At 40.0% G+C, this 125327-nt stretch overlaps 1 protein-coding gene and 1 pseudogene across 6 annotated transcripts; both read right to left on the bottom strand.

Moving 5' to 3' along the window:
- Positions 1-1040: 1040 nt before the first annotated feature.
- Positions 1041-4902, bottom strand: LOC138420145 (interferon-induced very large GTPase 1-like; annotated as a pseudogene).
- Positions 4903-31419: 26517 nt separating this feature from the next.
- Positions 31420-103053, bottom strand: LOC138420283 (interferon-induced very large GTPase 1-like). 6 transcript variants are annotated; one of them, XR_011249205.1, is made up of 3 exons: positions 102737-103053; positions 97970-98039; positions 31420-31741 (listed from the first exon to the last, which is right to left on the bottom strand). XR_011249205.1 is itself a non-coding variant. In XM_069553392.1 (3 exons), the coding sequence occupies exon 3, from the start codon at positions 62192-62194 to the stop codon at positions 56036-56038; it is 6159 nt and encodes a 2052-aa protein (XP_069409493.1). In that variant the 5' UTR covers positions 62195-62606; positions 97970-98039; positions 102737-103053; the 3' UTR covers positions 55051-56035. The 6 variants fall into 6 exon arrangements, 3 of the variants coding, with proteins under 3 accessions (XP_069409493.1, XP_069409494.1, XP_069409495.1); XR_011249204.1 differs by lacking the exon at positions 31420-31741 and adding an exon at positions 37237-37975; XM_069553392.1 differs by lacking the exon at positions 31420-31741 and adding an exon at positions 55051-62606.
- Positions 103054-125327: the final 22274 nt, after the last annotated feature.

Genomic DNA, 125327 nt, shown 5'->3' with positions numbered 1-125327 from the left:
CTACCAGAGCCTGCTGAAACTCATGTCGTTTTTGCTACATAAATTTTTTTAAATTTAAGGAAAAGTGTTAGTCACTTAGTAGTGTCTGACTCTTTGGGAACATGGACTGTAGCCTGCCAGGCTCCTCTGTCCATTGAATTTTCTGGGCAAGAATACTGGAGTGGGTAGCCTTCGCTTTCCAGGGGATCTTCCTGACCCAGGGAATGAACCCAGGTCTCCTGTATTGCAGGCAGACTTTTTACCATCTGAGCCACTAGGGAAACATGTAAAAGTTTTAAATTGATATGATATCAGATCTGTTAATATTTTCCTTAATACTGTCTGCTTTTGTTTTATTAAAAGGTCTTTCTCATTGAAATAGTGTTCAGTTCAGTTCAGTTCAGTTGCTCAGTCATGTCCGACTCTTTGCGACCCCATGAATTGCAGTAGGCCAGGCTTTCAGGTCCCGGAGTTCACTCAAACTCATGTCCATTGAGTCGGTGATGCCGTCCAGCCATCTCATCCACTGTCGTCCCCTTCTCCCCCTGCCCCCAATCATACCAGCATCAGAGTCTTTTCCAATGAGTCAACTCTTCTCATGAGGTGGCCAAAGTACTGGAGTTTCTGCTTTAGCATCATTCCTTCCAAAGGACACCCAGGGCTGACCTCCTTTAGAATGGGCTGGTTGGATCTCCTTACAGTCCAAGGGACTCTCAAGAGTCTTCAACACCACAGTTCAAAAGCATCAATTCTTCAGCGCTCAGCCTTCTTCACAGTCCGACTCTCACATCCATACATGACCACAGGAAAAACCATAGCCTTGACTAGATGGACCTTTGTAGGCAATGTAACGTCTCTGCTTTTGAATATGCTATCTAGGTTGGTCATAACTTTTCTTCCAAGGAGTAAGTGTCTTTTAATTTCATGGCTGCAGTCACCATCTGCACTGATTTGGGAGCCCAAAAAAATAAAGTCTGACAATGTTTCCACTGTTTCCCCATCTATTTCCCATGAAGTGATGGGACCAGATGCCATGATCTTCATTTTCTGAATGTTGAGCTTTAAGCCAACTTTGTACACCAAAGCTGCCACAGTTTTCCCTGAAGAGGTAGTAAGTTTTCCTTGACCTGAGGTATTTCCATTTCTCTCAGTAGGGTCATTAGATTCTCTGCCTTTTCTTTGGCTTCCTTGCAATCTCTCTGGTCTTCATCAATAAGCATTCCTTGCTTGCGAGCAACTTGGGCACAGTTCTCCAAGTTGAGTGCAGTGTTGGAGAGCTCCAGCAAACGTCTGATTGCAGTTGTGAGCTCCCCTATTAATTCTGCCTCATTTCTGTTCCAGGTCCCAATTTTCACTCTTGGGCCAGATTTATTGACTGTGACTTTTCCTTTATCATCAAGCAAAAGGATTAAAGGTTTTGTTGACTGACACATGTCACTGACTATTTTTCAGTTTCTTTTATTGTCATCAGAAGTTGACATGAGGACCACAATTACAGATGAGACTTCCTGCAAAAAGGCGAGTTGGTTCTCATGTTCCTTTGCATCTCCATGAAGGTTGGTAAAGGTCAAGCAGTTGTCAAATCTGTCCTGCTCTTCCCCCCCAGGACAGAACCAGGCGACTTCCACCACTCCTCCCATCAAGAGACAGTCTCCGCTGCTGCCTTTGCAATGTTGGTGAAAAAAGACATCATGTTTGCGTTCACTGAGAAGACAGTTCATGATCTGCGATTTGGAGGCAGAGAAGCCCGTTCCAACTCTAATAAAGGACACAATGGGGGCTGAAACACGACACATCTGTTGATTCGTGTAATTGTCCTTTTCCTCTTTTATTGATTTCCCTACTTGCTGCCAGCTCCTTCGAATTTGACTGAGAGACCAGAGAGAGAATTCAATTTGAGCATTGCAAGGATTAGGTATGAGAAGGGGGAGGGCAAACTGACAAATGGAAAGTTTGTCCAAAATATACTGTCTGGCAAAATCATCTGCACAGTGAAGAATTGCCATCTGAATATCCATAGGGTGAACATAGGGTCTGACATTAGTGGCTGCTGAAGGCTTAGTAGGACTAACACTTTCTTCAGGTAGATCTTCATATGGATCAAAAGCCTCCTTTTCTTGATTTGAGGTGCTTGAATAGACTTGGTTTTCTGTGTATTCTTCATGTTTGATGATCAGGTATCTCAGCCCATAATCTAGCATCAATAACTTCTGTAGGAAATAGAAAGGAAGTTCTCTTTCAGAGCAGGGCTGGGTGTTGTTCACAGAAGTCTTGTGGATCAGTTGGAAGTTAGCTCTGCTCATTTTTTTTGGGTAGTAATGTTCTAGGCCTAGACGTTGGAGTAAATTTTGGAAGGCTCCATTTTCTATGACTTCCTCCTTTTTCTGTTCATTATCATGTGGTTCATGGAGCTCTTTCTTTTCAGGGAAGACACTTTGCAATGGTTTTCTCACCTCCTCCACTTGCAATGAAGAGACAGCAGCCTCATAACTCCCATCAATGAGCAGTCTCAAGTCTTCTAGGTTTTCCCAATCATGACCTCCCAGTGTGGTGAGGACATATACAACTTCTTTAGTCAAAGATTGTCCCATGTGATGTTTGATCAATGCCAAGCGTTGTGTTTTCTCCTCTGGAGAAACAGCTTTGATGCCTGCTGTTGCTGTCAGACCTGTGAGCACCAGCAATGCCTGAGCCCTGTAGTTGCAAATATTTTTAAGCTTTTGGTATTTATTTTGCACAGTTTGCACTTTATCCAATAAGAAGTCTAACTCATCATGCCCCAGGAGATACTGAAATGTATTGTGAACCACATGATATCCTGCGCCAGATGCTATCAAAAGAAGCAAGACGTGTGTGTCTGTCTCCCCTGTTTCTCGGAGGTATTTCAAAAAGCAGGCAAGAGACAAGCTGACCTCATAAGTAAGCTTTCTTTGAGCTTCCTCCACCAACTCTGCTGATTCAGAATTGGCCTTTATATCCCTAAGATAATTCTGTGCTTTTCTAAATATTTCAATTAAATCAGAAAATTGGGTGATATGGACATTGTCTTCCTTTGGTTCTGACTGAAATATCCACTCTATAATGGAATTAACCTGAAGAAAGTTTGTTATGACATAGATGTGAGGATCCAAAAGATGGCTTAACTGAGATTTAATAAACTTAGTTACATAAATGGCAGATTTTTTGCAAAAGTTGACAGTGTTTACCAGAAAATTCTGCAGACCCCTATCTTTGAGGTATGTATTAATCCAAGTGGTATAACTTTTAATTTTTTGAATTAATATTTGCATGAAATTTATCAGCCTTTTAAGCTGTTCTTCAGGATTGAAAACTATCCAGGATTTCACATCCTCTAGGAAATTCCTAGCCTCCTTCTCAACACAAAGTAATTCTTCTCCCTCCGGGATCTGGGCAGTGAGTTCAGTCAGAACAGTATAGTTGTCTTTCAGGCAGTTAGCTACTTTACAAGCATCCTTAAAATCACTTCTGTGGCAAGAGAGGACAATATCTCAAACAGGTACCTGCTGAAGTCCACGGTCAATGACACACCAGGTTTGATTATTGGCAACTAGACCAGCTTTCCAGTCAAAAAAGCCATTTGCTTCTGGTGGGCCACCTGTCTGAGCCACAGATAACTGGACTTCGGTTTGGAGATTTTGGAAGGTTTTTTTCTGAGAGGCTTTTTTCGAATGAGAGTCTGACATATCCACACCTGTACCAATGTTCACTCCTAAGCCACTGTAACTGCCCCTTATGTAAATATCCAGGGCCTCTGCTGCTTGCTGTTTCACTTCTGCCAGCCGTTCCTTTTGGAAACCCTCTGAAATGGCTTTCCACCAGTAGATTCCTCCCAGGTGCAGAGGGCCCTGGTTAGCATGAGACCCATACCTCTGGAAGAAGGCTTCAGCAAGCATAGTTTGTCTGGGTCTTCTGACTGACTCAAAAGGTCTTCAATGTATTTTAAATCCTGGAGAGCAGCATTGGAAAGTTGGAGCTGGTCAATGGGAAAGTGGAAGGAGGCCAGTGGGATATAGCTGAACTTGGTTGAGCAGAAATAAGTGTCTGTAGAATGTGACTGTTGTAATTTCATGGATTCTGAATGCATGCTCTGATCCATACCAGCTTCCAGGCTCATTCCCCAGCCTCCACCCTTTGCTAAGGCAGTTATACTGAAGCCCAGCTTCTCTACAGTCTGAGTGAACATGGATTCTTCTTGAGAAGATGTAAATTCCTTCATTTCCACCCACGTACCCTGTTTAGGGCCACAGAGTACAAACTCCTTCGGGACACAGAGTAGCTCCTCTTTCTTCTCTAGGAGACACCTTTGGTCACTGGTTTTGTAAATTCCCTGTAGGGCTAGTCCTCCAGATGCATGTCTCACCAGTTCTCTATCTGGGAGACTTTTCCTGTGAGAAAGTGTCCCCTCCATGACCTTGAGTTGTCTCTGCATATCTTCCATGACTTTTCCTGTGGGGTTTTCAGGAGATGGCCAGAACTCTTTGGGGATCTCCACTGTTTGCCTCAGCACTGCTTCCTTTTTCATCACTGCCTCTTCCTGTTGTTGCCTCTGTTCTGACAGCATTTCTCTTTGTTCCTGCAGTGCCTGTTCTGCCTCCTTATGCCTTTTCTTTAATGATTCCCCCCAAGACTCCTGTAACTCTGAAAGAGTATTTGAGTGTGACAGGTTAAGCAGTTTCTCCAGGGCCCTTTTCTCCCAGGAATGTTGCACCTGGCATTTCAGTTTTGGAGGTCTTTTTCTTCTAGGTGTTGTAAGGCATGAGCAGAAGTCACACCCAGGTGTTCCTGCAGCTTTGACAACTAGTGCTGAACTGCCAGCGCTACTTCTCTGAGCATCTCTTGGAGATCTTGCCTGTTTTTGCCTCTAAACAGGAGTTCATTGGGCATAGACTCTGCTGTGTCCATGGTTGTAGGAAGAAAAGACACTCAGTTAGCCTGTGGCATGTTAATAGGCAGAATTCTGCGATTAATTTGCATAAATCTGTTGCTTTTGTATACACTAATAATACACTATAATGAACTATCAGATAAAAACATTTAGGGAACAATCCCATTTATGATCACACTAAAAGGAATAAAATACCAGGGAATAAACTTAACCAAGAAGGTGAAAGACCTATATTCTGAAAACTACAAACACTGATGAAGGAATTTGAAAATGATAAAAAAGAATGGAAAGATATCCTGTGTTCCTTGATTAGAAGGATTAATGTTGTTAAAAATGGCCATATTATCCAAAGCAATCTATAGATTTAATGTAATCACTATCAAAATACCAAGGACACTTTCACAGAAGTAGAAGAAAATGATTCTAAAAATTTTTCTGAAGCCACAAAAGACTCAATTGGCAATGCTGACTGGAGAAAGAAAAATAGCTGGGTGTATCTATTCAGACTATACAACAAATCTACACTAGTGAGAGGAGCATGACATTGGCATAAAAGCAAACACGTAGATCAGTGGAATAGAGTAGAGAGGCCAGAAGTAAACATACATGCTTATGCTCAATAATCTATGACAAAAGAGGTGAGAAAACAATGGGAAAAAGATAATTCCAATAAGTGGTGCTGGAAAAATTGGATAGCAACATTAAAAGAATATTAGGTAAAATAGGCAAAGAATAATAGATGTTTCTCCAAAGAAGACATACAGATGACCAACAGGCACGTGAAAAGTCACTCAAGATAGTTAATTGTTAGGGAAGTGCAAAAAAACCTCATTATGATACCTCATAATGAGGTATCACCTCAAGCCAATCATAATGGCCATCATCATACAGTCTACAAATAATAAATGCTAGAGAGGGTGTGGAAGAAAGGGAACCCTCTTATACTGTTGCTGAGAATTTAAGGTGGTTCAGCCACTACGGAAAGGATTGTAGAGTTTCCTCAAAAATGAAAAATAGGATCACAATATTACCCAGCAATTCCAGTCCTGGGTATATATGCAAAGGAAGTGAAGACAGGATACTGAAGAGATATATGCACCCCCATGTTTACTGCATCATTATTCACAATAGCCAAGATATGGAAACAGCCTAAGTGTCAGCCCATGGCTTAATGGATAAAGGATATGTGATACAGCATGCACACGTGTACGCACAGACGCAGACACACAGTGGAATATTATACAGTCACGAGGAAGAGGGAAGTCCTGCCATTTGTGTGTGACAACACAGATGGACCTTGAGTGCATTATGCTAAGTGAGGTAAGTCAGACTAAGCAAGAGAAATTCTGTATAATATCACTTACATGTGGAATCTAAAAAAGCCAAACTTGTAAAACCAGAGTAGTATGGTGGTTACCAGGGGTTGGAAGGTGTAGGAGTTAGGGAGATACTGTTTAAAGGTACGAATGTGCCATCAGTATATTAATAAGTCCTAGACATCTAGGCTTCCCTGGTGGCTCAGATGGTAAAGAATCTGCCTGCAATCCAGGAGACCTGGGTTTGATCCCTAGGTTGGGAAGATCCCCTGGAAGAGGGCATGGCAACCCACACCAGTATTTTTTCCTGGAGAATCTTCAAAGACACAGGAGCCTGGTGGGCTACAGTCCATGGGGTCACAAAGAGTTGGACACGACCTAGCAACTAAGCAGAGCACATAGCACACATAGTGATTATAAACAATACACTGTATTATAAACTTCAAACGTGCCAAGGGACTTAATTGTTCTCACCACAATAAAGAAATGCTACTGTGATGTGATAGAGGTGTTAGCTAACTCTATCTTGGTCATATGGCAATATAAAAATGTATCATATCAGCACCTTGTATACCTTAGACTTATACAAGGTTATATGTTAATTTATCTCAATAAATAAAATGCACTTCTTAGCTGGTTTATACTTGTCACCCACTTCTCACTCTTCCTCTGACACTAGTTAATATCATTATATTATATATATCCATTTTATATTATAAACTATATATGTATAATCAAATTCTCTTTATCTACTGATGCCATCTTACTGTGTGTATGTAGACTCAAATACTCTTACATGCAGTGTTTTCTCAATGTTTCCCCACTATCTTTGAGACATATTATATGAGATGAGATTTCACATGTTTCAACTTCACACATAATTCAGGTTTCCTCTCTCCTTGTATTTCCTGTCCTACTGAATGTCACTGTTATAATCCTACACATTCTTCCTCCTAATGTGAATGTAGTTTCATGTCCTTTCAAATTATCCTTTTCAATCTCTCCTAAATCTCAATTCTTTTTTAATCCCCTACCAGCTCTCCCCTAGATTTTTCCTTCACTTTGTCTTTATTGAATCATATAATTGTCATTTCATCTTAGAGTCATTTTGGTTTTTTTTTTTTTTTTGGTTTCTTTTTTTTTTTATTTTTAAATTTTAAAATCTTTAATTCTTACATGCATTCCCAAACATGAACCCCCCTCCCACCTCCCTCCCCATAACATCTTTCTGGGTCATCCCCATGCACCAGCCCCAAGCATGCTGCATCCTGCGTCAGACATAGACTGGCGATTCAATTCACATGATAGTATACATGTTAGAATGTCATTCTCCCAAATCATCCCACCCTCTCCCTCTCCCTCTGAGTCCAAAAGTCCGTTATACACATCTGTGTCTCTTTCCCTGTCTTGCATACAGGGTCGTCATTGCCATCTTCCTAAATTCCATATATATGTGTTAGTATACTGTATTGGTGTTTTTCTTTCTGGCTTACTTCACTCTGTATAATCGGCTCCAGTTTCATCCATCTCATCAGAACTGATTCAAATGAATTCTTTTTAACTGCTGAGTAATACTCCATTGTGTATATGTACCAAAGCTTTCTTATCCATTCATCTGCTGATGGACATCTAGGTTGTTTCCATGTCCTGGCTATTATAAACAGTGCTGCGATGAACATTGGGGTACATGTGTCTCTTTCAATTCTGGTTTCCTCGGTGTGTATGCCCAGAAGTGGGATTTCTGGGTCATAAGGTAGTTCTATTTGCAATTTTTTAAGGAATCTCCACACTGTTCTCCATAGTGGCTGTACTAGTTTGCATTCCCACCAACAGTGTAGGAGGGTTCCCTTTTCTCCACACCCTCTCCAGCATTTATTGCTTGCAGATTTTTGGATCACAGCCATTCTGACTGGTGTGAAGTGGTACCTCATTGTGGTTTTGATTTGCATTTCTCTAATAATGAGTGATGTTGAGCATCTTTTCATGTGTTTGTTAGCCATCCGTATGTCTTCTTTGGAGAAATGTCGATTTAGTTCTTTGGCCCATTTTTTGATTGGGTCGTTTATTTTTCTGGAGTTGAGCTGCATAAGTTGCTTGTATATTTTTGAGATTAGTTGTTTGTCAGTTGCTTCATTTGCTATTATTTTCTCCCATTCAGAAGGCTGTCTTTTCACCTTGCTTATATTTTCCTTTGTTGTGCAGAAGCTTTTAATTTTAATTAGATCCCATTTGTTTATTTTTGCTTTTATTTCCAGAATTCTGGGAGGTGGATCATAGAGGATCCTGCTGTGATTTATGTCTGAGAGTGTTTTGCCTATGTTCTCCTCTAGGAGTTTTATAGTTTCTGATCTTACATTTAGATCTTTAATCCATTTTGAGTTTATTTTTGTGTGCGGTGTTAGAAAGTGATCTAGTTTCATTCTTTTACAAGTGGTTGACCAGTTTTCCCAGCACCACTTGTTAAAGAGATTGTCTTTACTCCATTGTATATTCTTGCCTCCTTTGTCAAAGATAAGGTGTCCATATGTGTGTGGATTTATCTCTGGGCTTTCTATTTTGTTCCATTGATCTATATGTCTGTCTTTGTGCCAGTACCATACTGTCTTGATGACTGTGGCTTTGTAGTAGAGCCTGAAGTCAGGCAAGTTGATTCCTCCAGTTCCATTCTTCTTCATCTTAGAGTCATTTTGATTTTGTGCTTTTCATCTTCCCCAGTGTCACTAAAATTTGAATCTAAATTTAATGGCAGACTTAGTAATTCAAAAAACAGCTTTTCTGGGCTTCTAGGGTAGACAGTGGTTAGTAATCCGCCTTGCAATACAGGGAACACTGGTTGAATCCCTGGTCGGGGAGGATCCCACATGCCGCGGAGCAACTAAGACCATGCACCACAACATCTGCGCCTGTGCTTAGAGCCCACAAGCCACAGCTACCGAGCCCATGGGCTGCAGCTACTAAAACCCGTGTGCCCTCGGGGCTGTGCTCCACCATAAAAGAAGCCGCCACAATGAGAGGCCCTGCGTGCATATGCAAAGGAAGTGAAGACAGGATATGGATGAGATACATGCAGTGTGCATATGCGCACGGCAACTAGAGTAGCCCTCACTTACTGCAGCTAGAGAAAGCCTGCGCACAGCAGCAAGGACCCAGCGCAGCCAAAACATAAATTAATTACAAAAGAGAACAACTTTTCCAAGTGAGTTATCTAAAATATCTAGATAAATTTTAAGACAAATTCTTTGAAGTCTCAAGGAAATTAACAGATAGTGAAATAATATCTGATGGAAGAGGTAAATAAATTTGAAGCAAGTGAAACACTTCCATTACAAATTAAAGACAACATTTACATGGAGTATTACTCAGCCATTGAAAAGAATACATTTGAATCAGTTCTAATGAGGTGGATGAAACTGGAGCCGATTATACAGAGTGAAGTAAGCCAGAAAGAAAAACACCAATACAGTATACTAACACATATATATAGAATTTAGAAAGATGGTAATGATAACCCTCTATGAGAGACAGCAAAAGAGACACAGATGTATAGAACGGACTTTTGGACTCTGAGGGAGAGGGAGAGGGTGGGATGATTTGGGAGAATGGCATTGAAACATATGCTATTATGTAAGAGACCAGTCTATGTTTGATACAGGATACAGGATACTTGGGGCTGGTGCACGGGGATGATCCAGAGGGATGATATGGGGATGGAGGTGGGAGGGGGTTTCAAGATTGGGAACTCATGTACACCCATGGCGGATTCATGTCAACGTATGGCAAAACCAATACAGTATTGTAAAGTAAAATAAAGTAAAAATAAAAATTTAAAAAAAACTACAAAAAAAAAAGAAGACATTTAGGATACCTTGCATACACCTCAGAAGACAAATAAAAGAAATTCACAATTAGACATGCCATAGTGAAACTGCAGAAAATACAACAGGAAAAGGAAAGCATTTGGAGAAAATCAGATTTTTAAAAATTAATATATTTTCATTGGAGAATAATTACTTTACAATATTGTGATGGTTTGCCATACATCAACATGAATCAGCCATAGGTATATAGGTGTCCCCCACAATTCTGAACCCCTCTTCCCACCTTCCTCCCCACCCTATCCTGGGTTGTCCCAGAGCACCTACTCTGGATGCTCTGCTTCATGCATCAAACTTGCACTGCTCATCTATTTTACATATGGTAATGTGCATCTTTCAGTGGTATTCTCTCAAACCACCCCACCCTCACTTTCTCGTGCTGAGTTCAAAAGTCTGTCTTTCACATCTATGTCTCCCTTGCTGGCCTGCGTGAAGGATCATTGGTACCATCTTTCTAAATTCCATATATATGTGTTATATACAGTATTTGTCTTTCTCTTCCTGACTTACTTCACTCTGTATAATAGGCTCCAGGCTCATCCACCTCATTAGAACTGACTCAAATGCATTCTTTTTAAAAGCTGAGTAATATTTCATTGTGTGTATGTAGCACAACTTCCTTATCCATTTATGTGTCAGTGAACATCTAGGTTGCTTCCATGTCCCAGCTATTGTAAATAATGCTGCACTGAACACGGGTACATGTGTCTCTTTTAATTCTGGTTTCCTTGGAGTGTATGCTCAGCAGTGGGATTACTGGGTGGTTCAGGTTCAGGTTCAGTCTCTCAGTCGTGTCCGACTCTTTGCGACCCCATGAATCGCAGCACGCCAGGCCTCCCTGTCCATCACCATCTCCCAGAGTTCACTCAGACTTGTGTCCATCGAGTCAGTGATGCCATCCAGCCATCTCAGCCTCGGTCATCCCCTTCTCCTCCTGCCTCCAATCCCTCCCAGCATCAAAGTCTTTTCCAATGAGTCAACTCTTCGCATGAGGTGGCCAGTTTTTTAAGGAATCTCCACACTGTTCTCCATGATGGCTGTACCACTTTGCATTCCTACCAACAGTGTAAGAGCATTCCCTTTTCTTCACACCCTCCAGCATTTATTGTTATAGACTTTGATGATGGCCATTCTGACCAATGTGAGATGATACGTCACTGTGGTTTTGATTTGCATTTATCTAATAATGAGTGATGTTGAGCATCTTTTCATGTGTTTATTAGCCATGTGTATGTCTTCTTTGGAGAAATGTCTTTTTACGTCTTTTGCCCACTTTTTGGTTGAATTGTTCATTTTTCTGGTATTGAGCTACATGAGCTGCTTGTATATTTTGGAAATTAATTATTTGTCAGTTTTTTCATTTGCTATTACTTTCTCCCATTCTGAGGACTGTCTGAGAAAAGTGGATTTTATCTTCAAATAATAATTAGAGAGAATGATGACCTTAACAGCACTGATGGAAACCAGAAGGCAGTAGGATGGAGTTTTAAACCTACCTAAAGAAAATAGCTGATAAAGTAGGATTCTATACAGAGTTAAAAATATCCTTAAAGAATTATGGTGGAAGAAAAACATAATTGAAAACAGCACAGTAACAGAATATGCTATCTGGAAATGCACATTGGAAGCACTACTAAAGCATATTTTTCAAGAGAAGGAAAATATCACCAGTGAATAGTCAGAGATGCAGAAAAAGATGGTGAGCAACAAAGGAAAAAATATATGGAAAAATCTAAATAAATGCATAAAACAGTGGGGTTTAAAATACATGATGGCAATTGCATTTATGCTGGAGTGTGCAGTCAAATGGACTTAAAGGACCCTCAGTTCTTTGAGGTATTTTAAAGAAAGGACAAACATTGTATTGATTTTGTAGAATATATGTTGCAATTTCTAGAACAATCTCAAATATAAGAGTCAAGAATATATAACTGTCAAACTAACACAGGAAAAAAGTAAACATTTGATTATACAACTTATCAAAATTTGTGGGCTACAGTGAAAGCCGTGCTTAGAGGGAAATTTACATTGAATGCATACATAGCAAAAGAATAATTATATGAAAACAATAAGTTTCCATCTGAGGAAATGAAGAGAAAATTAAATCCAAATAAGCAAGAGAAAAGAAATAAGAACTAAAAAGCCAATAAAATTGAAAACAGGGAATCAATAGAAAAAAAATCAATGAAAGTATAACATGATTCTTTGGAAATACCAACAAAACTAACTCAGACTGTGAAAATAGGGAAGTACAAATTACTAATAGCAGAAATAAAATAGGGGTTATGGATATGAATTCTATAGACATTGAGGATGAAAAAAAGAGTGCTATGAAAAACTATTTGCTCTCACATTTGATAGCCTAGATAAAATGTATCAATTCCTTGGAAGACGATAAACTGTTAAGCTTACATGAGAGGAAATAAATAATCTGAATAGGCCTGTGTCTGTTAAAAAAATATTGAATCAATATTTAACAACCATCCGAAATAAAAAGCTCCAGTCCCAGTGGGATTCACCAGTGAATTCGACCAAACATTTAGGGAAGAAACTGTACCAAATATCTACAATCTCTTTCAGAGGACAGAAACGGAAGGAATACTTCCTAATTTAGTTCATGAGGTCAGTGTTACCCTAATACCAAAACTAGTTAAGAACATTACAAGAAAGAAAACTGAAAACCTATCTCTCTTCTGAAAAAAACAACAACAACAACAAATTAAATCTAATAATGTAAAAAGGAGTTATATACCACAACAATGTAGGATTTACTTCAGGTAAGCAAAGTGGATTCAACATTCAGAATCAATTCATGTAATATACTACAATGAACTAAGAAGAAAACCACATGGAGAGAATCCATTTGACAAAATCCAATACTTACTCATTATTAAAACTTCCAGCAAGCTAAGAATAGAGGGGAACTTACTGAACTTGATAAAAGACATTAACAAAAGCCCTACTATTAACATTTCACTTAATAGTAAGGACCTAGAAGCTTTCCTCTTAAAGAAAAATAGGTTAAGGATATCCCCTCTCATCACTCCTATCACACATTCTATTGGAAGTATTAGTTAATAAGATAAGGAAATAAAAATATATTGATTGGGAAGAAATAAATAAAACATGTCTTTGTTTGTAGATGACACTGTGTTAAAAATGTCAAAGAATCAGCATAAAATCTCCTGGAAGTGATAAGTGAATACAAGGTTGTAGAATATAAGGGTTACAATACATAAACTATTTTTAATATGCTAGCAATAAGCAATTGGAATTTGAGATTAAAAACACAGTACCATTTAAACTAGCACTCTTGAAAAATAAATACTTAGATATAAACCTGATAAAATATGTGCAAGATGTATATAAGGAAAACTACAAAAATCTGCTGAAAGAAATCAAGGAATATCTATATAAATGGAGCGATATTTATGTTTAATATTGTTAAAGCATCAGTTCTTCCAACTTAATCTGTTCAGACAGTGTCTTCTTCAGCACCACAGTTTGAAAACATCAGTTATTCAGCATTCAGCTTTCTTTATGGAGTTTCAGCTTCAGCATCAGTCCTTCCAATGAATATTCAGGACTAATTTCCTTCAGGATGTACTGGTTGGATCTCCTTGCAGTCCAAGGGACTCTCAAGAGTCTTCTTCAACACCACAGTTTAATACATCAGTTCTTCAGCACTCAGCTTTCTTGATAATCCAACTCTCACATCCATACATGACTACTGGAAAAACCATAGCTTTGACTAGTTGGATTTTGTTGGCAAAGTAATGTCTCTGCTTTTTAATATGCTGTCTAGGTTGGTCATAACTTTTCTTATGGAGCAAGGAGCAAAGGTCTTTTAATTTCATGGCTGCAGTCACCATCTGCAGTGATTTTGGAGTCCCCCCAAATAAAATTCTGTCACTGTTTCCACTGTTTCTCCATATATTTGCCATGAAGTGATAGGACCAGATGCCATGATGTTAGCTTTCTGGATGTTGAGTTTTAAGCCAGCTTTTTCACTCTCCTCTCTCACTTTCAAGAGGCTCCTTAGTTCTTCTTGGCTTTCTGCCATAAGGGTGGTGTCATTTACATAACTAAGGTTATTGATATTTCTCCTGGCAATCTTGGTTCCAATCTGTGCTTCATTCGGCCTGGCATTTAACATGATGTACTCTGCATATAAGTTAAATAAGCACGGTGACAATATACAGCCTTGACGTACTCCTTTGCCAATTTTGAAGCAGTCCATTGTCAATGTTCAGTTCTAACTGTTGCTTCTTGACCTGCATACAGATTTCTCAAGAGGCAGGTCAGGTGGTCTTGTATTCCCATCTCTTTAAGAATTTTCCACAGTTTGTTATCATCCACACAGTCAAAGGCTTTGGCATAGTCAACAAAGCAGAAGGAGATGTTTTTCTGGAACTCTCTTGCTTTTATGATGATCCAACAGATGTTGGTGATTTGATCTCTGGTTCCTCTGCCTTTACTATAACCAGCTTGAACATCTGGAAGTTCATGGTTCATGTACTGTTGAAGTCTAGCTTCGAGAATTTTCAGCATTACTTTGCAAGCATATGAGATGAGTGCAATTGTGTGATAGTTTGAGCATTCTTTGGCACTACTTTCTTTGGGATTGGCTGAGTAATATTCTGTTGTATATATATACCACAATTCTCTAGCTATTCATCTGTCAATAGACATCTGGTTTGCCTCCATATCCTAGCTATTATAAATAGTGGTGCATTGAACAGTGGGGTACAGGTGTCTCTTTCAACTACAGTTTTCTCAGGGTATATATAGCCCAGTATTAGGATTCTTGGGTCATATGGTAGTTTTATTTCTAGTTTTATAAGGAAACTTTATCCTTAAAATGATAGGAAGGCCTGTTTTTGTGCCTGATTCCTTTACCTTTTAATCTTTCTGAAGGTTTAGGGAAAAGTTATACCATCATACTAAACAGAGATTAAGACTGTGAATCTCTTTAATTCTTACAGATGGTGAGAAATTTCAAAATCGTAAGGTCTTGGTTTCTTTTTGTGTAACAGTTCTTTCCTCAATCCTCACACATATTATCATAAACAGAAAAAAGAATTCAAGAGTCACTTTTAAAACTTTACTTGGAAGTCTCCTTAAGTATAAAGCCAACTTTTAAATATTTTCTTGAACATAACTCCAGGATATAATTTTGCTAAGCTTTTTGTCACCTTGCAACAAGAATCTTCCTCCTTCTGTTTCTAGTAACATGTTCCTCAGTTTCTTCTGAACTCTCACTGTGGCATACTTAAAGATTAGATTTCTACCAGCAGACTGTTAAAAATATATAGGCTTTCTCTCAAAGTTCTTCTAGTCTCTGCTCACTTGACTGACTTCAAAGCTATTTCCAAGGTTTTAGGTACCACTTCTAGGCATCAAAATCTGTATTATTTTTATGTTGTTTTATAATGGATTACCACAAACTTAGTATCTCAAAACAGAGATATATCCCAGTTTCTGTCAGGAGTCTGGCATGACTTAGCTGGGTGCTGTACTCGAGGTTTTATAAGGCAGCACTCCAGGTGTTGACTGAGCTGTATTTTCATCTAGAGTTTGAACTAGAAAAGCTGCTTTTAGCTTATATGTATTGACAGAATGAATTTTGTTGTGATTTTTGTAGGAGTCAGGAAAAATAAAAGAAAAGCAGGCCCTGGCAAGGGCCACAAAAGAAATTTATAACTATTGATAAACTGGATGATATAAGGCGTGACTCTTGGAACAAGTCCAGAGGGAACAGTTCATAATCTTGAAAACAAGATATAATCCTGGAATCGGTTTTCCCAACTGGTATCTCAGAGACACATGTTTTACATATCTGCTGGAAAATCTATAGATAAAAATATTAATCTTCATGGCTGATTTGTTATTGATTACTGTTTCCTAATTACTCAATGGTTAATGATCATTTTGTTTTTTGGCCCTGAATGCCACGTGAGTTATAGTTTAACTCCCTGCTTATTCTTTCATTCACAGCTGAAAGTATAATAAAGCTGGCTTGGATTCAGTTTCGGCACCTTCACCTTGGAGCGGTGTTGGTTCCCTGATCCTCACTTTTCTCTAAATTCTTGTGTCTCGTGTCTCACTCTCTCACCATATCGCACTTTTGAAAACCCTGCTTGTCAAGCTAGTCTTGACAATTTTAGGACAGTTCACAGTTCCTGGCCACGTTATCTTTTCCATAGGCCTTCCTTCAACATGATAGCTTACTTCTGTAAGTCACCAGGAGGGAAAATTATCTCTAGAGAAGGGCTGAGTCTCTCTTTAAGGCCTTTTGCCTTATTAAGTTGAGCCTGTCCAGGATAATCCTCCTTTTGGTTAAAGGAAAATCAACTGATTTGGGACTTTAATTCTATCTGAAAATTCCTTCATCTATGCCACATTCTATTGTTTAGCAGCAAAGGGAGGTCATTAGGTAGGCCTTGAATCATGGAGCTAACCTCATTTGTGTGCCAAGTGGTAAAGTATGTAAAGTCCTCAGTCCAGTATTTGATGTATACTAAGAGCTCAATAAATGTTAACACCTCCTATCTTTCAATTTTTCTAAAGTCTCTGTTGTAACCGGAGTCTCTGTGGCCAGAGGGATGTGGGACTCAATGAGGTAAATCCCACTGAAGGGGAGGAGGATCTAAAGGAGTTTGCCACCACCTAGCCAAAGGAGAATCAGATTCTCTTACTTATGAGAGCACGCTTCACAGTTTAGGAAAATCTGGAGAGAGAAACTGTTAGTGGAGACTTGAAAACCTAAACCAGAAAGTTTGGAGGCAATGCATATACAGATTAGGTTCCAGGGAATTTTTCAGTGCATCAAGGTAGAGTAAAGAAAGGAATTAAGAGAGAAGCATAGCCCTGGGAGTGCATGCCATCCAAACAAGTATGATGGCTTTTATATGGAGATACGCATAGCCTTCAAGATATCTTTTTAGTTGACCAAAGGGACTTGGAGTTTAGGTGGTTTAGGATTATAACTGAGCTATTCCGTACATGGGATTCATTTGGTGCCATTACCTATTCCAGGTGGAAGAGGCAAATTTTAAGAGACGATATTCAGTTAAGATTGGCCTATGAACTAAAGTAACACAAAAAGTGGCAAGAGTATCAGGGAAAATATCATGAAAAGAGAAAAGGCTGTTTGAATGGGATGAATAAATTCCAAGGACTAGACGATCCTATGGGACCAAGAATGGAAATGTAGGAAAAAGAGAAGCTCCCCAAGGTAGAAGCAGGTTCCAATCTCCAGGAGACCATGAAAACTGAAAGTAGAATGTCAGACCCACCACTCTAGGAAAATAAATATAGCATTTAATGATCATATGTCAAGTCCAATAAAGATTGGGAAGCTTACATACATTGGAGAATGTAAAGAAAGATCAAGACTTAAGGGTCTGAATTAAGACCAAGGTTTTTTTGTTTGTTTGATTTTTACTTTAACTAGAAACTAAATACCACAACTGCAGACAGGAACACTGATCCTGTAGGTTTTCTTTCAGAAGTGGCTTCCCACCTCCTGAAGATTCTGCCATGAGATAATAGAAAATAATAGTTATGGAAATTGCTACAACATGGAAAATAACTTTCAACATTTTGGTAGAGACTGAAAGTTAATGGAGATGCTGTGTATCCTTTCTGCTAATGTTTTAGCAATTGTGTTATTGTCTTGTTGTCTCAAAATGGGGAGATGCTTTTCTTTAGGAGATATGGGAGACTGTAACCCAAAGAAGGCCTCTTCAGGGTTTGAAATCACATAGTCATTGACCTCCATTTAAGTTAGGAAGGAAAAAAAATGTAGGACAGTAGCTATTGCTGCTTTTTCCTTCTAAGACTTTAAGACTAAGCCTACTGACCTAGAATTCTCAGAGCTGCCAGTTCGAGGGCACAGACAAAGACACATATAGAGAAGGGTAGACTTCTCAATGATCATCTCCACTGGATGATCTGGTTCAGATTTAGACAGATATTGTTGTGACACCGGAAAGCTGGGGAGTCTGTCTGTCCTGTTACACTGTGAGGCTCCTGTCACTCTTCATTCTGCATGAGTAACTGTGCTGAGTGATGGGTAGGAGTTGAATGTGTCAGAAGACATTTTTCAAGATTACCTTCCCTGGAGGGAACTGGCACACTATGGATATATCCCCACATTAGGAGATGATCTGCCTGTGATTTGAGAACATTGGTTTATACCCAAATGGACACAACTTTAACCACCAAGATGCATGGTAAAAGTAAGCTTTTATATTGACTACAGAAAGAGTAATGTGGAAATCAATCTGTATATTTAATTCTTGTTAAAGACTGAATCCTTGGTATCTATTGTAACCTAACAAAATGATATCTGCTGAAGATGAATGCAGAAGCCTTTACTAGGTATATGTAGGTCCAGGTCTAGTATTTTCCTCAAGAGTAAATTAGTTTCGCAGTTAAATTGTATATCAGGATCCCTCCTTTCCACCTCTAACTAGAGTGTCTGGGAAGAAGTCCTTTGAAGTTACATAAAAATCAAGTTTGTCAGTTCCAACAAGGCTCTAGTAATAGTCATAGAACTATATCGTCATTGAAAATTCTGTTTTGTCTTTCACTGACTTATTCTTTAAGAAAAATACATATAAAATAGTGTGTATATTGAGGACTTGTATATAAGGCACTTTTTCTAATAGTTTCCAACATCAATGAGTCATTCTTTGTAGCTTTATGTGCCTCGGAGCTGATACTGGTGTTGTGTCAATGAAAGAGGAGCAGAGATATGTGTAATAGGAAGAAGGATGAGGAGAAGAATAGATTATTTTAGTTCTTGTCTACTTTGCTATTGCCTACAGTGAAGGACTTTTGGGCTAGAGGTAGATTATTTACCTATTCTTGGTGGTGCTGGAAAGATTTTATCAATGATTTCTCTACCTTGCTTATCATATGAAAATGAAGTGAAAGTGCTAGTCTCTCAGTCAGTCATGTCTGACTCTTAGTGACCCCATGGACTGCAGCCTGCCAGGCTCCTCTGTCCATGGAATTCTCCAGGCAAGAATACTGGCTGCTGCTATTAAGTCACTTCAGTCATGTCCGACTCTGTGTGACCTCGACTCTGTGTGAGCCCACCAGGCTCCCTCGTCTCTGGGATTCTCCAGGCAAGAACACTGGAGTGGGTTGCCATTTCTTTCTCCGATGAACGAAAGTGAAAACTGAAAGTGAAGTCACTCAGTCCTGTCAGACTCTTAGCGACTCCATGGACTGCAGCCTACCAGGCTCCTCCGTCCATGGGGTTTTCCAGGCAAGAGTACTGGAATGGGGTGTCATTACCTTCTCCAAGGAGTCTTCCAAACCCAGGGATCAAACCCAGGTCTCTTCCATTTCAGGTAGATTCTTTATCGTTTGAGTCACCAGGGAAGTATATAGTTTGGTCTATTTGAGTGCCAAATTATAGAGACAGATTTAAAGAAGGCAGGAATCTATTCAAAAAAGGCAGAAATTGCAGCAAATTAATGCAGGTGTTTAGGATTGTAATGTCCTCATTCTTCTGACTGATTGAACTTGACTTGATTTTAAACCCATTTAAAGTTAAAAACATGAAATAATCTTTCAAAGTAGTTGTCCTCAGACTTTATATTGCATAATAATTACCTGAGGATATCTTTAAAATGTGGATTCCCAGCCCCACTTACAGAGAATCTAACATGGAAGGTCTAGCTTATTGCTCAGGAACTATGGTTTTTATAAACACTTCAACTTTCATTTCACAAATGCTACCAAGTGGTAAATCACATTTTGAAAAAAAACTCTATTCTAAAAAAACATTTTTTAGTGGAGAAAAGGTGGAAGTGTTAAAAATAAATTTGCTATTTCTGTTGGTCTGAACATGATGATGTATCATTTGACTCTCTTTACTTCTTAGTTTCCAGTTGAGATACTCTTTCTGTCTCAGTATTTGAAAGAATACACATGAAAATTCAACTGCTGTGCTAGAATGTTCAACTGAGTTAAATGTTTTAAGACTTTAACTTCAAAGGATAAAGAAATGGAAAGGCTTGTGCAGAGGTATAAAGCTTTTTAAGGAGACAGGTAGGCTAGATCCAGAAATGCTGCTGACATGTGACTGAGTCTAATATGGTCAGAAAAATTACCTGAAATTTCTGATAATTTCAGAAATTATCAAAGAAAAAAAATAGACTATTTCCCAGAGCTGTAGTAGGACTGATTGGCCATAATGAAAATTTAGATCAAATGTTGTATGCATTTAAAAAAACAACAGGGGAATGCATGTAAGAATTAAAGATTTTAAAATTTAAAAAATAAAAAACTAAAAAAAAATAAAAAATAAAAAAAATAAAAAAACAACAGAAAAAATTCTGTTTAATAGATCCTGGAAATACTCTCCTATTCATAGAATAGATAGTGAGGAGTTTGAATATTAAACAAATGAACAATCTTGGTTATTTACACATATGTTATTAATAAAAGCAGACAGATGTCAGAGTTCCCAGTAGCAGCATGGTATTGCTATGATTTTTTAATATTAAAAATTTCACTATTTTTAATTTCTTAAGGAATATGATTTGGATCGTAAGATTGTCTGTCAACCAAATTAGTAAAGGCAAAAGGAAAGCTACTAGTGTCAATGATTTTTATTGTATAAGGTAAAAATTAAAACAATTATAATGAAAATTCTAGCTAGTTCATACAAGCAATGAATGCTTGATAGAGTATGGAGAAAAGGGAAACCCCTTGCACTGTTGGTGGGATGTAAATTGATACAGCCATTAAGGAGAACAGTATACAGATTCCTTTAAAAACTAAAAAGAGATCTAAACTGAGACCCAGCAATCCCACTACTGAGCAATTACCAAAGAAAACCATATTTCAAAAAGACACACATACTCCTGTGTTCATTGCAGCACCATTTACAATAACCAGGATATAGAAACAACCTAAATGTCCATCAACAGAGAAATGGATAAAGAAGGAGTGGTGCATATATACAATGGAACATTACTCAGTCATAAAAGGAACGAAATTGGGTCATTTGTAGAGATGTGGATGGATCTAGAGACTTATATACAGAGTCTCTTAATACAGAGAATTAAGTCAAAAAAAGAAAAACAAATACATGTTAATGCACACATGTGGAATTAGAAAGAATTGGTATAGATGATCTTATTTATAAAGCAGAAATAGTGGCACAGATATAGAGAACAAATACTTAGGTATCAAGGGGGAAAGGAGGATGGGATGAATTGGGAGGTTGGGACTGACATATACATGCTATGTATAAAATAGATAACAAATGAGAGCCTACTGTACAGCTCAGGAAACTGTACTCAGTGCTCTGTGGTAACCTAAATGGGAAGGAAATCCAAAAAAGAGAGGATGTATGTATTTGTATAGCTGATTCACTTTGCTGTACAGTAGCAACTAACACAGTATTATAAAGCAACTATACTTCAATAAAAACTTTAAAAATTCCAGTTAGCTGAATACGGGATGAGATAACATAGCTGAGGATACTCTGTGTGTGTGTGTGTGTGTGTTTGGTGGTAATGAGAGTGAAAATATACCAAGCTGGTAAAAATTTACTTTTGAATGTGACAGTTAAGAATGAAAGTTAGTAATGACATAAAAGGGTGATTATTTCTCTGTGTGTGTGTGCATGCTCAGTCATGTCCAACTTTTTGTGACTACATGGAATGTAGTCCCCTAGGCTTCTCTGTCCATCATCCTAACTAATGAAATAATAAAATGAAATAAAGAAATCTCAATTGGTATCAAAAAAGGAGACAAGAAAAAATTCTAAAGAAGAAATTATGGGTACATATAAATAAGTGACAGGAATAAGTCAAGTTTTTCATCCTTATGTATACGCCAGTAGAACTCTGTTTAAACACACATCAAGATATATCCACCAGAATGTTCATAGCACCACTATTCATAAAAGTAAAAAATTGGAAACCATCCTGATGTCCTTTCACATTCACATGGTAAATAAAAAGTGGCATATTCATACAATAATAAAAACAATACCATGGTGATACACAATAATATTGGTAAATCTCACAATTTTAAGATTTCAAATAAGCCAAATACAAAAGAATACATATAACATGGTCCCATATACAGAAAGATGAATACCTGCCAAAATGAATTTATAATATCACAAGTCTGAGTAATGTGTAAACTGTTACGAAGTAGAGAGATTAATGATAAGAGAGATTAATTAAGAGAGATTAATGATTAAAGCTAAGAGTATGAGAGATTGTTCTGGAATATGGGCAGTGTTCTAATACGCCATCTGGGCATACTTATGTGGTCAATTTGTGACACTTAATTAAACTGTAAATACTGATAGACTCTAATCTCAAGGCATGATCTTCTCTATGGTTTGAGAAGACATTGGTCAGTGGAGGAAGGATCAAAGAAACCAGAAGAAAAGACCAAAGCAGTCTTTGTTCCATGCCAGGAGGACTGTCAAGTTAATCTGTGCTGTTCCTAATCAGGGTAAAGTCACAGGCACATGTTTTATGGTTCAGTTCAGTTCAGTTCAGTCACTCAGTGGTGTCTGACTCTTTGCGACGCCATGAATTGCAGCATGCCAGGCCTCTCTGTCCATCACCAATTCCCGGAGTTCACTCAGACTCACATCCATTGAGTCGGTGATGCCATCCAGCCATCTCATCCTCTGTCGTCCCCTTCTCCTCCTGGCCCCAATCCCTCCCAGCATCAGAGTCTTTTCCAATGAGTCAAATCTTTGCATGAGGTGGCCAAAGTACTGGAGTTTCAGCTTTACCATCATTCTTTCCAAAGAACACCCAAGGCTGATCTTTAGAATGGACTGGTTGGATCTCCTTGCAGTCCAAGGGACTCTCAAGAGTCTTCTCCAACACCACAGTTCAAAAGCATCAATTCTTCGGCCCTCAGCCTTCTTCACAGTCCAACTCTCACATCCATACATGACCAGTGGAAAAACCATAGCCTTGACTAGGTGGACCTTTGTTGGCAAAGTAATGTCTCTGCTTTTGAATATGCTATCTAGTTTCATCATAACTTTCCTTCCAAGGAGTAAGCATCTTTTAATTTCATGGCTGCAGTCACCATCTGCAGTGATTTTGGAGCCCCCCAAAATAAAGTCTGACCCTGTTTCCACTGTTTCCCCATCTATTTCCCATGAAGTGATGGGACCAGATGCCATGATCTTAGTTTTCTGAAAGTTGAGGTTTAAGCCAACTTTTTAACTCTCCTCTTTTACTTTCATCAAGAGGCCTTTTAGTTCCTCTTCACTTTCTGCCATAAGGGTATAAGCCATGCGTGCGGCCATCCAAGAAGTGTGGGTCATGGTGGAGAGATCTGACAGAATGTGGTCCACTGGAGAAGGGAATGGCAAACCACCTCAGTATTCTTGCCTTGAGAACCCCATGAACAGTATGAAAAGGCAAAAAGATAGGATACTGAAAGAGGAACTCCCCAGGCCGGTAGGTGCCCAACATGCTACTGGAGATCAGTGGAGAAATAACTCCAGAAAGAATGAAAGAATGGAGCCAAAGCAAAAACAATACCCAGCTGTGGATGTGACTGGTGATAGAAGCAAGGTCCAGAGCATCCCAGATGCTGTGAAGAAGAATACTGCATAGGAACCTGGAATGTCAGGCCCATGAATCAAGGCAAATTGGAAGTGGTCAAACAAGTGATGGCAAGAGTGATTGTCGACATTCTAGGAATCAGCAAACTGAAGTGGACTAGAATGGGTGAATTTAACTCAGTAGACCATTATATCTACGACTGTGGGCAGGAATCCCTCAGAAGAAATGGAGTAGCCATCATGGTCAACAAAAGAGTCTGAAATGCAGTACTTGGATGCAATCTCAAAAACGACAGAATGATCTCTGTTCATTTCCAAGGCAAACCATTCAATATTGCAGTAATCCTATTCTATATCCCAACCAGTAACGTTGAAGAAGCTGAAGTTAAATGGTTCTATGAAGACCTATGAGACCTTTTAGAACTAACACCTCAAAAAGATGTCCTTTTCATTATAGGGGACTGGAATGCAAAAGTAGGAAGTCAAGAAATACATGGATTAACAGGCAAATTTGGCCTTGGAATGCGGAATGAAGCAGGGCAAAGGCTAAGAGAGTTTTGCCAAGAGAGAGCACTGGTTATAGCAAACACCTTCTTCCAACAACACAAGAGAAGACTCTACACATGGACATCACCAGATGGTCAACACCAAAATAAGACTGATTATATTCTTTGTAGCCAAAGATGTAGAAGCTCTATACAGTCAACAAAAACAAAACCAGGAGCTGACTGTGGCTCAGATCATGAACTCCTTATTACCAAATTCAGACTTAAATTGAAGAAAGTAGGGAAGATTACTAGACTATTCAGGTATGACCTAAATCAAATCCCTTATGATTATACAGTGGAAATGAGAAATAGATTTAAGGGCCTAGATCTGATAGAGTGCCTGATGAACTATGCATGGAGGTTTGTGACATTGTACAGGAGACAGGGATCAAGACCATCCCCATGAAAAGAAATGCAAAAAAGCAAAATGGCTGTCTGGGGAGGCCTTACAAATAGCTGTGAAAAGAAGAGAAGTGAAAAGCAAAGGAGAAAAGGAAAGATACAAGCATCTGAATGCAGAGTTCCAAAGAATAGCAAGAAGAGATTAGAAAGCCTTCCTCAGTGAGCAATGCAAAGAAATAGAGGAAAACAACAAAACTGGAAAGACTAGATATCTCTTTAAGAAGATTAGAGCTACCAAGGGAACATTTCATACAAAATGGGCTCAATGAAGGACAGAAATGGTAGGGACCTAACAGAAGCAGAAGATATTAAGAAGAGGTGGCAAGAATACACAGGAGAACTGTACAAAAAAGATCTTCATGACCAAGATAATCATGATAGTGTGATCACTCACCTAGAGCCAGACATCCTGGAATGTGAAGTCAAGTGGGCCTTTGAAAGCATCATTACGAACAGTATCTCTCCATTTTCTCTTCCCTGTCCCCTGAAAATCATTATTCTATTCTCTGTTTCTATGAGTTTGTCTATTTTAATTACTTCATATATGTGGGATTGTGCAACCTTATTTGCAGTAGCAAAGATGTGGAAGCGACCTAAATGTCCATCAATAGATAAATGAATAAAGAAGACATGGTATATGTATACAGTGGTATATTATTCAGCCTTAAAAAAGTAGGACACCTGCCAGAGGTGAGAGCATGGATATTATGCTGAGTGAAAGAAGCCAGTCACAGAAGGACAAATGCTGTGTGATCCCACTTTTGGGGTATTTAAAATGGAATGTGTTTTATAGGCAAAAGAAGAACACAGAGATAGAGGATATTAGGACAAGAACAAGGATGTTACTCACCAAAGAATAAGTCCTGGGACTTTGTTTACATAGGAAAGTATTTCAGGTTAGGCCTTCATGATCAGAGTTATTCTCAGAAAGCCAGATTTGCATCAGCTCTCCAAATTACCTGTGGAGTTTGGGGCTGTTTATATAGCCAATTAAAAAAATAGTTTGAACTCATATAACCTGCTATATGCTAATGCTGAAAAATGGAGGTTCTGTATCCCAAAGAAATTAGATTAACAAATGTAATACAGAAGAAATAGAATAAAATGGAGTCAATTTTGCCTGGAGACTATAGAGATAATGAAGAAATCTAGCAACTGATACTACTGATGGTAGAAAGATAAAGGTGGGTAAGAGCAATAAGTCAGTTACTTAGATACTCACCTTTGAGAAAGAGAGAGATACCAGTTTGTTTGATATGAACATATACCAGTAAGTAGATAAGAGTGAAAAAAATATGATTTTACTTAAAAAAAAAATCATCAAACACTTACTGTTAGACATAGGAAAAAATTTGTGAACAGAAGACTTGTTCCTGCATTTGTGAAACTTAATCTAATGGAAAAACTGACATTAAGCAAAATAAATTTCATAAGTAATTGCAACTGTGATCATAGGAATCAGGTCAAACATAGGGAGTGCTATAATAACATACACTAAAAATAGTCAGAAAATATGAATTTAATTGGATTTATATCGCTTACGAGCTGGCAGACATTGAACAAAATACCCATGGTTACATGCATGAATAACAGGGCATCTCAAAATCTTAATTTTACTTATTCTTGGTCATATGCATACTCCCCTATATAATCAATCACTATCCCTTGAACTTTCACACAAAATGAGAAACGATAATATTCAAACTGTCACAGATTATGGTGTGATGAAATTCCCTTTCTCTAAATAAACATTTTGCTCAGTAATTATATTCAAGTATATTGATTATCTACTTCTACTGTATGCCAAGTGTAGGTACTGGGACAGATTAAAAGAACTACAAAATACAATCCCTCTCCTGAGCTGCCTACAGTCCAGAGAAAAATATAATCATAACTAAAATATCATAATGCATTGTGTGAGTACTATTCTTAAGCCAACCATAAAATGTTAAGTTGCTATTTTGGCACAGAGAAAATTGTGTGTTTCTCCTGGTGTTTCAGTATGGTGTGGCTGTGTCAATGAAACCTGTAGAAAGATGAAGGGCTGAAGCTGCACTGATTTCTGTTGGAATTAGATGGATTGGGAGGTAAGGATACTTATAGAAGGAGATTGGGGCTACAAAGGCCTTTTTGAGAGTTCAGGAAATTAGAAGGTAGCTGAGAGCTGAGTTTCTCTCACAGTATTTTATTTGTGTTTTTGTTGTTCAGCTGCGCTGGTGGCTGATTGCTGTGTTTCTCTCACAACATTTTATTTTGTGTTTTTGTTGTTCAGCTGTGCTAGGTCTTCACTGCTGTGCCGGCTTTTGTCTAGTTATGGCTAGTGGATGCTACACTTTAGTTGCAGAGCAGTGGCTTCTCACGGTGGTGGCTTCTCTTATCTGACTGTGGGGCATGGCCTCTAGGGTACATGGCCTTCAGTAGCTGTGGCACATGGGCTCGGCGCTTGTGGCTCCCGGGCTCTAGAGCACAGGCTCAGTAGTTGTAGCACACAGTCTTAGTTGCTCCGCGGTTTGTGGGATCTTCCCTGACCAGGTATTGAACCTTGTCTTTCTCATTGGCAGGCAGATTCTTTACCACTAAGCCACCAAAGAAGCCCTCTCATTAGCATTTTAAAATTTTCATCAGACATATCTTTTCCATAGTTTGTTAGATTAATATGTATTTTGCTTTCCTTTGGGACAATTGCAAGTGACATTTTATTTTAAATTTCAGATTATACTTGTTTTTTATACATATATAGAATTAAAATTAATTGCTACTTGTTGATTTCCTATAACCGTTCTGAACTTGTTTATTCTAAGAGAAATTTTCTTTTTGTTGATTCCTTCAGATTTCTTGTGTAGATAATCATTTTGTCTACAATACACACAGTTTTATTTTTCCTTTATAATTAATATGTTTTTTCTTTCTTCTTTTTTGTTTTGCCTTATTCCAGTAGCTAGACGGCCGAGAGGAGGTACCCTGCATCCGAGGCCAGGGGCGGCAGCCGGGAGGAGCAACCCCAGGTCCAAGGAGCGGTGGCTGCATGGGCGCAGGAGGGCCTGCAGGAGCCATCCCATGTTGAAGGTCAGGAAGGGCGATGGTGAGGAGATACCCCTCATCCAAGGTAAGGAGCAGCAGTTGCTCTTTGATGGAGCAGCCGTGAAGAGATACTGCACGCCCAAGGTAAGAGAAACCCAAGTAGGATGGTAGGTGTTGCAAGAGGGCATCAGAGGGCAGACACACTGAAACCATACTCACAGAAAACTAGTCAATCTAATCACACTAGGACCACAGCCTTGTCTAACTCAAAGAAACCAAGCCATGCCCGTGGGGCAGCCCAAGACGGGCAGGTCATGGTGGAGAGGTCTGACAGAATGTGGTCCACTGGAGAAGGGAATGGCAAACCACTTCAATATTCTTGCCTTGAGAATCCCATGAACAGTAGGAAAAGGCAAAAAGATAGGATACTGAAAGAGGAACTCCCCAGGTCAGTAGGTGCCCAACATGCTACTGGAGATCAGTGGAGAAATAACTCCAGAAAGAATGAAGGGATGGAGCCAAAGCAAAAACAATACCCAGCTGCGGATGTGACTGGTGATAGAAGCAAGGACCAATGCTGTAAAGAGCAATATTGCATAGGAACCTGGAATGTCAGGTCCATGAATCAAGGCAAACTGGAAGTGGTCAAACAAGAGATGGCAAGAGTGATCATTAACATTCTAGGAATCAGCAAACTAAAATGGACTAGAGTGGGTGAATTTAACTCAGTAGACCATTATATCTACGACTGTGGGCAGGAATCCCTCAGAAGAAATGGAGTAGCCATCATGGTCAACAAAACAGTCTGAAATGCAGTATTGGATGCAATCTCAAAAATGACAGAATGATCTCTGTTCATTTCCAAGGCAAACCATTCAGTATCACAGTTATCCAAGTCTATGCCCCAACCAGTAACACTGAAGAAGCTGAAGTTGAATGGCTCTATGAAGACCTATAAGACCTTTTAGAACTAACACCCAAAAAAGATGTCCTTTTCATTATAGAGGACTGGAATGCAAAAGTAGGAAGTCAAGAAACACCTGGAGTAACGGGCAAATTTGGCCTTGGGGTATGGAATGAAGCAGGGCAAAGGGCCATAGAGTTTTGCCAAGAAAATGCACTGGTCATAGCAAACACCCTCTTCCAACAACACAAGAGAAGACTCTACACATGGACATCACCAGATGGTCAACACCAAAATCAGATTGATTATATTCTTTGCAGCCAAAGATGGAGAAGCTCTATACAGTCAACAAAAACAAGACCAGGAGCTGACTGTGGCTCAGATCATGAACTCCTTATTACCAAATTCAGAATTAAATTGAAGAAAGTAGGGAAACCCACTAGACCATTCAGGTATAACCTAAATCAAATCCCTTATGATTATACAGTGGAAGTTAGATTTAAGGGCCTAGATCTGATAGAGTGCCTGATGAACTATGCATGGAGGTTTGTGATATTGTATAGGAGACAGGGATCAAGACCATCCCCATGGATAAGAAATGCAAAAAAGCAAAATAGCTGTCTGAGGAGGCTTTGCAAATAGCTATAAAAAGAAGAGAGGTGAAAAGCAAAGGACAAAAGGAAAGATATAAGCATCTGAATGCAGAGTTCCAAAGAATAGCAAGAAGAGATAAGAAAACCTTCTTCAGCAATCAATGCAAAGAAATAGAGGAAAACAACAGAATGGGAAAGACTAGAGATCTCTTCAAGAAAATTAGAGATACCAAGGGAACATTTCACGCAAAGATGGGCTCTATAAAGGACAGAAATGGTCTGGACCTAACAGAAGCAGAACATATTAAGAAGAGGTGGCAAGAATACACAGAAGAACTGTATAAAAAAATCTTCACGACCCGGATAATCATGATGTTGTGATCACTCATCTAGAGCCAGACATCCTAGAATGTGAAGTCAAGTGGGCCCTAGAAAGCATCACTACGAGCAAAGCTAGTGGAAGTGATGGAATTCCAGTTGAGCTATTTCAAATCCTGAAAGATGATGCTGTGAAAGTGCTGTACTCAATATGCCAACACATTTGGAAAACTCAGCAGTGGCCACAGGACTGGAAAAGGTCCATTTTCATTCCAATCCCAAAGAAAGGCAATGCCAAAGAATGCTCAAACTACCACACAATTGCACTTATCTCACATGCTAGTAAAGTAATGCTCAAAATTCTCCAAGCCAGACTTCAGCAATACATGAACCGTGAACTTCCTGATGTTCAAGCTGGTTTCAGAAAAGGCAGAGGAACCAGAGATCAAATTGCCAACATCTGCTGGATCATCGAAAAAGCAAGAGAGTTCCAGAAAAACATCTATTTCTGCTTTATTGACTATGCCAAAGCCTTTGACTGTATGGATCACAATAAACTGTGGAAAATTCTGAGAGAGATGGGAATACAAGACCACCTGACCTGCCTCCTGAGAAATCTGTATGCAGGTCAGGAAGCAACAGTTAGAACTGGACGTGGAACAACAGACTGGTTCCAAATAGGAAAAGGAGTACGTCAATGCTGTATATTGTCACCCTGCTTATTTAACTTCTATACAGAGTACATCATGAGAAACACTGGGCTGGAAGAAGCACAAGCTGGAATCAAGATTGCCAGGAGAAATATCAATAACCTCAGATATGCAGACAACACCACCCTTATGGCAGAAAGCATAAGACAAAGACCCTTCAATTCCATTCTTTGCCTCATGAAGCTTTCACTGAGCTGTTTGTCCCCCTAATCAACTGGAGTGTTTGAAAGTAAACATTAATTAAACTTCTCTCCTTTTCAGCCCCCTTAATGTTGACCCATCCATGTTCTGATCCAGCATACAACCCCTCCTTAATGATCCCTCCTAAAAATAAAAATATTTCTTTTTTTTACACTCCCTCTATTCTGTGTTCATTCTAGCCTGTTGACCCTTCCCTACTGAAGAAAATTCCTTTTTGCCTGTCCTTTGAGATGCTTGCAGTTCTGTTTGAATTGTTTTCTCTATTACAATAATCTCTTTTCCCTTTATTGCAATAATCCTTTCAAATGAAGTCTCTTTTATGTCAGTTTAGATTTATTTTTATTTGACAATAGAAGTTACCAAATTGTTTGTCTCTTTTGATAATGTGCTCCCTTTCCCTCAGATTTGGAGCTGTTTATTGGAACAAAGAGAATGTTAGGTTCATATTTGTGTTCTCATCATGCCTTAATCTGCCTTGATCTCTGCCTGTCCCTATTCCCGTTTCCATCAATTTCTGTTTTTATTTTAGTCTCTGAGTATGTTGTTGCATCTCTCTGTCTACCCAATTCTCTCCTTTTCCTTCACTTACCTGTCTCCTTCAGGCCAAGCTCCTGTCTTCAGTGTGCTCCAGAGAGATGAGCAAGAAAGCAGAACAGGTTCCTTTCCCGAGTCTGGCAGTTTTCTTATTTATATCTCCAGTCTAAACTTCACCTCCCTCTGTGGTAAAAGGGCAAGCAGGAAGTGAAAAACTGGTTTCACTTTTGGGTTATTTTCCCCCTCTTTAAAAGATCAGCTGATTTTAAAGTATCCTACTTATTCATTCATTCATTCATTCATTTATAATTGTGATTTATATTTGTTTATATAATTGTGATTTACAATTGTGTTTGCATTGTGATTCCTGGGTGTTAAGGTTATTGCAAATGGAAAACTAATGTTGGGGGGGAGCGTGTGTGTGTGCATGTTTATTTATGGTGCCCTAGGGTGAGCACCAGATAAAGAACATGGGAGAAACAGGATAGGGAAAGAATTCCGGAAAAGAGACAAGGGCACATTAGAATGTCTTCCTCAGGGAACTTGCTTTAACTGCTTTATTGTTCTAGCTGTGTGGTTGAGTAGAAAATTAACAAAGTTTCAAAATTGTATTAGCTGATTTGGATGATTGAACACTAACATGAGCTAATGGAGGAAGGTCTTACTTATCAAAAGAGAATTTACTTTGGTCATCTTTTTGGGATAATAACTTTCCAGAGTAAGCCACTTGATCAAGTCAGGAACGTGTTGATTTTGCATTGTTTCTTCCTTATTATTGACTGGATGAGTGTCTCTGTGAGAAGAAGCAGTTTCATTGGGTGTTTTCTTTGACTTAATTTGAAAGATATTTTTAAATCTCTAGAAAGAAAAAAAGACAATGATAATGGCTGTTATTTCTTTATGTCAAAGTGGTTCATCATTTTGTCATTGTTCATCATTTTTGAATGCATGCCTATATTCTTTCCAAAAATAAATCGAGTCCTTTTATGTGTGAGGCGGTAGGATGACCCAAGGAACGAAGTATAAAACAGGGTCATGCCTTGGAGGGCTTAAAACTTACCAATAGAGTTTGAGAGAGATGAGTAAGTAAGTAGTTAATTTTATGGCCCCACAATACAAGTCTGAGGCCATAAATGGTATAAAGTTCAAAGTGTACTGGCAACACGGGTGTACCTATTCTTTTCCAAATTATTTTTCCATTTAGGTTATTGCAGAATATTCAGCACAGTTCCCTGAGCTATACTGTAGGTCCTTGTTGGCTAACTATTTTAAAAATAGCACTGCGTACATGTCAGTACCAAACTCCCAATCTATCCCTTCCCTCCACCATTTTCCCCTGGTAACTGTAAGTTTGTTCTTTAAATCTGTGAGGCTCTTTCTGTTTTGTAAATAAGTTCATTTGTATAACTTTTTTTTAGATTTCACAGTCTATGGCCCAGCAGGCTCCTCTGTCCATGGAGTTCTCCAGGCAAGAATACTGGAGTGGGTTGCCATTTCCTTCCCTAGGGTTTTCTGGTACAGGCCCTCTATATAGTCCACATCTCGTGTAAAGCATTTTGTTTCACTGATTATTATCTTACCCCATGATTTAATTCATTATAATTTTGCCTGTAAACAGTACCACCTGCTCCATTGTTCCTCTGTTTCAAGCTGTGTATGTCTGCACATGTCTTCCTGGAGGAGAACCTCATGCTCATTTTCCCCAGGACCTCTAGAAATGCTACCCAGGTCATCTCGTATTTCCCCTTTCCACTCCCGGTGCCCCTGTGCGTCTCCCCTACACGGGCCTGGACTGAGCTGTCTGTGCTGCTCTCAGAGCCCTGACTCCACCTGCGATGCCCCATCACAGTGTGTGCACTGTAGCTGCTGCTCGTCTGCCTCATTTCTCCCAGCCCCCAGCCTCAAACACCCCCACCTCCCTTTGTTCCTCCCAGTTGTGGGGAATCTGTCTTATTCATCTTTGTATCCCAAACGTAGTGCATGAACCATACAGATGAACAAAATGTCATGACTGAGTAAGAAAACAATTGGTCTGTCTGAGCCTGTGTCTTCAGTTATATGTGGGAATATTAACAGTGATTTCAGTGAGTGACATGAGACACGAGGAAGGTATAAGAAGGGCTGGAGTGGTACCCGTCCAATAAGACTTCCCTTTTCCTGCTTTTAGAACAGGAATGAAAATGTTTTCTAGTAGCCTAGAGTTTAAATGTCAGCATATGGTTTAAGTCCAGGATCCAGCAGTTCCTAGCTATATTTGCTTATGAGTGTGGAGAGGGTGACCTAAGTAATGTTTGTTAAACAAATGTTCACTGGTCAATCTAGAGAGAATGCGACACAGAGAGGACTTCGATCGAACTGGCCTCGCTAAGTTCCTCCCTGTTCAGCACACCTGGTTCATAGTTCACTATAGTTATCTATAGTGTTGCATAGTTATCTATAGTGCTTTATCTCTCCTGGAACAGGCTCTATATTCTAATCTCTTAGGCAGTTATGTGGAAGTTCAAAGGCTCTTTCAGAGTCTTTTGGACCTTCCTTACATTCAGGTTGAAATAATCTACACACCCAAGTGGCAGGTGTTGGGGCACCTGCACTGTATCCCATCAAAAGAGAGGAAGAAGAGGAGGAAATAATCAGACAACCTTGCTGTTTAAGGAAAAAACAAAAACAGTTTTCCTTTGTTTCAATGTGTGTGGAGCTTTCCCTACAGCAAGCAATTCTGTAGCACTAGCCAGGTGTCCTACAATTTAATCTGATTCTGACACAATGTATCTTTCTGAATGTACTGTCAGGTCCCACAGTTTAAGGGCCCAGTCCCAGGAGACTGCCACTGGCTTCACATGTCAATTTCAGGCAGTAGATCCCCAGATTACCCTCAACTTCTGTATGACTTGGCTATAAATCAGAAATTCCAGAAAGCTGCTTCTTCAGGATTGATGTGCCTGCTAGAGAAGCTTCTAAAACTCAGGGAAGACTTGTGTTTGCTAGTTTAGTAAAGAAGGTGATAAAGGATACAGATGAACAGATGGAGGAAGAGATACATAGGTTGAGGTCTGGGTGGCTTCTGTCCCTGTGGAATAGGGGTCCAACCCTCTCTTGGTATATGTGGATGTGTTCACCAAACTGAAAGCCCTTCAAACCCCATGCTATTGGGATTTTATGTAGGCTTTCTCACATAGGATTCATCTATTTTTAAGTTAATTTCCAGCCCCTCTCTGGAGAATGGGAAGTGGAGGCCTGAAAATATGAAACTTCTAATCATGGCTTTGTCTTTCTGGTGACCATCTCCCACCCAGGGGCACAACCAGAGTTGTCTCATTAGAACAAAAGTACTTCTACCATTCTTATTACTTAGGAATTTGTAAGCATTTCAAGAATCTGTTTTATGAACTGGGACAAAGATTACTTATATATTTCTCATTATAAATAACATTATTACACAGGGAAAGACACAGAGACATCAGATCCTCCTTTCAGTGGACTTGTCCCCCTACCTCTCAGGGCAGTGACCAGCTGCAACCAGCAGGGCTTTGCTAGCCCTAGGTAGAGGTAGAAAGAAGAGCATCCTTTTCTGTGAATCCTGAGATTCTCTGCTTCTACTCTCTGACCCTACTTTCAGTCCACTCCTTTTAGAAAACATGAATTTCTAAGCAAATATTTAGGTGGCATTATCCTTGCAGATGACAGGGATATAAAAATTGGGGCTGATTTGTCAAGTTTAGGAATGCCTATCTGTACTAGTCTCCTTAAAGGTATGTATTTACATGGAAAGTGGGCCTGAACTCCATTGTTGTTACTTTCTAATTGTGCAGACTTTGGTCACACATTTAATCTTTCTCAGGTTTTCAGTAACTAAGTTGGACCCTATAGGGCTTTCCCTAAACGAAACTGCCCACCCTCCCATGTGCTCTATCTGCCTCTTTATAGAAAAGCTTTAGTCTCCCAGGTCTCTCCTGAATCACAAATGACTGACTCAAGACTTGATTTAAAGATGGTGAATTTGTAGTAACAAAAAATAGCAGCTGGGCCAGGAGAACTGGTAACAATTTAAACAACGGATCAGCCATATAGGAGTCACAGGATCTTTAGTTTCTTGCTGAAGTACATAGATAATGGTGTCTGATACAACTTCTTGAGTTGTTTTGCAAATACTATAAAGCCTCCACCAGATGTAAGAAGTTAACTGCATTATGACTATGAGAACATGGCCCCCAGACTGATTGGAGTCTGAGGATTGATGGTTTAACCGCTATGACACCAACTTGTTATGTCACCATCAACCAATCAGAGAATTATGCACAAGCTGATCACACAATTTTGATTATCTCCCTCACTTTGCCTTAAAAAAAAAAAAAAAAGGCCTTTTGTGAAATCTACTGGGGAATCTGGACCTTTTGAGCCCATGTGACTCCTTTTATGGCTCTCTAATGAGTGCAGCATGTGTCGTAGCTCAGCTGGTGAAGAATCTGCCTGCAGTGTGGGAGACCCTGGTTTGATTCCTGAATAGGGAAGATCTCCAGGAGCAGGGATAAGCTACCCACTCCAGTATTCTTGGGCTTCCCTGGTGGCTCATCTAGTAAAGAATCAGCCTGCAATGTGGGAGACCTGGGTTCAGTCCTTGGATTGGGAAGATCCCCTGGAGAAGTGAACAGCTATCCTGTTCGGTATTCTGGCCTAGACAGTTCCATGGAGCGTATAGTCCAGGGGTACAGTCTGCAAAGAGTCAGATAGGACTGAGTGACTTTCACTTTCAGTTTCCTTCACCAAAACTTGGTGTCAGCAGATTGGCATTACATGTGCTAATGGACACAAGTTTATAAAAGTTCAGTAACATTTCTTCTTGTGACTTTTCATTGTGTTGATGAAATGAGAATTCCAGGGCTCAACCTGAGGTAGGAGCTCAAAATATTAGTTCTTTCCATCTCTTCTTCCCATTTGAGTTCTGTTTAAAGGAATCTCCAGTGTAAACTCCATCTCAGTCTCAGACACGGATACTGAAACTGATTGTGCCAATTTGAAGGTGTCTCAGACCCTAAAGAATCCACTTGCAGGGCAGGAGTCCTGGGTTCGATCCCTGGGTCAGGAAGATCCCTGGAGAAGGGAATGGCTACCTACTCCAGTATTCTTGCCTGGAGAATTCCAAGGACAAAGGAGCCTGGTAGGCTAGAGTCCATGGGGTTGCAAACAGTTGGACATGACTGAGCGACTAACTTTCACTTTCACACACTGTGAAACAGAAGATGGAATTCAAGGAATCTTCCACCACCAAGCCAAGGGGAGAACTTACTATGCCTTTCTAGACATTAGGATAGGTTTTATAATTGATGATATTGAATACTTAAGAATCCAGGATAAATATCTATTAATATGAATCTAGAAGAGCAAACGTAGAAAATTTATAGAGTTGCCCCCATTTCAGAAGAACCTGAGTGATTTTCAGAATAACCAGGAAGAATGCAAAGGGAAATCATGTCAGAAGCTTAATTTAGAGTCCACTGTGGAAGTGGTAAGAATGAACTTAGGGACGAGCTCCCAGCAATATGGGAGCAGTCGTGGATTTTGCTGGCTCTGAAAGGAATTCGGTTGCTTTCTGGCACCACTCATGAATATTGAAAACTTTAGAAGAGATTACAAATTACTAAAGGTATCTCTCAGGTTTGGGGTCAATATGAGGGGGAAGCAGATCCAGGATTTTTGAGAATTTGGTCAAATACAGACTTGGAGTTGACATAATTTGAGATACCATTTTAGGGGAATATTTTTGAACCCTCAATCTGATTATCACAGACATGTTAGAATATATACTTTTGAGTCCTAAAACATGTGCTGCTTCATTCGTCCAGGATCTAGTAGTTACTAACTGTATTTAGATGTGTGTGGGGGGCTATCTAAGTAAGAAACAGTCCAGTGGTAGAATGATTTTCCAGTAGCACTAGCTACTTCACATCACATTAATGAGGATAAATGAGATAGATCAGTCCCACCCAGCGCTTGACCTGAAGCAGGTATTCAACTATGAATTCTTTTCTCCCCCAGCACATAATTTGTTTGAAGAACAAATGTGTCCGAACAAGGGATATCAAATAGAGTGTCTTCAGCTGCATGTTCCTTCAGTGTTTGCTTTGAACCTGAGTATTTCTATATGAGTGGAGTTTTTTTTTTTTTTTCTTTTTGCACTCAGTGCTGGGCCTTGTATCAGTGCCTGTGTCTTCTCTATTGCTATGCTGTGGAGAGATCATGGAATCTTTGTCTGAGGTACCTTAGATTCTCACAACGTGAGCACATTTTCTATGTGTGAAAAGATTTCAGGAAATGATAAATTAACTAGGGGGTAAAGCAATCCCATGAACTCAAAATCAGATTCACAAACAAGTTTATTTCACTGCATAGCTGCTGCTTGTTACTCAGGTCCACTCCCAATGCTGAGAACAGACTTTTGGTTTCATTTCTCAGTCTGATGTCAAAGTCCCAGAAACTTTTTTAAGATAAATGTTTGTTAAGTGATTAGTAAAGGATTTGAGGAGCCCTGTGTCAGGAACGAGAATGAATATACATTTCTTACTATAAATCACAATATCACACCAGGGAAAGACACAGAGGCATTAGATCCAGCCTTTAGTGGCCTTTTCTCCCTCTCAGGGCAGTGCCCAGCTGCAAACAGTAGGGCTTTGCTTCCTGGAGGAGGTAGAAAGGAAGAGCATCCTCTTCTCCTGTGAACCCTGAATTTTTCCTATTTCTGTTGTATGATCATACCTCCATCCTACTCACTTCAGAAAACATGGAGTTCTGAGGAAATTATCAGGTGGCATTACGCTTGCAGATGACAGGGATCTGAAAATTTGGCCTGATTTGTCCAGTTAAGAGATAGCTGTAATCATTAGTCCCCACTTTTTTCTCATTACTTTCTAACTCTGTGATCTTGGATTTCATCTTTCAGTTTTTCTCTCCTCTTACCATTTTAAATTGGGTTAATCAAATGAGATAATTTCAGTGCTTTATCTGAAGCAGCGACTCGAAAATTTAATTCTTTCCATCCCTTCTTCCCATTTAAATCTTGCTTAAAGGACCCTCCAGTGTAAATTCCATTTCAGCCTCCTGTGGGGATGTAAAACAGAAGATGGAATTCAAGGAAGCTTCCTCTACCAAGCCAAGGGGAAAACCTTATACATTTCCAGACATCGTGCTGTGCTGTGCTAAGTTGTGCCCAACTCTTTGTGGCCCCGTGAACTGTAGCCCACCAGGCTCCTCTGTCCATGGGGATTCTCCAAGCAAGAATGCTGGAGTGGGTTGCCGTTTCCTTCTCCAAGGGGATCTTCCCAACCCAGGGATCAAACCCAGGTCTCCCACATTGCAGGTGGATTCTTGACCATCTGAGCCACCAGGGAAGCCTATAATTTCCTATAATAGATGGTACTGAGCACTCTAGGATCCAGGATAAATATTCACCAAGGAGGATCTGAAGTGTCACTGTAGAGAACTCGCAGTGAATGGGGATTTAGGATGGCCCCCATTGCAGAGGATCCTGAGGAATTTTCAGAATGGCTGGGTAAAGGACAAAGGGCAACTGAGTCAGAAGACTAACTCAAAGAGTAGCCACCAAGGTAGTGGTAGGGATGCACTTAGGGAAGTGCTTCCAGTAATATGGCAGCAACTGTGGACTCTGCTGACTCTGCAGGGGTTCACTTGCACTCTGGTAACACCAGTGAATATTGAGAGCATTAGAAGAGATTGTTAATTACTAAAGGTACTCCTGGGGCTTTGGGTCATATTCGAGGGAGAAACAGATCCAAGATTTTGTTAGTTTAGTCGAATAGAGATTTGGATTTGATGTGATTTGAGATACAATTTTAGGGGATCATTTTTGAGCCTGGTTTATTGTTTACATATCGAATTCAAGCAATTATTTCATCTAGCATGAAATGTATTCTGGGAGAGATCAAGATGGCAGAGTGGGAGGATGTGGAGCTCACTGTTCCCAATGAACACAACAGAAATTCATCTACATGTGGAATAATTCTCACTAAAATGTAACGTGAAGTTGGCTGAAGGAATCTTATATAATCAAGGCTCTTAGAAAGATCTCATGTTATCAGGTAGGTTAGGAAGAAAAGTGATTGGGTTGGGAACTGTGCCCTTAGAATGGAGCTCAGAGGAAAAGGGAGAGCCCACAGGTGGCATCCACTCTGGGTCATGAAGAGGTTGAGTCACAGACTTGCCATCCTAGTCTTGAGGTCCTATGCATAGGGGACAAGCCCCATTGGCTGCTTGGAGAACTTTGAAGAACCGATAAAAAGGCTACAGAAACCTCAGTTCCACTCATGAACAATTCCTCTCTCAGGGTGGAGAGACATCTGCCCTAACAGCTGCCTCACCATACTCCTCAGGCCCAATTGGAGTGAACACCCTGGCCCCATGCATTTTACTTCACAGAGGGGCACAGAACCTAGGGCTTTCAGGACCAGGGAAAATACTCAACCTTGCAATGCAGAGGCCATCCATTCCCAGGGCAGAGCACCAGTGGGTAGGTGTCAGCCATTGCTGGCCCTTACTCAGGCAGTGCCCCACAAGCAGCCCAGACTTCAGATTGCAGTGCAGCTGCCAGGATGCTCATGACTGTCTCACTGTGCATCCCAGTTCCAACCAAGCAACGCTCCATCCACTTACTCTACACTCTACACATGGCATTAGATCTGGGGTAGCTGTATCTGCATGGATACACAGATGCCTACAAAGGCAGAGCATAGGACCTCCGGAGGTGCATAAACCCCACTTACTTCCTCACTCCTTCCCTTTTTGGCAAAGGGTCTGAAACAGGGAGAAAGAAAACATAACTTTAAGGGGACAGAGAAAACACAAGACGGGCCCTAAGTTCTTCCATATCAGCAACTTGGGATCAGACCCCACCACTGGTAGAGAGAAGTCCCACAAGCAGCGAGGAAGTTCTTATAGCCTGAAGAAAGACTGCAGGCTGTAGCTCCACCATATCTATTCCGACCTCTACAAGGCGATAGCTGCCAGTACATGGTGAAGAAAGGCGGCTGATGTCCATGTCAAATTCAGCTCCTCACCAAAGGCACTGGACTCATTTAATATGTGTAGATGTTCTTCCAGAAAAGAATACCCCTTCAGGACCACAGTAACTGTTTCACCTAAATTGACAGAGGCAGAGAATGTTAAGCAAAAATAAAAAAGCAGAAGAACTACTCTCAAATGAAAGAGGAAGAGACAACTCCAGGAAAAAAAAAACACACACAAACAACAAAATGAATAAACAATTTACCAGATAAAGATTTCAGAACTTGGTAAGAAAAATGTTAATTGAATAAGGGAAAATGATTGATCTAAATAGTGATCATTTCAATAAGGAACTAAATTATATAAAAAGACCCAATCAAAATTAGATAATTCAATATCTGAGATTAAAAAAAAAAACACTAGAAGGAATGAATAGCAGACTAAGTGGTTCAGAAGAACACACACATGATCTGGGAGACAGAGTAATGGAAATCACCTAATCAGAACAGCAGAAATAAATTCAAATTAAGAAACAATGTTAGCAATCTATGAAATCTCTGGGAAACCATTAAATGTGCCAACATTCACATTATAGATGTTTCAGAAGAAGAGAGAGAAAATGAAAAGTGTATTTGAAGAAATTATGCCTGAAAACAACCCAAACCTGAAGAAGAAAGCAGATATTCAGGTATAGGAAGCACAGAGGGTCCCAAACAAGATAAACCCAAACAGACCCACACCAAGATATGTCATAATTATAATGGCAGTAATTAAAGAGAATTCTAAAGGCAGAAAGAGGAAAAGTTATATACAAGAGAACCTGTCTAAAGCTACCATCTGGTTTCTCTGCAGAAACTTTGCAGGCCAGAAGCAAATGGCATAATATAGTCAAAGTGGTGTAAGGGAAAACCCTGCAACCCAGGGTCCTCTATCCAGCAAGACTGTCATTTAGAATAGAAGGAGAGATAAAGATCTTAGACAAACAAAACTAAAATCATTCCACGATCATAGACCTGCCCTGAAGCAAATGCTGAAGGGTCTTCTTCAATGGAAAAGACCTAAGAGTCATAGGGAAAGAAAAATCCCAACAGGAAAGACAACTGTATAGTAAGGATTGAAGATCACTTCAACAAGCAGGCACACAGATTAAAAAACAAAAAATTGGCCAAGTAGTATCGGTACCACACCTTCTGAAGTAAGTCTGAAAGAGAAAAGCAAGTATAGTAACACACACACATATATAGATGTAATTTAGAAAAACTGTCCTAATGGACCTATTTGCAGGACAGAAATAAAGATGCAGGTGTAGAGAATGGACTTGTGGACACATGCGGGGAAGGAGAGGGAGAGAGGAGTTAAGAGAGAAGCACTGATACACGTGCATCACCATGTGCAGAACAGAAGCTGCCGTGTGACACAGGAAGCTCAACCCAGTGCTCTCTGATGACAGGGAGGGGTGGGGTGTGATAAGATGACAAAATGAATTTTACAAACTCAGTGCCATCAAAGGCCAAAGCAATATGTCTGGCTTTGTTCTAAGGGAAAAGTAAAATCTGTCATAACAAAACCTGGGAGTTCTTCAAAAGCCATTATGCTTACCAGTTATCCACTGTGGTCACATTTCCACAAGGGAAAAAATATATATAAAATAAATTTGTAGGGAATATAAATAACTTTAGGAAACTCTCCAATATTATGGACTTCCCTGGTGGCTTAGGTGGTAAAGGATTTGTCTGCAATGCAGGAGACGTGGGTGGGAACCACAGGAAAAGATATATATGTAAAATAAATTCTTAGGGAATATAAATAGTCTTTTAGGAGACTCTCCAATTATATTAGGTTGGTGCAACATAATTGTGGTTTCAGATTGTGAATTTTAAAGCATTGTAACTAGGCTCAAACACATCCTTATTAATCAAAATAGGAACCATTACAATCAACACATTTTTCCCCAAAAAAAAAAAAAAGTTTATTTGTTCCTGTGGCATAAAACTGCGTGCTTCGAGTTTTGAAAAACTCTTGGAAAGATTTTTCTGTCTCTTCTGGTTGTGGAAGTCTTTTCTCTGCAACAAGTTGTTGAGATGCTTGAAGAAGTGGTAGTCCATTGGTAAGAGTTCAGGTGAATATTGGGGTTCCCAAGTGGTGCAGTGGTAAAGAATCTGCCTGCCAATGCAAGAGACACAGGTTCAATTCCTGGGTGGGGAAGATCCCCTGGAGTAGGAAATGGCAACTCACTTCAGTATTTTTGCATGCAAAATCATGTGGACAGCCCACTGGTGGGCTCCAGTCCATGGGATCACAAAGAGTTGGACACAACTGAGCACATATGGAGGATGAGGCAAAGCTTTGTCGTCCAATTCATTCACCAGTTGACGTGTTGGCTGTGCGACATGTGGTTGGGCATTGTCTGGAGAAGAACTGGGCCTTTTCTATTGGCCAATGCTGGCTGCAGGCATTGAGGTTTTCAGGTTTTTGGTGCATCTCATCAATTCGCTGAGCATACTTCTCGGATTTACTAATGGTTTCGCTAGGATTCAGAAAGCTGTCATGGATCAGACCAGCAGCGGACCACCAAACAGTGACCATGACCTTTTCTTGGTGCACGTTTGGCTTTGGGAAGTGCTTTGGAACTTCTTCTCAGTCTGACCACTGAGCTGGTCATCACTGGTTGTTGTATAAAATCCACTTTTCATTGCATATCACAATCTGATTGAGAAATGGTTCGTTGTTATTGCGTAGAATAAGAGAAGCTGACACTTCACAAGAATGATTTTTTAAGATTTTGGTCAGCTTATGAGGCACCCATTTACTGAGCTTTTTCACCTTTCCAATTTGCTTCAAATGCCAGTCAACCATAGAATGGTCGATATTGAGTTCTTTAGCAACTTAAGCGTAATTGTAAGAGTTTCAATTTTGATGATGGCTCTCAGTTGGTCATTGTTAACTTCCAATGGCCAGCCATTACTCTCCTCACCTTCAAGGCTCTTGTCTCCTTTGGAAAACTTTTTGAAATACTGCTGCACTGTACAGTCGTTAGCAGTTCCTGGGTCAAATGCGTTAATGTTGCAAGTTGTCTCTGCTGCTTTACAACCCATTTTGAATTTGAATAAGAAAATTGCTGGAATTTGCTCTTTGTCTAATATAATTTCCATAGTCTAAAATAAATATAAAATACATAGAAAGTAATGTCATTAGCAAGATAACATAAAGTAAGAAATGAGCTTTAAATGATGTGCAATATAACCACATTTATTTAAGAATGTATTCCAATATGTAAAAATAGTAAAGTTGAGCAATGCAAAACCACAGTTATTAATAGGTTCTGTTTCCTTACTGATTTCATTTATTTTGTCTCTCTTTTTCTTCCTTGATGTGTTTCACTAGAGGTTTATCAATTTTGTCTCATCAAAGAATTAGCTTTTCACTTGATCTTTTGATCTTTTCACTTGTTTTTCAGTCTCTATTTCAATTATTTCTTCTCCAAGCTTATCATTTTTATTTTATGATCTTCAGGTTTTGTTTGCATTTTTTATTCTCATTCCTCTAGGGATAAGGGTGGTTTGTTTATTTGAGACTGTTTTGTTTGTTTTCTTCAGGTAGGCCTATATTCTTATACACCTCCCTGTTAGAGCTTCTTTTGTTTTGCCTCATAGGTTTTGGAGCATTGTGTTTTCATTTTCAGTTGTCTTGAGATTGTTTTTTAAATTTTTTCTTTGATTTCTTCAAGGAACCATTTGTTGTTTAATAGCATGTTGTTTAGACCACAAGATTATGGTTTTTCTAGTTGTTTTTGGTTATATTCTTGTTTTATCCTGTTGTGGTCAGACAAGATAGTTGATATAATTTTAGTTTTCTTAATAAGACTTGTTTTGTGGAGTTGCATATGATTTATTGTTGAGAATGTTCCTTGGGCACTTGAAAAGAATATGTATTGTGTTTTATTTGAATGAAATATTTTTTGTGTATCTAATAAGTCAACTTGATCAAATGCATTGTTTAAGACCCATATTTCTTGATTGATTTTCTGCCTGGATCATCTGTCCAGGGATGTAAGTGGGCTTTTAAATTCCTGTACTTTTATTGTATTACTGTTCATTTCTCCCTTTATGCCTGTTAATATTTGCTTCATGTGCATAGAGGGCACCTGTATTGGGTGAACTGAGAGTTACAAGTTTGGAAATAAGAGCTGGATCCATAAGAAATCAATTGACATTCAAATTTCAATTTTATGTACTTTTTTTTTGGTAAAGAAGTCATTATGCAACACATACATCTGATAAGGTGCCTACATGCAGAATATGGAAAGAACTGTGAAATCACCACGAAATGAATATGGATGAAAGACTTGAGCAGGCAGTTTATAAGAGTGAATAACAAATAGTCACAAGGAAGGAAGGAAGTCCAGTCTCAGCAGTAATCAGGGAAATGCAAACTATAGTGAGTTATTAGCCCTACATCGTCCAGAGTGGCTAAAATGTAAAAGAGTAATAATAGTGTTAATAAACATGAGAAGCAATGGAAACACACATATATTGCTAGTAATGTTATAAATTTGTACAGCTGCTTTAAAACTTGGCTGGAGATATCTCCTAAAGTTGAAGAGATATCTAGGTATGTGGATAAACTATGACCCACAAATTATTCTCCTGGTATATACCTAATGGATATGTGTGAGTAAATGCAACAAAAGACATGTGCAAGAATTCTTAGAGCAGCAGTATTTAAATAAACACAAGAAAATTCAAATGTTTGGAGTAGTATGATGGATACACGAATTGTGATATATAATGATGAAAAACCCAACTGTAGCTCCATTTAGTAACAGATAAATTTCCCAAACATTGTTGAGTGAATAGAAGTCAGACAGAAAACAATTACACTGAATCATTCAATTTTCCTGTTCAAAAAGAGAACTCATCTATGGTGTTGAGCCTCTGGAACAGAGAGGGTATAGTTATTAGAAGAGGACATGTTGTGAGGGAGATGATTCTAGGAGGTTGGTATGTTCTGTAACTTTTCCTCCATGGTGGTGAAATTAATGTGTTTGTTATGGAATAATTCCATGAGCTGTACACGTGTAATTTGTGTTGTTGTTGGTTTTGGTGGTATAATTCTTGTATTTCAGTTAAAAATAGGTTTTAAAAAAAATCACATCTTTTATAGCCTCCTGACTCTCCAAGAGTTATTTCTCTTTCATTCTATGAGGAGGTGTGATATAATGAATAAAGGACTACCCCCCCAAGAGATATCCATTTTCTAATCCCCAGAACCTGTGAATATATGGCTTTACATGTCAAAAAGAATTTTTCAGATGTGACTAAGATATTGAGATTGGGAAACTATTATGGGTTATCCAGTTGTGATGAATGTAATCAGAAGGGTCCTTATGAGAGGGAGGTGTGGAGGTCAGAGGGAGAAGGAAATGGCAACCCACTCCAGTATCCTTGCCTGGAAAATCTCATGGACAGAGGAGCCTGGTGGACTGCAGTCCATGGGGTCGCAGAGAGTCGGGCACAACTGAGCGACTAACACTAACACTAACACTTATTGCTACTGTAACAAATTACCACAGATTTGGTGACGTAAAACAACAGGTTAATCCTCTTATAGTTCTAGAGGTGATATGTCCAAAAGTGGGTCTTATGTGGCTAAACACAAATTATTGGCAAAGCTGCATTCCTAATACAGGCTCTAAAAGAAAGTCTGTTTTCTTGCCTTTTCCAGCATCTAGAGGCTGCCCTCCTTCCTAGGCTCACAATCTCCTTCCATCTTCAAAGCTGTCAGTGACCAGTCAAGTTGTCCCCATGCAACATCACTCTACCTCTGACCTCCACACCTCCCTCTCATAAGGACCCTTCTGATTACATTCATCACAATGTCAGAGTACACTGTCCATAATAGGTGCTCTGTAACTTGTGCTGAATGTATGATCAAGCTTCAAAAGTGTCATTCCTCCGTATGGTGAGGGGATTTTTGAAGTAAATAAGAATGTTGAGAATTCAACACCAGTATGATGTGTTGTGACCAGGCAGATTCTACCGGTCTGTTTCCCTCTAATCGTCAGACTTCCTTAAACATGAAAGGCTTAGAGGTGAAGGAAAAGAGCACAGGGTTTGTAGTTATCAGGGACAACAAAATTGAAGATGAGGATGCGGATGAAGATGGCATGACTAGGACTTTCCCTTAGTCTGTGAAAGGCATTCGTTGTCAAGAGGGAGAATAGAATATTTTACAAAAGAAATGTGCAAAGAAATAGGATGGAGGTAATAATGCTCTTGACATCACAAATGGATTTAGTTGTTGTTGTTCATCCACTCAGTTGTGTCCGCCTCTGCAATCCCTTGGACTGCAGCACACCAGACTTCCCTGTCCTTCACCATCTCCCAGAGCTTGCTCAAACTCATGTGCATTGAGTCGATGCCATCCAGCCATCTTGTCCTCTGTCATCCCCTTCTCCTCCTGCCGTCAATCTTTCCCAGCATCATTGTCTTTTCCAATGAGTCTGTTCTTCGCAACAGATGGCCAAAGAATTGGAGCTACAGCATCAGTCTTTCCAATGAATATTAAGGATTGATTTCCTTTAGGATGGACTGGTTGGATCTCCTTGCAGTCCAAGGGACTCTCAAGAGTCTTCTCCAACACCTCATTTCAAAAGCATCAATTCTTCGGCACTCAGCCTCTTTATGTTTCAGCTGCACTGGGCTTCCCTGGTGGCTCAGAGGGTAAAGCGTCTGCCTGCTATGCAGGAAACCTTGGTTCGATCCCGGGGTCAAGAAGACCCCCTGGAGAAGGAAATGGCAACCCACTCCAGTACTCTTGCCTGGAAAATCCCATGGACAGAGAAGCCTGGTGGACTACAGTCGATGGGATCACAAAGAGTCAGACACGACTGAGCGACTTCACTTTCTCACATCAATACACGACTACTGGGAAAACCATAGCTTCGACTATACGACCTTTGTTGCCAAAGTAGTGTCTCTGCTTTTTTTTTTTTTTTTTTTAAATGCTGTTTAGTTTGTCATAACTTTTCTTCCAAGGATCCAGCATCTTTAAATTTCATGGCTGTAGTCACTATCCACAGTGATTTCGGAGCCCAGGAAAATAAAGTCTGTCACCGTTTCCATTGTTTTCCCATCTATTTGCCATGAAGTGCTGGGGCCAAATGCCATGATCTTCCTTTTTTTGAATGTTGAGTTTTAAGCCAACTTGTTCACTCTCCTTTTCACTTTCATCAAGAGCCTCTGTAGTTCCTTTTCACTTTCTGCCATGAGAGTGGTGTCATGTGCTTTTCTGAGGTTATTGATATTGTTCCCAGCGATCTTGATTCCAGCTTGTGCTTCATCCAGCCTGGCATTTCACATGATGTACCTTGCATATAAGTTAAATAAGCAGGGTGACAGTATACAGGGTGACATACTCCTTTCCCAATTTTGAACCAGCCCGTTGTTCCATGTCCTGTTCTAACTGTTGCTTCCTGACCTGCATACAGGTTTCTCAGGAGACAGGTAAGGTGGTTTGGTTTTCCCATCTCTTTAAGAATTTTCCACAGTTTGTTGTGATCCACAGAGATAAAGACTTTAGCATAGTCAATGAAGCAGAAGTAAATGTTTTTCTAGAATTCCCTTGCTTTTTCTATGACCCAGCAGATGTTGGCAATGTGATCTCTGGTTCCTCTGTCTTTTCTAAATCCATCTTGAACATCTGGAAGTTGTTGGTTCACATACTGTTGAAGCCTAGGTTGGAGAATTTTGAGCATTTCTTTGCTAGTGAGGGAGATGAGTCCTACTGTGCAGTAGTTGGAACATTCTTTGACATTGCCTATCTTTGGATTGGAATGAAAACTGATCTTTTCCAGTCCTGTGGCCACTGCTGAGTTTTCCACATTTGCTGGCACAATGAGTGCAGCACTTTAACAGCATCTTGTTTTAGGGTTTGAAATAGCTCAGCTGGAATTTAGTCACCTCCACTAGCTTTGTTCTAAGATCTCCTTGACTTAGCACTCCAGGATGTCTGGTTCTAGGTGCGTGATCACACCATCGTGGTTATCTGGGTCATTAAGATCTTTTATGTCTAGTACTTCTGTGTATTCTTGCCATCTCTTAATATCTTCTGCTTCTGTTAGGTCTATTCCATTTCTGTCCTTTGTTGTGCCCACCTTGCCATTAAATGTTCCCTTGGTGTCTCTAATTTTCTTAAAGAGATCTCTAGTCTTTCCCATTCTATTGTTTCCCTCTATTTCTTTGCACTGACCACTTAGGAAGGCTTTCTCATCTCTCCTTGCTATTCTTTGGAACTCTGTCTTCAGAGGGATGTATCTTTCCTTTTCTCCTTTGCCTTTAGCTGCTGTTCTTTTCTCAGCTATTTGATAGGCCTCTTCAGACAACTGTTTTGCTTCTTTACATTTCTTTTTCTTGGCTCTGATCTTGATCACTTCCTAGTGTACAATGTTACAAACCTCCATCCATAGCTCTTGAAGCACTCTATTTATCAAATCTAATCCCTTGAATCTATTTGTCACTTCCACTGTATAATTGTAAGGGATTGGTTTAGGTCATAACTCAATTGCTAGTGATATTCCTTACTTTCTTCAATGTAAGTCTAGTTATAATTACTAAGATCTATTCAAAACCATAGAACATTTCTGACACTAAAAATGTGGGTTTTCCCTGCCAGACAGTTCTCTAACTTGGTGCAGATACCAACTGGGTTTCCTATAATTTGATTCAGTCCTGACACTAACTACCTGGAGTTAGTTCAGACCTCACTGGTTAAGGGCTCAGCCCCACAAGACTGCCCTCCCACTTCAGATAGCAATTGCAAATATTGGGTCCCTCAGTTCAGTTCAGTTGCTCAGTCGTATCCGACTCTTTGTGACCCCATGAATTGCAGCACGCCCGGCCTCCCTGTCCATCACCAAGTCCCAGAGTTCACTCACACTCACATTCATCGAGTCAGTGATGCCATCCAGCCATCTCATCCTCTGTCGTCCCCTTCTCTTCCTGCCCCCAATCCCTCCCAGCATCAGAGTCCTTTCCAATGAGTCAACTCTTCACATGAGGTGGCTAAAGTACTGGAGTTTCAGCTTTATCATCATTCCTTTCAAAGAAATCCCAGGGCTGATCTCCTTCAGAATGGATTGGCTGGATCTCCTTGCAGTCCAAGGGACCCTCAAGAATCTTCTCCAACACCACAGTTCAAAAGCATCAATTCTTCAGCACTCAGCCTTCTTCACAGTCCAACTCTCACATCCATACACGACCACTGGAAAAACCATAGCCTTGACTAGATGGACCTTAGTTGGCAAAGTAATGTCTCTGCTTTTGAATATACTGTCTAGGTTGGTCATAACTTTTCTTCCAAGGAGTAAGCGTCTTTTAATTTCATGGCTGCAGTCACCATCTGCAGTCATTTTGGAGCCCCCCCCCCAAATAAAGTCTGACACTGTTTCCACTGTTTCCCCATCTATTTCCCATGAAGTGATGGGACCAGATGCCATGATTTTCGTTTTCTGAATGTTGAGCTTTAAGCCAACTTTTTCACTCTCCTCTTTCACTTTCATCAAGAGGCTTTTGAGTTCCTCTTCACTTTCTGCCATAAGGGTGGTGTCATCTGCCTATCTGAGGTTATTGATATTTCTCTCTGCAATCTTGATTCCAGCTTGTGTTTCTTCCAGTCCAGCGTTTCTCATGATGTACACTGCATATAAGTTAAATAAGCACGGTGACAATATACAGCCTTGACGTACTCCTTTTCCTATTTGGAACCAGTCTGTTGTTCCAACCTACAATTTATCTGACTTGTCTTAAAATTTGGGAACCCCATGACCCACTCTTTTAGTTTGAAAATTTGCTGTGACTGCACATGGAAATCAAGAACTTTTCTTATTTACAGCTATATATATATGTAGGATATATAGCTATGTATCCTTATAAAGGATGTTAGAAAATATGTACATGCAGAACCTGATTAAGAGGCAAATAATATGAGGTGTGGAAGTGTCCTGAACACAAGGGCTTCTGTGACTGTGGAGGTTGCGGTATACCACCTTTCTGCATGTGGGGGTGTTCACCATCCTAGAAGCTCTACAAACCCTTTCCTTTATGGTTTTATGGAGGTTCCATGACATAAGCATGATTAAATCATTGGCAATCACAGATTAACTCAGTCTCTATCCAGTTTCCCTCCTGGAGCTGTGGGAGGATTTGGAGCTGAAAGATCCAACTCTCTCATCACATGGTTTTTTGGCAGGCAACCTCCATCCTGAAACTATCTAGGGGGCTCATACAGAGTCACCTCATTAACATAAACTCAAGTATTCTCGATAGGGACTTTTTAGGAGTAACAAAAGAGACTCCTCTCATCCCTGTAACTCAAGAAGTTCCAAGAATTCTAGGAGCTCTGCTCCAGAAACCTGGACAAAGACTGCATATATCTTTATCATTATATCACAATATTATACTAGTTAACAATGAGAAGTAATTGAAAACATCTCCTGTAAGCAGCCCCTTCCTTTTCCAGAAGAGACTCATCTGTGTTGCCAGTTTATTTCTCCTCTTGCCCCTCTTCCTCATTTTTCTTCATCTGTGTGTAACCTGTTTATTGAATGAGCAGGACTCAGTGGTGTATAATTGGGATATTCCTTTATTTATCTCTGCCCTTGCTTGCCACCATGTTATTTTTGTTCTCCCCACCCCCACTCCTGGTAATATTCCTGGGAAGGTGACTTTTCTAGTCACTTTTGGTATTAGAATATCTAAAGTCTTAGGCAATAAAAAGTTTAGTCCTATCTACTATCAAAACTTCCATCTCTCATTAAATCCTGAGTTGGCTCTTTGACCACCTTTCACCACCTGCATCAAGTTCAGGCCTGATTTACAATTTCATAGAACTGGAGGGAGTAAGTGTGTCATGGCCTGTTTTCTTTTTCTCGTCTCTTTACTTCCTTTCCTCCTCCTACTCTCATTATTTGGTTTGAGGGATGAGAGCTGAAGGGCAGCTGGTGCTATTTGTGATTTGTTTTAGCTGTTGAATATCCAATAGCTGCTGCTTGTGGCTGTGCTTTTGTGGAGTCTTCAGAATGCCCCCATACACTTAATGACCTGATAGTGTACTGTTTGCTGACCTGTTTTGCTGACATCCCAGGGTAAGCTCTTTGACTTTCCCCTCACTCCTGGTTCTGGCAGTATATTTCCAGTGGTCTCTGCTGAAGTGGGTGGTGGGAGGGGTGGGGTGTGGCCGGGGTGGGCAGGGTGAGCCGTGGGAGGGATGAGCAGTGGAAGGGGTGAGGAAACTCTGTTGGGCAGAGGATCCAATCTGTATCCCATGGGCCTTGGAGAAATTCAGCATCTTATCCAGGAGTAGAGGACACTAGTGATCATGAGCAGATAGCCCCAGCTTTCATGTTAACTAACATTATTGCTGTTTCCAGGAGGTTGCTCAAACTCAGTGAGGCTATCTAACCATCTCATCCTCTGGTGCCCTCTTCTCCTTTTGTCTTCAATCTTGATATCTCCTCCAAATGAAAAGACATATAAGTCTGTCTTAAATCCCTATGGATTTAGGGATGACAGAAATAATTAGTCTGTAATAGTCTGTTGTACACTTCATTCACTTAGAGACCTAAGTGAAAATCTTCTTAGTGCAAATTTCCATCTTTTTTAAAGCATGTGCTGGTGCTGAATCATGCCCAACTCTTTGCAGCCTCATTGAATGTGGCCCATCAGGCTCCTCTGTGTATGGAATTTTCCAAGCAAGAATACTGGAGTGGGTTGCCATTTCCTTCTCCAGGAGGTCTTCCCAACCTAGGGATTGAACTTCACCATCTCTTTTATCTCCTGTGTCGGCAAGTGAGTTCTTCACCATTGGTGCCCCCTGAGAAGCATCTCACATTGTATTTGTGTTCTTTATTTTGTGCTAGAATCCCTCACTCTCCTAGCCCCATTCCTGCAGGATTTGTCCTGTCTTGCTTAAATCACTCTGGAAATTCCTTACGTTTATTGATATGGTGACCCCCGATTCCTTTGTTTCCAAGATCCACATTTTCAGTGACTCTGAGAGACTTTCATGTGAACCTTACCTTCAATGACCTTACAACGCTGGCCATCTCTAATATCTGTGACCTACACTGGGCCCAGCATCTCCCACTTTTAATAACTATATGATTCTCATCCCTATGAACTCTATCACCCTACTCCAGTGTTCCTGAGGTCTCCCTTACTGACCTCAACCCATTGACACTTTGATTGTGAGCCCACCTTGATGGCATTTTACTCTCCACTACTATCATAGAAAAAAGCATTCATATGTTTCCATCTACCCTCATTCCCAACTTATGTCTAGCCATTTTGTAGGGAACTCTTGACACCGTCTCAGAATTGCATTTAGTAATCATTCTACTTAAATGCCTGAGGCATTGGTAAAAAATTATTTGTTTATACACAAGAATTTTGCCTGAAAATAAAAATTAATTTTAATGCTTGCTAGTTAAAAGTTTTAATGGACTTACTGAACAAATATGAAAAGCATTGAACAAATGTTAACATTGCACAGTTATCAAGGATGCAGTGATGTCAGAGACAGGTGCTATATTGTGCATGGGTTCTGTTTTATCACTATTTCAACTTTATCCTATTCAGAGGCTCCTCCAACTCTCAGTGAGACTATTTTGAAAGAACAAAAGGAAAATCCATCTATTCAAGAACATCTTCTTTCTATGCAGTTTTTCTGTTTCATGATTTTTTTGGAGACATGGTCATTTGACCTGAAAGTGAAGAGTATGCTTGGGGCACAAAGATAGCAGAGTGAGCACTCCTGTCTCCCAGCTCCAAAGATCCAAGTCCTTTGATTTTTTTTCTTTGTACTGTATGTTTTTATACAGGCTGTGGAGCGGTAGAGAGTGTACCCTTAAAGGGAAGCCAATGAATGGCCTTATGTCAGACATGAGTGACTTTTTTCTTTGAATCAGGATTCCTTCAGATCATCAGCTTTGAGAATCTAACATAAGTCATTGTTTCAGAAGGTATAGGTTTGCAGAGTGGAGATTTCCTCCCCTCTCAGGTCCTTGGTTGGCTTTAAAATGTTCTTCATTTTTATTTCTGATCATGACTCTATGGCTCAAATAATGTGAAAATTCCCAAAGGTGCTTTATTGGAGATAAGCATTTTCTTACAGTTTAATACACAGAAACATTTCTTATTGAATTATCACTATGGTTTAGTGACTAAGACATGTCCGACTCTTGTGACCCCATGGACTAGCTAGCCAGGCCACTCTGCCCATGGGATTCTCCAGGCAAGAATACTGGAGTGGGTTGCTATTTCCTTCTCCAGGGCATCTTCCTGGCACTGGAATCAAACCCTGGTCTCCAGCATTGCAGGCAGACTCTTTACCGATTGAGCTACAAGGGAAGCCCTGACCTCGTTCACAGCCTTGATTAAAATGGCCCTTTCTCCCGGTCATGAATCTTGTTCCATAAATGGGTCCTTCTCAGACTTGTACAGAGCTGTAGGCTTTGAATACCTCAACTCCTGTGATTTTTTTTTTTTTACCTTTTTTAAAAAAAACATGCACAGGTAAGTTCCAAAGTGCCAGGAAGAAGAGAAAATGGTTAAATTAGAAAAAGTTATTTAAGACTGAGCGACTGAACTGAACTGAACTGATGACATAAATACTAAGTACTTTCATCTTCAAGACATCAATAAGGCTTTACAGAAACTACTCACTTCTGCATATAAGATGGGTTCCAATAGTTGGATAAGAAGCCAGAAACCCATGATATTTCTCAGTACCAACTGCCTTTCAAAGGTGATTTGGTCATTCAATAACTTTACAATGAGCTAAAGACACTAATATACACCACTAACTGTAACTTGACCTTTTTTTCTGTTACTGCTATTATACTAGTTTTTAGGCTGCATTAAAAGCAGTAAAATACATTAGAGAAGATTACATAATTTATATCTTAAAAAGAGTTTATATTGCTTTTTTTCTATTCAAGTACAGTTGATTTACAATGTTGTGCCAATCTCTGCTGTACAGCAAAGTGAGGCAGTTTTACATATATAGACATTCTTTGTAAAATATTCTTTTCCTTTATGGTTTATCCCAGGAGACTATACAGTTCCCTGTGCTATACAGGAGGACCTTGCTCTTCATCCATTCTAAAAGCAATAGTTTGCATATATCAACTTCAAATTCTTAGTCCATTCCTCTCCTTCTGCCCTCCTCTCCTTCTTCCCTCTTTCCCCTTGGCAACCACAAGTCTAATCTCTGTGTCTATGAGTCTGTTTGGTAGATAGGTTTGTTTGTTCCATATTTTAGACTGCACATGTATGTTATGTCATATTTGTCTTTCTCTTTCTGACTTACTTCACTTAATATGGTAATCTATAGTTGTATCCAATGTTGCTACAAATGGCATTATTTTATTCTTTGAAATGAAAGTTTAAGTACAAAATGAATTAACATAATGTGTTGAGTTTTGTGAATTAAGGCCTTGTCAATTATGATATATTACAGCACCTTGTAAAATGTCTATCTTCTTGGAAAGGTACTTGCATTAAAGGGAACAACAGAAAAGATATGTCCCAAGCAAAGTCTTGAGGCTGAGTATAAATTGCAGACAATGAAAAATAATGGATGGTAAATTAGATAAGACTAAAAAAGATAACATACAAAACAAAAAAAATGCACAGGCAAGTGCCGAAGTGCCCAGGAAGAAGAGAAAATGGTTAAATTTAAAAAAGTTATTTAAGTTCTATTTTTTATATTTGTTTAATATTGTTTCTTGAATTGATGCAGGCTCTATCCTGGCCAAGTTTCTGCTTTTTTTTTTTATTCCTATAATAGAATAGGTCTAAATGGCATTATATTTGGGAATTGGAAATCTTGAATTTCCTATGAATGTTTTTGCATTCAAGCATTAACTCTTCTGCACAATTTCATAGAGTGAAAAAATGCACTTAGAAATGAAAAGAATTTGTAACTTTCAGTGAATAGCTATATAGTGATAAAAATATTTGTATAGTTATTCTGTAGATTTTGTAGCCATCTACAATGGTTTTAATTTCCCTTTATGAAAATGACTTTCTTGAAGCTTTATATAACATTATATATTTAAAAATAAAAACATTCAGATAATAATAAAAAATATGCAGTTGGTATATTAAATGCACTTTATTCAATTTTATCATGTACTCATATAATCAGCTGTTTTTAAAGAAGAAGGAATTGAGGAAAAGAAAAATAAGGTTCCTACTCAAGAAATATTCAACTCTTACTACGATTGATTTAGTTTTAGATGTTTCATTTGAAAAAAATTGATATAAGGAAAGTTTTCATTCTGAGTGGGTGGTATTTTAAGCTTGTTCTGGTAATGTGCCTTCTTTGTTTAGATACTGGAACCCTTATCTGGTCATTGAGTGTTAATGTTTTTTCAAGTCATCAAGCACATCCTGCTTTGTGATTTTCTTCCAGGCATCAGGAATTTCACCTTTATTGATAAATCTTTGGTGATATTTTTCTTCTAGCTTTGATCTGAAGTGACAGACAAACCATTTCCAGTATGGCTGGGTGGATGTGTCTGGGGTGATGCTCCATCTGGCATATTCCCCCCCTGCTTCTCTATAGGTCTTATATGGGATTCTCCTGCCATCATTCAAAATGAAAAGATCATCACTTGCTACTGAGCTAGTACAGAAATCAATGGAAAAATGGTCTGTTTGATGCCACCTCCTTCCACTGAGAGCCTTTGAACGGTGGAAGGGAACACTGTGGTCTCCATCATGGGTAGGGATTGTATTTGTACAAATTGCTTTACAGAAGGGGCACTGTTTCCAGCAGCCACAGAGATGTTCAGAGAGCATTTTCTGGATTTCAGGAACCATTTCTTCTACAAGTTTAGACAAGCAGTTCTGTTCTACCTGCTTCATTTCAGGATCCAAAGCTTTACTCAGGGCCTCTTTGAGAAACTCAATATCTTTTATCTCCTGGTGTTCAATGCTTATCAAGTCTTTTCGTGGAAAGATCAAGGTACTCCCCAGCTGATCACAGAACAAATCTAACCACCCAGACGCTGTGCTGCTTTTATCTTTAACTCTTGCTGTAGATGTCTGTATAGCTGAGAGGATGGCATTCTTGATGTCATCTAAACTCATTTGTAGAAAAGTCTTTATTTTTTTCACTTCCTGTGTCAGAAAAATATCTTTTAACATTGTTTTCAATGTAATTCTTAAAAAATGATTCTGGATTATGAAGGTACTGCCAGTAGTTATCAAAATTTTCCTCTTCTGCCAGAGAGATGAGAATGTGTTTCTCCAGGTTAGCTCTGTTTTCATTGAATGCCCGGCAGGTGGTTCGAATGTCCCCAGAAATTTTGAGGGCCATGTTTTTCCTTATGGTGCTGGAGACTGCAGGTGTGAGTTTCTTCCACAGAAAATCAACAAATGTTTTAATTGAAGATGCTCCTTGACAAGAGATCTTAAAGCTCATGAAGAAATCATCTTTCTTGCTTTGCAGATAGTTTACAGGATCATTTGCCCTCTTGAATGCCTTGTGCATCTCCTTAAACTTCTGTGATGCTCTTTGGAATAAACACAATGATAAGTCTATTTCATATTTTTTTGTAAATCTGTATCTTTTCTGAGTGGGTGCAGACTTCACCTCCTCTTCTATTATTCTCAGGATTTCATAGAAATAAGTTGGATTGTAATCATGCTTTTGCTGAGATATTTTGTTAACAGTTTCATTAACTTTTGAAATAATGCAGTCAGTAGTCATCTTTATGGAGTGTTTATCTTGGGGCTCTATTGTCATTGTAAAGAGTTCCCAATATTTCCTGTTCAACTTAACATGTTTGTCATAGTTGATTTCAAACTTTTCTCCAGAATAGTTCATCAGTATGCTTGCTATGTCTTTTTCCTTTTTGAAATATTCCAAAAGGATGTTTTCAGAATCCATTTCAATTTTAGGTTCTACAGCTGGAGGGAGACTTGAGGACACGTCATAGACCCATTTTTCCCAAAGTGGGTTGAATTTCTCATGGAGCTCTTCCTCCCTCAATTGAGTGCCATTTAGCAATAAAGCCAAATTCTGACTTTTTTCCAATAATTCCTTTTCATAACCTGACTTTTTGTTATCCAGGTTTTCTTGATTTTTTTTAAAACTAGTAAGTTCTTCGGCTTTTCTTTGCACATCTAAAATTAGTGCCTCTTTAAGGGTTATGAGTTTATCTTCAAAATTTCCTTTCCACTGAACCAGCACGTCACTATCTGGGTCTTCATTAAAATATTTTTCAAATCCTTGCTTGATGGGTTCATATATCTCTGTAACTTGAGCCTCCAGGGTATATGTTTCAAGTGTCTGGATTTTTCCATTCTGAATCTGGTTGATCAGCTGGTTCTGTAATCTCTGCACATGACTCCTCAGCTCCCATGTCCAGGAGTTATACATGGTTTCCAGTTTGCTCTTGGCCATGACTTCTAGAGTGTTCCTGAAGCTGAAGATAAAGTTCTCATTGAGTAGGGCTCTCCACAAATCTTGAACTCTGACTTTTACATCTGATATCTTCATGATGCTTCCCCTAGATTCCTGTTGGGCAGTCACAAGAATTCTGCTTTTGAGTTCCTGAACATTGTGGCTGTAGCGAGGATTGGGAGGGGCCATTGGGGGATTGCCATCCCAGAGGTGAGCAAAGTAGTAGACGTGGGTATTGGCGTCAAACCTAATGACATCACTAAAGCAGGTTACATCGGAGCACTGCTCTTCTTCAGCTGCTATTGCTGCCATTTTATCCAATTTCTCCTCAAACCGCCTTCTTCCTTCCATATTTTGGTCTTTAGCTGTAACTTCCCCCACATTTTGATGGACAAAGAGGCAACTGGGAGAGATTTTTACTTGTTTCATCCTCAGAAAAGCTTGGACAACTATTTGTAGAATATCTTGCATTTCTGATGGATTTTCCCCAAAAATATTGATCAAAGTCAAGCTTCCGAGTCCGATGACAAAGGTTGCCAACTCATTGTCATGATTCTGGGACTTGTTGCTGAGTTCGGGGGCTCGAAGTCCCTCTGTGTCCACAACAAGCACAAAGTCAAAGCCCAGTTCGGCTGTGAATGTCTCCTCCACTTTCAGAAGCTGCATGTAGGCCCCCCGGGTACACCTCCCAGCACTGACAGTGAACTGCAGCCCAAAAAGGGCATTCAGCAGGGTGGACTTCCCTGAACTCTGCAGGCCAAGGACAGAGAGAACAAAGAGCCGCTTGTTTCCAAGTTTCTCAGAGAGCTTGTCAAAAACAGCTGCCACCCACCTCAGGGGCACATATGAAACATCCCCATCCATCAGCTCAATGGGAACACCAGATATCATCAGATCTGCAGCAATGTGGGGAAGGGAGAGAAAGAGGGTATCTTTCATGGGTGAAGCTTCTTCCAGAGCTTCATAGATCTGGCCAGCTTCTCTGAGAATGTGCTCAATTCCCAAGGTACAGTCATCAATCTCTCTGGAAATAGCTTCTATCTCATGTTGGCAGTCTTTCAGAGAGCTACTCTTTGTGGCCTCTTGCTTTTTTTTTTGAACCAATGCCTTTTTCTTCTCCTTTAGATTTTCCAAGTGTCCTGCAGTCAGGTTGTCCAAAGCTACATTCAGCCATTGGAGGAAGTAGAGTTTGGTGTGAGTTTCTGAATGAGTTTGGAGAATTTCAAGGACAGAACGCATTAAAGCATTGAGAGGAAAGGCTTTTCTGAACTGTTCATGTCTTATCATTTGTTTTTCTGTCTCAATCTCACTTTTGTGCTGTTCAATGCTGCGATTCCCCTTCTCTCTGAGATGATAGAGTTCTTTGTCCTTTGTACACCAAAGTTGCCACAGTTTTCCCTGAAGAGGTAGTAAGTGTTCCTTGACCCGAGGTATTTCCATTTCTCTCAATAAGGTCATTAGAGCCTCTGCCTTTTCTTTGGCTTCCTTGCAATCTCTCTGGTCTTCATCAATAAGCATTCCTTGCTTGCGAGCAATATGGGCACAGTTCTCCAAGCTGAGTGCAGTGTTAGAGATCTCCAGCAAACGTCTGATTGCAGTTGTTAGCTCCTCTATTAATTCTGCCTCATTTCTGTTCCTGATCCCAATTCTCACTCTTGGGCCAGAATTATTGACTGTGACTTTTCCTTTATCATCACGCAAAAGGATTAAAGGTTTTGATGACTGACACATGTCATGGACTATTTTTTGGTTTCCTTTATTGTCATCAGAAGTTGACATCAGGATCACAATTATGGAAGAAACTTCCTTCAAAGAGGTGAGTTGCTTCTCATATTCCTTTGCATCTCCATGAAGGTTGGTAAAGGTCAAGCAGTTGTCAAATCTGTCCTGCTCTTCCCCCCCAGGACAGAACCAGGCGACTTCCACCACTCCTCCCATCAAGAGACAGTCTCCGCTGCTGCCTTTGCAATGTCGGTGAAAAAAGACATCATGTTTGCGTTCACTGAGAAGACAGTTCATGATTTGCGATTTGGAAGCAGAGAAGCCAGTTCCAACTCTAATAAAAGACACAATGGGGGCAGAAACGTGACACATTTGCTGATTCATGTAATTGTCCTTCTTCTCATTTTTTGATTTCCCTACTTGCTGCCAGCTCCTTCGAATTTGTCTGAGAGACCAGAGAGAGAATTCAATTTCACCATTGCAAGGATTAGGTATGAGAAGGGGGAGGGCAAACTGACAAATGGAAAGTTTGTCCAAAATATATTGTCTGGCAAAATCATCTGCACAGTGAAGAATTGCCATCTGAATATCCATAGGGTGAACATAGGGTCTGATATTAGTGGCTGCTGAAGGCTTAGTAGGATGAGCACTTTCTTCAGGTAGATCTTCATACGGATCAAAAGCCTCCCTTTCTTGATTTGAGGTGCTTGAATAGACTTGGTTCTCTGTGTATTCTTCATGTTTGATGATCAGGTATCTCAGCCCATAATCCAGCATCAATAGCTTCTGTAGGAAATAGAAGGGAAGTTCTCTTTCAGAGGAGGGCTGGGTATTGTACACAGAAGTCTTGTGGATCAGCTGGAAGTTAGCTCTGCTCATTTTTCTTGGGTAGTAATGTTCTAGGCCTAGACGCTGGAGTAAGTCTTGGAAGGCTCCATTTTCTATGACTTCCTCCTTTTTCTTTTCATTATCATGTGCTTCATGGTGCTCTTTCTTTTCATGGAAGACACTCTGCAATTCTTTTATCACCTCCTCCCCTTGCAATGAAGAGACAGTAGCCTCATAATTCCCATCAATGAGCAGTCTCAAGTCTTTTTCTAGGTTTTCCCAATCATGATCTCCATGTTTGGTGAGGACATATACAACTTCTGTAGTCAAAGATCGTCCCATGTGATGTTTGATTAATGCCAAGCGTTGTGTTTTCTCATCTGGAGAAACAGCTTTGATGCCCGCTGTTGCTGTCAGACCTGTGAGCACCAGGAATGCCTGAGCCCTGTAGTTGCAAATATTTTTGAGCTCTTGGTATTTATTTTGCACAGTTTGCATTTTATCCAATAGGAAGTGTAACTCATCATGCCCCAGGAGATACTGAAATATATTGTCAGTCACATGATATCCTGCACCAGATGCTATCAAAAGTAGCAAGACATGTGTGTCTGGCTTCCCTATTTCCTGGAGGTGTTTCAAGAAGCAACCAAGAGACAAGCTGACCTCGTAAGTTAGCTTTCTTTGAGCCTCCTCCACCAACTCTGTCGATTCAGAGCTGGCCTTTCCTTCCTTAAGGTCATTCTGTGCTTTTTTAAGTATTTCAATTAATTCAGAAAATTGGGTGATATGGACATTGTCTTCCTTTGTTTCTGACTGAAATATCCACTGCATAATGGACTGAGCCTGAGGAAAGTTTCTTACTGTATAAATGTGAGGATCCAAAAGACTACGCAACTGCGATTTAATAAACTTAGTTTCATGGAAGGAAATGTTTTTGCAAAAGTTTACAGTGTTTACCAGAAAATTCTGCAGACCCAAGTCTTTGAGGCATATATTAGTCCAAATGGTATAGCGTTCCGTTTTTTTACTCAATCTTTGCATGAAATTTATCAGCCTTTTAAGTTGTTCTTCTGGATCAGAAACATCCCAGGATTTCACATCCTCTAGGAAAATCCTAGCCTCCTTCTCAACACTCAAGAATTCTTCTCCCTCCTGGATCTGGGTAGTGAGTCCAGTTAGAACAGTATAGTTGTCTTTCAGGCAGTTAGCTACTTTAAGATGATCCTTAAAATCGTCTCTGTGGCCATAGCGGACAATGTCCCAAACAGGTACCAGCTGAAGTCCACGGTCAATGACATACCAGGTTTGATTATTGGCAACTAGACCAGCTTTCCAGTCAAAAAAGCCATTTGCTTCTGGTGGGCCACCTGTCTGGGCCACAGATAATTTGACTTCGGTTTGGAGATTTTGGAAGGTTGTTCTCTGAGAGGCTTTTTTTGAATCAGAGTCTGACATATCCAGACCTGTACCAATGTTCACTCCAAAGCCACTGTAACTGCCCCTTATGTAAATATCCAGGGCCTCTGCTGCTTGCTGTTTCACTTCAGCCAGCTGCTCTTTTTGGAAACCCTCTGAAATGGCTTTCCACCAGTAGATTCCCCCAAGGTGCAGAGGGCCCTGATCAGCATGAGACCCAAACCTCTGGAAGAAGGCTTCAGTCCTATGCCTCAGCAAGTGTAGTTTGTCTGGGTCTTCTGATTGATCCAAAAGATCTTCAATGTCTTTTAAATCCTGGAGAGCAGCATTGGAAAGTTTGAGCTGGTCAATGGGAAAGATGCAGGAGGCCAGTGGGATATAGATGAACTTGGTTGAGCAGAAATAAGAGTGTGTAAAATGTGACTGTTGCATTTCCTTGGATTCAAAATGCATGCTCTGATCCATACCAGCTTCCAGGCTAATTCCCCAACCTCCATCCTTTGCTAAGGCAGTTATGCTGAAGCCCAGCTTCTCTACAGTCTGAGTGAACATGGATTCTTCTTGAGAAGATGCAAATTCCTTCATTTCTGTCCGTGTAGCCTGATTAGGGCCACGGAGTACAAACTCCTTGGGGACACAAAGTAGCTCCTCTTTCTTCTCTAGGAGACACCTTTGGTCACTGGTTTTGTAAATTCCCTGTAGGGCTAGTCCTCCAGATGCATATCTCACCAGCTCTCTATCTGGGAGACTTTTGCTGTGAGAAAGTGCTCCCTCCATGACCTTGAGTTCTCTCTGCCTATCTTCCATGACTTCTCCTGGGGGGTTTTCAGGAGATGGCCAGAACTCTTTGGGGATCTCCATTGTTTGCCTCAGCCCTGCTTCCTTTTTTCTCACTGCCTCTTCCTGCGGTTGGCTCCATTTGACAGCATTTCTCTTTGCTCCTGCAGTGCCTGTTCTGCCTCCTTCTGCCGTTTCTTTAATGATTCCCCCCAAGACTCCTGTAACTCTGAAAGAGTATTTGAGTGTGACAGGTTAAGCTGTTTCTCCAGGGCCCTTTTCTCCCAGGAATGTTGCACCTGGCATTTCAGTTTCTGAAGGTCTTTTTCTTCTAGGCGTTGTAAGGCATGAGCAGAAGTCACACCCAGGTGTTCCTGCAGCTTTGACAACTAGTACTCAACTGCTAGTGCTACTCCTCTGAGCATCTCCTGGAGGTCTTTCCCATTTTTCCCTCTGAGCAGGGGCTCACTGGGCATAGACTCTGCTGTGACCATGGCTGTAGGAAGAAAAGACACTCAGTCAGCCTGTGGCCTGTTAATAGGCAGAATCCTGTGACTAATTTGCAGAAATCTGTTGCTTTTGTATACACTAATAATGAACTGTCATAAAAAAAAATTCAGGGAACAGTCCCATTTATGATCAAATTAAAAAGAATGAAATTCCATGGGATAAACTTAACCAAGAATGTGCAAGACCTACATTCTCAAAAGTATAAACACTGATGAGGGTATTTGAAAATGTTGAAAAGGAATGGAAAGATATCCTGTGTTCCTTGATTAGAGGGATAATGTTATTAAAAATGGCCATATTGTCCAAAGCAATCTATAGATTTAATGCAATGATTATCAAAATACCCAGGACACTTTCACAAAAGTAGGACAAAATGATTCTAAAAAATTTTTTTGAAACCACAAAGACTCAATTGCCAAAGCTGACTGGAGAAAAAAAAATAGCTGTATGTATCACGTTCCCTATTCAGACTATACTCTAAAGCTACATTAATCAAAAGAGCATGATATTGGCATAAAAGCAAACACACAGATCAGTGGAAAAGAGTAGAGAGCCCAGAAATAAACCTACACACTTATGGTCAATAATCTATGACAAAATAGGTGAGAAAACAATGGGAAAAAAGATAATTCCAATCAGTGGTGGTGGGAAAACTGCATAGCTACATTAAAGGAATATTAGGAAAAAATAGGTAAAGAATAAATAGATGTTTCTCCAAAGAAGACATACAGATGACCAACAGGCACATGAAAAGTCACTCAACATTGTTAATTGTTCAGTTCAGTTCAGTTCAGTCGCTCAGTCATGTCTGACTCTTTGCGACCCCATGAATAGCAGCATGCCAGGCCTCCCTGTCCATCACCAGCTCCCAGAGTTCACTCAAACTCATGTCCATCGAGTCGGTGATGCCATCCAACCATCTCATCCTCTGTCGCCCCCTTCTCCGCCTGCCCCCAATCCCTCCCAGCATCAGGGTCTTTTCCAATGAGTCAACTCTTCACATGAGGTGGCCAAAGTATTGGAGTTTCAGCTTTAGCATCAGTCCTTCCAGTGAACACCCAGGACTGATCTCCTTTAGGATGGACTGGTTGGATCTCCTTGCAGTCCAAGGGACTCTCAAGAGTCTTCTCCAACACCACAGTTCAAAAGTAGTTAATTGTTAGGGAAATGCAAATCAAAACCATAATGAGGTATCACCTCAAGCCAATCATAATGGCCATCATCATATATTCTACAAATAATAAATGCTAGAGAAGCTGTAGAAAAAAAGGAACCCTTATGTACTGTTGCTGAGAATTTAAGTTGGTTTAACCACTGTGGAAAGGATTGTAGAGTTTCCTCAAAAATGAAAAATAGTATCACAATATTACCCAGCAATTCCACTCCTGTGCATATATGCAAAGGAAATGAAGACAGGATATTGAAGAGATATATGCACCCCCATATTTACTGCATTGTTATTCACAGTAGCCAAGATATGGAAACAGCCTAAGGGTCAGCCCATGGCTTAATGGATAAAGGATATATGATACAGCATGCACATGTATGAGCACAGACACAGACACTCAGTGGAATATTATACAGTCACAAGAAAGAGGGAAGTCCTGCCATTTGTGTGCGACAACAGGGATGGACCTTGAGTGCATTATGCTAAGTGCGATAAGCCAGACCAAGCAAGAGAAATTCTGTATAATATCACTTACATGTGGAATCTAAAAAAGCCAAACTTGTAAAACTAGAGTAGTTTGGTGGTTACCAGGGGTTGGAAGGTATAGGAATTAGGGAGGTACTGTTTAAAGGTACAAATGTGCCATCACTAGATGAATAAGGCCTAGACATCTAGGCTTCCCTGGTGGCCCAGATGGTAAAGAATCCGCCTGCAATGCAGGAGACCTGAGTTTGATTCCTAGGTTGGGAAGATCCCCTGGAAGAGGGCATGGCAACCCATTCCAGTATTTTTTCCTGGAGAATCCTCATGGACACAGGAGCCTGGCAGGCTACAGTTCATGGGATTGCAAAGACTTGGACACATTGAGCAACTAAGCATAGCACATAGCACACATAGTGATTATAAACAATACACGGTATTATAAACCTCAAAGTTTCCAAGGGACTTAATTGTTCTCAACACAATAAAGAAATGATACTGTGAGGTGATAGAGGTGTGAGCTAACTCTATCTTGGTCACATAGCAATATAAAAATGTATCATATCAGCACCTTGTATACCTTAGACTTATGCAAGGTTATATGTTAGTTTATCTCAGTAAATAAAATGCACTTCTTAGCTGATTTATACTTGTCACCCACTTCTCACTCTTCCTCTGACACTAGCTAATATCATTATATTATATATATATCTATTTTATATTATAAACTATATATGTGTAATCAAATTCTCTTTATCTACTGATGCCATCTTAATGTGTGTGTGTAGAACCAAATACTCTTATATTCAGTGTTTTCTCAATGTTATGTTTTTAACCCCACTATCTTTGAGACATATTATATGAGATGAGATTTCACACGTTTCAACTTCACACATAATTCAGGTTTCCTCTCTTCTTGTATTTCCTGTCCTACTGAATGTCACTTTTATAATCCTACGCATCCTTCCTCCTAATGTGAATGTAGTTTCATGTCCTTTCAAATTATTCTTTTCTTTTTTTTTTGTTTTTTTTTTTATATTAACATATTTTATTTTTTTAATTTTAATTTTATTTTACTTTACAATATGGTATTGTTTTTGCCATACCTTGATGTGAATCCGCCACGGGTGTACATGAGTTCCCAATCCTGAACCCCCCTCCCACTTCCTACCCTATATCATCTCTCTAGATCATCCCTGTGCACCAGCCCCAAGCATCCTGTATCCTGTATCTTTCCTTTTCAATCTCTCCTAAATGTCAATTCTTTTTAATCCCCTACCAGCTCTCCCTTAGATTTTCCCTTCATTTTGTCTTTATTGAATCATATAATTGTCATCTCATCTTTCAGTCATTTTGATTTTGTGCTTTCTATCTTCACCAGTGTCACTAAAATTTGAATCGAAATTTAATGGCAGACTCAGTAATTCAAAAAACAACTTTTCTGGGCTTCTCTGGTGGACAGTGGTTAGGAATCCACCTTGCAATGCAGGGAATACTGGTCTGATCCCTGGTCCAGGAAGATCCCACATGCCATGGGCAACTAAGCCTGCGCACCACAACATCTGCACCTGTGCTTAGAGCCCACAAGGCACAACTACTGAGCCCATGTGCTGCTGCTACTAAAACCCGTCTGCCCTAGGGGCTGTGCTCCACCATAAAAGAAGCCACCACAATGAGAGGCCCTGAGTGCACATGCAAAGGAAGTGAAGACAGGATATGGATGAGATGTATGCAGTGTGCACTGCAACTAGAGTAGCCCCCACTTACTGCAACTAGAGAAAGCCTGCGCACAGCAGCAAGGACCCAGCGCAGCCAAAACATAAATTAACGAAAAAAGAGAACAACTTTTCCAACTGAGTTATCTAAAATATCTAGATAAAATTTTAAGAAAAATTCTTTGCAGTCTCAAGGAATTTAATAGAAAGTGAAATAATATATGATGGAAGAGGTAAATAAATTTGAAGCAAGCGAAACATTTCCATGACAAATTAAAGACAACACTTATGATACCATTGGATACACCTCAGAAGACAAAAGAAATTCACAATCAGACATATCATAGTGAAGCTGCCGAAAATACAAGAGGAAAAGCAAATAATTTAGGGAAAAGCAGATTTTTAAAAATTAATGTATTTTAATTGGAGAATAACTTTACAATATTGTGATGGTTTGCCATACATCAACATGAATCAGCCACAGGTATATCGGTGTCCCCCACAATTCTGAACCCCTCTTCCCACCTTCCTCCCCACCCTATCCTGGGTTGTCCCAGGACACCTACTCTGGATGCTCTGCTTCATGCATCAAACTTGCACTGCTCATCTATTTTACATATGGTAATGTACATGTTTCAGGGGTATTCTCTCAAACCATCTCACCATCAACTTCTCCTATGGAGTTCAAAAGTCTGTTTTTTACATCTATGTCTCCCTTGCTGGCCTGCATGTAGGATTGCAGTACTATCTTTCTAAATTCCATATATGTGTGTTATTATACAGTATTTGTCATTCTCTTTCTGACATTTCATTCTGTATAACAGGCTGCAGGCTCATCCACCTCATTAGAACTGACCCACATGCATTCTTTTTAATAGCTGAGTAGTATTTCATTGTGTATATGTACTACAACCTCCTTATCCATTCGTCTGTCAGTGGATGTCTAGGTTGCTTCCCTGTCCCAGCTACTGTAAATAGTGCTGCACTGAATACTGGGGTGCATGTGTCTCTTTTAATTCTTGCTTCCTTGGAGTGTATGCCAAACAGTGGGATTATTGGGTGGTATGGCAGTTCTAGTCCCAGTTTTTTAAGGAATCTCCACACTGTTCTCCATAGTGGCTGTACCAGTTTGCATTCCTACCAACAGTGTAAGAGCATTCCCTTTTCTCTACACCCTCTCCAGCATTTATTGTTTATAGACTTTGATGATGGCCATTCTGACCAATGTGAGATGATACTTTTTTGTGGTTTTGATTTGCATTTATCTAATAATGAGTGATATTGAGCATCTTCTCCTGTCTTTATTAGCCATGTGTACGTCTTCTTGGAGAAATGTCTTTTTACATCTTTTGCCCACTTTTTGATCGGATTGTTCATTTTTCTGGTATTGAGCTACATGAGCTGCTTGTATATTTTGGAGATTAACTCTTTGTCAGTTTTTTCATTTGCTATTACTTTCTCCCATTCTGAGGACTGTCTTAGAAATCAGAGTTTATCTTCAAATAATAATTAGAGAATGATGACCTCAACAGTGCTGATGGAAGCCAGAAGGCAGTAGGATGGAGGGTTAAACCTACTGAAAGAAAATAGCTGACAAAGTAGGATTCTATACAGAGTTAAAAATATCTTTAAAGAATTATGGTGGTAGAAAAACATTGAAAACAGCACAGTAACAGAATCTGTTACCTAGAAATGCACATTGAAGGAACTACTAAGGCATGTTTTTTCAGGAGAAGGAAAATATCACCAATGAATAGTCAGAGATGCAGGAAAAGATGGTGAGCAACAAAGGAATAATTATATGGAAAAATCTAAATAAATGCTCAAAAGAGTGGGGTTTAAAATACACGATGGCAATTGCATTTAGGCTGGAGTGTGCAGCCAAATGGACTTAAAGGACCCTCAGTTCTTTGAGGTATTTGAGTGGAAGGTCAAAGAGTCTGTTGGTTTTGTAGAATATATGTTGTAATTACTGGTACAATCTCAAATATGAGTCAAGAATATATCACTGTCTAATATGATAATCTAAAAATGTAAAAAGGAATTATATACCACAACCATGTGGGATTTACCTCAGGTAAGCAAAGTGGATTCAACGTTCAGAGTCAATTCATGTAATATACTACAATGAACTAAGAAGAAAAACCACATGGAGAGAACCCATTTGACAAAATCCAATACTTACTCATTATTAAAACTTCCAGCAAGCTAAGAATAGAGGGGAACTTACTGAACTTGAGAAAAGACATTAACAAAAGCCCTACTACTAACATTACACTTAATGGTAAGAACCTAGAAGCTTTCCTCTTAAAGAAAAATTGGTTAAAGATATCCCCTCTAATCACTCCTATCACACATCCTATTGGAAGAGTTAGTTAATAAGATAAGGAAATAACATATACTGATTGGGAAAAAATAAATAAAACATGTCTTTATTTGTAGATGACACTATGCAAAAAATGCCAAAGAATCAACAAAAAAAATCTGGAACTGATAAGTGAATACAACAAAGTTGTAAAATATCAGGGTTAGAATACATAAACTATTGTTTTTTAATATGCTAGCAATAAGCAATTGGAATTTGAGATTAAAAACACAATACCATTTAAACTAGCACCCTCACAAAATAAATACTTAAATGTAAATTTAATAAAATATGTGCCAGAGCTATATAAGGAAAACTACAAAACTGATGAAAGAAATCAATGTGTATATATATATATATATATATATATATATATATATATATATATAAATGAAGAGATATTTATGTTTAATATTGTTAAGGCATCAGTTCTTCCCAACTTAATTTATAGAGACAGTGTCTTCTTCAGCAGCACAATTTGAAAGCCTCAGTTCTTCAGCATTCAGCTTTCTTTATGGTCCAACTCTCACATCTGTACGTAACTGCTAGAAAACCTATAGCTTTGACTATATGGACCTGTGATGATAAAGTGATGTCTCTGCTTTTTAATGTGCTGTCTAGGTTATTATCACTGTTTAGCAAAACAAAAAAAAAATTGAGCTATCAAGCTATGAGACACAGAAGAATCTTAAATCACAGTGCTGTGTGAAAGATACCAGTCTGATATTGCTACATACTTTATGATTCCAAGTATATGAAACAGTTGAAGTCAAAACTATAGAGACTAAAAAAGATCAGTAGCTGCCAGGGTTTGTGGAGAGAAAAAAAATTGGTGCCAATAGACTTGCTTAATGCAGGGTTGCCACAAAACTTCAGTTTGTAAAAAACACAATATCCACAAAGCACAATAAAATGATATGACTGTATACCTATTCAGTTCAATCAGTCACTCAGTAGTGTCCAACTTTGTGACCCCATGGACTGCAGCACACCAGGCCTCCCTGTCCATCAGCAACTCCCAGAGTTTACCCAAACTCATGTCCATTGAGTCGGTGATGCCATCCAACCATCTCATCCTCTGCTGTCCCCTTCTCCTCCTGCCTCAATCTTTACCAGTATCTGGGTCTTTTCAAATGAGTCAGTACTTCTCATCAGGTGGCCAAAGTTTTGGAGTTTTATCTTCAATAGCAGTGCTTCCAATGAACACTCAGGGCTGATCTCCTTTAGGATGGACTGGTTGGATCTCCTTGAAGTCCAAGGGACTCTCAAGAGTCTTCTCCAACACTACAGTTCAAAAGCATCAATTCTTTGGTGCTCAGGTTTCTTTATAGTCCAACTCTCACCTCCATACATGACTACTGGAAAAACCACAGCTTTGACTAGAAGGACCTTTGTTGGCAAAGTAATGTCTTTGCTTTTTAATATGCTGTCTGCTGCTGCTGCTAAGTCGCTTCAGTCGTGTCCGACTCTGTGCAATACCATAGATGGCAGCCCACAAGGCTTCATCATCCCTGGGATTCTCCAGGCAAAAACACTGGAGTGGGTTGCCATTTCCTTCTCCAATGCATGAAAGTAAAAAGTGAAAGTGAAGTCGCTCAGTTGTATCCGACTCTTAGCGACCCCATGGACTGCAGCCTACCAGACTCACCCGTACAAGGATTTTCCAGGCAAGAGTACTAGAGTGGGGTGTCATTGCTTTCTCCGAATATGCTGTCTAGGTTGGTCATAACTTTCCTTCCAAGGAGTAAGTGCCTTTTACTTTCATGGCTGCAGCCACCAACTGCAGTGATTTTGGAGACCCCCAAAAATAAAGTCTACCACTGTTTCCCCATCTATTTGTCATGAAGTGATGGGACCAGATGCCATGATCTTTGTTTTCTGAATGTTCAGCTTTAAGCCAACTTTTTCACTCTCCTCTTTCCCTTTCATCAAGAAGCTCTTTAGTTTCTCTTCACTTTCTGCCATAAGGGTGGTGGCATCTGCTTTTCTGAGGTTATTGATATTTCTCCTGGCAATCTTGATTCCAGCTTGTGATTCATCCAACCCAGCACTTCTCATGATGTATTCTGCATATAAGTTAAATGAGCAGGATGACAATATAGAGCCTTGATGTACTCCTTTTCCTATTTGGAACCATTCTGTTGTTCTATGTCCAGTTCTAACTGTTGTTTCCTGACCTGCATACAGATTCCTCAAGAGGCATGTCAGGTGGTCTGGTATTCCCATCTCTTTCAGAATTTTCCACAGTTTGTTGTGATCCACACAGTCAAAGGCTTTGGCATAGTCAATAAAACAGAAATAGATGTTTTTCTGGAACTCTCTTGCTTTTTCAATGATCCAGTGGATGTTGGCAAATTGATCTCTGGTTCCTCTGCCTTTTCTAAACATCTGGAACATCTGGAAGTTCATGGTTCACTTATTGCTGAAGCCTGGCTTGCAGAATTTTGAGCATTACTTTACTAGCATGTGAGATGAGTGCAATTGTGCAGTAGTTTGAGCATTCTTTGGCACTGGTACACCTATTAGAAAGGCTAAAATTCAGATCACTAGCAACACTGTTGCTGGTAAGGAAGTGGTGTGAAAGCAATTCTTATTCATTGCCTCTGGGAATGCAAATGGAATAGCTACTTTGAAAGATAGTTTGTTTCATTATTACAAAGCTTAAATGTTCTTTTTCCATATGACTAGCAATGATGCTCCTTGGTATTTATACCTAAATTATACTCACAAAAACTAATACAAAGATGTCTATAGCAACCTTATTTACAATTTCAAAAACTTGGAGACAACCAAGACATCCTTCAGTAGGTGAGTGGCTAAATAAACTGTGATACTTCTAGACATTGGAATATTATTCAGTTCTATCAAAAAAAATAAAAAGAAAATGAAAATGAAAAGAATTAAATGAAACAAAAGGAGAAGCCATGGAGGAAATGTAAATGTGTATTGCTAAATGCATAAAGCCAGATCAAAAAGTCTATATACTCTGATTCCAACTGTAACATATTCTGGAATAAACAAAATTATAGTGAAAGCACAAAGATGAGTGGTTACAAGGAAAGGATGAGAAGGAGGAGCACAGAGGATTTTTAGGGCAATGAGCCTATTCTGTATATCTAAAAGTTTCTTTTACTTCATTTGACATTTTTCAAAACCCACAGAATACGCAAGACATACACAAACTATGTGCTCTGGGTGATTCTGATATTTCAGCGTGGATCCATCACTATAACAAATGTGCCACTTTGTTGGGGAATATTGATAATGCAGGAGATCACGCATTTGTGGGCCAAGAGGTAGACGGGAAATCGTTTCTGCGATTTTTGGGTCATTTTTGTGTAAACCTGAAACTCCTCTAAAACATTAATTCAATAAAAATAAAGCAAAGTTTACAGACTTGGTGAAATTGAATCTACAACTACTTTGGGAAAGATTTACTATTACCGTATATTTTGTACCTGATAAAACAAACCAAGAAAAAATCAGTAAATACAAAGAGCACTCAAACAATGTAATTAACAACTCAACCTAATGTCCTCATTGAAAACTGGTCACAACATGTTTGCATTGTGTCTCTAATGACTTGTGGGAAACTTCTAGCCTCGGCACAAACAAACTGTTCATCTGGGCAGAGGACAGCCGTGTATTTGGGTCTTATTTGTGGACAGTTGAAATGAGAGAAGAAAGTTGAATACCTGGGGTAAGGGCATGAAGATATGTATTTGGAGAGCCAATGTAGAGATCTGCCTAAGACAGAGATGTGGTCTTCAGCAGACAGGACTCCCCATGAAGCTGGATCATAAAGGATGTCCCAATTTGCACTTATCACCAGATTTCCAGACCTCTTCCTCCTTTTGTTTTCCCGTCACATTCATTCCACTCTAATTTTTCCAGTGTCTCAGGTTCCAAATAGTTCTCTCTGACTTCTGTGTCTGTTTAGCTCACTAAAATCCGACATCATGTTCTCAAAATTTTCCATCCTGTTGAAACCCACGAACAGGTTTGTTATACAAACCCATACAGGTTTGTATGATATCATACATATCATAGACTATGTATCAGGTGTTCTGATTGAAAATGGGCTTATAAGTATGAATAAGTCATGATCAGAGAAGGTTCTACATCAGTCTAGGAGGAAAGAAAATCATGAGTAGTCTAGGAGAAGTGAGAAACAGAGCTTTAACGGGAGCTCCTCTAATCCTCACTGGACTAATTTTAGTTCTTGATCCCCTAGAGAATGCATGAGAATGCATAAGGTTCATCCAACTTCTTAGAGCCCTGCTCTCTCAGTTCAGTTCAGTTCAGTCGCTCAGTCATGTCCAACTCTTTGCGACCCCGTGGACTGCAGCATGCCAGGCTTCCCTGTCCATCACCATCTCCTGGAGCTTGCTCAAACTCATGTTAATTGAGTTGGTGATGCCAACCAACCATCTCATTCTCTGTTGTCCCCTTCTCCTTCTGCCTTCAATCTTTCCCAGTATCAGGGTCTTTTCCAATGAGTCAGTTCTTCACATCAGGTGGCCAAAGTACTGGAGTTTCAGCTTCAGCATCAGTCCTTCCAATGAATATTTAGGACTGATTTCATTTAGGATTGACTAGTTGGATCTCCTTGCAGTCCAAGGGACTCTCAAGAGTCTTCTCCAACACCACAGTTTAAAAGCATAAATACTTTAGCTTTCAGCTTTCTTTACTGTCCAACTCTCATATCCATACATGACTACTGGAAAAATCATAGCTCTGACTAGATGGACCTTGGTTGGCAAAGTAATGTCTCTGCTTTTTCATATGCTGTCTAGGTTGGTCATAACTTTTCTTCCAAGAAGTATCTTTTAATTGCATGGATGCAGTCACCATCTGCAGTGATTTTAGAGCCCAAGAAAATAGTCTCTCACTGTTTCCATTGTTTCCCAATCTATTTGCCATGAAATGATGGGACAGGATGCCATGATCTTCATTTGTTGAATGCTGAGTTTTACTCAGCTTTTTCACTCTCCTATATCAATTTCATCAAGGGGCTCTTCAGTTCCTCTTCACTTTCTGCCATAAGAGTGGTGTCATCTGCATGTCTGAGATTATTGATATTTCTCCCAGCAGTCTTGATTCCAGCTTGAGCTTTATCCAGCCTGGCATTATGCATGATGTACTCTGCATATAAGTTAAATAAGCAGGGTGACAATATGCAGTCTTGTACTCCTTTCCCAACTTGGAACCAATCTGTTGTTCCATGACCGGTTCTAACTGTTGATTCTTGACCAGCATACACATTTTTCAGAAGGCAGGTAAGGTGGTCTGGTATTCCCATCTCTTGAAGTTTCCAAAGTTTGTTTCAATTCACACAAAGGCTTTACTATAGCCAATGAAGCAGAAGTAGCTTTTTTTTCCCTGGAATTCTGCCTTTTCTATGTTCCAATGGATGTTGGCAATTTGATCTCTGGTTCCTCTGTCTTTTCTGAATCTAACTTGAACATCTGAAAGTTCATGGTTCATGTACTGTAGAAGCCTGGCTTGGAGAGTTTTGAGCATTACTTTACTAGCATGTGAGATGAGTGCAATTGTGCGGTAGTTTGAACATTCTTTGCAATTTTCCTTCTTTGGGATTGGAATGAAAACTGAACTTTTCCAGTCCTGTGGCCACTGCTGCATTTTCCACATTTGCTGGCATATTGAGTGCAGCACTTTCACAGCATCATCTTTTAGTATTTGAAATAGCTCAACTGGAATTCCATCACCTCCTCTAGCTTTGTTCATAGTGATGCTTCCTAAGGCCCACTTGACTTTGTATTGACCCATCATGGTTATCTGGGTCATGAAGATCTTTTTTGTATAATTCTTCTGTGTATTCTTACCACCTCTTCTTAATATCTTCTGTATCTGTTAGGTCCATACCATTTCTGTCCTTTATTTTGCCCGTTTTTCATGAAATGTTCCCTTAGTATCTTTTTCTTGAAGAGATCTCTAGTTTTTCCCATTCTATTGTTTTCCTCTATTTTTTGTATTGATCACTGAGGAAGGCTTTCTTATCTCTCCTTGCTGTTTGGAACTGCATTCAAATGGGTTTATCTTTCCGTTTCTCCTTTGCCTTCAGTTTCTTTTCTTTCCTCAGCTATTTGTAAGGCCACGTCAGAAAACCATTTTGCCTTTTTGCATTTTTCTTGTAAATGGTCTTGATCACTGTCTCCTGTACGGTGTCACGAACCTCCGTCCATAGTTCTTCAGACACTGTCTATCAGTTCTAATCCCTTGAATCTATTTGTCACTTCCACTGCATAATCATAAGGGATTTTATTTAGGTCATACCTGAATGGTCTAGTGGTTTTCCCTACTTTCTTCAATTTAAGTCTGAGTTTGGCAATAAAGAGTTCATGGTCTGAGCCACAGTCAGCTCCTGGTCTTGTTTTTGCTGACTGTATAGAGCTTCTCCATCTTTGGTTGCAATGAATGTAACCAACCTGATTTTGGTATTGACCATCTGGTGATGTTCATGTGTAGCGTCTTCTCTTGTATTGCTGGAAGAGGGTGTTTACTATGACCAGGGCTTATTCTTTGAGAAACTCTGTTAGCCTTTGGCCTGCTTTGTTTTGTACTCTAAGACCAAATTTGCATGTTACTCAAGGTATCTCTTGACTTCCTACTTTTGCATTCCAGTCCCCAAAGATAAAAAGAACATCTCTTTTGGGGTGTTAGTTTTAGAAGGTCATGTAAGTCTTCAAGAACTGTTCAATTTCAGCTTCTTTAGTATTACTGGTTGGGGCATAGACTTGGATTACTGTGATATTGAGTGATTTGCCGAGGAATTGAACAGAGATCATTCTGTCATTTTTGAGATTTCCTCTAAGTACTGCATTTCAGACTCTTCTTGACTATGAGGGTTACTCCATTTCTTCTATGGGATTCTTGCCCACAGTTGTGGATAGAATCGTCATCTGAATTAATTTCACACATTCCAGTCCACTTTAGTTCTTGGAATCCTAAAATGTTGATGTTCACTCTTGCCATCTCCTGCTTGACCACTTCTAATTTACCTTGATTCATGGGCCTAACATTCCAGGTTCCTATGTTATTTTGCTCTTCACAGCATTGGAGTTTACTTCCATCACCAGTCACATCCACGACTAGGAGTTATTTTCGCTTTGGCTCCGTCTCTTCATTCTTTCTGTAGTTATTTCTTCATTGTTCTCCAGTAGCCTATTGGGCACCCATCGGCCTGGGGAGTTCATCTTTTAGTGTCATATCTTTTGTCTTTTCATATTGGTTATGGGGTTCTCAAAGCAAGAATACTGAAGTGGTTTGCCATTCCCTTCTCCAGAGAAGGCATAAGGTTCATCCACTGTCTCTGAGCTTTGCTCTCTCACTTATCCTTATTTCATAGTTTGCATCTGTCTTTATCCCCTGATTGTTTCATATTAGCCTCCAGACATGCTCAGGCATTCCTATTCTGAATAAATACAGGTTGGAGTTTGTCTCCTCTTTAAGCTCTCAGTCTCTTTATTTCTTTCACTATAATATTTCCAGAAACTCGAAACAGTATCTTAGTAAGTCTGACTATGTGTGCTGTGCTGTGCTTAGTTGCTCAGGTGTGTCTCACTCTTTGTGACCCCATGGACTATAGTCCCTCAGGGTCCTCTGTCCATGGAATTCTCCAGGCAGTTCTCCAGTGGGTAGTCATTTCCTTCTCCAGAGGATCTTCCCAACCCAGGGATCGAATCTGGGTTTCCTACACTGCAGGTGGATTCTTCTCTCTCTGTGTCATCAAATATGAATAGTTTTAGTTACTCCTGACCCTTTTTGACCCCACGGCCTGTAGCCCACCAGGCTGTTTGTCCATGGGGATTCTCTAGGCAAGAATACTGGAGCAGGGTTGCCATGCCCTCCTCCAGACGATCTTCCCAATCCAGGGATTGAACCCAAGTTTCCCACACAGCAGGCAGATTCTTTATCATCTGAGCCAACAGGGAAGCCCTCAAATACGCATATATGATGGCTAAATAAACTAATGAACATTCAGTTTACTATTTCTTCATAAGTTTAGGTTGTTCCATATGATTTTAAAAACACAATCCTATCCTTCAGTCTCTGGTTGCTAAGTTAAATAACATATTTTTGTACTCTACCTTCATCTTACTGATTGTTAAGATCAATGACACCCTTTTCTTCTTTCTTGTGTTTATCTAAGCTAGTTTAATCCAGAAAATATTATAGATCCAAGTGAGCAAAAATAAACCAAGGCTGTGCTGTGCTGTGCAGTCGTGTCCAACTCTTTGTGACCCATGGACTGTAGACTATAGCCTTTCAGGCTCCTCTGTCCATGGGGATTCTCCAGACAAAGAATACTGGAGTGGGTTGCCATGCCCTCCTCCAGGGGATCCGCCCAATTCAGGGACTGAACTCAGGTCTCCCACATTGCAGGCAGATTACCATCTGAGCCACCAGGGAAGCCCAACCAAAGATGTCCCACATTTATTTCAGTGTTTACCAATACTCGTCTTTTGCCAGTAATGTCCTAGGTTCTATGGATCGCTTGGTGAAGAAGACAGAGATGTCCTTGCTCACTCAGGGTGAGGAAACAGATAATTCATACATAAATTGATATAATATAATAAATAATAACAATATATTAAGTATAATACTATCACAGTGTTATAATAAATGTAATATAGGAAGAGGACTACTGATTATTAGGTGGGTTATCTTGTGTGTGTCTGTGTGTGAGTGCCCCTGGGTGGAACATTATACATATAAGCCCTATTCATCACCCAGCTGTCAAGGTGAGCCCCTCCTTTGCTTCTACCCACTGCTGTGGAAATGCTTTCAGTTTTATTTCTCTTTCTCTCATTTTCCAGAAACAATAGTTTTCTTTTTTTTTTGTAATTTAGCAGTGCCTTGGCAAGGATAGAAAACTTTTCCACATAAGGAAATATTGTCATGTACTACAGATTCTGTCTCTACTTCATTCTTCAACAGAAGTTTAGTTTACAAATAAACATTTCAGTACTGTTTTTATATCCTGTGACCCTAGTTATAACTATAATGTTTAAAATAATAACACAGCCTATGAAATTTTGGTTCATACATTTTCTTCTACGAAGTCTTGAGGAAGAATACTGTCTGACATTTATCTTATGATACTGCTATATTTTATTACGTTGCCTGCTGAAAGGAGCCTAAAATCTTCAGCAGTTCTGATCACTCAGAGCTACAGCAGGTAAGGATCTATGTTGTGAGAAACTCTCATTGAGATTAGAAGTGGGATATGTGTAGGGGACAAGAATAAGTGATAAAATGATTAGAAAATCATACAAGAGCATTTTCAAGGAGGAATAAAATCTCAGTCATAGGCCTTCAATTCTTGACAGATTTGGGAAACTTTTCTTATAGATTCCCTCTTAGTGCCTTCTCAGAAACCTCTGTAAACATCTGTTATGCCTTCAGTGACCATATTTCATGGTATCCTGGAACCAGCTTATACTGTCTCATGAGAAAATTGTTAAATGTTCAGGATTTTGTAAGACAGTTATTAAGCATAACCATTATGAAAAGTAAATTACATGGGAACACATCTGCAAATATGAAGGGATAAGTAACTCCAGGGGTCCATCCTTTGACTGAAACAATAAAATAGGAAAAAAAAAACCATCAGAATCTACTTTGTTGAAAATCTGGAAAACAATTGAAGGTTTATGTGTGCTGATCAACAAAAGGCAACTTACAAATGGCAGGGGAGTGTTGTGACACTTTTACTTGCATTTGAGCTACCTTCCTCTCCTGCTTGAGAGAGTAGTGAAGAAATAGGCCACATTCCCATTGTGAGACCTTTGTCCCTGCTTTCAAAGGGAAAGGAGCAGACCCTGCTCTCAAGGATTCTGTTTGTCTATTTGGAGCCCTCTGGGGGTTATCTGAAAGACTGAAGAAAGGCAGTTTGGTTTTTATTTTGTGAAGCACAGAGCTCCATTAGAATGCAGCCAAGTGGAGGGCATTCCTTGCAAACAAGAAAGGTAAATAGACAACCCCTCCTATCTGGGGGAAGATGTTAAGGTTGAGGTAAACAATAAACATGTTGAAAACTTGGTAAGAAAGACTGAGAAGAGACATTTTGTGGGGAAGTAGAACAGTAAAATGTCCCTGTGTTTGGATTTATACCTCTAAATGATCTTTAGGTTCAAGAGAAGCAGAAACTAAAGGCTAAGGCAGAATTGTAAAGAGCCTGGTAAAGCATTAAAGGGTTTAGAAAAGGCACAGGAAGCAGAGATCTAATTGCCAAGATCTGTTGGGTTGTAGAAAAAGCAAGAGAATTCCAGAAAAATAGCTACTTCTGCTTAGACTACACCAAAGCCTTTGTGTGAATTGCAACAAACTGTGGAAAACTCTTAAAGAGATGCGAATACTAGACCATTTCACCTGTCTCCTGAGAAACTTTATGCAGATCAGGATGCAATAGTTAGAACTGGTCATGGAACAATAGACTGGTTCCAAATTAGTAAAGGAGTATGTCAAGACTGTATATTGTCACCTTGCTTATTTAACTTATATGCAGAGTACATCATGCGACATGCCAGGCTGGATGAAGCACAAGCTGGAGTCAAGATGGGCACAGTAAAGGACAGAAATGATATGGACCTAACAGAAGCAGAAGATATTAAGAAGAGGTGAAAGAATACACAGAAGAACTATATGAAGAAGATCTTCATGAACCAGATAATCGCGATAGTGTGATCACTCACCTAGGGCCAGACATCCTGGCATGTTAAGTCGAGTGGGCCTTAGGAAACATCACTACAAACAAAGCTAGTGGAGGTGATGGAATTCCAGTTGTGCTATTTCAAATCCTAAAAGATAATGCTGTTAAAGTACTGTACTCAATATGCCAGCAAGTTAGGAAAACAGAGTGGCCACAGGACTGGAAAAGGTCAGTTTTCATTCCAATCCTAAGGAAAGGTAATGTCAAAGAATGGGTGTGAGAGTTGGACCACAAAGAAGGATGAACTTCAAAGAATTAATGCTTTTGATCTGTGGTGTTGGAGAAGACTCTTGAGAGTCCCTCGGACTGCCAGGAGATCAAATCTGCCAATCCTAAAGGAAATCAGTCCTGAATATTCATTAGAAGGACTGATGCTGAAGCTGAAGCTCCAATACTTGGGCCACCTGATGTGAAGAGCTGACTCATTAGAAAAGACCCTGATTCTGGGAAGAATTGAAGGTAGGAGGAGAAGGGGATGACAGAGGAAGAGATGGTTGGATGGAATTGCCAACTCAATGGACTTGAGTTTGAGCAAGCTCTGAGAGATGGGGATGGACAGGAAAGCCTGGTGTCCTGAAGTCCATGAGGTCCTTAAGAGTTGGACACGACTGAGTGACTGAACAACAAAGTATTCAAGGCATGCTAAACACTGAGCCAGTATGCAAAGAGAGGTGTTTTTTTTTTCTTGCTGTTGTTTGTTTGGGTATGTTTTCTTTTTGTCTCCAGGCAAAAAAACTCAAACAATGCATAAACTTACCATAAGATAAAGGACACATTTCTGAGAGCACATACCACTAATATTTTTACATAAAAAGGTAGAAAAATCCTAGACATATAACCAAAACCCACAGGAACCAACCAAAACAAGCCCTGAGCACGAGAAAGGTTATGATTTCAAGTGTTATCTTATTATAAAATTCAAAATGTCGAGTTTTCCATAAAAAATTTAAAAAACTCGCAAAGAAAGAAGAAAATATGACCCACTCACAAAAAAGTTAATAGAAACTATCAACGAGGAATCAAGTCATAGAAGTTATTCAGCTAGGCCTTTAATTCAACTGGCTTAAATATGCTCAAAATACTAAAGGAAATCATGCACAAAAATTCTATAACTCCAGGGGAATGATATTCCTCAAACACTGTACGTCTCTAAAGAGATGCAGGTTATATAAAGGGATCAAACTAATTCTAGGTTAAAAATTACAATACCGGAAATGAATTCAGTAAGAATTTCAACATCAGATTTCAGCAGCCAGCGTTGAAAATCAGAGAACTTGAAAACAAGTCATTTAAAATTATCCAGTCTGAGGAACATAAAGACAAGGGAATGAACAAAAATGAAAAGAGCCTATGAGATCTGTGAGACACCATCAATAATAGAACATCAAATAATGCAAGTTTCATAAGGAGAGAATAGAGAGAAAGGAATGTAAAAGAATTTTGAAGAAACCGATCAACAAGTCATATTTTGATTAAATATATGAATCTACACATTCAGGAAGCTCAATGAACTTTACAAAGGAAAAACACAAGAGATCCACACTAAGACATGTTATAATAAAACTTTTAAAGACAGAGACAAAGGAAGAACCTTGAAAGCAACAAAAGAGAAATGACTGTCCTATATAAGGGAGACTCATTAAGTAAAAGACTGGACATCTTAGCAGAAACTATGGAGGCCAGAAGGCAGTGTGATGACATATTTAAAGTACCTAAAGAAAGAGAAAGCCCATAACTCTATACCTGGCAAAGCTATCATTCAAAAAAAAAAAAAAAAAAGTTAAGACATTCCCAGATTAACAAATCCTGAGGGAATTTATCACTAGTAGATGTATCCTGTTTGTTCAGTAGCTGAGCTGTGTCCGAGTCTTTGTGACCCTGTGGACTGTGGCATGTCAGGCTTCCTTCTCCTTCACTATTTTCTGGAGTTTGTCCAAATGCATGTTCATTGAGTTGGTGATGCTAGATGTGTCCTATAGGAAATGATAAAAAGAGTCCTTCAGGAGGAAATGAAAGGACATTAGACAGTAAACTTAAAGCCATGTGAAGAAATAACACAGGTAAGGAAATACACAAGCCAGTATTAGTGTATTTTACATTTGTGACTCCTTTTTCTTCCCCAGTTTGATCAAAAAGACAAATCATAAAATGATAATGATAAGCCTATGTTAAATGGGCACACAAAGTAGAAAGATGTAATTTGTGATGCAATAACATAACGGGGGGAGGGATGGAGAAATGAAGAATCAGAATTTTTATATACCTATGGAAGTTAATATGATATTAATTCAAGATAGATTGTTACATGTTTGTGAGGTTAACTGTAAGCTCCAGCACAACCAATGCTAAAATAACTTTTAAATATACAGAAAAATAGATTAGAAAGGAATCAAAATCATACACTACATAAATACCTAACACAAAGAAGGCAGTTAATGGTGACACTGAGGAACAAACAAGATATGAAACATATGAAAGACAAATCAAAATCGCAGAAATAAATGTTTCATTATCAGTAATTATAAATGGATTAAACTCTTCTACTAGAAGGTAAATATTCTCAAAATAGATTAAAAAACAAAATGCTATTATATGCTGTCTAGAAAAGACTCATTTTAGATCCAAGACAAATAGGACAAAAGTAAAAGAATGGAAAAGGACATTCCAGGCAAATAGTTACTAAAAGAGAACTGAGATATTAGTGCTAAGATCAGATAAAATAGACTCAGTCAAAAATTGGGGCTGGTCCTAAGATGGCAGAGGAATAGGATGGGGAGACCACTTTCCCCCCCACAAATTCATCAAAAGAACATTTGAATGCTGAGTAACTTCCACAAAACAACTTCTGAATGCCGGCAGAGGACATCATACACCCAGAAAAGCAGCCCATTGTCTTCAAAAGGAGGTAGGAAAAAAATATAAAAGATAAAAAGAGAGACAAAAGAGGTAGGGACCGAGCTCCGTACCGGAAAAGCAGTCTTAAAAAAGAGAGAAGTTTCCAAATACCAGGTAACACTCCCACTGGTGAGTCTGTTGTGAGCCTTGGAAGCTCAGAGGGCAACATAACTGGGAGGAAAAATAAATAAATAATTAAAACCCGCAGATTACGTGCCCAAAGGTAAATCCCAGGGAGAAGCAGCTCAGACGCCTGCATCAGCCACTAGCAAGAGGGGGCTGTGAGGGAAGCGGGGGTTGCATTGCTAAGAGTAAGGACCTGGCCTGAATGCCCTGAGGGCAATCTTAAAGAACTAACTTGAGATAGCAAACCAGACTGTGGGATAGCTACTGTGTGAAACGCTCTAACCTAAGACATTGCCAGGCCCCCTCACAGAACAAAGGATTGACTAGAGCTATGCAAAAAGCCCTAACCTAAGACACCTCCAGGTCTGCTCACAGAACAAAGGACTGAGCAGAGCTAGCCTGCTGCGAACCGGCCCATTCCCTGCTAGAGACAGGCAGGCGAGGGCAGCCAGAGCTGGAAGGGGGCAATCGCAGCCCCAGAGAGGCATTATCTACCAAATTGCAAGCAGGCTTCATCGCTAACCAAGATTTCTTGGGATTCTGGACGGTCAACATCCATCTGAGATGGTATGCCGGTTGTATACCCAGAAAACCCAGCAGCAGGGATTGGGGAGGCGATAAGTTGCAGCAACTGCATTCACCAAACACCTGGTCACCTGAGCTGCTCGGACCTGGGAAGGGCACAAAACATAGGCCCAAACGAGTCTGCTCTTCTGAGGACTATCCAAGTACCTGAACCTGAGCAGCTTAGACCTGGGAGGTGCATACAACCCAGGGCTGGCCTCAGACAGTTCCAGGTAGAGCAACCTAGAGCCTAAGCAGTGTAGACAGGGAAAGCACACACGCCGTGAGCGGGGGCAAACCCAGTGTGGCTGAGACACTGTGAGCACACGCCAGTGTTATTTGTTTGCAGTGTTCCTCCCTCCCCACAGCACGACTGAACAAGTGAGCCTTAGAAAGTGTCCACCACTGCCCCCTTGTGTCAGGGTGGAAATTAGTCACTGAAGAGGAAGAAGCTAAAACAGCACACGGAAGAAGCTAAAACAGAGGGAACAGCTTTGGAAGTGACAGAATTCCAGCTCCACCCACCAGAACACTGACACAAGCTTCCCTAACCAGGAAACCTTGACAAGCCACCCGTCCAACCCCACCCACAGCGAGGAAACTCCACAATAAAGAGAACTCCACAAACTGCCAGAATACGGAAAGGCCACCCCAAACACAGTAATACAAACAAGATGAAGAGGCATAGGAATACCGAGCAGGTAAAGAACAGGATAAATGCCCACCAAACCAAGCAAAAGAGGAAGAGTTAAGGAATCTACCTGATAGAGAATTCGGAATAATGATAGTGAAAATGATCCAAAATCTTGAAAACAAAATGGAGTTACAGATAAATAGCCTGGAGGCAAGGATTGAGAAGATGCAAGCCAAGTTTAACAAGGACCTAGAAGAAATAAAAAGAGTCAATATATAATGAATAATGCAATAAATGAGATCAAAAACACTCTGGAGGGAACCAACAGTAGAATAACAGAGGTAGAAGATAGATGGGGAAACAGTGGAAACAGTGTCAGACTTAACTTTTTTGGGCTCCAAAATCACTATAGATGGTGACTGTAGCCATGAAATTAAAAGACACTTACTCCTTGGAAGAAAAGTTATGCCCAACCTAGATAGTATATTCAAAAGCAGAGACATTACTTTGCCGACTAAGGTCCATCTAGTCAAGGCTATGGTTTTTCCTGTGGTCATGTATGGATGTGGGAGTTGGACTGTGAAGAAGGCTGAGCGTCGAAGAATTGATGCTTTTGAACTGTGGTGTTGGAGAAGACAATTGAGAGTCCCTTGGACTGCAAGGAGATCCAACCAGTCCATTCTGAAGGAAGTCAGCCCTGGGTGTTCTTTGGAAGGAATGATGCTAAAGCTGAAACTCCAGTACTTTGGCCACCTCATGAAGAGTTGACTCATTGGAAAAGACTCTGATGCTGGGAGGGATTGGGGGCAGGAGGAGAAGGGGACGACTGAGGATGAGATGGCTGGATGGCATCACTGACTCGATGGACGTGAGTCTGAGTGAACTCCGGGAGTTGGTGATGGACAGGGAGGCCTGGCGTGCTGCAATTCATGGGGTCGCAAAGAGTCGGAGACGACTTAGCAACTGAACTGAACTGAAGATAGGATAAGTGAGGTAGAAGATAGAATGGTAGAAATGAAACAGAGAGGAAAAAAGAAAAATGAATTTAAAGAAATGAAGACAATCTCAGAGACCTCTGGGACAATGTTAAATGCCCCAACATTCGAATCATAGGAATCTCAGAAGAAGACAAAAGAAAGACCATGAGAAAATACTTGAGGAGATAATAGTTGAAAACTTCCCTAAAATGGAGAAGGAAATAATCACTCAAGTCCAAGAAACCCAGAGAGTCCCAAACAGGATAAACCCAAGGCAAAACAGCCCAAGACACATATTAATCAAATTAACAAAGATCAAACACAAAGAACAAATATTAAAAGCAGCAAGGGAAAAACAACAAATAACACACATGAGGATTCCCATAAGGATAACAGCTGATCTTTCAATAGAAACTCTTCAGGCCAGGAGGGAATGGCAGGACATACTTAAAGTGATGAGAGAAAATAACGTACAGCCCAGATTACTGTACCCAGCAAGAATCTCATTCAAATATGAAGGAGAAATAAAAAGCTTTACAGACAAGCAAAAGCTGAGAGAATTCAACACCACCAAACCAGCTCTCCAACAAATGCTAAAGGATCTTCTCTAGAAAGGAAACACAGAAAGGGTGTATAAACTCAAGCCAAAAACAATAAAGCAAATGGCAATGGGATCATACTTACCTTACATGTAAATGGGTTGAATGCCCCAAGCAAAAGACAAAGACTGGCTGAATGGATACAAAAACAAGACCCCTATATATGTTGTCTACAAGAGACCCACCTCAAAACAAGGGACACGTACAGACTGAAAGTGAAGGGCTGGAAAAAGATATTCCACGCAAATAGAGACCAAAAGAAAGCAGGAGTAGCAATACTCATATCAGATAAAATAGACTTTAAAACAGAGGCTGTGAAAAGAGACAAAGAAGGACACTACATAATGATCAAAGGATCAATCCAAGAAGAAGATATAACAATTATAAATATATATGCACCCAATATAGGAGCACCACAATATGTAAGACAAATGCTAACAAGTATGAAAGGGGAAATTAACAATAACACAATAATAGTGGGAGACTTTAATACCCCACTCACACCTATGGATAGATCAAATAAACAGAAAATTAACAAAGAAACACAAACTTTAAATGATACAATAGACCAGTTAGACCTAATTGATATCTGTAGGAAATTTCACCCCTAAACAATGAATTTCACCTTTTTCTCAAGTACACATGGAACCTTCTCCAGGATAGATCACATCCTGGGCCATAAATGTAGCCTTGGTAAATTCAAAAAAATTGAAATCATTCCAAGCATCTTTTCTGACCACAATGCAGTAAGACTAGATCTCAATTACAGGAGAAAAACTACTAAAAATTCCAACATATGGAGGCTGAACAACACGCTGCTGAGTAACCAACAAATCACAGAGGAACTCAAAAAAGAAATCAAAATATGCATAGAAATGAATGAAAATAAAAACACAACAACCCAAAACCTGTGGGACACTGTAAAAGCAGTGCTAAGGGGAAGGTTCATAGCAATACAGGCACATCTCAAGAAACAAGAAAAAAGTCAAATAAATAACCTAACTCTACACCTAAAGCAACTAGAAAAAGAAGAAATGAAGAATCCCAGGGTTACTAGAAGGAAATAAATCTTAAAAATTAGGGTAGAAATATATGCAAAAGAAACAAAAGAGACCATAGCAAAAATCAACAAAGCCAAAGCTGGTCCTTTGAGAGGATAAATAAAATTGAAAAACCATTAGCCAGACTCATCAAGAAACAAAGGGAGAAAAATCAAATCAATAAAATTAGAAATGAACATGGAGAGATCACAACAGAGAACACAGAAATACAAAGGATCATAAGAGAGACTACTATCAACAATTATATGCCAATAAAACGGGCAACTTGGAAGAAATGGACAAATTCTTAGAAAAGTACAACTTTCCAAAACTGAACCAGGAAGAAATAGAAAATCTTAACAGACACATCACAAGCACAGAAATTGAAACTGTAATCAGAAATCTTCCATCAAACAAAGCCCAGGTCCAGATGGCTTCACAGCTGAATTCTACAAAAAATTTAGAGAAGAGCTAACACCTATCCTACTCAAACTCTTCCAGAAAATTGCAGAGGAAGGTAAACTTCCAAACTCATTCTATGAGGCCACCATCACACTAATGCCAAAACCTGACAAAGATGTCACAAAAAAAGAAAACTACAGGCCAATATCGCTGATGAACATAGATGCAAAAATCCTTAACGAAATTCTAGCAATCAGAATCCAATAACACATTAAAAAGATCATACATCATGACCAAGTGGCCTTTATCCCAGGGATGCAATGATACCATAATATCAGCAAATCAATCAATGTAATATACCACATTAACAAATTGAAAAATAAAAACCATATGATTATCTCAATAAATGCAGAGAAAGCCTCTGACAAAACTCAACATCCATTTATGATAAAAGCCCTCCAGAAAGCAGGAATAGAAGGAACATACCTCAACATAATAAAAGCTATATATGACAAACCCACAGCAAACATTATCCTCAATGGTGAAAAACTGAAAGCATTTCCCCTAAAGTCAGGAATAAGACAAGGGTGTCCACTTTCACCGCTACTATTCAACATAGTTCTGGAAGTTTTGGCCACAGCAATCAGAGCAGAAAAAGAAATAAAAGGAATCCAAATTGGAAAAGAAGAAGTAAAACTCTCACTGTTTGCAGATGACATGATCCTCTACATGGAAAACCCTAAAGACTCCACCAGAAAATTACTAGAGCTCATCAATAAATATAGTAAAGTTGCAGGATATAAAATCAACACACAGAAATCCCTTGCATTCCTATACACGAATAATGAGAAAGTAGAAAGAGAAATTAAGGAAATAATTCCATTCACCATTGCAATGAAAAGAATAATATATAGGAATATATCTACCTAAAGAAACAAGAGACCTGTATATAGAAAACTATAAAACACTGGTGAAAGAAATCAAAGAGAACACTAATAGATGGAGAAATATACCTTGTCATGGATCGGAAGAATCAACATAGTGAAAATGAGTATACTACCCAAAGCAATCTATAGATTCAATGAAATTCCTATCAAGCTACAAATGGTATTGTTCACAGAGCTAGGACAAATAATTTCACAATTTGTATGGAAATACAAAAAACCTCAAATAGCCAAAGCAATCTTGAAAAAGAAGAACGGAACTGGAGGACTCAACCTACCTGACTTCAGGCTCTACTACAAAGTCACAGTTATCAAAACAGTATGGTACTGGCACAAAGACAGAAATACAGATCAATGGAACAAAATAGAAAGCCCAAAGTTAAATCCACTGGCCTATGGACACCTTATCTTTGACAAAGGAAGCAAGAATATACAATGGAGAAAAGACAATCTCTTTAACAAGGTGTGCTGGGAAAACTGGTCAACCGCTTGTAAAAGAAGGAAACTAGAACACTTTCTAACACCATACAAAAAAATAAACTCAAAATGGATTAAAGATCTAAACTTAAGACCAGAAACTATAAAACTCCTAGAGACCATAGGCAAAACACTCTCCAACATAAATTACAGCAGGATCCTCTATGACCTACCTCCAAAAATAATGGAAATAAAAGCAAAAATAAACAATAACCCAATTAAAACTAAAAGCTTCTGCACAACAAAGGAAACTATAAGCAAGGTGGAAAGACAGCCTTCAGAATGGGAGAAAATAATAGCAAATGAAGCAACTGACAAAAGAATTAATCTCTAAAATATACAAGCAACTCCTGCAGCTCAATTCCAGAAACATAAATGACCCAATCAAAAAATGGGCCAAAGAACTAAACAGACATTTCTCCAAAGAAGGCATACAGATGGCCGACAAACACATGAAAAGATGCTCAACATCACTCATTATTCAGTTCAGTTCAGTTGCTCAGTCGTGTCCGACTCTTTGCGACCCCATGAATCACAGCACACCAGGCCTCCCTGTCCATCACCAACTCCCGGAGTTCACTGAGACTTACGTCCATCACTGAGACTCCAGCCATCCCATCCTCTGTCGTCCCCTTGTCCTCCTGCCCCAATCTCTCCCAGCATCAAAGTCTTTTCCAATGAGTCAACTCTTCACAAGAGGTGGCCAAAATACTTAGAGAAATGCAAATCAAAACCACAATGAGGTACCATTTCATGCCAGTCAGAATGGCTGCTATGCAAAAGTCTACAAGCAATAAATGCTGGAGAGGGTGTGGAGAAAAGGGAACCCTCTTACACTGGGAATGCAAACTAGTACAGCCACTATGGAGAACAGTGTGGAGATTCCTGAAAAACCTGGAAACAGAACTGCCACACAACCCAGAAATCCCACTGCTGGGCATACACACCGAGGAAACCAGAGTTGAAAGAGACACGTGTACCCCAATGTTCATCGCAGCACTGTGATAATAGCCAGGACATGGAATCAACCTAGATGTCCATCAGCAGATGAATGGATAAGAAAGCTGTGGTACATATACACAATGAAATACTACTCAGCCACTAAAAAAATACATTTGAATCAGTTCTAATGAGGTGGATGAAACTGGGGCCTATTATACAGAGTGAAGTAAGTCAGAAAGAAAAACACCAATACAGAATCAGTTCAGTTCAGTTTAGTCGCTCAGTCATGTCCGACTCTTTGCGACCCCATGAATTGCCTCACGCCTGGCCTCCCCATCCATCACCAACTTCCAGAGTTCACTCAAACTCATGTCCATCGAGTCGGTAATGCCATCCAGCCATCTCATCCTCTGTCGTCCCCTTCTCCTCCTGCCCCCAATCCCTCCCAGCATCAGAGTCTTTTCCAATGAGTCAACTCTTCGCAAGAGGTGGCCAAAGTATTGGAGTTTCAGCTTTAGCATCATTCCTTCCAAAGAACACCCAGGACTGATCTTCTTTTACTAATGCATATATATGGAATTTAGAAAGATGGTAATGATAACCTTGTATGCAAGACAGCAAAAGAGACACAGATGTAAAGAACTGTCTTTTGGACTCTGTGGGAGAGGGTGAAGGTGGGATGATTTGGGAGAATGGCACTGAAACATGCATATTATCATATGTGAAACAAAGTGCCAGTCCAGGTTCGATGCATGATACAGGATGCTCGGGGCTGGTGCACTGCGATGACCCAGAGGGGTGGTATGGGGAGGGAGCCAGGAGAGGGGTTCAGGATGAGGCACATGTATACACTCGTAGCAGATTCATGTCGATGTATGGCAAAACCATTACAATATTGTAAAGTAATTAGCCTCCAATTAAATAAATAAATTTATATAAAAAATTGTTACAAGAGGCAAGGAGGAACACTAGATATTGATTAAAATGTGAACCCATCAGGAAGATATAAACCTAGGGACCTAAAAACAAAACTCTAAAACATAGGAAGCAAAAATTGAGAAGTGAAAGCAGAAATATACAGTACTAAAATAATAGTTGGAGATTTCAATGCTGTACTTTCCATATGGATAAACAATTAGAAGATCAGTGCTGGGAGCCAGCATGGGGAATCCTGCCTATTGCAAAGGTCATGAGGAAGGGGGCCTGGCAAAAAGCAAAAGCTGAGATCAGGCCTCAGGGGTACCCCTGGATTTTCCTGAGCATCTACCTCCAAAAACCAGAGTCTGCCTGCCTTATTGTACTGTGCTTTCCACCTACTCTTCTGACATAACAGGGGGCTATCCCCAACCACCTTTCTCTGGAAAGAGTTAACTTAGAGCTCCAGTTAACAGTCTCTTGCATATAAAAGGAGTGTCTCAGCTCAAACTCCTCTGATGGCTCTCTAATTTCCTGACAGTTAGAGACTTTTACAACTTGTGATTGTTTACAGCCCCCCAACCATGAGAAGTACGTAGCTTAAAACATCTTAAAGATATAGAGCCTTTCCTAAAGAGCTAAGAATTATATTGGTAATGGGTTTCATTGTTGAGTCAATGACTGCTGCCAGGCCTCCATATTCTTTATCTTTTAGGTACCTGGAGGATATTAATCAATGTAATTGGGATATAGAAAAAGAAATATAGTAGTTTTGATGTTAGCAACACTAAATTTTGAGTTAATGAACTTTTTGTTATAAATCACTGTACTCCTCTTTCCTTGTTATAAATTGTTGTGTCCTTGCTATGTAAGAATGTAACCTTAATTAGTGCTTTCTGAGAGTGGCACCAGACTTTAGTAAGAACAACACTTTTAAGGCAAATAAGTTTTCTGGTTGACGGACCCTTATCAGAAAAGGGCCATAAATACTAATAGGCTGCCTGGCCAGAAGATGATGTAAATCACTTAAGACCTGTGTATACAGATGGGTATGCAGAAAGAAAGCCTGTGTCAGAGCTGCTGACCCTGCATGACTTTGCTTTGTACATTTATCTCTATGTACAACTACAAGTATAAAAGTTTTTCCGGACAATAAAGGATGGGCCAGTTCCTGGAAAGACTGGTTCCCCCGTGTCTTCTTTTCTTTCTTACTTTTATTTTCTGGCTGATTCTCGTCTGGGGCATAGAGGCTAGCCATGTATACTTATTTGCCTGGGCTTGTAAAACCCACGCAAGAGGGAGCCCAAGGCGGGGCACCCTACGCTATTCAAGCGGGCACCTGTGGCCCTATGTAGACGGTTCAAGTCCCTCGTCTCAGGGCTTTATTCGCTTTCTATGTAAACCAAGGAATACAGCCTCTTTCTCTCCTCTATTTTTTTTAACTGCAAACTCTTTCCTTATCTCTCTCTAAATCTATGTATCTCTCTCACCATGCTGTCCCCACTTTGAATTACCCTGGATCACCCGGGGCTGTTCCCCAGCAGATCAGTAGCAAATAGGGGAGTTGAACAATACTCTAAACCAGCTATATCTGACAGACATAAACAGACATTCTCTCCAACATTAGCTTAGTAATGTTTCTGCTGAACAGATTTTCCCAAGAACTTTGTGGATCTTCTGTTAATGCCAGTGGGATTCACTCCTCTAAGGAAAAGCCACATTTATAGATCTTTTGCAGACAAACCCTTCTAAGCTTTGCCTGCCTGCTGAAATAGTAGGAAACAGTACCTTTAAGTTTCCTAGAGGACTTCTAATTTGGTTGGTATCTGTGAGGGAAACCCTTATCCTCTTTTTTGGGGAGGGTGTGGTTAAAATGATTCTCATTTATTTGTTATTTTTAATTGGAGGATAATTGCTTTACAGTATTGTGTTGGTTTCTGCCATACATGAACATGAATCAGCCAAGTATACATAGGTCTCCTCCCTCTTGAACCTCCCTCCAACCTACCATCCCACCCCTCTAGGTTGTCACAGAGCAGTGGGTTGAGCTCCCTGCATCATATAGCAAATTCCCACTGGCTAGCTATTTTACATATGGTAGTATGTGTTTCCATGATACTCTCTGAATTCATCTCAACCTCTCCTAACCCTATTGTGTCCACAAATCTGTTCTCTGTGTTTCCATTCAGTTCAGTACAGTTGCTCAGATGTGTTCGATGCTGCAGCCCTATGGACTGCAGAATGCCAGGCCTCCCTGTCCATCACCAACTCCTGGAGTCCACTCAAACTCATGTCCATCAAGTCGGTGATGCCATCCAAACATCTCATCCTCTGCGTCCCTTTCTTTCCCTGCCTTCAATCTTTCCCAGCATCAGGGTCTTTTCCAGTGAGTCGGCTCTTCACATCAGGTGGCCAAAGTATTGGAGTTTCAGCTTCAGCATCAGTCCTTCTAATGAATATTCAGGACTGATCTCCTTTATGGTGGACTGGTTGGATCTCCTTGCAGTCCAAGGGACTCTCAAGAGTCTTCTCTAACACCACTGCTCAAAACATCAATTCTTCAGCGCTCAGCTTTCTTGATAATTCAACTCTCACATCCATACATGACTACTGGAAAAACAATAGCTCTGACTAGGTGGACTTTTGTTGGCAAAGTAATGTCTCTGCTTTTTAATATGCTATCTAGTTTGGTCATAACTTTGCTTCCAAGGAGTAAGTGTCTTTTTATTTCATGGCTGCAATCAGCATCTGCAGTGATTTTGGAGCCCAAAATAACTAAAGTCAGCCACTGTTTGTTTACACTGTTTCCCCATATATTTGCCATGAAGTAATAGGACCAGATGGCATAATGTTAGTTTTCTGAATGTTGAGTTTTAAGCCAACCTTTGCACTGTCCTTATTTTTTTCCCTTTCATCAAGAGGCTCTTTAGTTCTTCTTCACTTTCTGCCATAAGGGTGGTATCATATGCATAACTGAGGTTATGATATTTTTCCTGGCAGTCTTCATTCCAGCTTGTGCATCATCCAGCCTGGTATTTTGCATGATGTACTCTGCATATAAGTTAAATAAGCAGGGTGACAATATACAGCCCTGACATACTCCTTTGACAATTTTGAACCAGTCAATTGTCAATGTCCAGTTCTAACTGTTGCTTCTTGACCTGCATACAGGTTTCTCGGGAGGCAGAGCAGATGGTCTGATAGTCCCATCTCTTTCACAATTTTCCACAGTTGTTGTCATCCACACAGTCAAAGGCATTGGCATAGTCAACGAAGCAGAAGTAGATGTTTTTCTGGAACTACCTTGCTGTTATTGATTATCCAATGGATGTTGGCGATTTGATCTCTGGTCCCTCTGCCTTTTCTAAAACCAGCTTGAACATCTGGAAGTTGATGGTTCATGTACTGTTGAAGCCTAGCTTGGAGAATTTTGAGCATTACTTTACTAGCATGTGAGATGAGTGCAATTGTGTGGTTGTTTGAGCATTCTTTGGCACTAAGAACTGTACAAAAAAGATCTTCACAACCCAGAAAATCATGATGATGTGATCACTTATCTAGAGCCAGACATCTTGGAATGTGAAGTCAAGTGGGACTTAGAAAGCATCACTATGAACAAAGCTAGTGTAGGTGATGGAATTCCACTTGAGCTGTTTCAAATCCTGAAAGATGATGCTGTGAAAGTGCTGCACTCAATATGCCAGCAAATTTGGAAAGCTCAGCAGTGGCCACAGGACTGGAAAAGGTCAGTTTTCATTCCAATTCCAAAGAAAGGCAATGCCAAAGAATGCTCAAACTACCGCACAATTGCACTCATCTCACATGCTAGTAAAGTAATGCTCAAAATTCTCCAAGCCAGGCTTCAGCAATATGTGAACCATGAACTTCCAGATGTTCAAGCTGGTTTTAGAAAAGGCAGAGGAACCAGAAGTCAAACTGCCAACATCCACTGGATCATGGAAAAAGCAAGAGAGTTCAAAAAAAACATCTATCTATTTCTGCTTTATTGACTATGTCAAAGCCTTTGACAGTGTGGATCACAATAAACTGTGGAAAATTCTGAAAGAGATGGGAATACCAGAGCACCTGACCTGCCTCTTGAGAAATCTGGATGCAGGTCAGGAAGCAACAGTTAGAACTGGACATGGAACAACAGACTGGTTCCACATAGGAAAAGGAGTACATCAAGGCTGTATATTGTCACCCTGCTTATTTAACGTCTATGCAGAGTACATCATGAGAAAGGCTGGAATGGAAGAAACACAAGCTGGAATCAAGATTGCCAGGAGAAATATCAATAACCTCAGATATGCAGATGACACCACCCTTATGGCAGAAAGTGAAGAGGAGCTAAAAAGCCTCTTGATAAAAGTGAAAGAGGAGAGCAAAAAAGTTGGCTTAAAGCTCAACATTCAGAAAACGAAGATCATGGCATCCGGTCCCATCACTTCATGGGAAATAGATGGGGAAACAGTGGAAACAGTGTCAGACTTTATTTTGGGGGCTCCAAAATCACTGCAGATGGTGATTACAGTCATGAAATTAAAAGACGCTTACTCCTTGGAAGAAAAGTTATGACCAACCTAGATAGCATATTCAAAAGCAGAGACATTACTTTGCCAACAAAGTACGGTCTAGTCAAGGCTATGGTATTTCCAGTGGTCATGTATGGATGTGAGAGTTGGACTGTGAAGAAGGCTGAGTGCCGAAGAATTGATGCTTTTGAACTGTGGTGTTGGAAAAGACTCTAGAGAGTCCCTTGGACTGCAAGGAGATCCAACCAGTCCATTCTGAAGGAGATCAGCCCTGGATTTCTTTGGAAGGAATGATGCTAAAGCTGAAACTCCAGTATTTTGGCCACCTCATGTGAAGAGTTGACTCACTGGAAAAGACTCTGATGCTGGGAGGGATTGGGGGCAGGAGAAGGGGACGACAGAGGATGAGATGGCTGGATGTCATCATGGACTCGATGGACGTGAGTGAGTGAACTCTGGGAGTTGGTGATGGACAGGGAGGCCTGGCATGCTGTGATTCATGGCGTCGCAAAGAGTCGTACACAACTGAGCGACTGAACTGACTGACCTTTCTTAGAGATTGGAATGAAAACTGACCTTTTCCAGTCCTGTGGCCACTGCTGAGTTTTCCAAATTTGCTGGCATATTGAGTGCAGTACTTTCACAGCATCATCTTTTAGGATTGTTTCCACTGCTGCCCTGTAACTAGGTTCATCAATACTGTCTTTCTAGATTCCATATATATGTGTTAATATACCTTATTTGTTTTTATCTTTCTGACTTACTTCACTCTGTATAATAGGCTATAAGTTCATCCACCTCATTAGAACTGGCTCAAATGCATTCCTTTTAATGGCTGGGTAATATCCCATTGTATATTTACACCACAGCTTCTCTATCCATTCATCTGTCAATAGACATCTAGTTTGCTTCCATGTCCCAGCCATTATAAATAGTGGTGCAGTGAATATTGGGGTACGGGTGTCTCTTTCAATTACAATTGTCTCAGGGTATATATAGACCAGTAGTAGGACTGTTGGCTCATATGGTAGTTTTATTTCTAGTTTTATAAGGAAACTTTTTCCTTAAAACAATAGCAAGGCCTATTTTTGTGCCTGATTACTTTACCTTTTGATCTTTCTGAAGTTTTAGGGAAAAGTTGCACAATCATACTAAACAGAGATTAAGACTGTGAATCTCTTAATTCCTGACAGATGGTGAGAAATTTCAAAATCGTAAGGTCTTGATTTCTTTAACAGTTGTTTCCTCAATTTATCATTCTCCACTCACATTTTGTCATAAATAGAAAAAAGAATTCAAGAGTCACTTTTAACACTTTACTTGGAAGTCTCCCTAAGTATAAAACCAGCTTTTAAGTATTTTCTTGAACATAACTCCCAGATATAATTGTGCTAAGTTTTTTATCACTTTGTAACAGAATCTTCCTCCTTCTGTTTCTAATAACATGTTCCTCAATTTCTTCTGAACTTTCACTGCAGCATACTTAAAAGATTAGAAAATGGATTACCACAAACTTAGTATCTCAAAACACAGATATATCCCAGTTACTGTCAGGAGTCTGGCATGACTTAGCTGGGTGCTGTATTCGAGGTTTATAAGGCAGCACTCCAGGTGTTGACCGAGCTGTATTTTCATCTAGAGTTTCAACTATAATAGCTGCTCTTAGCTTATACATATTGACAGAATTAATTTTCTCGTGATTTTAGGACTGTTCACAGTTCCTGGCCACATTATCTTTTCCATAGGCCTTCCTTCAACATGATAGCTTACTTCTATAAGTCAGCAGGAGGGAAAATTGTCTCTAAAGATGGGCTGAGTCTCTCTTCAAGGCCTTTTGCCTGATTAAGTTGAGCCTATCCAGGATAATCTTCCTTTTGGTTAAAGCAAAATCAATTGGTATGGGTCCTTAATTTTATCTGAAAATTTCTTCATCTATGCTACATTCTATTGTTTAGCAGCAAAGGGAGGTGACTAGGTAGGCCCTGAATCATGGAGGTACACTCATCTGCGTGCCAAGTGGTAAGCAGATGTGAAGTCTTCAGTCCAGTATTTGATGTATACTAAGAGCACAAGCTGGAATCAAGATTGCCAGGAGAAATATCAATAACCTCAGATATGCAGATGACACCACCCTTATGGCAGAAAGTGAAGAGGAACTAAAAAGCCTCTTGATGAAAGTGAAAGAGGAGAGTGAAAAAGTTGGCTTAAAGCTCAACATTCAGAAAACGAAGATCATGGCATTTGGTCCCATCACTTCATGGGAAATAGATGGAGAAACAGTGGAAACAGTGTCAGACTTTATTTTGGGGGGCTCCAAAATCACTGCAGATAGTGCCTGAAGTCATGAAATTAAAAGATGCTTACTCCTTGGAAGGAAAGTTATGACCAACCTAGATAGCATATTCAAAAGCAGAGACATTACTTTGCCAACAAAGGTCCATCTAGTCAAGGCTATGGTATTTCCAGTGGTCATGGATGGATGTGAGAGTAGGAGTGTGAAGAAAGCTGAGTCCTGAAGAATTGATGCTTTTGAACTGTGGTGTTGGAGAAGACTCTTGAGAGTCCCTTGCACTGCAAGGAGATCCAACCAGTCCATTCTAAAGGAGATCAGCCCTCGGTGTTCTTTGGAAGGAATTATGTTAAAGCTGAAACTCCAGTACTCTGGCCACCTCATGCGAAGAGTTTACTCACTGGAAAAGACTCTGATGCTGGGAGGGATTGGGGACAGGAGGAAAAGGGGACGACAGAGGATGAGATGGCTGGATGGCATCACCAAGTCGATGGACGTGAGTCTGAGTGAATTCCGGGAGTTGGTGATGGACAGGGAGGCCTGGAGTGCTGCGATTCATGGATCACAAAGAGTTGGATGCAACTGAGCAACTGAACTGAACTGAAGAGCTCAATAAATGTTAACACCTCCTGTCTTTTGATTTTTCTAAAGTCTCTGTTGGAATCACAGTCTCGGTGCCCAGAGGGATGTGGGACTCAATGAGGTAAATCCCACTACAAGGGAGGCAGATCTAAAGGAGTTGGCCACCACCTAGCCAAAGGAGAATCAGAGTCTCTTACTTATAAGAGCATGCTTCACAGTTTAGGAAAATCTGGAGATGGAAACTTAGTGGAATCTTGAAGACCTAAACCAGAGAACTTGGAAGGAATACATATACAGATCAGGTTCCAGGGAATTTTTCAATGCATCAGGGTAGAGTAGAGAAAGGAATTAAGAGAGAAGCATAGCCTGGGAAGAGTATTCCATCCAAACAAGTAAGATGGCTATTACATGAAGATACATATAACCTTCACGATGTCCTTTTAGTTGACCAAAGGGACTTGGAGTTTAGGTCATTTAGGATTGTAACTGAGCTATTCTGTACATGGAATTCATTTGGTGCCTAAAGCTATTCCAGGCGGTAGAGGCAAATTTTAAGAGATGATAGTCAGTTAAGATTGGCCTATGAACTAAAGTAACCTGAAAAGTGACAAGTGTATCAGGGAAAACATCATGAAAACAGACAAAGGCTATTTGAATGGGATGAATAAATTTCAAGGATTAGACCATCCTATGTGACCAAGAATGGAAATGTAGGAAAAAGAGAAGCTCCCCAAGGTAAAAGCAGGTTCCAATCTCCAGGAGACCATGAAGACTGAAAGTAGAATGTCAGACCCACCACTCCAGGGAGAATAATACAGAGTTTAATGATAATATGTCAAGTCCAATAAAGACTGGGAAGCCTACATACGTTGGAGAATGAAAAGAAAGATCAAGACTTAAGGGTCTAAATTAAGACCAAGGTTTTTTGTTCATTTGATTTTTACTTTAACTAGAAACTACATACCACAACTGCAGTCAGGAACGCTGATCCTGTAGGTTTTCTTTCAGAGGTGACTCTCCATCTCCTGAAGCTTCTGCCATGAGATAATAGGAAATATTAGGAAACAGCATTGGAAATTTCCAATTTCCAATTAGGAATAATAGGAAACAGCAATATGAAAATTGTGGACCATGGAAAATAACTTTCAAAATTTTGGTACAGACTGAAAGTTAATGGAGATGCTGTTTGTCTTTTCTGCTAATGTTTTAGCAATTCTATTATTTTCTTGTTGTCTCAAAGTGGGGAGATGCTTTCCTTTAGATGTGGGAGACTGTAACCCAAAGAAGGCCTCTTCAGTGTTCGAAATCCCATAGTCATTGACCTCCATATAGGTTAGGAAGGAACAAAAAATGTAGAACAGTAGCTGTAGCTGCTTTTTCCTTCCAAGACTTTAAGACTAAGCCTACTGACCTAGAATTTTCAGCGCTGTCAGTTCGAGGGCACAGACAAAGACACACAGGGAGGTGGGTAGACTTCTCAATGATTGTCTCCACTGGACGATCTGGTTCAGATTTGGACAGATATTGTTGTGACACTGGAAAGCTAGGGAGTCTGTCTGTCCTATTACACTGTCAGGCTCCTGTCATTCTTCATCCTGCATGAGTAACTGTGCTAAGTGTTGGCTAGGAGTTGAACGTGTCAGAAGACATTTTTCAAGATTACCTTCCCTGAAGGGAACTGGCACACTATGGATATATCCCCACATAAGATGAACTGCCTGTGATTTGAAAGCATTGGTTTATACCCCAACGGACACAACCTTTGACCACCAAGATGCATGGTAAAAGTAAGATTTTATATTGACTACAGAAAGTGTAATGTGGAAATCAACCCATATATTTAATTCATGCGAAAGACTGAATCCTTGGTATTTACTGTAACCTAACAAAATGATCTCTGCTGAAGATGAATGCAGAGGCCTTTACTAGGTGTATATAGTTCCAGAACACACTAGTATTTTCTTCAAGAGTAAACCAATTTTATTAAGTTGTATACCAGGATCCCTCCTTTCCACCTCCAACTAGAGTGTCTGGGAAGAAATCCTGTGAAGTCACATAAAAATCATGTCTGTCAGTTCCAGCAAGGATCTAGTAACAGTAATAGCCATAGAACTATATCATTGTTGAAGATCCTGTTTTGTCTTTTATCGACTTATTCTGAAAGAAAAATACATATAAAATAATGTATATATTTGAGCACTTGTGTATAAGGTACTTGGTCTAATAGTTTCCAATGTCAATGAGTCATTCTTTGTAGCTTTGTGTGCCTCAGAGCTGATACTGGTGTTGTTCAATGAAAGAGAAGTAGAGGTGTGTGTAGCAGGAATAACGATGAGGAGAAGAAAAGATTCTTTTAGTTCTTGTCTGCTTTGCCTTTGCCTACAGTGAAGGACTTTTGGGCTAGAGGTAGTTTATTTACCCATTCTTGGTGCTGCTGGAAAGATTTTATCAATGGTTTCTCTACCTTGCTCATAATATGAAAATGAAGTGAAATGTTAGTCTCTTAGTTTTGTCCGACTCTTAGTGGCGCTATGGGCTGTATGTACCCTGCTAGGCTCCTCTGTCCATGGAATTCTTCAGGCAAGAATACTGGAGTGGGTTGCTGTTCCCTTCTCCAGGGAGTCTTCCAAACCCAGGGATCAAACCCAGGTCTCCTGCATTTCAGACAGTTTCTTTACCGTTTGAGTCACCAGGGAAGTGTATAGTTTTGGTCTATTTGCGTGCCAAATTATAGAGATAGATTCTTTAAAGAAGGCAAGAATCTATTCAAAACAGGCAGAAATTGCAGCAAATTAATGCAGGTGTTAAGGACTGTAATGTCCTTACTCTTCTGACTGACTGAATTTGACTTGGTTTTAAACCAATTTAAAGTTAAAAACATGAGTTAATCTTTCTAAGTAGTTGTCCTCAGACTTTATATTGAGTAATGATTACCTGAGGACATCTTGAATATGTGTATTCCCAGCCCCACTCACAGAGAATCTGACATGGAGAGTCTAGCTTACTGCTCAGGAACTGTGGTTTTTATAAACACCTCAACTTTCACTTTATAAATGCTGCCAAGTGGTGAATCACATTAAAAAAAAAAATCTCTCTTCTAGGTAAACATTTTTTAGTGGAGAAAAGGTGGAAGTGTAAAAACTAAATTTGCCATTTCTGTTGGCCTGAACATGATGATGTATCATTTGACTCTCTTTACTTCTCAGTTTCCAGTTGAAATGCTGTTTCTATCTCAGTATTTGAATGAATACACATGAAAATTCAACTACTGTGCTAGAATGTTCAGCTGAGTTAAATTTCTTAAGAGTTTAACTTCAAAGGATAAAGAAATGGAAAGGCCTGTGCAGAGCTCTAAAGCTTTTTAAGGAGACAGGTAGGCTAGATCCAGAAATGCTGCTGACATGTGACCGAGTCTAATATGGTCAGAAAAATTACCTGAAATTTCTGATAATTTCAAAAATTATCAATGAAAAAAAAAAATAGACTATTTCCCAGAGCTGTAGTAGGCCTGACTGTCCATAATGAGAATTTAGATCAAATGTTATATGAAGTTAACAACAACAGAAACAACTCTGTTTACTATATCCTGGAAATACTCTCCTATTCGTAGAATAGCTAGTAAGGAGTTTGAATATTAAGCAAATGAAAAATCTTGGTTATTTACAGATATGTTATTAATAAAAGCAGACAGATGTCAGAGTTCCCAGTAGTAGCATGGTATTGCTACATGATATCATAGCACCATTTTCAATCTTCTTAAGGTATATGATTTGGATGCTAAGATTATCTGTCAACCAAATTAGTAAAGGAAAAAGTAAAGCTACTAGCGTAAATGATTTTTACTGTATAAGGCAAAAATTGAAAACAGTTATAATGAATATTCTAGCTAGTTCATACAAACAATGAATGCTTGAGAGGGTATGGAGAAAAGGGAAACCCCTGCACTGTTGGCGGGATTGTAAATTGACATAGCCATTAAAGAGAACAGTATAAATATTCCTTAAAAAACTAAAAATAGAACTAAAATGTGACCTAGCAATCCCACTACTGGGCAGTTACCCAAAGAAAACCATATTTCAAAAAGACACATGCACCCCTGTGTTCATTGCAGCACCATTTACAATAACCAGGATATGGAAACAACCTAAATGTCCATCAACAGAGAAATGGATAAAGAAGAAGTGGTACATATATACAATGGAACATTACTCAGTCATAAAAGGAACGAAATTGGGTCATTTGTAGAGATGTGGATGGACCTAGAGACTCTTATACAGAGTGAATTAAGTCAAAAAAAGAAAAACAAATATCATATATTAATGGATATATGTGGAATTAGAAAGAATTGCCGTAAATGATCTTATTTATAAAGCAGAAATAGTGACACAGATGTAGAGAACAAATACATAGATAGGTGTCAAGAGGGAAAGGAGGATGGGATGAATGGGAATTTGGGGCTGACATATACATACTGCTGCTGCTGCTGCTAAGTTGCTTCAATCGTGTCCGATTCTGTGCGACCCCATAGATGGCAGCCCACCAGGCTCCTCCGTCCCTGAGATTCTCCAGGCAAGAACACTGGAGTGGGTTGCCATTTCCTTCTCCAAAATAGTTCTGCTAGGTAGTCTTAAAAAATCCTTTCACCTATTTGTGTCCACTCATCTACTAACCACACTGGAAAGCATTCAACGTGGTGAGAAAGGCTCAACAAGGTCCCAAACACCACGCCATGCACCACAATTTGAAATTCTAGGTACCCTGTTTTATGCACTCCACTTGTTCAGTAACATTTTCAACGCCTCTCTGCCAGGTCGCTCGGTTAGTTTTTGACGAAAGTCAAGGCAGGAAATATATTACCTCACATTACCGAGAATAGGAGGCTCAGGAAGTCTAAATACAAGGACACCGGGCTACCGGAAGCCAGGTTCCTAACGCCTGGATCTTTTACAAGGAAAGAACTCCCTGCTGCTGCTGCTAAGTCGCTTCAGTTGTGTCTGACTCTGTGCGACCCCATAGACTGTAGCCCACCAAGCTCTCCCGTCCCTGGGATTCTCCAGGCAAGAACACTGGAGTGGCTTGCCATTTCCTTCTCCAATGTATCAAAGTGAAAAATCAAAGTGAAGTCGCTCAGTCGTGTCCGACTCTTAGCGACCCTATGGGGACTGCAGCCTACCAGGCTCCTCCGCCCATGGGATTTTCCAGGCAAGTGTACTGGAGTGGGTTGCCATTGCCTTCTCCGAAGAACTCCCTAGTTTTTCTTTAAAAACACAAAACTGAAAAGTGCGGGGACCCGGGCGGGTGTAGGAGGGGCCAAGCCAAGAAGCCCCATCTATTTTCGGCGGGAGACTAGCGGCGGCGGAGGCATCAGCGCTCCAAAGACAGCGCTCCCTATTTCGCTGAGGGTCCAGACACAGCATCCCACCCCGAAGGCTGAGAAGTCGAACCCGCCCGCTCAGTTTCTGCGCGGGGGTCAGCCGGCCTCCAGCTTCCATGAAATGAGGTGCTAGGGCTAGCTTGTCGCATCCTGCGCAGAGGCGAGAACCCCAACCTCCCTTCCGCCACGGCGGCTGGCCGGCTCCTTCCATCCCTAGATCTGGGTGCCACTGGGCAAGTTACCCTCCCAGCGCCCTGGGGTAGGAACGTCCGACTCCGCCGCTCTGGATCAGCTCTAGACTAGAGCGGCGCTGGCTATGCGTGGGTGTGTGGCCTCCGGGAGGTCCTAGAAAATCACCTCTAAGTCCAGGGTGGGAGTCGGACAAGAGAATGGGGGTGGGGGGCAACCTTAGCCGCCAGTTTGTCCGCGCTCCATTTCGGTCTTCTCTCTCTCGCTCCCGCGCCCGGACTGCGCCCCGCTGGACCTGCGCTCTAGCTCCCGGGGTTCCGTATCAGCGGCATTGCGGGTCGCGCTGCTGATATTGGCTTGTTCCAGATTGGCCCGCCCCGCTTCCTCCCTCTCTTTTCGTCCCACCCGCCTGAGCTTTCTGGGGACGCACGCGCAGGGGCAGACGCGCCCTTCCTCCCCACCGCAGCCCTCAGCCGCGGTTGACTGAGGGCTCCCGCGCGCGGGCTCCGTCGGCCCCACCCTCCCTTTCCCCTGGGCCATGACATATACAGAATAGGTATAAAATAGATAACAAATGAGAGCCTACTGTATAGCACAGGAAACTACTCAGTGCTCTGTGGTAACCTAAATGGGAAGGAAATCCTAAAAAGAGAGGATATATGTATTTGTATAGCTGATTCACTTTGCTGTACAATAGCAACTAACACAATATTATGAAGCAACTATACTTCAATAAAAACTTTAAAAAATTCCAGTTAGCTCAATACAGCACAAGGTGGTATAGGTGAGGATACTGTGTGTGTGTGTATGTGTTTGGTGGTAATGAGAGTGAAAATGTACCAAGCTGGTAAAAATTTATTTTTGAATGTGACATATAAAAATGAAAGTTAGTAATGACATAAAAGGGTGATGCCTTTCTCTGTGTGTGTGTGCATGCTCAGTCATGTCCAACTTTTTGTGACCACATGGAATGTAGTCCACCAGGCTTCTCTGTCCATCATCCTAACTAATGAAATCATAAAATGAAATAAAGAAATCTCAATTGGTATCACAAAAGTAGACAAGAAAAAAATTCAAAAGAAGAATTTATGGGTACATATAAATAAGTGACAGGAATAAGTAAAGTTTTTCGTCCTTATGTATATGCCAACAGGACTGTGTGTAAACATACATCAAGACATATCCACCAGAATGTTCATAGCACCACTATTCATAAAAGTGAAAAATTGGAAACCATCCTGATGTCCTTTCACAGTCACATGGTAAATAAAAAGTGACGTATTCATACAATAATAAAAATAATATTATGGTGATACACAACAATATGGGTAAATCTCACAATTTTAAGTTTTGAAACAAGCCAAATACAAAAGAATACATATGATTCCATATACAGAAAAGTAAATACCTGCCAAAATGAATTTGTAATATCACAAGTCTGAGTAATGACTAGTGTAAACTGTTAAGAAGTAGAGAGATTAATGATTAGAAGTAGCTAAGAGTATGAGAGATTGTTCTGGAATATGGGCAGTGTTCTAATACTCCATCTGGCCATGCTTATGTGGTCAATTTGGGATACTTCACTAAACTATAGACACTGATAGACTCTAATCTCATGGCATGATCTCCCCTATGGTTTGAGAAGTCATTGGTCAGTGGAGGAAGGATCAAAGAGACCAGGAGAAGAGACCAAAGCAGTCTTTGTTCCACCCCAGGAGGACTGTCAAGTTAGTCTGTGTTGTTCCTAATTAGGGTAAAGTCACAGGCACATGTTTTATGGTTATTGGGCTCAAATCTTTCATAGTCACATAAACAGAAAGCAGAGAATCTCAAACCTTCTATGGAAACCCCCCTGAGAACCTGTTTGTTATTTCCTGAGCTAAAAAGCCTGAACATGGTCGGTCTGAGGCAGATTTGAGGGTACAGTTGGACAGAACTAGAGGAAGACTTGAAATTCTTTAGGATAAGAATCAGGCCACTGGGAAATGGAGATTTTCAGAGACTAGCAGGTAAACTTAGGCTTATTATTAAATGACTTGTCCCGGGTAAAAAAGGAGAGCATAATTCTTTGTTTAATTTCCTGTTGTCTAAGAAAAACACAGATAAAGTTGTGTGGACATCTATGTCATAGTAAAATAACTTGTATTCAGATAACTTGTATTCAAAGATCTGTGACATCCCCTAACTCAAAGTTTCCTTTCTATTACACCTCAGGTTCTAAAGAGGAAGACTGTGGAGAATAGGCCTCTCAGCCATATTTAGCAGAAATTCAGTAGAAGGGATATAGTTGATGACACAGATGTTATAAAAATTCAGCTATTTGTTCATTTTTCTAATCTATATTGATCTCTAGCTTGTTAAAGTTTATGAATACTATTAATTCCAAATTGCTGAGATTGTCAGGAAGCTTTGAGCTATTCAACTCAAGATGTCTTCTCTCAGAAACAGGAATTTTTTTGACTCTTTTGTCCTAAGTAAATTGCACATGTATATGTGGTTTGGGTGTGTATATAAAAAAGAAAGAAGTCAATACATTGTCTCATTTTAATACTTGCATACAGTTACCAAGAACAAGATGGTATTAAGGAAGACAGAATAGGTCAATGGAATTGGAAGAGTACAGGGGATCCAGAAATACACTTATATATACATGCTATACTGATTTGCAAAGAAGAGTGGAAAATCTATTCAACAAATGGTGCTGGGACAATTAGATATCCATATAGAAAAATCCTCATCATTGACCCTGCTTTATACCAGACCCAAAATAGCTCATCACACCACACCCAAAATAACTCAAAATAGACCAAAACTTAAATGTAAAAATTAACCTGTTAAACTTCTGAATGAAAGAAGAGTGAAAAATATTAATATTCATGGCCTTGCAGTGGGCAAAACTTTCGTAGGACACTAAAATCATGAGCCATAAAATAACTGATCAACTAGAGAATTAAAACGAAAAATTTGGCTCTCTGAAAATTACATTAAGACAATTAAAGGTCTAACTAAAGAAAGGAAGAAGATATTTTCAATGAATATATCTGACAAAAAACTGGAATCCAAATTATATAAAGACTCTTACAGTTCAATAATATGTAAGAGAATGTAGTAAGAATAGGACAAAGTGTTTGAATAGCTGATTTCATACAAGAAGATGTTGAGTGGTCAGTAAGTGCATGAAAAGATGGTCAACAACATTAGTCATTCAGTTCAGTTCAGTTGCTCAGACATGTCCGACTCTTTGCGACCCCATGAATCGCAGCACACCAGGCCTCCCTGTCCATCACCACCTCCCAGAGTTCACTCAGACTCACGTCCTTCCAGTCAGTGATGCCATCCAGCCATCTCACCCTCTGTCGTCCCCTTCTTCTCCTGTGCCCAATCCCTCCCAGCATCAAAGTCTTTTCCAGTGAGTCAACTCTTCGCATGAGGTGGCCAAAGTACTGGAGTTTCAGCTTCAGCATCATTCCTTCCAAAGAAATCCCACGGTTGATCTCCTTCAGAATGGACTGGTTGGATCTCCTTGAAGTCCAAAGGACTCTCAAGAGTCTTCTCCAACACCACAGTTCAAAAGCATCAATTCTTCAGTGCTCAGCCTTCTTCACAGTCCAACTCTCACATCCATATGACTACTGGAAAAACCATAGCCTTGACTAGATGGACCTTAGTTGAGAAAGTAATTTCTCTGCTTTTGAATATGCTATCTAGGTTAGTCATAACTTTTCGTCCAAGGAGTAAGCGTCTTTTAATTTCATGGCTGAAGTCACCATCTGCAGTCATTTTGGAGCCCAAAAAAATTAAGTCTGACACTGTTTCCACTGTTTCCCCATCTATTTGCCATGGTGTAATGGGACCAGATGCCATGATCTTCGTTTTCTGAATGTTGAGCTTTAAGCCAACTTTTTCACTCTCCTCTTTCACTTTCATCAAGAGGCTTTTTAGCTCCTCTTCACTTTCTGCCATAAGGGTGGTGTCATCTGTATATCTGATGTTCTTGATATTTCTCCCTGCAATCTTGATTCCAGCTTGTGTTTCTTCCAGTCCTGCGTTTTTCATGATGTACTCTGCATAGAAGTTAAATAAGTAGAGTGACAATATACAGGCTTGACGTACTCCTTTTCCTATTTGGAACCAGTCTGTTGTTCCATGTCCAGTTCTGACTGTTGCTTCCTGGCTTGCATACAGATTTCTCAAGAGGCAGGTCAGATGATCTGGTATTCCCATCTCTTTCAGAATTTTCCACAGTTTATTGGGATCCACACAGTCAAAGGCTTTGGCATAGTCAATAAAGCAGAAATAGATGTTTTTCTGGAACTCTCTTGTTTATTCCATGATCCAGTGGATGTTGGCAATTTGATATCTGGTTCCTCTGCTTTTTCTAAAACCAGCTTGAACATCAGGAAGATCACGGTTCATGTATTGCTGAAGCCTGGCTTGGAGAATTTTGAGCATTACTTTACTAACGTGTGAGATGAGTGCAATTGTGCGGTAGATTGAGCATTCTTTGGCATTGCCTTTCTTTGGGATTGGAATGAAAACTGACCTTTTCCAGTCCTGTGGCCACTGCTGAGTTTTCCAAATTTGCTGCCATATTGAGTGCAGCACTTTCACAGCATCATCTTTCAGGATTTGCATTAGGGAAATTCAAATTAAAACTGCAATGACAAAACACAACAAACTCATTAGAAAGGCTACAGTTAAAAAGACTGACAATATCAAGTGTCAGAGAGGATGTAGAGCAGCTAGAACAGCCTCACTATTGGTAGTCCATTTCAGAAACTTGTTAGGCACTTGTGAAACATGCACACACCATATGACTCGGACATTTCACTTCTAGATATCTATCCAAGAGAATAAAAATTTTTGTCCACACAATGATTTGTGTATAGATGTTCATAGTAGATTTTTGCATAAGAGCTAAAAACTGAAAATACTCAAAATGTCCATAAATAGATAGATACTGGGTTGGCCAAAAAGATCTTTTGGGGTTTTGTGTAAAATGCCCTGAATGAACTTTCTGGCCAGTCCAATAGCTAAAGGAAATACGCTTTACAATAAAATACTGCTTAATAATAGAAAATCCCATGGATGGAGGAGCCTGGTGGGCTGCATTCCATGGGGTTGCTGGGAGTCAGACACAACTGAGCGACTTCATTTCATGTATCACTTTGATGCATTGGAGAAGGAAATGGCAACCCACTCCAGTATTCTTGCCTGGAGAATCCCAGGGACAGTGGAGTCTGGCAGGCTGCTGTCTATGGGGTCGCATAGAGTCGGACACGACAGAAGTGACTTAGCAGCAGCAGCAGCAATAATAGAAATGGATAACTACTCATACAAGCAACAACATGGTTGAATTTAAAATTTATTATGTTGTGTGAAAGAAGGCATCAACGAAAGAATACTTATTGTATTATTCCATTTATATAAAATTCAAACTAATTTATAGTAACCCAAAGCATATCTGGTTGCCCGGGACAGGAGCCGAGGGAGGAATAGATTGCAAAGGGGCACTGTAAATTTTGGGGGATCATGAAAATATTTTCTGACTTGATCATGGGAATGGTTTCAATGGTTTAGTAGTTTCAACTTGGCAAAATTCATCAAAATGTGTACCTTAAATGGATGCATTTTTTGTGCCTAGGTAAGTTCTCAATAAAATTGACATAAAAATAAGAATATAATTTTAAACTAGGATACAGGAAGCCACATGGTTCCATCTTCTGTGGAACCTTTCAAATGCAAAAACATAGGTTCATTTATGTGGGAGTATACGCTTGCACTTACACATGACTTCTGTGACACCATTTTATTCCTATATTCTAATTTCCTTTTAGACTAGTGAGGCTTCTGGGAGCATTGTAAAAACCAGATAGCAAGAGAAAGTCTTTTCCTTTTCCTTGGTTTTTATATTTTTGTCTTTGTGTACCTAGCAATTAGCAGCAAATGCCCTAGCTACAGTTGAAACATGAGAAATTGTCTTGAGGACACAAAGAAATGGAACTGGGATCTGAGCCAGGAGCAGCCAAGTGTGTAGAGGATGTTTTTGGATAACTGAGGAGACTGAAGAAAAAAGTTGAATCCCTGGGGGCCCAAAGGAATGTGAAACCGGCATGGAAACAGCCTAGGGCAGAGTTGTTCTTCTTACCGGCAGGTGAGACCCTTGAGGTGGAACATAAGTGCATCCCAGCTTGCACCCAGTAACTTGTTTAAACCTCTTTCTGCCTTTTGTTTTCTCAACGCATCCATTCTATTGCTGTCTTCCCAGTGTCTCAGGCCCCAAAAGAGTCTAGTTTCATTCTTCTTCATTCTCTTCTTCACTTTCCACAATCAAACGACTCATCTTCATAAGTTTACATATAATTTACACTTACTGGTCTACTCCTAGGTGCCAGGCACTTTTTGAGACAATGAGGTTAGAGAGAGAAACACAAAAAAGGCCGAGTAGGTCCTTTGAACCAATAGTCCAGAAGCATTGAGAGGGGTCTATGAATGCAAGAAAGATTCCATCAAAGAGAGCATTAGTCGAGGCTCTTCTCACATTTGGTGACATCCCTTTCCGTTTCTACAGAGTGTAGAAGCTATGCAGTCAGAACTTCCTCATCTTCAAAGATTGTCACCTTCAAATTAAGACTGCTATCCATTCTTGTGTTCTTTCCCCTGGGCCCTAAGGAAGAGGCATCCCTAACCTCTTTGCAATACTAACTCTGTCCTCTAAATCTTGCGGCCACTCACTTCCCTTCGGCTTTTTTTTTTTTTTCCTTTATCTTGGGTCTGAAATATCTTGAATATTTTACTTTTGTGGTTGCTTCGCTTTGGATAAGAAAACACACATCTTCCCATTTTTTTAAATATAGAGTGGATCTTGCCTCCTCCATAAGCTTTTCTTTATATTTCTTTTATTGCCAGATGTCTCTAAAAGGAATTTCAAATTTAGCACTTCTGGCTCAGTAAATGTTTGTTGATGAGATAAACTGCTGAACACATAGTACCCACTTCTTATTTAGTTTCACTTCTGCCCTCACCTTTTTTCTAGAAAAAGTCCTCTAGAAGCCTGATATTCACATTCTAACTATCCAGTCCAGGGAGCCTTTCCAGCTTTCTATCCTGTTAAACCTGGGAGCTCCTCTTTGTGGACCATCTCTCCTCTCTTGTATCCATCATGATAATGTGCCTTTGAGTGAAGGAGATCATACAAGTACTGCTGATTGGAAGTTTGGTAAAGATTTTTCAAATGTCAGCATTTATCTCACACATATTTATTGAGGGCTTTCAGCATGCTAGGAAATGTTTTAGGTACTAGTGTTGACCAATGAATAAGGCAGGTTAGCTCCCTGCCTCTACAGTGTTTACCTCTACTTGAGGGAAGCAGACCGTAAACTTCAAAATGTTTCAAGAAGGAAAATAATTTCAGGTTAAGTGTTAGCAAAGGAACACTCAGACAATTGGATGGAGAGTAACCTGAGACTGCTTTTGATCATGTAGTTAGAGAATATGTGTTCAAAGACTCTGCTGCTAATCGTGAGCTGCTTTAGGCTCTTTATGCAGTGTCTAGCCTTGTCCAGTTTCTAGCAAATATCATGATCCACCAGTGACACCACTGGGTATTTATCTAAAGGAAAAGAAAATGCTAATTTGAAAAGATCCTCCCCTTCCCTGACCAGGTTCGTTCCAGCATTATTTACAATAACCAAAGTTGAAAGCAACATAAATGTCCATTGATGGGTGGATGGATAAAGAAAGTGTAGTACACTTCTAATGGAATATTATTCAGCAAAAGAGAGAGAGAGAGAAAGAAATCCCGCCATTTGTGACAACATGTTTTGACCTTGAGGGCTTTATGTTAAGTAAAATGTCAGAAAAAAGATAAATACCATATGATCTCACTTACATATGGAAGCTAAGATAAAACATAACATAACCAAACACGAGCTAAATGATACAGAGAACAGATGGGTGGCTGCCAGCGGGTGGGGGAGAAGGACGGAAAATGGGCGAAGGAGGTACAAAGGCTGACATTTCCAGTTATAAAGGAGTGAGTCCTGGGGATGTTATGTGCAGCATGATGACTGTAGTTGATAATACACTATTGTGACTTGAAAGTTGCTAAGAAGACCGTAACATTTTTCATCATAAGGAAAAGTAAACTATAACCGTGTGGTGATGGATGTTCCCTAGGCTTGCTGTGGGTTATCATTTTGCAATATATGCACATATGGAGTCATGTTGCACAGCTTAACTGACATTATATGTGAATCATATCTCAATAAAAGAGAAAAAAAGTAAGAAAATGTTAGCTTGCCTCTTATACTCTACCTCCTACTGTAGATTTTCCTCTTTCTGTAGCTCCTCTTTGGACTTGGATTTATGGTGTTGAATGGCTTATCCAGTTAGAAACTTATTTTGAATTCCTAACTCTGGCCTTTCGGGGGCATTATTCCGTTTTGATGGGCAAATGGTGGTGTGGGCACCTTTTATTTCTTGGGAGCCATTTTTTTTCCTACTTCTTCACCTAAACTATGTCCTTGTTAGTTACCTACTAAATGCTGGGCATTAGTTTGCGCTATTTGACTGTTCTGTATAAGAAGCTCTCGGATCTGTACCTCTATCCTTGTATGGTCCACCCTTCACAGTGCATCCTGAAACTCATAGGTAAGTCATCTACTTGTTTACAAAACTTGAAAGGTCCTCATTGGTTTACGATATGATCAGATCACTTGGTCCTAGCATTCAGTCCCCCTCACAGTCTGGCAACAATCAACCCAGTCCCCGCTTTTATTCCTTGAAGTGAAGTGAGATGAAGAGAAGTCGCTCAGTTGTGTCCGACTCTTTGTGACCCCATGGACTGTAGCCTTCCAGGCTCCTCTGTCCATGGGATTATCCAGGCAAGAGTACTGGAGTGGGTTGCCATTTCCTTCTCCAGGGGATCTTCCCGACCAAGGGATTGAACCCGGGTCTCCAGCATTGTAGGCAGACGCTTTACCATCTGAGCCTTCTGTTACGATATTACTTCTCTCTTATGGTTAGGTTTCCTGGCGGCAAGGCAGGTGGCATCTTAGCTCCCCCAACTGGGGATCAAACCTCAAAAAGTGAAGTCTTAACCACTGGACTTCTAGGGACGTCCCCACCCAGTTCTTTTTACAAGCACTCTTTTTCCTTTTCTGAACTTCTAGTTAACTTTCTTCCCGTAAAAGCTGTACTCTGTCACCTTCCTCAGTCTCAGAGTTTTCTTAACCCTGAATGTTGAGGTGAAGCAAAATGTGCCACTTCCAAGTCTGCCACTTTGACATGTGGATTGTTCTGAGAAGAAGGCAATTAAGACCCAGCAGACTCAGGAAAAGCTTTTTTACCTCTCCTTGAACTGCCTAAAAGATTTATATAGAGGGCCTGTACCAGAAAGTCTTGGAGAAGGAAATGGCAACCCACTCCAGTATTCTTGCCTGGAGGAGTCCATGGACAGAGGAGCCTGGTGGGCTACAGTCTCTGGGGTAGCAAAGAGTTGGAGTGACCGAGCGACTAACACTGTACCAGAAAGAGCTATTATTCTTTTTTTAACAGAAAGACATATCTGCATGGCATTGCAAAACATTTGCTTACCAGTCATTTGCTCTTCCCATCTTCTGAATTGTCTCCCGCCTCTTTGAAGCCCCAGACCCCTACTGCCTTCTCCTTAGCTTGAGATGGTATACATGCCTCAATTGCCAGACCATCTTTGAGTCTTGGTGGGGATTCTGTAAGTATGTAATTAAACTTAACTTTGTCCTGTTAATCTGTTATATATCAATTCAAATATTAGATCAGCAAAATATTATATTAGATGAGCATCTCCCAGGACACTGTGCTCCTAACCCAGTTCTCCTTATTTGTGAAGCCTTCCTTTATTCTTCCAGGTCCAGTTAGTTCCCCTCTTCTCTGTATCTACCATAGCACCTCTTACTTACATGAGTCATAATAAAGTTAAACGTTTCATGAATCCTTTGCTCTTGGAAAACAGTGATGGTTAAAAGAAATCCATGCAACCTTTTGTGCTCTGAGAATGAACTTACTGCAAAGAGCCATCTTTTTGCATGCGACTTAGGTAAGACTCATTTGTGTGTTCCTCTATTACTTTTAAGGAGGCCAGACACAGACCCCCTTTTTATTTATTTATTTTTATTTTTAAATTTTTATTTTTACTTTATTTTACTTTACAATACTGTATTGGTTTTGCCATACATTGACATGAATCCACCACGGGTGTACATGCGATCCCAAACATGAACCCCCCTCCCTTTTTAAAAATAAACTGCTTTTCTTTCTCTCTTTCTATATTGCTATACAGTAGATCTTTCTTGGTTACTTATTTTAAATATACCACGAGACAAAGACCCTTAAAATTCCATTCTTTTCCTCATGAAGCTTTCACTGAGCTGTTTGTCCCGCTGATCAACTGGAGTGTTTGAAACTAAGCATTAATTAAACTTCTCTTCTTTTTAGCCCCCTTACAGTTTGACCCATCCTTGTTCTGATCCAGCATACAACCCCTCCTTAATGACCCCTCCTAAGAATAAAAATATTTCCTTTTATACGCACCCTCTATTCTGTGTTCTTTCTAGCCTGTTGACCCTTCCCTACAAAAGAAAATTCCTTTCTTCTTGTCCTTTGAGATGCTTGCGGTTCTGTTTGAATTGTTTTCTCTATTACAGTAGTCTCTTTCCCTTTATTGCAATAATCCTTTCAAATGGAGTCTCTTTCTATGTCAGCGTAGATTTATTTTTATTTGATGATAGAAGTTACCAAATTTTTGTTTCTCTCTTTTGATAAGGTACTCCCTTTCCCTCAGATTTAAAGCTGTTTATTGGAACAATGAGAATGTTAGGTTCATATTTGTGTTCTCATCATGTCTTAATCTGCCTTGATCTCTTACTGTCCCTATTCCCGTTTCCATCAATTTCTGTTTTTATTTTAGTCTCTGAGTATGGTGTTGTCTCTCTCTGTCTACCCATTTCTCCTCTTTTCCTTCACTTACCTGTCTCCCTGAGGCTAAGCTCCTGTCTTCAATTTTCTCCATAGTTGAGCGAGAAAGCAGAGCGGGTTCTTTGCCCGAGTCTAGCCGGTTGCTTATTGAAATCTCCAGCCTAGACTTCAGCTCCTTCTGCGGTAAAGGGGCAAGCAGGAAGTGAAAAACTGGCTTCACTTTTTTGTTATTTCCCCCTGTTTTAAAAGATCATCTGATTTAAAGGAATCCTACTCATTTATTTATTTATTTATTCATTCATTCTTTTATAATTGAGATTTGCATTTATTTACATAATTATGATTAGATAATTGTGATTTATAATTGTGTTTACACTGTGATTCCTTGGTGTTATTGTTATTTCAAATAGAAGACTGATGTGGGGGTCAGAGGAGCAGTGTGTGTGTATGTTTATTTATGGTGGCCTGGGGTGAGCACCAGATAATCAACATGGGAGAAGCAGGATAAAGAAAGAATCAGAAAAGAGACAAGGGCACATTTGAATATCTTCCTCAGGGAACTTGCTTTAACAGCTTTACTTCTAGCTGTGTGATTGATTTTAAAATTAACAAAGTTTCAAAAGTGTATTAGCTGATGTGGATGATTCAATGCTAACATGAGCTAAATTCTTAAAAGTGTACTGTGTGTTTATAGTGAGAAAGACAATTTTACATTTTCTAATTTTATATTAGAGCTTTTGTAGCAGTTTAGCTGCTAAGTCGTGTCCTTCTTTTGCAACCCCATGGACTGTAGCCTGCCAGGCTTCTCTAACCATGGGATTCTCCAGGCAAGAATACTGGAGTGGTTGCCATTTCCTTCTCCAGGTGATCTTCCCAACCAAGAATTGGTCCCAGGTCTCCTGCATTGCAGATGGATTCTTTAAGCTACAAGGGAAGCAGAGCTTTTGAGTAATGATAAAAATCTGTTTTCCCTTACACATCTCACGTAAAGCATTTTGTTTCATTGATTATTATCTTACCCCACGATTTAATTCATTATAATTTTGCTTGTAAACAGTACTGCCCGCTCCACTGTTCTTCTGTTTGAAGCTGTATATGTCTGCACATGTGTTCTTGGAGGAGAACTTCATACTCATTTTCCCCAGGACCTCTAGAGATGCTACCCATGTCATCTCATATTTCCCCTTTCCACTCCCGGTGCCCCGTCCATCTCCCCTACACGGGCCTGGACTGAGCTGTCTGTGCTGCTCTCAGAGCCCTGACTCCACCTGCCAATGCCCCGTAACAGTGTGTGCACTGTAGCTGCTGCTTGTCCGCCACATTTCTCCCATCCCCCAATGTCAAACACCCCACCTCCCTTTGTTCCTCCCGATTGTGGGGGATCTGTCTTATTCATCTCTGTATCCCAAACGTAGTGCATGAGCCACATCAGTACAATTCAGTTCAGTTCAGTCGCTCAGTCGTGTCCGACTCTTTGCGACCCCATGAATCGCAGCTCGCCAGGCCTCCCTGTCCATCACCACCTCCCAGAGTTCACTCAGACTCACGTCCTTCCAGTCAGTGATGCCATCCAGCCATCTCACCCTCTGTCGTCCCCTTCTTCTCCTGTGCCCAATCCCTCCCAGCATCAAAGTCTTTTCCAGTGAGTCAACTCTTCGCATGAGGTGGCCAAAGTACTGGAGTTTCAGCTTCAGCATCATTCCTTCCAAAGAAATCCCACGGTTGATCTCCTTCAGAATGGACTGGTTGGATCTCCTTGAAGTCCAAGGGACTCTCAAGAGTCTTCTCCAACACCACAGTTCAAAAGCATCAATTCTTCAGTGCTCAGCCTTCTTCACAGTCCAACTCTCACATCCATATGACTACTGGAAAAACCATAGCCTTGACTAGATGGACCTTAGTTGAGAAAGTAATTTCTCTGCTTTTGAATATGCTATCTAGGTTAGTCATAACTTTTCGTCCAAGGAGTAAGCGTCTTTTAATTTCATGGCTGAAGTCACCATCTGCAGTCATTTTGGAGCCCAAAAAAATTAAGTCTGACACTGTTTCCACTGTTTCCCCATCTATTTGCCATGGTGTAATGGGACCAGATGCCATGATCTTCGTTTTCTGAATGTTGAGCTTTAAGCCAACTTTTTCACTCTCCTCTTTCACTTTCATCAAGAGGCTTTTTAGCTCCTCTTCACTTTCTGCCATAAGGGTGGTGTCATCTGTATATCTGATGTTCTTGATATTTCTCCCTGCAATCTTGATTCCAGCTTGTGTTTCTTCCAGTCCTGCGTTTTTCATGATGTACTCTGCATAGAAGTTAAATAAGTAGAGTGACAATATACAGGCTTGACGTACTCCTTTTCCTATTTGGAACCAGTCTGTTGTTCCATGTCCAGTTCTGACTGTTGCTTCCTGGCTTGCATACAGATTTCTCAAGAGGCAGGTCAGATGGTCTGGTATTCCCATCTCTTTCAGAATTTTCCACAGTTTATTGGGATCCACACAGTCAAAGGCTTTGGCATAGTCAATAAAGCAGAAATAGATGTTTTTCTGGAACTCTCTTGTTTATTCCATGATCCAGTGGATGTTGGCAATTTGATATCTGGTTCCTCTGCTTTTTCTAAAACCAGCTTGAACATCAGGAAGATCACGGTTCATGTATTGCTGAAGCCTGGCTTGGAGAATTTTGAGCATTACTTTACTAACGTGTGAGATGAGTGCAATTGTGCGGTAGATTGAGCATTCTTTGGCATTGCCTTTCTTTGGGATTGGAATGAAAACTGACCTTTTCCAGTCCTGTGGCCACTGCTGAGTTTTCCAAATTTGCTGCCATATTGAGTGCAGCACTTTCACAGCATCATCTTTCAGGATTTGCATTAGGGAAATTCAAATTAAAACTGCAATGACAAAACACAACAAACTCATTAGAAAGGCTACAGTTAAAAAGACTGACAATATCAAGTGTCAGAGAGGATGTAGAGCAGCTAGAACAGCCTCACTATTGGTAGTCCATTTCAGAAACTTGTTAGGCACTTGTGAAACATGCACACACCATATGACTCGGACATTTCACTTCTAGATATCTATCCAAGAGAATAAAAATTTTTGTCCACACAATGATTTGTGTATAGATGTTCATAGTAGATTTTTGCATAAGAGCTAAAAACTGAAAATACTCAAAATGTCCATAAATAGATAGATACTGGGTTGGCCAAAAAGATCTTTTGGGGTTTTGTGTAAAATGCCCTGAATGAACTTTCTGGCCAGTCCAATAGCTAAAGGAAATACGCTTTACAATAAAATACTGCTTAATAATAGAAAATCCCATGGATGGAGGAGCCTGGTGGGCTGCATTCCATGGGGTTGCTGGGAGTCAGACACAACTGAGCGACTTCATTTCATGTATCACTTTGATGCATTGGAGAAGGAAATGGCAACCCACTCCAGTATTCTTGCCTGGAGAATCCCAGGGACAGTGGAGTCTGGCAGGCTGCTGTCTATGGGGTCGCATAGAGTCGGACACGACAGAAGTGACTTAGCAGCAGCAGCAGCAATAATAGAAATGGATAACTACTCATACAAGCAACAACATGGTTGAATTTAAAATTTATTATGTTGTGTGAAAGAAGGCATCAACGAAAGAATACTTATTGTATTATTCCATTTATATAAAATTCAAACTAATTTATAGTAACCCAAAGCATATCTGGTTGCCCGGGACAGGAGCCGAGGGAGGAATAGATTGCAAAGGGGCACTGTAAATTTTGGGGGATCATGAAAATATTTTCTGACTTGATCATGGGAATGGTTTCAATGGTTTAGTAGTTTCAACTTGGCAAAATTCATCAAAATGTGTACCTTAAATGGATGCATTTTTTGTGCCTAGGTAAGTTCTCAATAAAATTGACATAAAAATAAGAATATAATTTTAAACTAGGATACAGGAAGCCACATGGTTCCATCTTCTGTGGAACCTTTCAAATGCAAAAACATAGGTTCATTTATGTGGGAGTATACGCTTGCACTTACACATGACTTCTGTGACACCATTTTATTCCTATATTCTAATTTCCTTTTAGACTAGTGAGGCTTCTGGGAGCATTGTAAAAACCAGATAGCAAGAGAAAGTCTTTTCCTTTTCCTTGGTTTTTATATTTTTGTCTTTGTGTACCTAGCAATTAGCAGCAAATGCCCTAGCTACAGTTGAAACATGAGAAATTGTCTTGAGGACACAAAGAAATGGAACTGGGATCTGAGCCAGGAGCAGCCAAGTGTGTAGAGGATGTTTTTGGATAACTGAGGAGACTGAAGAAAAAAGTTGAATCCCTGGGGGCCCAAAGGAATGTGAAACCGGCATGGAAACAGCCTAGGGCAGAGTTGTTCTTCTTACCGGCAGGTGAGACCCTTGAGGTGGAACATAAGTGCATCCCAGCTTGCACCCAGTAACTTGTTTAAACCTCTTTCTGCCTTTTGTTTTCTCAACGCATCCATTCTATTGCTGTCTTCCCAGTGTCTCAGGCCCCAAAAGAGTCTAGTTTCATTCTTCTTCATTCTCTTCTTCACTTTCCACAATCAAACGACTCATCTTCATAAGTTTACATATAATTTACACTTACTGGTCTACTCCTAGGTGCCAGGCACTTTTTGAGACAATGAGGTTAGAGAGAGAAACACAAAAAAGGCCGAGTAGGTCCTTTGAACCAATAGTCCAGAAGCATTGAGAGGGGTCTATGAATGCAAGAAAGATTCCATCAAAGAGAGCATTAGTCGAGGCTCTTCTCACATTTGGTGACGTCCCTTTCCGTTTCTACAGAGTGTAGAAGCTATGCAGTCAGAACTTCCTCATCTTCAAAGATTGTCACCTTCAAATTAAGACTGCTATCCATTCTTGTGTTCTTTCCCCTGGGCCCTAAGGAAGAGGCATCCCTAACCTCTTTGCAATACTAACTCTGTCCTCTAAATCTTGCGGCCACTCACTTCCCTTCGGCTTTTTTTTTTTTTTTTTCCTTTATCTTGGGTCTGAAATATCTTGAATATTTTACTTTTGTGGTTGCTTCGCTTTGGATAAGAAAACACACATCTTCCCATTTTTTTAAATATAGAGTGGATCTTGCCTCCTCCATAAGCTTTTCTTTATATTTCTTTTATTGCCAGATGTCTCTAAAAGGAATTTCAAATTTAGCACTTCTGGCTCAGTAAATGTTTGTTGATGAGATAAACTGCTGAACACATCCTACCCACTTCTTATTTAGTTTCACTTCTGCCCTCACCTTTTTTCTAGAAAAAGTCCTCTAGAAGCCTGATATTCACATTCTAACTATCCAGTCCAGGGAGCCTTTCCAGCTTTCTATCCTGTTAAACCTGGGAGCTCCTCTTTGTGGACCATCTCTCCTCTCTTGTATCCATCATGATAATGTGCCTTTGAGTGAAGGAGATCATACAAGTACTGCTGATTGGAAGTTTGGTAAAGATTTTTCAAATGTCAACATTTATCTCACACATATTTATTGAGGGCTTTCAGCATGCTAGGAAATGTTTTAGGTACTAGTGTTGACCAATGAATAAGGCAGGTTAGCTCCCTGCCTCTACAGTGTTTACCTCTACTTGAGGGAAGCAGACCGTAAACTTCAAAATGTTTCAAGAAGGAAAATAATTTCAGGTTAAGTGTTAGCAAAGGAACACTCAGACAATTGTATGGAGAGTAACCTGAGACTGCTTTTGATCATGTAGTTAGAGAATATGTGTTCAAAGACTCTGCTGCTAATCGTGAGCTGCTTTAGGCTCTTTATGCAGTGTCTAGCCTTGTCCAGTTTCTAGCAAATATCATGATCCACCAGTGACACCACTGGGTATTTATCTAAAGGAAAAGAAAATGCTAATTTGAAAAGATCCTCCCCTTCCCTGACCAGGTTCGTTCCAGCATTATTTACAATAACCAAAGTTGAAAGCAACATAAATGTCCATTGATGGGTGGATGGATAAAGAAAGTGTAGTACACTTCTAATGGAATATTATTCAGCAAAAGAGAGAGAGAGAGAAAGAAATCCCGCCATTTGTGACAACATGTTTTGACCTTGAGGGCTTTATGTTAAGTAAAATGTCAGAAAAAAGATAAATACCATATGATCTCACTTACATATGGAAGCTAAGATAAAACATAACATAACCAAACACGAGCTAAATGATACAGAGAACAGATGGGTGGCTGCCAGAGGGTGGGGGAGAAGGACGGAAAATGGGCGAAGGAGGTACAAAGGCTGACATTTCCAGTTATAAAGGAGTGAGTCCTGGGGATGTTATGTGCAGCATGATGACTGTAGTGGATAGTACACTATTGTGACTTGAAAGTTGCTAAGAAGACCGTAACATTTTTCATCATAAGGAAAAGTAAACTATAACCGTGTGGTGATGGATGTTCCCTAGGCTTGCTGTGGGTTATCATTTTGCAATATATGCACATATGGAGTCATGTTGCACAGCTTAACTGACATTATATGTGAATCATATCTCAATAAAAGAGAAAAGAAGTAAGAAAATGTTAGCTTGCCTCTTATACTCTACCTCCTACTGTAGATTTTCCTCTTTCTGTAGCTCCTCTTTGGACTTGGATTTATGGTGTTGAATGGCTTATCCAGTTAGAAACTTATTTTGAATTCCTAACTCTGGCCTTTCGGGGGCATTATTCCGTTTTGATGGGCAAATGGTGGTGTGGGCACCTTTTATTTCTTGGGAGCCATTTTTTTTCCTACTTCTTCACCTAAACTATGTCCTTGTTAGTTACCTACTAAATGCTGGGCATTAGTTTGCGCTATTTGACTGTTCTGTATAAGAAGCTCTCGGATCTGTACCTCTATCCTTGTATGGTCCACCCTTCACAGTGCATCCTGAAACTCATAGGTAAGTCATCTACTTGTTTACAAAACTTGAAAGGTCCTCATTGGTTTACGATATGATCAGATCACTTGGTCCTAGCATTCAGTCCCCCTCACAGTCTGGCAACAATCAACCCAGTCCCCGCTTTTATTCCTTGAAGTGAAGTGAGATGAAGAGAAGTCGCTCAGTTGTGTCCGACTCTTTGTGACCCCATGGACTGTAGCCTTCCAGGCTCCTCTGTCCATGGGATTATCCAGGCAAGAGTACTGGAGTGGGTTGCCATTTCCTTCTCCAGGGGATCTTCCCGACCAAGGGATTGAACCCGGGTCTCCAGCATTGTAGGCAGACGCTTTACCATCTGAGCCTTCTGTTACGATATTACTTCTCTCTTATGGTTAGGTTTCCTGGCGGCAAGGCAGGTGGCATCTTAGCTCCCCCAACTGGGGATCAAACCTCAAAAAGTGAAGTCTTAACCACTGGACTTCTAGGGACGTCCCCACCCAGTTCTTTTTACAAGCACTCTTTTTCCTTTTCTGAACTTCTAGTTAACTTTCTTCCCGTAAAAGCTGTACTCTGTCACCTTCCTCAGTCTCAGAGTTTTCTTAACCCTGAATGTTGAGGTGAAGCAAAATGTGCCACTTCCAAGTCTGCCACTTTGACATGTGGATTGTTCTGAGAAGAAGGCAATTAAGACCCAGCAGACTCAGGAAAAGCTTTTTTACCTCTCCTTGAACTGCCTAAAAGATTTATATAGAGGGCCTGTACCAGAAAGTCTTGGAGAAGGAAATGGCAACCCACTCCAGTATTCTTGCCTGGAGGAGTCCATGGACAGAGGAGCCTGGTGGGCTACAGTCTCTGGGGTAGCAAAGAGTTGGAGTGACCGAGCGACTAACACTGTACCAGAAAGAGCTATTATTCTTTTTTTAACAGAAAGACATATCTGCATGGCATTGCAAAACATTTGCTTACCAGTCATTTGCTCTTCCCATCTTCTGAATTGTCTCCCGCCTCTTTGAAGCCCCAGACCCCTACTGCCTTCTCCTTAGCTTGAGATGGTATACATGCCTCAATTGCCAGACCATCTTTGAGTCTTGGTGGGGATTCTGTAAGTATGTAATTAAACTTAACTTTGTCCTGTTAATCTGTTATATATCAATTCAAATATTAGATCAGCAAAATATTATATTAGATGAGCATCTCCCAGGACACTGTGCTCCTAACCCAGTTCTCCTTATTTGTGAAGCCTTCCTTTATTCTTCCAGGTCCAGTTAGTTCCCCTCTTCTCTGTATCTACCATAGCACCTCTTACTTACATGAGTCATAATAAAGTTAAACGTTTCATGAATCCTTTGCTCTTGGAAAACAGTGATGGTTAAAAGAAATCCATGCAACCTTTTGTGCTCTGAGAATGAACTTACTGCAAAGAGCCATCTTTTTGCATGCGACTTAGGTAAGACTCATTTGTGTGTTCCTCTATTACTTTTAAGGAGGCCAGACACAGACCCCCTTTTTATTTATTTATTTTTATTTTTAAATTTTTATTTTTACTTTATTTTACTTTACAATACTGTATTGGTTTTGCCATACATTGACATGAATCCACCACGGGTGTACATGCGATCCCAAACATGAACCCCCCTCCCTTTTTAAAAATAAACTGCTTTTCTTTCTCTCTTTCTATATTGCTATACAGTAGATCTTTCTTGGTTACTTATTTTAAATATACCACGAGACAAAGACCCTTAAAATTCCATTCTTTTCCTCATGAAGCTTTCACTGAGCTGTTTGTCCCGCTGATCAACTGGAGTGTTTGAAACTAAGCATTAATTAAACTTCTCTTCTTTTTAGCCCCCTTACAGTTTGACCCATCCTTGTTCTGATCCAGCATACAACCCCTCCTTAATGACCCCTCCTAAGAATAAAAATATTTCCTTTTATACGCACCCTCTATTCTGTGTTCTTTCTAGCCTGTTGACCCTTCCCTACAAAAGAAAATTCCTTTCTTCTTGTCCTTTGAGATGCTTGCGGTTCTGTTTGAATTGTTTTCTCTATCACAGTAGTCTCTTTCCCTTTATTGCAATAATCCTTTCAAATGGAGTCTCTTTCTATGTCGGCGTAGATTTATTTTTATTTGATGATAGAAGTTACCAAATTGTTTCTCTCTTTTGATAAGGTGCTCCCTTTCCCTCAGATTTAAAGCTGTTTATTGGCACAATGAGAATGTTAGGTTCATATTTGTGTTCTCATCATGTCTTAATCTGCCTTGATCTCTTACTGTCCCTATTCCCGTTTCCATCAATTTCTGTTTTTATTTTAGTCTCTGAGTATGGTGTTGTCTCTCTCCGTCTACCCATTTCTCCTCTTTTCCTTCACTTACCTGTCTCCCTGAGGCTAAGCTCCTGTCTTCAATTTTCTCCATAGTTGAGCGAGAAAGCAGAGTGGGTTCTTTGCCCGAGTCTAGCCGTTTGCTTATTCATATCTCCAGCCTACCTTCAGCTCCTTCTGCAGTAAAGAGGCAAGCAGGAAGTGAAAAACTGGCTTCACTTTTTTGTTATTTCCCCCTGTTTTAAAAGATCATCTGATTTAAAGGAATCCTACTCATTTATTTATTTATTCCTTCATTCATTCATTTATAATTGAGTTTTGCATTTATTTACATAATTATGATTAGATAATTGTGATTTATAATTGTGTTTACACTGTGATTCCTTGGTGTTATTGTTATTTCAAATAGAAGACTGATGTGGGGGTCGGAGGAGCAGTGTGTGTGTATGTTTATTTATGGTGGACTGGGGTGAGCACCAGATAATCAACATGGGAGAAGCAGGATAAAGAAAGAATCAGAAAAGAGACAAGGGCACATTTGAATATCTTCCTCAGGGAACTTGCTTTAACAGCTTTACTTCTAGCTGTGTGATTGATTTTAAAATTAACAAAGTTTCAAAAGTGTATTAGCTGATGTGGATGATTCAATGCTAACATGAGCTAAATTCTTAAAAGTGTACTGTGTGTTTATAGTGAGAAAGACAATTTTACATTTTCTAATTTTATATTAGAGCTTTTGTAGCAGTTTAGCTGCTAAGTCGTGTCCTTCTTTTGCAACCCCATGGACTGTAGCCTGCCAGGCTTCTCTAACCATGGGATTCTCCAGGCAAGAATACTGGAGTGGTTGCCATTTCCTTCTCCAGGTGATCTTCCCAACCAAGAATTGGTCCCAGGTCTCCTGCATTGCAGATGGATTCTTTGAGCTACAAGGGAAGCAGAGCTGTTGAGTAATGTTAAAAATCTGTTTTCCCTTACACATCTCACGTAAAGCGTTTTGTTTCTTTGATTATTATCTTACCCCAAGATTTAATTCATTATAATTTTGCTTGTAAACAGTACTGCCCGCTCCATTGTTCCTCTGTTTGAAGCTGTGTATGTCTGCACATGTGTTCTTGGAGGAGAACTTCATACTCACTTTCCCCAGGACCTCTAGAGATGCTACCCATGTCATCTCATATTTCCCCTTTCCACTCCCGGTGCCCCGTCCATCTCCCCTACACGGGCCTGGACTGAGCTGTCTGTGCTGCTCTCAGAGCCCTGACTCCACCTGCCAATGCCCCGTAACAGTGTGTGCACTGTAGCTGCTGCTTGTCCGCCTCATTTCTCGCATCCCCCAATGTCAAACACCCCACCTCCCTTTGTTCCTCCCGATTGTGGGGGATCTGTCTTATTCATCTCTGTATCCCAAACGTAGTGCATGAGCCACATCAGTTGAATTCAGTTCAGTTCAGTCGCTCAGTCGTGTCCGACTCTTTGCGACCCCATGAATCGCAGCTCGCCAGGCCTCCCTGTCCATCACCATCTCCCGGAGTTCACTCAGACTCGTGTCCACTGAGTCTGTGATGTCATCCAGCCATCCCATCCTCGGTTGTCCCCTTCTCCTACTGCCCCCAATCCCTCCCAGCATCAGAGTCTTTTCCAATAAGTCAACTCTTCGCATGAGGTGGCCAAAGTACTGGAATTTCAGCTTTAGCATCATTCCTTCCAAAGAAATCCCAGGACTGATCTCCTTTAGAATGGACTGGTTGGATCTCCTTGAAGTCCAAGGGACTCTCAAGAGTCTTCTCCAACACCACAGTTCAAAAGCACCAATTCTTCAGTGCTCAGCCTTCTTCACAGTCCAACTCTCACATCCATACGTGACCACAGGAAAAACCACAGCCTTGACTAGACGAAACTTAGTTGGCAAAGTAATGTCTCTGCTTTTGAATATGCTATCTAGGTTGGTCATAACTTTTCTTCCAAGGAGTAACGTCTTTTAATTTCATGGCTGCAGTCACCATCTGCAGTGACTTTGGAGCCCCAAAAGATAAAGTCTGACACTGTTTCCACTGTTTCCCCATCTATTTCCCATGAAGTGATGGGACCGGATGCCATGGTCTTCGTTTTCTGAATGTTGAGCTTTAAGCCAACTTTTTCACTCTCCTCTTTCACTTTCATCAAGAGGCTTTTTAGCTTCTCTTCACTTTCTGCCATAAGGGTGGTGTCATCTGCATATCTGAGGTTATTGATATTTCTCCCAGCAACCTTGATTCCAGCTTGTGTTTCTTCCAGTCCAGCATTTCTCATGATGTACTCTGCATATAAGTTAAATAAGCAGGGTGACAATATACAGCCTTGATGTACACATTTTCCTATTTGGAACCAGTCTGTTTTTCCATGTCCAGTTCTAACTGTTGCTTCCTGACCTGCATCCAGATTTCTCAAGAGGCAGGTCAGGTGGTCTGGTATTCCCATCTCTTTCAGAATTTTCCACAGTTTATTGTGATCCACACAGTCAAAGGCTTTGGCATAGTCAATAAAACAGAAATAGATGTTTTTCTGGAACTCTTTTGCTTTTTCCATGATCCAGCGGATGTTGGCAATTTGATCTCTGGTCCTCTGCCTTTTCTAA

Source organism: Ovis canadensis, chromosome 15 (assembly GCF_042477335.2).
Source record: "Ovis canadensis isolate MfBH-ARS-UI-01 breed Bighorn chromosome 15, ARS-UI_OviCan_v2, whole genome shotgun sequence".
Lineage (NCBI taxonomy): Eukaryota > Metazoa > Chordata > Mammalia > Artiodactyla > Bovidae > Ovis > Ovis canadensis.
Note: the sequence above shows the minus strand (reverse complement) of the source record. Positions and strands in the feature narration are given on the sequence as shown.

Excerpts from the sequence above, each read along its gene's own strand:
- LOC138420283 (XM_069553392.1), bottom strand. The coding sequence starts at position 62,194 with ATGGAGATCCCCAAAGAGTTCTGGCCATCTCCTGAAAACCCCCCAGGA.